This window comes from Mus caroli, unplaced genomic scaffold (genome assembly GCF_978045245.1).
Source record: "Mus caroli unplaced genomic scaffold, Mus_caroli_1 scaffold_5, whole genome shotgun sequence".
NCBI lineage: Eukaryota > Metazoa > Chordata > Mammalia > Rodentia > Muridae > Mus > Mus caroli.
The window spans coordinates 130364-266983 of NW_028227260.1; the positions used below are offsets into that span (position 1 = coordinate 130364).

The window sequence follows — 136620 nt, forward strand, 5'->3', positions numbered from 1 at the left end:
GCGTGGCCGCTCACCGCCGAGGTCGCAGATGACCCTGAAGGGCGAGAGGTCGAAGGCCGCGAGGACCCGCCCCCCGCACAGGCTCCAGGTCTCCTGCAGGCCCCGCATGAACAGCAGGCGCTCGGCCTCCGACCTGTCAGTCACGAGGGGGCGGGGCCAGAAGGAGGGTGGGGTCCCCGTCACTTCCTGTCACCCCAGGGACACTTCCTGTACTCTGAGTCAATCACCCCAGAGCCACTTCCTGTTCCACAAGGGTCACATTCTGCACCAGAGATGTCACTTCCTGTGACCCCAGAGTCACTTCCTGCACCAGTGACGTCACTTCCTGTCCACCCAGAGCCACTTCCTGTCCCCCACTGTCACTTCCTTTCACACCACTGTCCTTTCCTGTTCCCCCAGAGTCACTTCCTGCACCAGTGATGTCACTTCCTGTCCACCTAGAGCCACTTCCTGTCCCCCATGTCACTTCCTGTCACCCCAGACTCACTTCCTCTACCACAAGGGTCACTTCCTGCACCAGTGATGTCACTTCCTGTCCCTCCATTGTCACTTTTTGTCCCCCCACTGTCACTTCCTGTTTCCCCAGAGTCACTTCCTGTGTCCCCAGTGTCACTTCCTGCACCGGTGACGTCACTTCCTGTCCCCCTACCCCCCGGGGGCGGGGCCGCGCGTCACCTGTAGATGGCGGTGAAGGGGTCGTCCGCGTCGACGCCCACGGCTCTCGCGTACTGGCTCCGCCCTTCCCTGCGGGAGGGGGCGGGACTGGGTCGCGTGACCCCGCCCATGCCGCCCACGCCCACCCTGGCCCCGCCCACCACGCCCGCACCCAGAGGAAGTCAAAGGTCGCAGGGGTCACTGGAGCGTCCCGGGGGCGGGGCTTGGGCAGGGCCTGGGTGCTGATGGGCGTGGCCCCATGCCTCCTGTGACCCCGCCCCCCAAGGCCCCGCCCACCTCACGCCGTCCGCCAGGTGCCCCCAGCAGAGGTAGGTGGTGCCCGCGAGGTAGAGCAGGAGGCTGCGCTGAGACAGGGGGCTGCCCGCGACCAGGAAGGCGGACGCCAGGGGGGAGTTGGTGTAGGAGGGGCCTGCGGGGGCGGGGCCGGGCGGAGACAGGAAGTCAGGGGGCGGGGCAGGCGAGACGTCACCGGGGACAGGAAGTCAGGGGGCGGGGCTGTGGTGACGTCACCGGGAACAGGAAGTGAGGGTTCACACCCCGCCCATTAGGCCCCGCCCAGTCCCTAGGGTCCTCTCCTCACGCGTCAATCATCCACCACCATGACCTGTGACCCCGGCCCCTGATGGGCTGTGACTGAGGCAGGAGGATGACTGTGAGTGCCCCCCAGGCCCCGCCCCCACCCAGGCCCCGCCCCGCTCACCACGCGGCCCCGCCCCCCTGCGCCTCCGCAGCAGCCCCAGCCCCGCGCAGGCGTCGAGCAGCAGCCGCGTCCCCCGGGGGCTCAGGCCCGACGACCTCGCCAGCGCCGCGGCGTCCACGGGGCCCAGGGCCGCGGCGTCGAACACGCGGAGGGCGCAGGCCGCGAACAGCACCTGGGGTCACGGGGTCAGTCAGTGGCGGGCATCCCCCTGGCTCACACAGTCACTCACAGTCATCCCCCTGCCTCACACAGTCACTCAGCGTCATCCCCCTGCCTCAGAAACTCACTCACAGTCATCCCCCTGCCTCACACAGTCACTCACAGTCATCCCCCTGCCTTACACAGTCACTCAGCGTCATCCCCCTGCCTCACACAGTCACTCAGCGTCATCCCCCTGCCTCACACAATCATTCACAGCCGCCCCCGCCTCACACAGTCACTCACCGTCATCCCCCTGCCTCACACAGTCACTCACCGTCATCCCCCTGCCTCACACAGTCACTCACCGTCATCCCCCTGCCTCACACAGTCACTCAGCGTCATCCCCCTGCCTCACACAGTCACTCAGCGACATCCCCCTGCCTCACACAGTCACAGTCATCCCCCTGCCTCACACCCACGGTCACCGCGGCCGCCCCTCGTCCACCTGGGAGGCCATGAAGCCATGCGCCAGGTCCATGAGGGCCCGGAAGTCGCGGTCCTGGCGGGCGGAGACCCCGGCCCGCGTCGCGCGGCCCCTGGGCATCGTGGGACCTGAGCTCTGCTGAGCCTGAGCCCCTGGCAAATCCGGATCAGACGGGAACGGGCGGGGCGGGGAGGGCGGCTGATCCGGATCAGGGCGGCTGAGCCCGGGGCACCTCCCCTCCCGGTGACGTCACTTCCTGTCTCCCCTGGGTCTGAGAGCCCTCGATGACATCACTTCCTGTCCCTGAAGCTTCGGTGGGTGGGAGTCCCGCCCCCGGATGACATCACCCCCGCCCCGCCCGCGCGCCCGTGACGGACACGCCCTCGATGACATCACTTCCTGCTTGTCCAGGACCAGCTGCTAGGTCCTCCTGTGATGATGTCACTTCCTGTCCCTGGGTCTCGGTCCACCCCTTTGTGACTGACAGCTGAGGCCACGGGAAGCCCCGCCCACCCCGAGACACCACTTCCTGTCTCCAGGCCCCGCCCCCGGCTGAGCAGAGAGAAAGAGCAGACGCCGGGGGTCACGGGGTCAAAACGCGTTTATTTCTCGCAGCCTCGTCAATCACGCCAGGCCCCGCCCCGGGCCCCGCCCCCAACAAAACTCACAGTGGAAAAAAAAAAAACCAAGATGGCTGCCCAGGCGTCTACGACATCATCCGGGCCGTGGGCGGGACTTCCTGCCCGTCACTTCCTGTCGCCCTACACGCGGGCGGGCGGCCATTACCGGCTCCAGGCGGGGCGGTGCCGTGGCGAGCGCGACCGCGAGCGTTCGTGGTCCCGGTCCTCGCGGTGGCGCCGCCCTCGCTTCCTGTCCCGCCCCCCGCGGTCCTTGTCCTTCTCGCGGCCTCGGCGGCGCTCGCGATCCCCGCCCTCCTCCTCCTCCTCGGCCCCGCCCCCCTCTCGCAGCTTCCGGGGCGGAGGTGGGCGTGGCTCCTTCCCACCGATGTCACGGTCACCTCCGCCGGTGGTGGTGGTGGCGGAGGCGGCGGCCGGGGGCGTGGCCTTGGCTGTGGCGTCATCGGGGACCCGGCCCAGGTCTTTTCCTGCTGCTCTGACTTCACTTCCTGTCTCCTCAGCGTCGCCTTTGCCGTCTTTGACGTCACTTCCTGCGCCCGCGCCACTTCCTGTCCCCACGACGTCACTTCCTGTCTGTTTCCCGCCACCTACGGGTGCCGTGGCGTCGCTTCCGGTCACCGCGAGGTCACTTCCCGCGCCGGGGGGGCCGCTTCCCGTCTCCGCGGCTGCCGCCCGGCCGCGGGCCACGCCCCTCAGCATGTCGAGCACGGGGCGGAGCAGGTCGTCGGCGCGGGCGGCGCGGTCCCCGGGGTCGGAGCCGGGGTCGGGGTCGCGGGGGTCGGCGCCGGGGTCGCCGGGGCGGCGGGCGAGCAGCAGGGCCACGAGGCGTTGGCGGAGCTCGCGCTCCCGACGCTGCAGCCCCAGCGCCCGCCGCTTCTCCTCCTCCACGCGGCGAAGCTCCGCCTCCTGCAGGCGCCGGCGCTCGGCCTCCCGCTCGCGGCGGCGCCGCTCCTCGGACTGGGCGCGCTCGCGGAGGCGCGCGGCCTGCGGGGTGGGCGGGGAGGGAGGGGGCGGGGTCAGTCAATCGGGCGTAAGCTCCGCCCACAGGGTCGCCTGAGTGAGACCGGGCCCCACCTGTCAATCACACACCTGAGCCCCGCCCCCTCGCTGAGCTGCTTCCAGGTCCCAGGCGTCAGCTGTCAATCAAGCCTAAGCCCCGCCCACAATGCCCAACCACGCCTACAGTGGACCTGTGCCTTAGCTGTCAGTCACTCGCCTAAGCCCCGCCCACAAGGCCCCCCCACCACCCTCCAGGTCCGCATCGAACCTGCCAATCAGGCCTCAGCCCCGCCCACGATACCCCAGGCGACCCACAGGGTCCCCTGCGTCAGTCTGGGTCTGAGCTGTCAATCACACACCTAAGCCCCACCCCCTCCCCATCTGCTTCCTGTCCCCCTGCGGAGCTGTCAATCAAGTCCAAGCCCCGCCCACAAGGCTCCAGCCCCTCCCTCAGGGGATCCTGCGTGACCTGGGCCCCACCTGTCAGTCACTCCCCTAAGCCCCGCCCACACCTCCCCTCCGCCCTCCGGTTCTAGGTCCCAGATGCCAATCAGGACTCGGCCCCGCCCACAGGGCCCACAGGGTCAGCCTGGGTCTGAGCTGTCACTCACACACCTAAGCCCCGCCCACCTCCCGGCTGCTTCCTGGGCCCAAGGTGTCACCTGTCAGTCACAGGACAGAGCCCCGCCCCTGCCCCACCTCTCACTCCCAAGCGCCGGCCCCGCCCACAGCGTCCATCTGCCACCCTGGGCCTGGCCTGTCAGTCACTCGCCTAAGCCCCGCCCACAAGGCCCCGAGGGTGACTTAGGTCTGAGGTGACAATCAGTCGCGTAAGCCCCGCCCACAAGGCCCCAGCCACGCCTACCGGGCCCACTGAGTCAGCTGGGGTCTGCGCTGCCAATCACACGCCAAAGCCCCGCCCCCTGGGTCCCCTCGGCGGCCTGGGCCCCACCTGTCACTCATGCGCTCACGTCCCGCCCCCTGCCCCACCCGCTTCCTGTCAGGGGGAGGTCCTGCCGGGGCCGGGTCATTCGCATATGCAAATCAGGCACAGGCCACGCCCCCAGACTCCCAGCCCGAGGCCCTCCCCTCGCTCATGAATATTCACAGCTCATTTGCATAGGGAGCCCAACCGGGCCCCGCCCTGCCCCTCGCACGGGCGCATTTGCATATATGCTAATTAACCAGCGGCTGAGGCCGGGCGATTTGCATAAAGGCCGGACCTCATTTGCATAACAGGAAACACGGAGGCGGGGCCCCTCACAGACAGGAAGTCCTGCCTACCACGTACAGGAAGTCACGCCCCCGGGCAGGAAATGGACACGCCGGGAGCCCCGCCCACACCGGAAACCCCACCCCACCCACCACCGGCAAACCCCGCCCGCCCGGGAGGCCCCGCCCACCTCGGCGCGGCCCAGCAGCTCGGCCACCAGGCGCAGCGACTGCAGGTTGCGCTGGGCGAGCAGGAGCCGCCGCTCCTCGGCGCGGACACGCCCCCTCAGCCGCCGCTGCTCCTCCGCCCGCAGCTTCTCCACGCGGCGCCGGCTCCGCCTCTGCTCCCGCGCCCGGGCCCGCTGCTCCCGGCGGCGCAGCTTCTCCTCCCGACGCCGCTCGCGCTCCTGCTCCTCGGCCTCGCGCTGCTTCCTGCGGGCGGGGCGGGGGCGGGGTCAGAGGTCGTGGGGTCACAGGTCGTGGGGTCACGGGGGTCACAGCTACGGACGAGGTCGCCCCGGAATGTCACAGAGGCCCCGCCCCTCCACGCCACTTCCTGTCTCCCTCCATCCCCGCCCCCTGCCGACGTCACCGCGACGTCATCGCCCGCGACCCCGCCCGACCCAAACGCCCGACGTCAGGGCCCGGGCCCCGCGTGACGTCGCCGACTACCCCGCCCCTCTCAGCCACTTCCTGTCCCCCGGGGAGGTCGCCTCCCGGCCCCGCCCCACACGACAGGAAGTGACGTCACCACCAGGAAGCGACCCGGAGGTCACCCGCCCGCCCTCGCGCGTGCCCCCACCCCGCCCCCCGCGTCGGCCCCGGGCCCCGCCCACCGCTCCTCCGCCCGCCGCCGCTCCTCGGCCTCGCGCTCCCTGCGCTTCTGCTCCTCGCGCTGCAGCTCGAGCTCCTGCAGCTTCTGCCGCTCCTGCGCCCGGCGCCGGATCGAGGCCTCGCTCAGGTGCTTGGTGGCGTCGAAGGTCACCTGGGGGTCACGCGGAGGGGGGGCGGGGTCAGCCGGGCGGGGCGGGGACGGCGGGAGGGGGCGGGGTCACGGGGGCGGGGACGACAGTTTTGGGAGCTGGGCTGGGGTCGCGGTGACGTCATCGCCACGGCCAGCGGGGCACACGGTCGGGGTGAGGGGTTCGTGGGCGGGGACGAGGGGCGGGGCCGGGGACGCGCGTGGGCGTGGCCGAGACCCCAATGACATCATCCCGCCCAGGGAAGTATTTCAGGGGTGGAGCAGGAAGTGAGGTGCGGGGGCGGGGCCTTGGGTGAGTGCCTAGGACAGGAAGTCAGCGGGCGGGGCCTGAGAACCGCAGGGGGCGGGGCTGGCTTGTGACGACGTCACCCCGCGTCCGTGGGAGGAGACACTGTGCCCGTGGGCGGGGCTTTGCCCACTGTGACGTCGTTCGTTGCCTCTCGAGCTCCGCCCCCTCTCCTAGGCCACACCCAAGTCGCTATTTTTAGCTCCTATGATGTCAGGCCCCACCCCTCCTGCCTGGACACGCCCACCTCAGTCTGCTCTTTCCTGATGCCCCGCCCCCACCACAAGCCCCACCCATCACCCGGACTCTAGGCCCCGCCCACATCCGTATTTCACAGCCCGATGACATCACAGGGTTTCTCCAGCCCCCATGTCATCCGCCAGGCCGCGCCCCCGAGACCCCGCCCCGGGTGCCCCGCCCACCTTGATGCCGCAGGCCACGGCCTTGCCGTCCTCGCCCTTGAGCATGAGCTTCATCCCGCGCAGGGCGGCCATGGCGCGCGCGAAGCCCGCGTACTCGCGGTACTGCACGTAGGCCTCGAAGTTAAGATGGCCGCCGAAGCTGAAGGTGTGGAAGCTGCGCCCGGCCATCTCCTCGCGGTAGGGGTCCAGCATGGGGATGTCGACGTGGCGGATCTCGCCGAACGCGCCGAACACCTGGCGCAGCACCGCCTCCGACGGACGCTCCGGCCCGGACCCCGACGCCGCCGACGCGGGACCCGGGGCCGACCCGGGCGCGAGGCGGGACGCGGTGGCGGCCGTGGGGGCGGCGGACCCGGCCGTGGCGGACGCGGTGGCGGGCGCGGCCGCGGCCTCGCGGGCGGCGAACCAGCGGCAGGGCAGCCCCTCGAGGTGGATGGTGTCGGGGCGCTCGCCGGGCAGCGCCTCGTTCATGTCGGCGGCGTCGCGGAAGAAGGAGTCCCAGTCGTGGCGGGAGGGGAAGTCGGCGCGGAACTCGGCGGCGCGGACGCGCAGGGCGTCGGCGAAGCCGCTGAGCTTGATGGTCTTGCCGTCCAGCGCGGCGAGCGCGGCGCGCACCAGGCCGCGGTTCTCCACCTCGCCCTCGAAGCGGATGAAGTCCAGCGTGCTCTTGGCGATGCGCAGCGCCGAGAAGGGCGCGTCCCGCGCGCCCGCCATCGCCTTCAGCCGCTCCATCACCTCCCAGTTCGAGATCGACTTCCCCGGCTGGCGCAGCGGCGGCAGCGACACCGAGATCGCCATCTTCGTGATCGGCTTCAGGTACAGGCCCAGCGCCGGGCACAGCGCCACCGCCTCCGACGGGTCGTGCACGATGGTGGCCGCCGACATGGCCGCGCCTGCGGGGGGGGCGGGGTGAGGAGGAGGCGGGCGGGTGACTTCCTGTTCCACTAGGGGTCACTTCCTGTCTCCTGGGGTCACTTTCTGCCTCCCATAGGGTCACTTCCTGTCTCCTGGGGTCACTTCCTGTCTCCTGGGGTCATTTACTTGCTCCCCTAGGGTCACTTCCTGTCTCCTCAGTCCACTCCCTGTCTCCTGGGGTCACTTCCTGCTTCCTGGGGTCACTTCCTGTCCCCTGGAGTCACTTCCTGTCCCCTGGGGTCACTCCCTGCATCTCCTGGGGTCACTTCCTGTCCCCTGGGGTAACTTCCTGTCCCCTGGGGTCACTCCCTGCATCTCCTGGGGTCACTTCCTGTCCCCTGGAGTCACTTCCTGTCCCCTGGGGTCACTCCCTGCATCTCCTGGGGTCACTTCCTGTCCGCTGGAGTCACTTCCTGTCCCCTGGGGTCACTCCCTGCATCTCCTGGGGTCACTTCCTGTCCCCTCGGGTGACTCCCAGCATCTGCCGGGGTCACTTCCTGTCCCCTGGAGTCACTTCCTGTCCCCTGGGGTCACTCCCTGCATCACCTGAGGTCACTTCCTGTGCCCTGAGGTCACTTCCTGTCCCCTGGGGTCACTCCCTGCATCTCCTTGGGTCACTTCCTGTCCCCTGGAGTTACTTCCTGTCCCCTGGGGTCACTCTCTGCATCACCTGGGGTCACTTCCTGTCCCCTGGGGTCACTTCATGTCCCTGGGGTCACTTCCTGCATCTTTTGGGGTCACTTCCTGTCCCTGGGGTCACTCCGTGCATCTTTTGGGGTCACTTCCTGTCCCTGGGGTCACTCCCTGCATCTCCTGGGGTCACTCCCTGCATCACCTGGGGTCACTTCCTGTCCCTGGGGTCACTCCCTGCATCTCCTGGGGTCACTTCCTGTCCGCTGGAGTCACTTCCTGTCCCCTGGGTCACTCCCTGCATCTCCTGGGGTCACTTCCTGTCCCCTGGGGTGACTCCCAGCATCTGCCGGGGTCACTTCCTGTCCCCTGGAGTCACTTCCTGTCCCCTGGGGTCACTTCCTGTCCTTTGGGGTCACTCCCTGCATGACCTGGGGTCACTTCCTGTGCCCTGAGGTCACTCCCTGCATCTCCTGGGGTCACTTCCTGTCCCCTGGGGTGACTCCCAGCATCTGCCGGGGTCACTTCCTGTCCCCTGGAGTTACTTCCTGTCCCCTGGAGTCACTCCCTGCATCTTTTGGGGTCACTTCCTGTCCCCTGGGGTGACTCCCAGCATCTGCCGGGGTCACTTCCTGTCCCCTGTAGTCACTTCCTGTCCCCTGGGGTCACTTCCTGTCCCCTGGGGTCACTCCCTGCATCACCTGGGGTCACTTCCTGTGCCCTGAGGTCACTCCCTGCATCTCCTGGGGTCACTTCCTGTACCCTGGAGTTACTTCCTGTCCCCTGGGGTCACTTCCTGTCCCTGGGGTCACTTCCTGCATCTTTTGGGGTCACTTCCTGTCCCTGGGGTCACTCTGTGCATCTTTTGGAGTCACTTCCTGTCCCTGGGGTCACTCCCTGCATCTCCTGGGGTCACTTCCTGTCCCCTGGGTCACTCCCTGCATCTCCTGGGGTCACTTCCTGTCCCCTGGGGTCACTTCCTGTCCCTGGGGTCACTCCCTGCATCTTTTGGGGTCACTTCCTGTCTCCTGGGGTCACTTTCTGCCTCCCATAGGGTCACTTCCTGTCTCCTGGGGTCACTTCCTGTCTCCTGGGGTCATTTACTTGCTCCCCTAGGGTCACTTCCTGTCTCCTCAGTCCACTCCCTGTCTCCTGGGGTCACTTCCTGCTTCCTGGGGTCACTTCCTGTCTCCTGGGTCCACTTCCTGTCTCCTGGGGTCACTTACTTGCTCCCCTAGGGTCACTTCTCATCTCCTCAGACCACTTCCTACCTCCCCTAGGGTCACTTCCTTCCTCTATTGGGGTCACTCCTGTCTCCTCAGTCCACTTCCTGTCTCCTGGGGTCACTTCCTGTCTCCTGGGGTCACTTACTTGCTACCCTAGGGTCACTTCCTTCCTCTCTTGGGGTCACTTCCTGTCTCCTGGGGTCACTTACTGCCTCCCTGGGTCACTTCCTGTCTACTCAGTCCACTTCCTGCCTCCCCAAGGGTGACTTCCTGTCTCCTGGAGTTACTTTCTGCCTCCTGTTAGGTCACTTTCTTCGTCTCTTGGGGTCACTTCCTGCATCCTCTGGGGTCACTTCCTGTCCCCTGGGGTCACTCCCTGCATCTCCTGGGGTCACTTCCTGTCTCCTGGGATCACTCCCTGCATCTCCTGGGGTCACTTCCTGTCCCATGGGGTCACTCCCTGCATCTCCTGAGGTCACTTCCTGTCCCTTGGGTCACTTCCTGTCCCCTGGGGTCACTCTCTGCATCACCTGGGGTCAGTTCCGGTCCCCTGGGGTCACTCTCTGCATCACCTGGGGTAACTTCCTGTCCCCTGGGGTCACTCCCTGCATCTCCTGGGGTCACTTCCTGTCCCCTGGAGTCACTTCCTGTCCCCTGGGGTCACTCCCTGCATCTCCTGGGGTCACTTGCTGTCCCCTGGGGTCACTCCCTGCATCTCCTGGGGTCACTTCCTGTCCGCTGGAGTCACTTCCTGTCCCCTGGGGTCACTCCCTGCATCTCCTGGGGTCACTTCCTGTCCCCTCGGGTGACTCCCAGCATCTGCCGGGGTCACTTCCTGTCCCCTGGAGTCACTTCCTGTCCCCTGGGGTCACTCCCTGCATCACCTGAGGTCACTTCCTGTGCCCTGAGGTCACTTCCTGTCCCCTGGGGTCACTCCCTGCATCTCCTTGGGTCACTTCCTGTCCCCTGGAGTTACTTCCTGTCCCCTGGGGTCACTCCCTGCATCACCTGAGGTCACTTCCTGTGCCCTGAGGTCACTTCCTGTCCCCTGGGGTCACTCCCTGCATCTCCTTGGGTCACTTCCTGTCCCCTGGAGTTACTTCCTGTCCCCTGGGGTCACTCTCTGCATCACCTGGGGTCACTTCCTGTCCCCTGGGGTCACTTCATGTCCCTGGGGTCACTTCCTGCATCTTTTGGGGTCACTTCCTGTCCCTGGGGTCACTCCCTGCATCTCCTGGGGTCACTCCCTGCATCACCTGGGGTCACTTCCTGTCCCTGGGGTCACTCCCTGCATCTCCTGGGGTCACTTCCTGTCCGCTGGAGTCACTTCCTGTCCCCTGGGTCACTCCCTGCATCTCCTGGGGTCACTTCCTGTCCCCTGGGGTGACTCCCAGCATCTGCCGGGGTCACTTCCTGTCCCCTGGAGTCACTTCCTGTCCCCTGGGGTCACTTCCTGTCCTTTGGGGTCACTCCCTGCATGACCTGGGGTCACTTCCTGTGCCCTGAGGTCACTCCCTGCATCTCCTGGGGTCACTTCCTGTCCCCTGGGGTGACTCCCAGCATCTGCCGGGGTCACTTCCTGTCCCCTGGAGTTACTTCCTGTCCCCTGGAGTCACTCCCTGCATCTTTTGGGGTCACTTCCTGTCCCCTGGGGTGACTCCCAGCATCTGCCGGGGTCACTTCCTGTCCCCTGTAGTCACTTCCTGTCCCCTGGGGTCACTTCCTGTCCCCTGGGGTCACTCCCTGCATCACCTGGGGTCACTTCCTGTGCCCTGAGGTCACTCCCTGCATCTCCTGGGGTCACTTCCTGTACCCTGGAGTTACTTCCTGTCCCCTGGGGTCACTTCCTGTCCCTGGGGTCACTTCCTGCATCTTTTGGGGTCACTTCCTGTCCCTGGGGTCACTCTGTGCATCTTTTGGAGTCACTTCCTGTCCCTGGGGTCACTCCCTGCATCTCCTGGGGTCACTTCCTGTCCCCTGGGTCACTCCCTGCATCTCCTGGGGTCACTTCCTGTCCCCTGGGGTCACTTCCTGTCCCTGGGGTCACTCCCTGCATCTTTTGGGGTCACTTCCTGTCCCTGGGGTCACTCCCTATATCTCCTGGGGTCACTTCCTGTCCCTGGGGTCACTCCCTGCATCTCCTGGGGTCACTTCCTGTCCCCTGGGGTCACTTCCTGTCCCTGGGGTCACTCCCTGCATCTTTTGGGGTCACTTCCTGTCCCCTGGGGTCACTTCCTGTCCCCTGGGGTCACTTCCTGTCCCTGGGGTCACTCCCTGCATCTCCTGGGGTCACTTCCTGTCCCCTGGGGTCACTTCCTGTCCCTGGGGTCACTCCCTGCATCTCCTGGGGTCACTTCCTGTCCCCTGGGGTCACTTCCTGTCCCTGGGGTCACTCCCTGCATCTCCTGGGGTCACTTCCTGTCCCCTGGGGTCACTTCCTGTCCCTGGGGTCACTCCCTGCATCTTTTGGGGTCACTTCCTGTCCCCTGGGGTCACTTCCTGTCCCCTGGGGTGACTCCCAGCATCTGCCGGGGTCACTTCCTGTCCCTGGGGTCACTCCCTATATCTCCTGGGGTCACTTCCTGTCCCTGGGGTCACTCCCTGCATCTCCTGGGGTCACTTCCTGTCCCCTGGGGTCACTTCCTGTCTCCTGGGGTCACTTCCTGTCCCCTGGGGTCACTTCCTGTCCCCTGGAGTTACTTCCTGTCCCCTGGGGTCACTTCCTGTCCCTGGGGTCACTTCCTGCATCTTTTGGGGTCACTTCCTGTCCCTGGGGTCACTTCCTGCATCTTTTGGGGTCACTTCCTGTCCCTGGGGTCACTCCCTGCATCTCCTGGGGTCACAGGGACGTCACACACTCAGGCCCCGCCCACAGAAACGTCACACTCAGGCCCCGCCCACAGAAACGTCACACTCAGGCCCCGCCCACAGAAACGTCACACTCAGGCCCCGCCCACAGAAACGTCACACTCAGGCCCCGCCCACAGGGACGTCACACACGCAGGCCCCGCCCACAGCGCTGTCGCTCACTCAGGCCCCGCCCACAGGGACGTCACACACTCAGGCCCCGCCCACAGGGACATCACACACTCAGGCCCCGCCCACAGCGATGTCGCTCACTCAGGCCCCGCCCCCAATCAGTCATAATTCACGTTCACTGGGAGCTCCGCCTCTTTCCGACCCTGCCCCGCCCCCTGGGCCGCCGCCCCGCCCCGCCCGGCCTCGTTTTCATCCCCGCGCCGCCGGGAGAAACCGGACAGATCAGGCCCGGCCGCCACTCACCGCCGCTAAGCCCCGCCTACGACTGCAGCCTGCGCTTCCGCCGCCGAAGCCGCCGCCGCCGCCGCCCGGGCCGAGGCCGCTGCGCTCCGTCCTCGCCGCCCGCGGGGCCCGCGTGACGCGCTTCCGCTTCCGGCGCCCCGACCCCGCCTCCGCCCGCCCGCGCGCCCGCCCGCCTCGCCGCTTCCGGTCCTCGCAACCCGCGCCGACGCGGCCGAAACGGCGGAGCGACGGGGCTTCCGGTGCCCTTGGCGCGGACCGGAAACGGCGGCGGGGAAGGCGCGGGTCGCGCAGGCGCAGGAGCTCCCGCCGCCGCCGCCTCGGACCGGACCCAAACCGCGGCTCCCGGGCCGCGGCGAAGCCTCGCGATGGCTCAGGCCGGAAGCGCCGCGCACTTCCGGTCTCCTCCGCCGCAGCCCCCGCGTGCCCGCCCCGGGGCGGTGCGACCGCGGCGCTCGCCGCTGACGTCACGGACGCGCCGGATCAGCCGCCGCTCGCGGTTTCCCGAGTCTCCGCCCCGCGGCCCCGGCGCTCACCGCTGACGTCACGGACGCGCCGGATCAGCCGCCGCTCGCGGTTTCCCGAGTCTCCGCCGCGCGGCCCCGGCGCTCACCGCTGACGTCACGGACGCGCCGGATCAGCCGCCGCTCGCGGTTTCCCTAATGTCCGCCGCGCGGCCCCGGCGCTCGCCGCTGACGTCACGGACGCGCCGGATCCGCCGCTCGCTCGCGGTTTCCCTAATGTCCGCCGCGCGGCCCCGCCCCCGCGGAGACGCCGCCGCCCCCGCCGCCGCTCGGCTTCCCGGCTCCAACTCTCGCGAGACGTCACGGTCGCGCGGTGGGGACTTCCGGGGCCGCGGCCTGGGACGGGAGCGGCGCCGCGCGCATGCGCAGTTCTCCGCCGCGCCGCTCCCGGTTCCGCCCGAGTCCCGGTCGGGTCCGCGTCGCCGCGGGGTGACGTCAGAGCTGCGCGACACGGCCTGGCCCGGGTTCCCGGCCGCGACCCCGGTCCGTGAGCGTCCGCGGCGGGGGGCGGGGCCGAGCGTGAGTGACAGGTGTGGTCCTGTGAGGACGATGCAGGCCGGGGGGCGGGGCCGAGCGTGAGTGACAGGCGGGGCCCTGTGAGGGCGACGCAGGCCCGGGGCGGGGCCGAGCGTGAGTGACAGGCGGGGTCCTGGGAGGGCGATGCAGGCCGGGGGCGGGGCCGAGCGTGAGTGACAGGCGGGGCCCTGGGAGGGCGACGCAGGCCGGGGGCGGGGCCGAGCGTGAGTGACAGGCGGGGCCCCGGGAGGGCGACGCAGGCCGGGGGCGGGGCCGAGCGTGAGTGACAGGCGGGGCCCCGGGAGGGCGACGCAGGCCGGGGGCGGGGCCGAGCGTGAGTGACAGGCGGGGCCCTGTGAGGACGACGCAGGCCCGGGGCGGGGCCGAGCGTGAGTGACAGGCGGGGCCCCGGGAGGACGATGCAGGCAGGGGGCGGGGCCGAGCGTGAGTGACAGGCGGGGCCCCGGGAGGGCGATGCAGGCCGGGGCGGGGCCGAGCGTGAGTGACAGGCGGGGTCCTGTGAGGGCGACGTAGGCCGGGGGCGGGGCCGAGCGTGAGTGACAGGCGGGGCTCCGGGAGGACGACGCAGGCCAGGGGCGGGGCCGAGCGTGAGTGACAGGCGGGGTCCTGTGAGGGCGATGCAGGCCGGGGGCGGGGCCGAGCGTGAGTGACAGGCGGGGCCCTGGGAGGGGGACGCAGGCAGGGGGCGGGGCCGAGCGTGAGTGACAGGCGGGGCCCCGGGAGGGCGACGCAGGCCGGGGGCGGGGCCGAGCGTGAGTGACAGGCGGGGCCCCGGGAGGGCGATGCAGGCCGGGGGCGGGGCCGAGCGTGAGTGACAGGCGGGGCCCTGGGAGGGCGATGCAGGCCGGGGGCGGGGCCGAGCGTGAGTGACAGGCGGGGTCCTGGGAGGGCGACGCAGGCCGGGGGCGGGGCCGAGCGTGAGTGACAGGCGGGGCCCCGGGAGGGCGACGCAGGCCGGGGGCGGGGCCGAGCGTGAGTGACAGGCGGGGCCCCGGGAGGGCGACGCAGGCCGGGGGCGGGGCCGAGCGTGAGTGACAGGCGGGGCCCCGGGAGGGCGACGCAGGCCGGGGGCGGGGCCGAGCGTGAGTGACAGGCGGGGCCCCGGGAGGGCGACGCAGGCCGGGGGCGGGGCCGAGCGTGAGTGACAGGCGGGGCCCCGGGAGGGCGATGCAGGCCAGGGGCGGGGCCGAGCGTGAGTGACAGGCGGGGCCCTGTGAGGGCGATGCAGGCCAGGGGCGGGGCCGAGCGTGAGTGACAGGCGGGGCCCTGTGAGGGCGATGCAGGCCAGGGGCGGGGCCGAGCGTGAGTGACAGGCGGGGCCCTGTGAGGACGATGCAGGCCGGGGGCGGGGCCGAGCGTGAGTGACAGGCGGGGCCCCGGGAGAGCGACGCAGGCCGGGGGCGGGGCCGAGCGTGAGTGACAGGCGGGGCCCTGGGATGGCGACGCAGGCCGGGGGCGGGGCCGAGCGTGAGTGACAGGCGGGGCCCCGGGAGGGCGACGCAGGCCGGGGGCGGGGCCGAGCGTGAGTGACAGGCGGGGCCCTGGGAGGACGACGCAGGCCGGGGGCGGGGCCGAGCGTGAGTGACAGGCGGGGCCCTGGGAGGGCGACGCAGGCCGGGGGCGGGGCCGAGCGTGAGTGACAGGCGGGGCCCTGGGAGGGCGACGCAGGCCGGGGGCGGGGCCGAGCGTGAGTGACAGGCGGGGACCTGGGAGGGCGATGCAGGCCGGGGGGCGGGGCCGAGCGTGAGTGACAGGCGGGGTCCTGTGAGGGCGATGCAGGCCGGGGGCGGGGCCGAGCGTGAGTGACAGGCGGGGCCCTGGGAGGCGACGCAGGCCGGGGGCGGGGCCGAGCGTGAGTGACAGGCGGGGCCCTGGAGGGCGATGCAGGCTTTGATTGTGTGAGGCAGGGGGATGACACTGAGTGACTGTGTGCTGCAGGGGGATGACTGTGAGTGACTGTGTGAGGCAGGGGAATGAATGCGAGTTATTGTGAGAGGCAGGGGGATGACTGTGAGTCAGTTTCTGAGGCCTGGGGATGACTGTGAGTCAGTTTCTGAGGCAGGGGGATGAATGCGAGTGACTGTATGAGGCAGGGTGATGAGTGTGAGTAAGTTTCTGAGGCAGGGGGATGACTGTGATTCAGTTTCTGAGGCAGGGGGATGAATGGGAGTGACTGTGTGAGGCAGGGTGATGACTGTGAGTGAGTTTCTGAGGCCGGGGGATGACGCTGAGTGACTGTGTGAGGCAGGGGGATGACTGGGAGTGAGTTTCTGAGGCAGGGGGATGACTGTGAGTGACTGTGAGGCAGTGGGATGACTGGGAGTGAGTTTCTGAGGCAGGGGGATGACTGTGAGTGACTGTGTGAGGCAGGGGGATGACTGGGAGTGAGTTTCTGAGGCAGGGGGATGACTGAGTGACTGTGAGGCAGGGGGATGACTGGGAGTGAGTTTCTGAGGCAGGGGGATGACTGTGAGTGACTGTGTTCTTCATATTTATATTTATATATATTTAAATATATTCATACATTGACATATTTATATTTACATAAATTTATATTTACACATGTGCATACAAATTATTTTATTTTACATATCTACGTTTATTTTTTTATATTTTATTTTATTTTATATGTATACATTTAGCGCGTATTTATTATCAAATTATATATATATAATAAATTATTTTAAATATTTTAAATATATATATGTTTTAAAGTAACGTATTATATTATATATATTATATTATATATGACTAATGTATAATATACGAATATATTATATATTAGATATTATTATGTATATTATATATTTAAATATAGTTATATTTATATGTTTATATATGTATATTATATACGTATTTAAATATAGTTATATTTACACATTTATATGTTTATATTTACGTATATTATATTTATATGGATGTGTGTATGTATAATTTTATTTTATTTTATTTTATATATACACATTTATATGTTTTAGGGTAAGGCATGATTCATATTCTGTTTGATAAAATATCTGAAAATGATTCATGACGTGCGCAACGCATCACAAAATGATTTTCTGATTAATTTATTTTCCCCGCGTCGCCGCGTGCGTGACGTCCATCGAATAAAACCAATTTTTTATTGTCACAAATTGAAAAAAAAATCAGAATTTTAACTTTAAAACGTGTTTGTGTTATTATTATCATGATTATTATTATTATTTCCCAATATAGAGAACCGTGGCCGCGTCTTCTGTTCTGGGGGAAAAAAACTAATTAATTAATTTAATTTAAAATATTACTGCTGTGATTCTTATTGCTGTTCTACATTTTGGCAGCGATTTTTCCCCCCGATTTCTTATATAATAATAATATTTATATAATAATATATAATTACATAATTATAATATTATAATTATATAATTATTAATAATAACAATTATAATAATTAATAATAATATAATTAATATAATTACTATTATTAATTATTATGTTATATTAATATAATTAATATAATCATTAATATAATTAATATAATATATATAATATAATAATGAATAATAATAATTATAATAATATATAATTATATAATACTAAAAAAAAAGTACGTAGCCTGGTGACGTGCCCTCAGGCCGCCGTGAAAATAATATCGTAATAAAATCAAATCTGGTTAAAAGTTTTTAATCGGTTCAAAAAAACCCAGGATTAAACATTAAAAAAAAATCAAAAATTAAGTTTTAATTAATTAATTAATTATTATTATTATTATTATTTTTTTTGGCACACGAATCCGACGACGCGCGACGCGCGCTCGCCCTGCCCCGGAGGAGGAGGAGTCGCGCAGCGATGAGTAATAAAAAAATTAAAAATTAATTAATAAAAAAAGATATGAGGAAGAAATAAAGTAAGGTAATAAATAATAAAACAGATTATTAAAAAGCATATATATGTGCATTTATGGATTGATCTGTGACGCGACATTAAGTTTCGCAGCGCAACGCGGCCCAGGAAATAATGATAATAATAATAATAATAATAATGTGGAATATAATAATTATAATATATAATGTATAATAATGATAATGTATAATAATAATATAAATTATATTTCATAAATAATGTATAATGTATTATAATAACAACATATAAGATGATATATAATATAATATATAATAATATACAAAATACAATAATATAATAACAACATATAATATAATATAATATATAATATATAATAATATATAATAATGTATATTATAATAACAACATATAATATATAATATATAATGATATATAAAATATAATATATAACATATAATAACATATAATAATGTATAATATATTATAATAACAACATATAAACGATATATAATAATTATAATATATAATGTATAATAATGATAATATATAATAATATAAATTATATTTTATAAATAATGTATAATGTATTAAAATAACAACATATAAGATGATATATAATATAATATATAATAATATATAAAATATAATAATGTATAATCATGTATAATATATTAAAATAACAACATATAATATGATACATAGTATAATATATAATAATATACAAAATACAATAATATAATAACAACATATAATATATAATATATAATAATATATAATAATGTAAAATATATTTTAATAACAACATATAATATGATATATAATAAAATATACAATAATATATAAAATACAATAATATAAAATAATGTAAAATATATTAAAATAACAACATATAATATAATATATAACATAATATATAATAATATATAAAATACAATAATATATAACAACATATAATATATAATAATATATAAAATATAATATTATATAATAATGTATAATGTATTATAATAACAACATATAATAGATAATAATGAAATATAATATATAATATTATAATAATAACATATAATATATAATATAATATATAATAATACATAATATATGATAATGATAATATATAATAATGAAATATAAAATATAATAATATATAATCATGTATAATATATTATAATAACAACATATATAATAATGTATGATATATAATAATAATGAAATACGTAATAATTTATAATATTTTATTTTTATGTTTTTTATTCATCTCTTTAATTATTTTACTTTATTTTTTATTTACAGATTTTTTTTTATTTCCCCGCCCTGCGCACCGCAGTCCATCGCGGTCACTCCCCTGCCTCCGTCGCTCCCTCCAGGCCTCACAGGCCTCACTCGCGGTCACTCCCCTGCCTCCGTCGCTCCCTCCAGGCCTCACAGTCCTCACTCGCGGTCACTCCCCTGCCTCCGTCGCGCCCTCCAGGCCTCACAGGCCTCACTCGCGGTCACTCCCCTGCCGTCGTCGCGCCCTCCAGGCCTCACAGGCCTCACTCGCGGTCACTCCCCTGCCTCCGTCGCGCCCTCCAGGCCTCACAGGCCTCACTCGCGGTCACTCCCCTGCCTCCGTCGCTCCCTCCAGGCCTCACAGGCCTCACGTCACGACCCACAAATAAAGAGTTTTAGAAATTAAAGTTTTTTTTATTTTTTTTGGTTTTTTCGGGAAGGGGCGGGGCCAGTGGTGGGGAGGGGGCGGGACTTAAATCTGAAACCATTTATTAAACCTTGAGCTGTCACTCAAGCCGAAGTCCAGCCACGCCCACAGGGTCCCACAGTCATCCCCCTGCCTCACACAGTCACTCACAGTCATCCCCCTGCCTCACACAGTCACTCAGCGTCATCCCCCTGCCTCACACAGTCACTCAGTGTCATCCCCCTGCCTCACACAGTCACTCACAGTCATCCCCCTGCCTCACACAGTCACTCAGCGTCATCCCCCGGCCTCACACAGTCACTCAGCGCCATCCCCCTGCCTCACACAGTCACTCAGCGTCATCCCCCTGCCTCACACAGTCACTCAGCGCCATCCCCCTGCCTCACACAGTCACTCACAGGCATCCCCCTGCCTCACACAGTCACTCAGCGCCATCCCCCTGCCTCACACAGTCACTCACAGTCATCCCCCTGCCTCACACAGTCACTCAGCGCCATCCCCCTGCCTCACACAGTCACTCACAGTCATCCCCCTGCCTCACACAGTTACTCACAGTCATCCCCCTGCCTCACACAGTCACTCAGCGTCATCCCCCTGCCTCACACAGTCACTCACAGTCATCCCCCTGCCTCACACAGTCACTCACAGTCATCCCCCTGCCTCACACAGTCACTCACAGTCATCCCCCTGCCTCACACAGTCACTCACAGTCATCCCCCTGCCTCACACAGTTACTCACAGTCATCCCCCTGCCTCACACAGTCACTCAGCGTCATCCCCCTGCCTCACACAGTCACTCACAGTCATCCCCCTGCCTCACACAGTCACTCACAGTCATCCCCCTGCCTCACACAGTCACTCACAGTCATCCCCCTGCCTCACACAGTCACTCACAGTCATCCCCCTGCCTCACACAGTCACTCAGCGTCATCCCCCTGCCTCTCACAGTCACTCAGTGTCATCCCCCTGCCTCACACAGTCACTCACAGTCATCCCCCTGCCTCACACAGTCACTCACAGTCATCCCCCGGCCTCACACAGTCACTCAGCGTCATCCCCCTGCCTCACACAATCACTCACAGTCATCCCCCTGCCTCTCACAGTCACTCAGCGTCATCCCCCTGCCTCACACAGTCACTCACAGTCATCCCCCTGCCTCACACACTCACTCACAGTCATCCCCCTGCCTCACACAGTCACTCACAGTCATCCCCCTGCCTCACACAGTCACTCACAGTCATCCCCCTGCCTCACACAGTCACTCAGCGCCATCCCCCTGCCTCTCACAGTCACTCAGCGTCATCCCCCTGCCTCACACTCACAGTCACAGTCATCCCCCTGCCTCACACAGTCACTCACAGTCATCCCCCTGCCTCACACAGTCACTCAGCGTCATCCCCCTGCCTCACACAGTCACTCACAGTCATCCCGCTGCCTCTCACAGTCACTCAGCGTCATCCCCCTGCCTCACACAGTCACTCAGCGTCATCCCCCTGCCTCACACAGTCACTCAGCGCCATCCCCCTGCCTCACACAGTCACTCAGCGTCATCCCCCTGCCTCACGCAGTCACTCAGCGTCATCCCCCTGCCTCTCACAGTCACTCACAGTCATCCCCCTGCCTCACACAGTCACTCAGCGTCATCCCCCTGCCTCTCACAGTCACTCAGCGTCATACCCCTGCCTCACACAGTCACTCAGCGTCATCCCCCTGCCTCACACAGTCACTCACAGTCATCCCCCTGCCTCACACAGTCACTCACAGTCATCCCCCTGCCTCACACAGTCACTCAGCGTCATCCCCCTGCCTCACACAGTCACTCACAGTCATCCCCCTGCCTCACACAGTCACTCACAGTCATCCCCCTGCCTCAGAAATTTACTCACAGTCATCCCCCTGCCTCACACAGTCACTCAGCGCCATCCCCCTGCCTCACACAGTCACTCACAGTCATCCCCCTGCCTCACACAGTCACTCAGCGTCATCCCCCTGCCTCACACACTCACTCACAGTCATCCCCCTGCCTCACACAGTCACTCAGTGTCATCCCCCTGCCTCTCACAGTCACTCAGCGCCATCCCCCTGCCTCACACAGTCACTCACCGTCATCCCCCTGCCTCACACAGTCACTCAGTGTCATCCCCCTGCCTCACACAGTCACTCAGCGTCATCCCCCTGCCTCTCACAGTCACTCACAGTCATCCCCCTGCCTCACACAGTCACTCAGCGTCATCCCCCTGCCTCACACAGTCACTCAGCGTCATCCCCCTGCCTCTCACACTCACAGTCACAGTCATCCCCCTGCCTCACACAGTCACTCACAGTCATCCCCCTGCCTCACACAGTTACTCACAGTCATCCCCCTGCCTCACACAGTCACTCAGCGTCATCCCCCTGCCTCACACAGTCACTCAGCGTCATCCCCCTGCCTCACACAGTCACTCACAGTCATCCCCCTGCCTCACACAGTCACTCACAGTCATCCCCCTGCCTCACACAGTCACTCAGTGTCATCCCCCTGCCTCACACAGTCACTCAGCGTCATCCCCCTGCCTCTCACAGTCACTCACAGTCATCCCCCTGCCTCACACAGTCACTCAGCGTCATCCCCCTGCCTCACACAGTCACTCACAGTCATCCCCCTGCCTCACACAGTCACTCAGCGTCATCCCCCTGCCTCTCACAGTCACTCACAGTCATCCCCCTGCCTCACACAGTCACTCAGCGTCATCCCCCTGCCTCACACACTCACTCACAGTCATCCCCCTGCCTCACACAGTCACTCAGTGTCATCCCCCTGCCTCTCACAGTCACTCAGCGCCATCCCCCTGCCTCACACAGTCACTCACCGTCATCCCCCTGCCTCACACAGTCACTCAGTGTCATCCCCCTGCCTCACACAGTCACTCAGCGTCATCCCCCTGCCTCACACAGTCACTCAGCGTCATCCCCCTGCCTCACACAGTCACTCACAGTCATCCCCCTGCCTCACACAGTCACTCACAGTCATCCCCCTGCCTCACACAGTCACTCACAGTCATCCCCCTGCCTCACACAGTCACTCACAGTCATCCCCCTGCCTCACACAGTCACTCACAGTCATCCCCCTGCCTCTCACTCGCGGCCACTCCCCTGCCGTCGCTCCCTCCCTCCCATCCTGAGTCCACCGCCGCCATCCCCCTGCCTCACACCCGCGCGGTCCCCCGCGGCCCCGCCCTTCGTCTCTGCGTCCGCTCGCGCGCCCGGCGCAGCCCCGCCCACCCCGCGGCTGACGTCATCGCCCCGCCCCCGCCGCCGCCGCCGCCGCCGCCGCCGCGTCCGCCATTTTCTGCGGCGCGCGGGGGATTCTGGGAAAAACCGCGGCTGCGTGCGGAGCCCGGGCCCGGGGCCTCCTCGGCCGCTGCGCCCGCCCCGCCCCCCGTGACCCCCGTGACCCCGGGGTCGGAGGCCGCAGCCAGGTACGCGGCGGGGGCGCGGGGCTGCGGCAGGGGGATGGCGGCGAGTGACGGCTGCGGCCGGGGGATGCCCGCGAGTGACGGCGGTGTGAGGCCGGGGGATGGCGGCGAGTGACCGCGGCGGTGTGAGGCCGGGGGATGCCCGCGAGTGACGGCGGTGTGAGGCCGGGGGATGCCCGCGAGTGACGGTGTCTGAGGCCGGGGGATGCCCGCGAGTGACCGCGGCGGTGTGAGGCCGGGGGATGCCCGCGAGTGACGGCCGTGTGAGGCCGGGGGATGGCGGCGAGTGACGGCCGTGTGAGGCCGGGGGATGCCCGCGAGTGACGGCGGTGTGAGGCCGGGGGATGGCGGCGAGTGACGGCGGTGTGAGGCCGGGGGATGCCCGCGAGTGACCGCCGTGTGAGGCCGGGGGATGCCCGCGAGTGACCGCCGTGTGAGGCCGGGGGATGCCCGCGAGTGACGGTGTCTGAGGCCGGGGGATGCCCGCGAGTGACGGTGTCTGAGGCCGGGGGATGCCCGCGAGTGACGGCCGTGTGAGGCCGGGGGATGCCCGCGAGTGACGGCCGTGTGAGGCCGGGGGATGCCCGCGAGTGACGGCGGCGGTGTGAGGCCGGGGGATGCCCGCGAGTGACGGCGGTGTGAGGCCGGGGGATGCCCGCGAGTGACGGCGGCGGTGTGAGGCCGGGGGATGCCCGCGAGTGACGGCCGTGTGAGGCCGGGGGATGAACACACTGGACCCAGGGAAGGAGGGAGCGAGCCACGGCAGGGGGATGCCCGCGAGTAAAAACAGTGACTGTGTCTGTGTTGGGAGTGAGAAGCTGAGGCAGGGGGATGACGGGAGTGATGGCGTCTGAGGCAGGGGGATGACGGGAGTGATGGCGTCTGAGGCAGGGGGATGACAGGAGTGATGGCGTCTGAGGCAGGGGGATGACAGGAGTGATGGCGTCTGAGGCAGGGGGATGACGGGAGTGAGGAGCTGAGGCAGGGGGATGACGGGAGTGAGGAGCTGAGGCAGGGGGATGACGGGAGTGAGAAGCTGAGGCAGGGGGATGACAGGAGTGATGGCGTCTGAGGCAGGGGGATGACAGGAGTGATGGCGTCTGAGGCAGGGGGATGACGGGAGTGAGGAGCTGAGGCAGGGGGATGACGGGAGTGAGGAGCTGAGGCAGGGGGATGACGGGAGTGAGAAGCTGAGGCAGGGGGATGACGGGAGTGATGGCGTCTGAGGCAGGGGGATGACAGGAGTGATGGCGTCTGAGGCAGGGGGATGACGGGAGTGATGGCGTCTGAGGCAGGGGGATGACGGGAGTGATGGCGTCTGAGGCAGGGGGATGACAGGAGTGATGGCGTCTGAGGCAGGGGGATGACAGGAGTGATGGCGTCTGAGGCAGGGGGATGACGGGAGTGAGGAGCTGAGGCAGGGGGATGACGGGAGTGAGAAGCTGAGGCAGGGGGATGACGGGAGTGAGAAGCTGAGGCAGGGGCATGGCCGTGAGTGAGGGTGTCTGAGGCAGGGGGATGACCACGGGCCTAAGCTCCGCCTCCCACGTCACCCGCGTCTCTGCCCCGCCCCCAGGTGCCCCGCCCCCACCCCGCTGACCCCTGACCCCGGCAACATGGCTGCCGCCGACCTCACAGGGCCCCGCCCAGCCTGAGAGGTGAGCGACGGCCCCGCCCCCTGCGCGCAGGCCACGCCCACAGCGACAGGAAGTGCCCGCCCCCACCCCGCCCCCGTGACACAGGCGCTGATTGACAGGCGACCGGGGTGGGCGGTGACGTCACCGGGAGTCAGGGCGGGCGGCGTCATCGGTGGTGACGTCATCGCCCTCTCCACCCCCGCCCCCCGCAGGCCCCGCCCCCGGACAGGAAGTGGGTGGAGCCGCCGACCGTGTCCAACGCCGTAATTGACGGGCGCCCCGCCCCGCCCCACCCACCCGCCCAGACTCTGCGGCGACGTCACCGGAAGTGGCCGCGCCTGAGCCGGACGTGGCCGGAACGGACAGGAAGTGACCTCGCCCCAGGCCCACGGTTTCCGTGGCGCCGCAGGAAGTGACCTCGGGCGGGGCCGGAAGCGACCGGGTCCCCGGCGGACAGGAAGTGACGTCGCTGTGACCGGAAGGCGACCCCCCGACCCCCCCCCACCCACCCCGCCCGCCGTCACCGGAAGTCCCCGCCCCGCCCCGCCGCCATGCCGGGCCCCGCCCCGGCCCGGGCCCTCGTGGGCCTGGCCTTCGCCCTGGCGTCCGCGCAGCCGTCCCCGCCCCCGCCCCCGCCGTTCCCCGTGGTGGCCACGAGCTACGGGCGCCTGCGCGGGGTGCGGGCGGCGCTGCCGGGCGACGTCCTGGGCCCCGTGACGCAGTTCCTGGGCGTGCCCTACGCGGCCCCGCCCACCGGCGAGCGCCGGTTCCAGCCGCCCGAGCCCCCGTCCTCCTGGGCCGGCGTCCGCGACGCCACGCGGTTCGCGCCCGTCTGCCCGCAGCACCTGGACGAGCGCGCGCTGCTGCGCGACCGCCTCCCCGCCTGGTTCGCCGCCAACCTCGACGCCGTCGCCGCCTACGTCCAGGACCAGAGCGAGGACTGCCTCTACCTCAACCTCTACGTGCCCGCGCCCCCGCCCGGCGGTGAGTCGCCGCCCGCCCACCCCGGGTCACTTCCTGTTTCCCTTGGGGCACTTCCTGTCCCCAAAGGGTCACTTCCTGTCCCCTAGACTCACTTCCTGTTTATCTAGGGTCACTTCCTGTCCCCAAAGGGTCACTTCCTATCCCCTAGACTCACTTCCTGTTTCCCTAGGGTCACCTCCTGTCCTCCCAGAATAACTTCCTGTTTCCTTAGGGTCACTTTCTGTCCCCCAGGGGTCACTTCCTGTTCACGCGGGGTCACCTACTGTCCCCAAAGGGTCACTTCCTGTCCCCTAGACTCACTTCCTGTTTCCCTAGGGTGACTTCCTGCCCACCCGGCGTCACTTCCTGTCCCGTAGACTCACTTCCTGCTTCCCTAGGGTCACTTCCTGTCCTGTGAGACTCAGTTCCTGTTTATCTAGGGTCACTTCTCGCCCACCCGGGGTCACTTCCTGTTTCCCTCGGGTCACTTCCTGTCCCGTAGACTCACTTCCTGTTTCCCTAGGGTCACTTCCTGTTCCCGTAGACTCACTTCCTGTTTCCCTAGGGTCACTTCCTGTTCCACCCACCCACCCCGCCCCGGGTCAGTTCCTGTGGCCGTGATGTCACTTCCTGTCCCCACTTCCTGTGAGGGCGAGTCCCCGCCCCCGGGGGTTCTGGGCCCACCCACTTCCTGTGCTGACGTCACTTCCTGTGCTGACGTCACTTCCTGTGCTGAAATCACTTCCTGTGCTGACGTCACTTCCTGTGCTGACCCCGGGGCTCATTTGCATGAATCAGCATCTCATGAATATCCGTCGCCTCCGGCCCCGCCCCCTCTGCCTGCTCCGCCTCATTTGCATGCAGCTCATTAATATTCGCGGCCGCCCCGCGTGGGGGGCGTGGCCCCGCCCCAGCTCCGCCCACCCGCGTCTCCCCCCGCAGCTCCCGCCGATTTGCATCCCCGTGGCTCATTTGCATAACCGCGTCCCGCCCGCCTCATCTGCTTATGCCCCGCCCGCCGAGCTCATTTGCATACATTAGCATGCGCGCCCAGGTACGTTTCCTCCTCCCCCTCATCTGCATATTCATCAGTCATTTGCATATCGCTGGGCCTCATTGGCATGCGGGCGCGGTCAGGGAGGCGGGGCTCGGTGGCCGGCGGGGCTCGTTTGCATAAGTGGGTGGGGCCCGCCGACTCCCAGCCCCGCCCGCATTTGCATAAATCGGGGAAACTCACGCAGCTCATTTGCATCCGGGCCCCGCCCACGCCCGCGCGCGACTCCTTGGCCGACGCCCGCTCCCCGGGACCCGCCCCCCTTGGCCTCATTTGCATAAATCTGCATGCCAGGCCCCTCCCTCCCGCCCTCGCCGTGGCTCATTTGCATGCGGCCGCTGCTCCGCCCCCCAGCGACTCCCATCATCCTCCGCTCCCCGCGTCCCCGCCCTCCCTCCACCCCCCGCGGCGACATCGCCCCCTGAGCGCGGTCACCCGCCGACACCGCGCCCTTCCACCCGGGTCCTCGTGTCGGGGGGCGGGGCCCGGGCCTCACACAGTAAAGAGCGGCGAGGAGCCAACAACACGGCGCCGCCGCGGGGACGGAGTTTTCGTTAAATTCTTATTTTTTTTTTGCGGTTTTTCTTCTTTTTCCGTCCCCTCGGGCGTCCACGGCGGCGGCGGCGGCGGCATCGTCCCGGACGCGAGGCCCCGCCCCCCTCGCCGCCGGTCCCTGTCCGTCCGTGCCCGCGTCGTAAACGCGGCGAGCGCGGAAAAATTAAATTCCCAGGATTTTTTTTTTCCCGTTCATTTTTTTTTTCCCCGTCATGGCGGCGGCGAGGGCGGCGGCGATGGCGGCGGCGGCGAGGACAGCGGCTTCCGGTCCCGTTTTCATTTTTTTTTTTTTTAATTCCTCCCTCCACCCCCCCCCCCAATCCCGGCGACCCTGACCCCAGGAGCCAACGGTAAGAAAATGGCCGACGATGTCACCGGCAGCGACCGCGGTGACGACCAAGGTAGACGGTTTTTTTTTTTTTTTTTTGTGAAAAATTTTTTTTTTCTTCGTGTTTTTTTTTTTTTTTTTTTTTTTTTTTTTTTGTGAATTTTTTTCCCCAAATTTTTTTTTTTTTGATTTTTATTTATTTTTTTTTTTTGGATAAATTTTGATTTTTTTTTTATTTTCCGTGGAATTTGCGATTTTTTTCCCCCCCTTCCTAAAATTTCGGGAAATTTTTTTTTCTCCCCGGCAATTTTCCGTTCTGTTCTTGCAGATCTTGCCCTTCTCTTCGCGGCGCGCCGCGTGGCGCCGCACCCGTGCTTCGCGCTCCCTCCTCCGTGTCTCCGCTCTCTTCCGTGGGGGGGGGGGGGGAAAGAGGTGAAAAGAATTTGAACCTCATTTTTTAAAAAATTAATCGCGAAACTGCGGAATCTCGCCGCCGCGACACGGAAAAAAAATAAAAAATAAAATAAACTTTTTTTTTTATTTTAATTTTTTTTAATTAAATTTAAATTTTTTTGAATTTAATTTGTCTGCCGCGTCGCTACGTTTCCTGCTCACGGGAAGGACGTGAATCCGTCTTCATGCATCTGTCGTTTATTACGTTTATTATTATTATTTATTCATTTTAATTTAAATATTGTTTTTTTTAATCTAATTTTTAAGAAACGGCGCCGTGGATTTTCGTTGGATTTTTTTTTTTCATGTGAAATTTTCCTTTTTAGGAAATTTTTGAAAAATTCAAAATACAAATTATTTTTCCCAAACCCGCGGGATTTGGGGACGATTTTTTTTTTTTGAAAATAATGATAATGACAATAATCGTGACATTCATAATAAAATCACCGCTGTGTTTTAAATTTAATTTTCTAAATAATTTTTATGGCCTGGACGCGGCTACGGCCATTTATATTTTATCGCAATATTAATAACAATGAATAATCATGTGTTATAATTTTAATTTTGGGAAGGAGGTTTTTTAATTAATGAGCGATGCATGAACTATTTTTAATTTAATTTTTAAAATTATTTTTCATTACCAGCGTGGAAGGACGCGGCTCGGGTCGTTTATATTTTATAATAAATAATAATGTTAACGATAATTAATTATAATTATTATAATGAAAACAAAATAATAATAATGTTAATAATAATTAATTATAATAATTATAATAAAAAAATAATAATGTTAATAATAATTAATTATAATTATTATAATGAAAAAAACAATACAATAAAAATAATAGTAGTAATAATAGTAATTAATAATATTATTAATAATAATTAATTATAATTATTATAATGAACAAATAACTATAAATAATTATATAATTAATATAATATAACACTGCGTAAACAATCAATAACTAAATAACAATGATAAATACTCAATAATAAATAATAATAACAAAATATTTTAAATTTTAATTTTGAGGTTTATTTTATTTTATTTTTTTTTCCCTTGCACGGACGCAGGGACTTTGACCTGACAGGAAGTGAGAGTTTGCCGACAGGAAGTGCGGCCTCCCGACAGGAGCGGACGGGGACCGCGGCGCGCGAGGGACGTCGTGACGCCAAATAATTATATAAATATCATCTAAAATATAAAATATAATGAATGAACAGAAAGCGTCGTGAAACGCTCTCTGTGGCGGTGTCCGCGCGCCCTGCACGGCGAGGAGCGAAGCCTCAGGGCGCGCCCGGCACCCGGCGTCCGCGGCGATGAATAAAATGACGCCGCGACAATAAAAAATAACACGTCAGGCATAATAATAAAAATAATAATAGAAAAAAATCAACTTTTAAAAAAAAAATTTCCCGAAACCGCGTGACCCCGCGACCGCGACACGGGAAAAGAAAATTAATAAACTGAATATTTTTTGTGACTGAGGCTGAAATGTGTTAGGGAAACTACGCGAACTTTGATGTATTTATTATTCATTAAAAATATTTTTTTATATAAAATATTGTTTTTTTTTCACGTTTTTGGGAGATTTCCGCGCCGATTTTATTTGAATTTATTTTATTTTTTTGGGATTTTTTTTTTGAGAAAATTTTGAGGTCAAAATATTATTTTTTTTTCCAAAAAATAAAATTTTTTTATTAAACCCTGAAATCTGATTTTTTTTTTCCCACCCTGTGATTTTTTTTTTTTTCAGTCCCCTTCCCGGGGCCGAGCGCCAACCTCGGCGTCTTCCCCGCGGGACCCCGGGGCCTCGTGGGCGGGATTTCCGTTTTTACACTTTTTAAATTTATTTTTTAATGATTCATAATTGATTAATTAATTATAAATTATAATTAATATTATAATTACAATCAATATGATTAATTAATGTAATTATTCAAGTATCAATAAAAATTTTTAAATTAATTTATTTCTCAATGGACGGGGAGCCAGGGTCTCTGCTGACCTCGGATCTGAGGCAGGGGCATGGCTGCCTTGGGTCAGTGCTGTTTTTTTTTTATTTTTTTGGTTTTTTTGGGGGGGGTCTGTGAGGGAACGGCGTTTTTTTTCGGGAGATTTAAATTTCGGGGTGAATGTGATGGGAGGTTGAACAATAAAAATAACGCGGGACGCCGCGTCCAGCGCGTGCCAGGAGTGAGAAGCTGAGGCAGGGGGATGACAGGAGTGATGGTGTCTGAGGCAGGGGGATGACGGGAGTGATGGTGTCTGAGGCAGGGGGATGACGGGAGTGATGGCGTCTGAGGCAGGGGGATGACAGGAATGAGAAGCTGAGGCAGGGGGATGACAGGAGTCAGAAGCTGAGGCAGGGGGATGACGGGAATGAGAAGCTGAGGCAGGGGGATGACGGGAGTGAAGGCGTCTGAGGCAGGGGGATGACGGGAGTGACGGAAATAACAACAATAATTTTAATATTTCAAATTTAAATTAATTTTTTCTTCTGCCCAGACAGACGCGGCCGTGGCGGTTTCCATTGAATCCATGGTAATTAATAATCATAAAAATAAAAGTAAATAGTAATAATAAATAAATAATAAATAAATAAATAGTAATAAAAAATCAATAATAAGTAAATAAATAATAATAATAAAAATAAAAGTAAATAATAATAATAAATAAATAATAAATAAATAGTAATAAAAATAAATAATAATAAATAATAATAATAAATAAAAGTAAACAGTAATAGTAAATAAATAATAAATAAATAAATATTAATAATTAATAATCATAATAAAAATAAAACTGTTTCTTCTCTCCCCCACGGAGGCGGCCATGCTCATTTATTTTTTTTCCTCAAAAAATGATTTCTTTCGTGTCATCCACAGTGTGATGTCATAAGAATGACATCGCTAAAAACAAAAAATAAAAACGTGTAAGAAACAGGTACTGCGCGATAAAGGAATCATAAATAAAGTCGCCACGGCGGAAACGACGCGCACGGTCATGGCGGCGATGTTTTATTCATTTATTTATTTTTTATTTATTTTTTATCGTATTGATTATTTATTTCATTATATATTATTTCGAGTGACATACTTTTATTTTGAAAACCTATGATTTTATTATGCGACACACAGTCACTAACAGTCATCCCCCTGCCTCACACAGTCACTCACAGTCATCCCCCTGCCTCACACAGTCACTCACAGTCATCCCCCTGCCTCACACAGTCACTCAGCGTCATCCCCCTGCCTCACACAGTCACTCACAGTCATCCCCCTGCCTCACACAGTCACTCACAGTCATCCCCCTGCCTCACACAGTCACTCAGCGTCATCCCCCTGCCTCACACAGTCACTCACAGTCATCCCCCTGCCTCTCACAGTCACTCACAGTCATCCCCCTGCCTCACACAGTCACTCACCGTCATCCCCCTGCCTCACACAGTCACACACCGTCATCCCCCTGCCTCTCACAGTCACTCACAGTCATCCCCCTGCCTCTCACAGTCACTCCCGGATGCGCGCGGCCTTGGTCGAGGTGGGGACGGCGGCGCGAATTTGGACCTGGGGATTTTTTTTTTTTTAAATATTTCGGTGTTTTATTTTACCCGAATTGTTCTCCTGTTGTTCGACCCTGTGTACGCGGTGATTTATGTCACATATGAATTTTACCGTGGGGTCGGGCGCCGCCCAGGCCGGTTTTTCTGCCGTGGACGTTTTATCTCCGTGACGCAATTTGTACGGAAACACGGCGGAAAACATTGAAAAAAATTTTTTTAAACTTAATTGAAAGTTTTTTAATCTTTAAAAATTTTTTAAAAAATTAAATAAAAATTAAATAAAAAAATTAAAAATTAAATTAAATTAAAATTAAATTTAGATAACATTTTTTAATATTTAAAAATTTTTTAAAAAATTAAATTAAATAAAAATTAGATTAAAAAAATTAAAAATTAAATTAAAATTAAATAATGTTTTCAATTTAAACTCCTTTTTAATTTAAGTTTAAATTTTTAATTAAGTTTCCCTTTTCTCACGCTATCCTATTTTTGGCAAATTCGGGCTTCGTTAAACGAATTCTCGTAAAGAATTTTCGTACTGATTTATACGTAAAATAATACAACCACAACGTGATGTCACACGGCGACGATAAACAACAACGGACGCCATCGGACGCGGCGACGGGAGTTTACATTTAATGACAATAATAATAATAATGTTGATCGAAATTAAAAATAAATTAATAAAAAAAAATTAAGGTAAAATAAAAACCCGAAACACGTAAAAAACGAAAACTCGGCGTTTTCCCGTCTAAGGGAAATCACGTGAATTTCTCTCTTTTTTTTTTTTAAATTAATTTTTTATTTTCTTTTCTTTTTTCTTTTTAATTTTTTTTCTTATCGAAATTTAAATATTGGGTTTTTTTTCTTTTTCAAATTTTTAAGAATCGACCACGCGGGATTTTTTTTTTTCCGAATTTCTTTTATTTCTTAAATAAATTTAATTTTTAACTTTTTTGAGAATAAAAATCTCCCAACGCCAAAAATTAAGGATTTTATTTTTCAAAAAAAAAAAAAATTTTTTTTTAAACACCGCGCGAAATCGCGATTTTTTTTTCCCCCGCTTTTCCGTCCCCGCGACGCCCGCGAACCTTGGCGTCCTCCCCGCGCGGCCCCGGGACGCAGGGTCCCCTGCGGACCTCGGATCTGAGGCAGGGGCATGGCTGCCTTGGGCCAGGGCTGTTTTTTTTTTTTTCAGGGCTGCGGACGACAAACGTGGACAGGAAGTGGGACCGGAAGTGGGGGTGGGGATAGGAAGTGCCGGGCTCTCATGGGATCGGGGAGTGGGCGGGGCCTGGGGGGGCGGGGGCGGGACTGCACCCGGCAGGAAGTGGGGGCAGGAAGCGAGATCAGGGGAGAACAGGACAGGAAGTTGGGTCTGGAGTGGGCGGGGCCTCGACTGGACCTGGCGGGAAGTGGGACCGGGAGTGGCATGGGAGACAGGAAGTAAGACAGGAAGTGGCCCGGCCCACGGTGGGCGGGGCCGTCATGGCCTGGGGAGTGGGCGGGGCCTGGCCTGGGTCCGACAGGAAGTGGGTGTGGCCGACTGAGAGTCGAACAGGAAGTGGGTTTCAGACCGGAAGTGGGACTGGAAGTGTGTGGGCGTGGCTGGTTGCTGACCCCGCCCTCCCCCCCTCTCTCACGCAGACCCCCGTGACCCCGGCGCGGGCGGGGCGGCGGCCGCGGCGAGGAGGCCGGTCATGGTTTACATCCACGGCGGCTCCTACATGGAGGGCACCGCGAACATCGTGGACGGCAGCGTCCTCGCCAGCTACGGCGACGTCATCGTCGTCACCGTCAACTACCGGCTCGGCGTGCTCGGTGGGCGGGGCCGGGCGACGGGGGGGGGGCGCGGGGTGGGCCAGGGGGCGGGGCCGGGCGCTGGTGGGGGGGCCGGGCGCCGGGGGGGCGGGGCATGTGAGGGCGTGGGGTGGGGCGGGGTGCAAGGCTGGGCGGGGGCGGGTGAGGGGGGCGGGGCCCGGCACCGCGGGGGGCGGGGCCGGGCACGCGAGGGCGTGGGGTGGGGCGGGGCCTCGAACCGGGGCCTCGCTTGCTCACAACCTCCCGACCCCACCCGGCCCGGCCACGCCCACCGCGTCCCACCTTCCTGTGACCCCCGTGCCCTCCCGTGACCCCCGTGCGACACTTGACCTCGTGTGACCCCCACGTGACCCCACGACCTTTACATGACCCTGAGCCCCCGAGCGACCCCTGATTGACCCCGTGACCCCCGTGACCCCACGACCTCAGCGTGACCACGAGCGCCCCCCCAGAGGACCCCCGAGCGGCCCCGTGACCCCCCCGTGACCCCCGCGACCCCGCAGGCTTCCTGAGCACGGGCGACCAGGCCGCCAAGGGCAACTACGGGCTGCTGGACCAGATCCAGGCGCTGCGCTGGGTGGGGGAGAACGCGGGCGCCTTCGGCGGGGACCCCGACCGCGTCACCGTCTTCGGCTCGGGCGCCGGCGCCTCCTGCGTCAGCCTCCTCACGCTCTCGCACTACTCGGAGGGTGAGCGCGGGGCCCCGGGGTGGGGGTCGGGGGTCGCGGGGCGGGGTTTTCGGGGTCGTGGGGGGGGGGCGTGGCTCACGCCGCTGCCGCTGCAGAGGATCCCGGGGGGTGAGTGTGGTGGGCGGGGCCTTTGGAGCCCCGCCCCTGCCCCAAGGCCCCGCCCTTCCTCTCCCTGCGGCCCCGCCCCGTGTGATGTCGTCCGCTTCAATGTCCTGTCTCCCGTGTCCCCGCCCACCGACCCCGTGACCTGTGACCCCGTGAGGACACGGCCCCGCCTCCCCTGCCCGACCACACCCGTCTGGCTCCGCCCATCCGCTCATGACATCATCCCTGGCCCTTTGTCTCTCCCTCCCCTGTGACCCCGCCCTCTGTCCCTGTCACCCCATGACCTCTGACCCTTGTGACCCCACCCCCTTCCCACTCACCCCGTGACCCCGTGACCCCACCCTCCTATGATGCCTGACCCTGACCCCTGCGACCCCACTCCCATCCCCGTCCCTGACCCCTCGCCCCGTGACCCCTGACCCCGCAACCCCGCCCACACAGGCCTGTTCCAGAAGGCCATCATCCAGAGCGGGACGGCGCTGTCGAGCTGGGCGGTGAACTACCAGCCGGCCCGGTACGCGCGGGCGCTGGGCGAGCGCGTGGGCTGCGCGACCCCCGACCCGGGGTCGCCGGGGCCGCCGGGGTCGTCGTCGCCGCCGCCGGGGTGGGACTCGGCGTCGCTGGTGTCCTGCCTGCGGGGCGTGGCGGCGGGCGAGCTGGCGCGGGCCCGGGTGACGCCCGCGACCTACCACGTGGCGTTCGGGCCGACGGTGGACGGCGACGTCATCCCCGACGACCCCCAGATCCTGATGGAGCAGGGCGAGTTCCTCAACTACGACATCATGCTCGGGGTCAACCAGGGCGAGGGCGCGCGCTTCGTCGACGGCCTCGGGGGCGGCGGCGGCCACGGCGGCCATGACGGCGGCTACGGCGGCTACGGCGGCGGCTACGGCGGCGACGGCATCGAGGACGACGAGGTCCAAGATGGCGGCGTCCCGGACGGCGGCGGCGTGTCGGCGGGCGAGTTCGACCTGGCGGTGTCCGGCTTCATCGACGACCTCTACGGCCGCCCCGAGGGCCGCGGCGACGCCCTGCGCGAGACGGTCAAGTTCATGTACACCGACTGGGCCGACCGCGACAGCCCCGAGGCGCGGCGCAAGACGCTCGTGGCGCTGTTCACCGACCACCAGTGGGTGGCGCCCGCCGTGGCCACCGCCGACCTCCACGCCCGCTACGGCTCCCCCACCTACTTCTACGCCTTCTACCACCGGTGCCACGGCGGCGGGGGGGGGCGGTGGCGGGGGCGGCGTGGACGGGGTCCCCGGCGGGGTCGCGGGCGAGGAGGCCCGGCCGGCCTGGGCGGACGCGGCCCACGGCGACGAGGTGCCCTACGTGTTCGGCGTCCCCATGGCCGGGCCCGGCGACGTCTTCGGCTGCAACTTCTCGCGCAACGACGTCATGCTCAGCGCCGTCGTCATGACCTACTGGACCAACTTCGCCAAGACGGGGTGAGCGGGCGCGGCCGACGCGGGTGGGGCCGGGGGTCGCGGGGCTCACGGGTTCGGGTCCCAGGGTCGTGGGTGGGGTCCCGGGGTTCTCGGTGGGTGTCAGGGTCACGGGGTCAGGTATGGGGTCACGGGGTCAGATTTCGGGTTTGGGGGTCACGGGGTCAGATCCTGGGGTCGGGGGTCACGGGGTCACGGGACTCCTGGGTTCAGGTCCCAGGGTCGTGGGTTCACGTCCTGGGGTCAGGGTCGGGGGTCACGGTTTCAGGCTCCCCGCGTTGGGGTCACCGGGTCAGGTCTGGGGGTCAGGAGTTTGGGTCCCGGGTGTGGGTTGGGGTCACGGGGTCACGGGGTCAGGGCCGCAGGGGTTGTCAGTCGGGTCAGAGGTCGAAGCTGCAGGAGAGTGGGCGGAGCCCGCGGGGTGAATTTGAGGCCGGGAGGGGCGGCTCATGAATATTCACGGGGCCTCATTTGCATGCGCGGCCGGGCCGAGGGCGGAGCCTGAGGGGGCGGGGCTCACGAATATTCATCGTTGCTCATTAGTATGCGTGACATCACTCAGGCCCCGGGGCGGGGGTGGGTGGGTGGGCGGGGCCCCGTGTCTGTTCGTGGCGGGCGACAGCGGGCGGGGCCGGGGGGTCGCGGGCCCGGCTCTGACGTCGGCTTCCTGTCCGCCTCCCTCCCGACCCCCGTGTGACCCTGCGACCCCCGACCCCGCCCCGACCCCCTCTTTCCCCCCCACCGGCCCCACCCGTGACCCCCAACCCCCTACTCCCTGACCCCCAATGACCCCTGTGACCCCTCCACGACCTCCGCGACCCCGCCCCGCCCCCCGCCCCCGCCCCACAGGGACCCGAACCAGCCGGTGGCGCAGGACACGCGGTTCGTCCACACCCGCCCCAACCGGTTCGAGGAGGTGGCCTGGGCCAAGTACGACCCCCGGGGGCAGCTGTACCTGCACATCGGGCTCCGCCCCCGCGTGCGCGACCACTACCGCGCCGCCAAGGTGGCGTTCTGGCTCGAGCTGGTGCCGCACCTGCACGGCCTGGCGGCCGACCCGGGCGCCTACCTCAGCGCCGCCGCCACGCGGGCCGCGCCCGCCCCGGGCGACCCCGACCGCGACCCCGGAGGCGGCGGCGTCGGAGGAGGAGGAGGCCGTCGACGCCCGCGCCCCGCCACGCGGCGCCCCGCGGTGATGACGTCGTCGTCGTCGTCGTCGATGACGTCATCGTCGGGGATGATGTCATCGTCAGGGTCGTCGGGGTCGTCGGGGTCGCCGGGGTCGGCGGCGTCCGCGGTGCTGATCGAGACGCGGCGCGACTACTCGACGGAGCTGAGCGTGACGATCGCGGTGGGGGCCTCGCTGCTCTTCCTCAACGTCCTCGCCTTCGCCGCGCTCTACTACAAGAAGGACAAGCGCCGCCACGAGACGCACCGGCGCCCGCCCCCGCCGCGACCCCCGCGGGCCACGCCCGCCGCCGCCGCCGCCGCAACCGACCGCGACCCGCGACCCGACCCCGGGCGCGGCGGGGATGGCGGCGCGGCGATGGTCACGGCGATGGCCGCCGCCGCCGCCGCGGAGGCGTCGGTGGGGGGGCTGGGCCGCGACGGCGTCGGCGGGGTCGCGGGCCTGCGCCTGGCCTGCCCGCCCGACTACGCGCTGACCATGCGGCGCTCGCCCGACGACGTCCCCCGGGCCGGGGCGGGGCCCGGCGCCATGACGCTCATCCCCGGGGCGCTGGGCGGGGCCGGCGGTGGCGGCACCGTGCATGGGTTCAACGCCTTTGGGAGCGGGGTGGGCGTGGCCGGGGTCGCCGGGGTCGCCGGGGTCGCGACCTCGCAGGCCGGGGCTGGGCTGCCCCATGGACACTCGACCACCCGGGTATAGCGTGGCGGGGGCGGAGCCCGGACTCCTGGTTAGCCCCGCCCACCCGGCCCCCGAGGCCCCACCCCCCACCGCTCGAGTCCTGGGGCTCCGCCTTGCCTATGTCATGGGATGACATCACCGCCCTGACCACGCCCCTTTCCGCGCCCCGGACCTGAGTTTGACCGCGGGGGGCGGGGCCAGGGCAGGCGGAAGGTGACGAGGAACCGGACAGAACCGGATGGGACCCCATTGAGGCCGAGGAAACCGGATGGAACCGGATTCAGCCGGGCGGAGCCGGGCCCGACCTGAGCTGCCCGGTGTGGGTGGAACCGGATGAAACCGGCCCGGACCCGAGAGGCCCGGACTGAGCAGGACCGAGCCGGTCGGTGTGGACTGAACCGGACCGGACCCGACCGGGCCGGGCGACACCGGATGGATCCGGATCCGACTGGGCTGAGCCCGGACCTGACGTCACCAGATCCGCCCGGGCTCAGCTGGATCCGACCGGACGGAGCGGGGTTTGGCGTGGACCCAGGACGCAGCCGGGTGGGGACCGGGACGGACCGGGCAGAACCGGATCGGGCCGCGTCCACCTGGGCAGAACCGGATTTTACCGCCCGGGACAGGAAGGGGCCGACGGGAACCGGGTGTGGCCGGGTGGAGCCGGATGAGGCCGACGACGGGAGCCGCGTGAGCGGACGGAACCGGAACGGACCGGATGCATCCGGACGCGACCGGAGTCGCCGCCCACGGCCCCCGGGGACGCGGGCGGCGGCCATTTTGCATTTCATCGTCCGCGAGACTCACGGCCGAGGCGGGGGTGGGGTGGGGGCGGGGGAAGGGGCGGAGTCTTATTTTTTATCAGGATTCGGATCTCGCCGTTTCCTCCCTCGCCGCCCGGGACCGCGGCGACGCCGGGCAGAGCCGGGGACGCGGATTCGCGCACGGTTTTACCTTCCTGGTTTTTATTTTATTTTATTTATTTTTTAATTAATTAATTTATTTTTATTTATTTATTTTTTTTTTCATTTTTTAAAATTGATTTATTCTTATTTTTTTTTAATTTTTATTTTTTCATTTTTAAATCATTTTTAGCGCCGCCGCGGCGCACGGGCGCGTCCGGGTATTTCTTTCTTTTTTTTTTTTTTTTTTTTAAATCGCCCAAATTTGAAATTTTGATTTTTAAATTCTTTAATTTCTTTTTCGTGGTGAAAAAATATTTTTTTTTTCTGGTGGGAAAAGGGAAATCGTGGAATTCCAGGGATTTGAGTTCCCGGCGTCCTCGGAAAAAAAAAAACCTTCACCCGTGGACGCAAAACCCGGGTTTCCGGTTTTCCCTCGGAGACGTCCACGCGAGGCCAACGTCTCTGTGCATCTTATTTAAAATTTATGTACATTTTTCTATTTTTTGTTAATTTTACTTTTTTCTTCTTTCGTTTTGCAATTTTAATTAATTTATATTTTATTTTTTTTCCATTTTAATTAATTTATATTTTGCTCTTTTTTGCAATTTTAATTAATTTATATTTCCTTTTTTTGCCATTTTAATTAATTTATATTACCTTTTTTTGGCATTTTAATTAATTCGTATTTTCCTTTTTTTCAATTTTAATTAATTTATATTTTCCTTTTTTTTCAATTTTAATTAATTTATATTTTCCTTTTTTTGCAAGTTTAATTAATTTATATTTCCTTTTTTTGCAATTTTAATTAATTTATATTTCTTTTTTTAGCATTTTAATTAATTTATATTTCCTTTTTTTTCAATTTTAATTAATTTATATTTCCTTTTTTTTCAATTTTAATTAATTTATATTTTCTTTTTTTTCCAATTTTAATTAATTTATATTTCCTTTTTTTTCAATTTTAATTAATTTATATTTTCCTTTTTTTCAATTTTAATTAATTTATATTTCCTTTTTTTGGCAATTTTAATTAATTTATATTTCCTTTTTTTCAATTTTAATTAATTTATATTTCCTTTTTTTTCAATTTTAATTAATTTATATTTCCTTTTTTTCAATTTTAATTAATTTATATTTCATTTTTTTTCCATTTTAATTAATTTATATTTTGCTCTTTTTTGCAATTTTAATTAATTTATATTTCCTTTTTTTGGCAATTTTAATTAATTTATATTTCCTTTTTTTCAATTTTAATTAATTTATATTTCCTTTTTTTTCAATTTTAATTAATTTATATTTCCTTTTTTTCAATTTTAATTAATTTATATTTCCTTTTTTTTCAATTTTAATTAATTTATATTTTCCTTTTTTTCAATTTTAATTAATTTATCTTTCCTTTTTTTTCCAATTTTAATTAATTTATATTTCCTTTTTTTTCAATTTTAATTAATTTATATTTCCTTTTTTTTCAATTTTAATTAATTTATATTTTCTTTTTTTTCCAATTTTAATTAATTTATATTTCCTTTTTTTTCAATTTTAATTAATTTATATTTTCCTTTTTTTCAATTTTAATTAATTTATATTTCCTTTTTTTTCCAATTTTAATTAATTTATATTTCCTTTTTTTCAATTTTAATTAATTTATATTTCCTTTTTTTTCAATTTTAATTAATTTATATTTCCTTTTTTTCAATTTTAATTAATTTATATTTCCTTTTTTTCAATTTTAATTAATTTATATTTTCCTTTTTTTCAATTTTAATTAATTTATCTTTCCTTTTTTTTCCAATTTTAATTAATTTATATTTCCTTTTTTTTCAATTTTAATTAATTTATATTTCCTTTTTTTTCAATTTTAATTAATTTATATTTCCTTTTTTTTCCAATTTTAATTAATTTATATTTCCTTTTTTTTCAATTTTAATTAATTTATATTTTCCTTTTTTTCAATTTTAATTAATTTATATTTCCTTTTTTTGGCAATTTTAATTAATTTATATTTCCTTTTTTTGGCAATTTTAATTAATTTATATTTCCTTTTTTTCAATTTTAATTAATTTATATTTCCTTTTTTTTCAATTTTAATTAATTTATATTTCCTTTTTTTGAATTTTAATTAATATATATTTCCTTTTTTTGCCATTTTAATTAATTTATATTTTCCTTTTTTTGCCATTTTAATTAATTCATATTTTCCTTTTTTCAATTTTAATTAATTTATATTTCCCTTTTTTTGGCATTGTAATTAATTTATATTTTCCTTTTTTTCAATTTTAATTAATTTATATTTTCCTTTTTTTCAATTTTAATTAATTTATATTTCCTTTTTTTGCCATTTTAATTAATTTATATTTTCCTTTTTTTGCCATTTTAATTAATTTATATTTTCCTTTTTTCAATTTTAATTAATTTATATTTCCCTTTTTTTGCCATTTTAATTAATTTATATTTCCTTTTTTTGCCATTTTAATTAAATTATATTTTCCTTTTTCCTTTTTTTGCAATTTTTATTAATTTATATTTCCTTTTTTTTGGCATTTTAATTAATTTATATTTTCCTTTTTTTTCAATTTTAATTAATTTATATTTCCTTTTTTTCGATTTTAATTAATTTATATTTTCCTTTCTTTGCCACTTTAATTAATTTATATTTTCCTTTTTTTCAATTTTAATTAATTTATATTTTCCTTTTTTTGCCATTTTTATTAATTTATATTTTCCTTTTTGTCAATTTTAATTAATTTATATTTTCCTTTTTTTGCAATTTTTATTAATTTATATTTCCTTTTTTTTGGCATTTTAATTAATTTATATTTCCTTTTTTTTGCCATTTTAATTAATTTATATTTCCTTTTTTTCAATTTTAATTAATTTATATTTTCCTTTTTTTGGCAATTTTAATTAAATTATATTTTTCCCTTTTTTCCCATTTTAATTAATTTATATTTTCTTTTTTCGCAATTTTAATTAATTTATATTTTCCTCTTTTTTTCAATTTTAATTAATTTATATTTCCTTTTTTTCGATTTTAATTAATTTATTTTCCTTTCTTTGCCATTTTAATTCATTTATTTTTTTTCCTCGGCTTTCGTGCGGCTTCCGGGAACGATGGGGAAAAAGGGCGGGAAAAAAAAATCAGAAATTTAAAAAAAAAATTAATAAATAAATGAATAAACAGACCACGCCCCCCGCTCGGGTCCCGCCCCCGGGCTGACGTCACCACGGGCTGACGTCACGCACCAATAAAACAATAAAAAAAAAAATAAACACAGAAAAAAGCCGCACCCGTCCCGGGTGACGTCAGCGGCGGGGGGCGGGGTCCGGGGTGGGCGTGGCCGGGGTGGTGGGCGGGGCCGGGGAGCTGTCATTTAAGGAAGAGAGGGAAAAATCCGAGTTTAATTAAAGATTAATTACAAATGGCGTCCGTGTCCGCTGGCGGGGGCGGGGCCTGGGGAGGGCGGGGCCTCGGGGGGGCGGAGCCCGCCCGCCACTTCCTGTCCCACCCCTGAGGCCCCACCTGCCACTCCCGCACTGACCGGGCTTCCCCCCGAAGTGCGGGCCACGCCCCGGGCCACGCCCACATGCTAATGAGGCTCCGCGTATTCGAGCGCTGGGGGCGGGGCTATGCTAATGAGGCGCCCGGGTGACGTCGCGGCATGCTAATGCGCCGTCCCTGTGCGCCACGCCCACCCCTGCGGAGCCCTGGTGATTGACAGGCGGCCGTGGGCGGAGCTTGGGTGACCTGCGGCCCAGGGAAGCCGCCACGCGGCCGTTATGCTAATGAGGGGGCGGGGACGACCCTCCTGGCGCCGCCCCCCAGCCCGTCACTCACTCACCCCGGGCCGGCAGGGAGGCGGGACTCAGCTGTGAGGGAGCCAGACCGGAAGTAGATGCCGCCGCCCCAGGCTCCGCGGTCCTGCGGAGCGGCGTCACTTCCGCCGCCGTGACCCCGCGCTGACCCCGGGCCCGCAGCTGTCACTCACCGGGCGCGGCCACGCCCACCCCGCCGTGGCCACGCCCCCCGCGCCCCGCGTCGGTCGCCCGTGAACCTCGCGGGACCCCGGGGGTGACGCGGCTGTCAGTCAGCGCGCCCGCCCCGCCCCCTGACGTCACCCCGAGCCCCAAAGCAGCCCCATGTCCGTCCATCACCGCCGCGTTGCCCGGCGACCTGCGGCCCCGCCCCTGACGTCACTCGGAGGCCGCGAGTCCGTCCGTCACCGCCCGGCCCGGCCCGCTGACGTCACCGCGACCCCCTGACCCCGCCCCGCCGCTGTCAATCACGGCCCCCCCACCCCCAGTGTCTCCCTCGCGGCCGCGTTGCTCGGCGACCGTCGGCCCCGCCCGCTGACGTCACCGCGAGCCCCGCCTCCGCCCCGGACGCTGTCAATCACGGCCGCGCGGGGCCTCGGTTTCCGCCGCGAGACTTCCCCCCGCCCCCTGACGTCACCGCGAGCCCCGGGCGGGGATTCCCCGGCCTGACCCCGCCCCCTGACGTCACCGCGAGCCCCTGGGCTCGGATTCCACGGCCTGACCCCGCCCCCTGACGTCACCGCGAGCCCCGGGCGCGGATTCCCCGGCCTGACCCCGCCCCCTGACGTCACCCGCAGCCCCGGGCGCGGAGTCCCCGGCCTGACCCCGCCCCCTGACGTCACCGCGAGCCCCGGGGCGCGGATTCCGCGGCCTGACCCCGCCCCCTGACGTCACCCGCAGCCCCGGGCGCGGATTCCGCGGCCTGACCCCGCCCCCTGACGTCACCGCATCCCCGGGCGCGGATTCCCCGGCCTGACCCCGCCCCCTGACGTCACCGAGAGCCCCGGGCGCAGATTCCGCGGCCTGACCCCGCCCCCTGACGTCACCCGCAGCCCCGGGCGCGGATTCCGCGGCCTGACCCCGCCCCCTGACGTCACCGCGAGTCCCGGTCGCGGATTCCCCGGCCTGACCCCGCCCCCTGACGTCACCGCGAGCCCCGGGCGCGGATTCCCCGGCCTGACCCCGCCCCCTGACGTCACCCGCAGCCCCGGGCGCGGATTCCCCGGCCTGACCCCGCCCCCGCGCGATGATTGACACGCGCGATGTAAACAAGGCCGGGCCCCGCCCCCGCGCGCGTGACCCGTGACCCCGCGACCCGTGACCCCGCGACCCCGTGACCCGCGCGTATAAACAGCCGCGGGCCAGGCCGGCGGCGCCCAGAACCCTCGGACCGCAGTGAGGACCGCGCCGACCCCGCGCTGACCCCGCGCTGACCCCGCCGGGACCCCGCGCTGACCCCACGCCGACCCCGCCGGGACCCCTGACCTCCCGCCGCGACCCCGACCCCGCCGCCGCCGCCGCCGCGCAGCCGCGGTGAGAGAGGGAGCCGCGGGGCATCACGGGAGGGAAGCCGGAGGCAGGGGGATGGCCGCGATGGGCCGGCGGCCAGCGCGAGGGAGGGAGCGACGGCAGGGGGATGGCCGCGATGGGCCGGCGGCCAGCGCGAGGGAGGGAGCGACGGCAGGGGGATGACCGCGATGGGCCGCCACCGCGAGGGAGGGAGCGACGGCAGGGGGATGGCCGCGATGGGCCGCCAGAGCGAGGGAGGGAGCGACGGCAGGGGGATGGCCGCGATGAGCCGCCAGAGCGAGGGAGGGAGCGACGGCAGGGGGATGGCCGCGATGGGCCGCCGGCGCGAGGGAGGGAGCGACGGCAGGGGAGAGCCGGGCAGTGAAGGGAGTGCGGCAGGGGGATGGCCCGGAGTGAGCTGAGTCGCAGGCGGAGGCAGGAGGATGCCTGTGAGTCCACAGCGTGAGGCAGGGGAGTGACGGGGAGTGAGGCGGGAAGGGAGGGAGGGAGCGACGGCCGGGGGATGACCGCGAGTGTGAGACCCACGAGTGTGGGGCAGGGGGATGGCTGTGAGTGTGAGGCAGGGGGATGACTGTGAGTGTGAGGCAGGGGGATGGCTGTGAGTGTGAGGCCGGGGGATGACCGCGAGTGTGAGGCAGGGGGATGGCTGTGATGGGCAGGTGACGCTGAGGCAGGGGGATGACTGTGATGGGCGGGTGAGGCTGAGGCAGGGGGATGACTGTGATGGGCAGGTGAGGCTGAGGCAGGGGGATGGCTGTGAGTGTGAGGCAGGGGGATGGCTGTGAGTGTGAGGCAGGGGGATGGCTGTGATGGGCAGGTGAGGCTGAGGCAGGGGGATGGCTGTGATGGGCAGGTGAGGCTGAGGCAGGGGGATGGCTGTGAGTGTGAGGCAGGGGGATGACTGTGATGGGCAGGTGAGGCTGAGGCAGGGGGATGACTGTGATGGGCAGGTGAGGCTGAGGCAGGGGGATGACTGTGATGGGCAGGTGAGGCTGAGGCAGGGGGATGGCTGTGAGTGTGAGGCAGGGGGATGGCTGTGAGTGTGAGGCAGGGGGATGGCTGTGATGGGCAGGTGAGGCTGAGGCAGGGGGATGGCTGTGATGGGCAGGTGAGGCTGAGGCAGGGGGATGGCTGTGAGTGTGAGGCAGGGGGATGGCTGTGATGGGCAGGTGAGGCTGAGGCAGGGGGATGGCTGTGATGGGCAGGTGAGGCTGAGGCAGGGGGATGGCTGTGATGGGCAGGTGAGGCTGAGGCAGGGGGATGGCTGTGATGGGCAGGTGAGGCTGAGGCAGGGGGATGGCTGTGAGTGTGAGGCAGGGGGATGGCTGTGATGGGCAGGTGAGGCTGAGGCAGGGGGATGGCTGTGATGGGCAGGTGAGGCTGAGGCAGGGGGATGGCTGTGATGGGCAGGTGACGCTGAGGCAGGGGGATGGCTGTGATGGGCAGGTGAGGCTGAGGCAGGGGGATGGCTGTGATGGGCAGGTGAAGCTGAGGCAGGGGGATGGCTGTGATGGGCAGGTGAGGCTGAGGCAGGGGGATGGCTGTGATGGGCAGGTGAGGCTGAGGCAGGGGGATGGCTGTGAGTGTGAGGCAGGGGGATGGCTGTGATGGGCAGGTGACGCTGAGGCAGGGGGATGGCTGTGATGGGCAGGTGAGGCTGAGGCAGGGGGATGGCTGTGATGGGCAGGTGAGGCTGAGGCAGGGGGATGGCTGTGATGGGCAGGTGAGGCTGAGGCAGGGGGATGGCTGTGATGGGCAGGTGAAGCTGAGGCAGGGGGATGGCTGTGAGTGTGAGGCAGGGGGATGGCTGTGATGGGCAGGTGAGGCTGAGGCAGGGGGATGGCTGTGATGGGCAGGTGAAGCTGAGGCAGGGGGATGGCTGTGATGGGCAGGTGAGGCTGAGGCAGGGGGATGGCTGTGAGTGTGAGGCAGGGGGATGACTGTGAGTGTGAGGCAGGGGGATGGCTGTGAGTGTGAGGCAGGGGGATGACTGTGAGTGTGAGGCAGGGGGATGGCTGTGAGTGTGAGGCAGGGGGATGGCTGTGATGGGCAGGTGACGCTGAGGCAGGGGGATGACTGTGATGGGCAGGTGAGGCTGAGGCAGGGGGATGACTGTGATGGGCAGGTGAGGCTGAGGCAGGGGGATGGCTGTGATGGGCAGGTGAGGCTGAGGCAGGGGGATGACTGTGAGTGTGAGGCAGGGGGATGGCTGTGATGGGCAGGTGACGCTGAGGCAGGGGGATGGCTGTGATGGGCAGGTGACGCTGAGGCAGGGGGATGGCTGTGATGGGCAGGTGAGTGTGAGGCAGGGGGATGACTGTGAGTGTGAGGCAGGGGGATGGCTGTGATGGGCAGGTGACGCTGAGGCAGGGGGATGACTGTGATGGGCAGGTGAGGCTGAGGCAGGGGGATGGCTGTGAGTGTGAGGCAGGGGGATGGCTGTGAGTGTGAGGCAGGGGGATGGCTGTGATGGGCAGGTGAGGCTGAGGCAGGGGGATGGCTGTGATGGGCAGGTGAGGCTGAGGCAGGGGGATGGCTGTGAGTGTGAGGCAGGGGGATGGCTGTGATGGGCAGGTGACGCTGAGGCAGGGGGATGGCTGTGATGGGCAGGTGAGGCTGAGGCAGGGGGATGGCTGTGATGGGCAGGTGAGGCTGAGGCAGGGGGATGGCTGTGAGTGTGAGGCAGGGGGATGGCTGTGAGTGTGAGGCAGGGGGATGACTGTGAGTGTGAGGCAGGGGGATGACTGTGAGTGTGAGGCAGGGGGATGGCTGTGAGTGTGAGGCAGGGGGATGGCTGTGAGTGTGAGGCAGGGGGATGGCTGTGATGGGCAGGTGAGGCTGAGGCAGGGGGATGGCTGTGATGGGCAGGTGACGCTGAGGCAGGGGGATGGCTGTGATGGGCAGGTGACGCTGAGGCAGGGGGATGACTGTGATGGGCAGGTGAGGCTGAGGCAGGGGGATGACTGTGATGGGCAGGTGAGGCTGAGGCAGGGGGATGACTGTGAGTGTGAGGCAGGGGGATGGCTGTGATGGGCAGGTGAAGCTGAGGCAGGGGGATGACTGTGAGTGTGAGGCAGGGGGATGGCTGTGAGTGTGAGGCAGGGGGATGGCTGTGATGGGCAGGTGAGGCTGAGGCAGGGGGATGGCTGTGATGGGCAGGTGAGGCTGAGGCAGGGGGATGGCTGTGATGGGCAGGTGACGCTGAGGCAGGGGGATGCCGGTGAGTCCACACTGCGTGACCCCCGGGTGAGGCCCTGTGACGTCAGAGGCCGCCGTGGGCGTGGCCCGGCGATGACCGACAGCGCCGACCCCGCCCCGCCCCCAGGCCATGCCCAGGCCCCGCCCCCTGCTGCTCGCCGTCCTGGCCGCGGCGCTCGCTGACGTCACCGCCGCCGCCGCCGCGGGCCCCGCCCCTCGCCCCGCCCCCCGGCCGCCCAACTTCCTGCTCATCATGGCCGACGACCTCGGCATCGGCGACCTCGGCTGCTACGGCAACGACACGCTCAGGTGTGACGTCAGGGGGCGGGGCCCGCGGGGGTGACGTCACCCCGCACACGGACAGGGAGTGAGGTCATCAAGCGACGTCATCGCCGAGCGGGGGGGGGGCGGGGGGGGGGAAGGGACGTCAGCTCTCAGACAGGAAGTGGCACGCAGACCGGAAGTGAGGCCTCGCGGGGACAGGAAGTGAGGTCATCGCCGAGCAGGGGGTGACATCAGACCACGGACAGGAAGTGGGGCCTGGCACAGGGACAGGAAGTGAGGTCACGCGGACAGGAAGTTGGGGCCTCACGGGGACAGGAAGTGACGTCACACTGATAGCAAGTGAAGTCACACGGACAGGAAGTGAGCCCTCATGGGGACAGGAAGTGAGGTCAGCCAGACAGGAAGTGAGGTCATCGCCGAGCTGGGGGTGACGTCAGACCACAGACAGGAAGTGGGGCCTCATGCGGGACAGGAAGTGAGGTCACGCGGACAGGAAGTGGGGCTTCACAGGGACAGGAAGTGACGTCACGCGGACAGGAAGTGGGGCCTCAGCGGGCAGGAAGTGACCCCGCGACCCCCGCAGGACGCCGCACCTCGACCGCCTGGCCCGCGAGGGGGTGAAGCTGACCCAGCACCTGGCGGCCTCCCCGCTCTGCACCCCCAGCCGCGCCGCCTTCCTCACGGGGCGCTACCCGCTGCGCTCAGGTGACCCCGCCCCGCGACCCCCGCCTGACCCCGCGACCCCGGTGACCCAGCCCCACCCCACCCCGACCTCGTGACCCCACCCCGACCCCGTGACCCCTGCCTGACCCCCATGACCCAGTCCTGATCCCGGTGACCCCGCCCTGACCCCTGTGACCCCTGCCTGACCCCATGACCCCGGTGACCCAGCCCCACCCCACCCCGACCTCGTGACCCCGCCCTGACCCCGTGACCCCTGCCTGACCCCATGACCCCGGTGACCCCTGCCTGACCCCCATGACACTGCCCTGACCCGCGTGACCCTGCCCTGACCCCTGTGACCCCACCCCGACCCCGTGACCCCTGCCTGACCCCCATGACCCCACCCCGACCCCATGACCCCGCCCTGACCCCCGCGACCCCCGTGACCCCCCGCAGGCATGGCGGCGCACGGCCACGTGGGCGTGTACCTGTTCACGGCGTCATCGGGGGGCCTCCCGCCCAGCGAGGTCACCATGGCGCGGCTGCTGAAGGGGCGGGGCTACGCCACGGCGCTCATCGGTGAAGGGCGGGACCTAGGGAGTGGGGGGGGGGAGGTTGTGGGGGGTGGGGCTGGGGGTGGTGGACAGGAAGTGATGTCAGCCAGCACCGTGGGAAGTGACTGCGAGGGACAGGAAGTGACGTCACTCCCACAGGAAGTAACTCTAGGGAGCAGGAAGTGAGCCCGGAGGTGACGGGAAGTGGCTATCGTTGGACAGGAAATGACGCTGAGGGACAGGAAGTGACGTCACAGCCCCCTGAAAGAGTGACTGTCGGTGACAGGAAGTTTCCACCTGTGGACAGGAAGTGACTTTAGGGTGACAGGAAGTGGCTATCATTGGACAGGAAGTGACATCACAGCCCTGATAAAGTGACCCTAGGGGACAGGAAGTAGCTTTAGGGGAACAGGAAGTGACCCCGGGGGGACAGGAAGTGACTTTAGGGGAACAGGAAGTGACCCCGGGGGGACAGGAAGTGACTTTAGGGGAAAAGGAAGTGACCCCGGGGGGACAGGAAGTGGCTTTAGGGGAAAAGGAAGTGACCCCGGGGGGACAGGAAGTGACTTTAGGGGAACAGGAAGTGACCCCGGGGGGACAGGAAGTGGCTTTAGGGGAACAGGAAGTGACCCCGGGGGGACAGGAAGTGACTTTGGGGGAACAGGAAGTGACTTTGGGGGAACAGGAAGTGACCCCGGGGGAACAGGAAGTGACATTGGGGGAACAGGAAGTGGCTTTGGGGGAACAGGAAGTGACCCCGGGGGGACAGGAAGTGGCTTTAGGGGAACAGGAAGAGACTTTGGGGAACAGGAAGTGACATTGGGGGAACAGGAAGTGGCTTTGTGGGAACAGGAAGTGACCCTGGGGGGACAGGAAGTGACATCAACCCCCACACACCGCGACTCTAGCGGCCGGGCGGTGACGTCACGCACACAGGAAGTGACCCCCGGCCCCGACCCGCCCCGCCCCGCCCCGCCCGCAGGGAAGTGGCACCTGGGCCTGAGCTGCCGCGCGGCCACCGACTTCTGCCACCACCCCCTGCGCCACGGCTTCGACCGCTTCCTGGGGGTCCCGACCACCAACCTGCGCGACTGCCGGCCGGGGGCGGGCACCGTGTTCGGCCCCGCCCTGCGCTGGTTCGTGGCCCCGCCCCTGGCGGCGCTGGGGGCGGCGCTGGCGGCCATGGCGGCGGCGCGGTGGGCGGGGCTGGCGCGGGTGCCCGGCTGGGCCCTGGCGGGCGCGGCGGCGGCCATGTTGGCGGTGGGCGGGGCCGCGGCGGGCTTCCTGCTCGGCTTCCGCCCGGCCAACTGCTTCCTCATGGACGACCTCGCGGTGGCGCAGCGGCCCACGGACTACGGCGGCCTCACGCGGCGCCTGGCGGACGAGGCCGCGCGCTTCATGCGGAGGTGGGGCGGGGCGGGGGCGGGGTGGGCGGGGTCGGGGTTGGGGTGGGCGGGGTCGGGGTGGGCGGGGCGGGGTGGGCGGGGTTGGGGCGGGGTCGGGGTGGGCGGGTCCCCAGTCCCACTTCCGGTTTTTCGCTGTCCCCGCCCACCGCGCCTGGAGTGGGAGGCGGGACTTCCCGTCGGCGGACGATGACGTCATCGGGTGACGTCAACGCCCGGTTTTGACGCTGACCCCTGACCTCGTGGAGGCCTGGACCCCGCCCCCTGACCCACTTCCTTCCCTTCCCCGCCCACCGTCGGGGGGGGGTGGGGTGAGACTTCCTGTTCCCCCCCCCACCCGTGGCGATGATGTCATCTGGTGACCCCCGGCCCCGCCCACAGGAACCGGGCCCGCCCCTTCCTGCTCTTCCTCTCCTTCCTCCACGTCCACACCGCCCACTTCGCCGACCCCGGGTTCGCGGGGCGGAGCCTGCACGGGGCCTACGGCGACAGCGTGGAGGAGATGGACTGGGGCGTGGGTGAGGCGGGGTCGCCGTGGGGGGGCGGGGGGGTGGGGCGTGGGGCGGGGCCGTGCGGGGTCGGCTCGGGGTCGTGGGGTCGGTGTGGGGGGCCCTCGGGGTCACGGGGTCAACCTGGGGTCGCGGGGTCGCCGGAGGTCACGGAGCCGAGCGCGGGGGTCGTGAGGTCAACCTGGGGTCGCACGGGTGGGGTCCCCAACCCCGCGTCCGACTCCGCCCCCGCCCCCAACCTTGACCCCTTGACCTTGGGACCCCACTCAACATCCCATGACCCTGACTCTGACCCCGCCCCCAACCTTGACCCCAGACCTCACGCCCGACCCTGCGACCCCCGACCGTGACCCCGTGACCCCGACCCCTGACCTCACGCCCCACACACCCCCGCCCCACCCCGTCACCCGGTGACCCCGCCGCTGACCCCCGACCCCGCAGGCCGCGTGCTGGCGGCGCTGGACGAGCTGGGCCTGGCCCGCGAGACGCTCGTCTACTTCACCTCCGACCACGGGGCCCACGTGGAGGAGCTGGGGCCGCGCGGGGAGCGCATGGGCGGCAGCAACGGCGTCTTCCGGGGTGAGCGGGGCGGGGCCCGGGGCTCGCGGGGTCACGAGGGGGTCACGGGGGTGGGGTCGGGGTCAAGGATGGCGGCGCGGGGGGGCGTGGCCCGGGGTGTGGGCGTGGCGGGACGTGGCCTCGCACCCCGTGACCCCCCTGGTGACCCCGTGACCCCCGGTGACCTACCGCGACCCCGCAGGCGGGAAGGGCAACAACTGGGAGGGCGGCGTCCGCGTCCCCGGCCTCGTGCGCTGGCCCCGCGAGCTCCGCCCCGGCCGCGTCGTCGAGGAGCCCACGAGCCTCATGGACGTCTTCCCCACCGTGGCGCGGCTGGCGGGGGCGGAGCTGCCCGGAGACAGGTGAGGGGGGGCAGGGGCGGGGTCAGGGGTCAGGAGTTACTGGTCAGGGTCTGGAGTTGGGGTCAGGGTCAGGGGTCAGGGTCTGGGGTCAGGGTGTGGGGTTGGGGTCGGGGTCAGAGGTCGGGGTCTGGAGTTGGGCCAGGGGTCAGGGTCTGGGGTCAGGGGTCAGGGGTCAGGGTCTGGAGTTGGGGTCGGGGTCAGGGTCTGGGGTCAGGGTCTGGGGTCAGGGGTCAGGGGTCAGGGCGTGGGGTCGGGGTCGGGGTCTGGAGTTGGGGTCAGGGGTCAGGGCGTGGGGTCGGGGTCAGGGGTCAGGGTCACCGGGGGTGGGCGTGGTCTCCGCGGAGCCCGACGATGTCATCAGCGCGGAGGCCTGAGGTGGGCGGGGCCCACATGGAGCCAGGGGCGGAGGTGGAGCTTGCGGGCCCCGCCCGCCTGTAACGTCAGTGGGAAGCCCCGCCCACCCAGCCCCGCCCCGCCCCGCCCCCCGCAGGGTGATTGACGGCCGGGACCTGATGCCGCTGCTGCGCGGCGACGCCCAGCGCTCGGAGCACGAGTTCCTGTTCCACTACTGCAACGCCCACCTGCAGGCCGTGCGCTGGCGCAACGGTGGGCGCGGGGTCCCGGGGGCGGGCGGGCGGGGCCGGGGCGCGGCGCTTCCTGTTCTGCCCCCCGGGGTCGGAGGTCACGTTTTTATTTTAATTTTTGTTGTCATTGATTTCCTGCTGCTTTTTACATATGGGTGAACCCAGGGCCCAACTTCACGTATCTGGTTTATTTTTTTTTAACACAGCCGTGGGGTGGGGTTAGGGGCTGGGGTCAGGGTCAGGGGGCGGGGATCGGTTTTCTGATCCGGGTCAGAGGTCAGAGGTCGGCAACCTGGGCAGGGGGGATGGGAAACAACGGCACGGAACTTTTTTTTTTTTTTTTTTAGTATTTTTAGTTTTTTATTTGTCATTGATTGCTCACTGCTCTTTGCATATGGGTGAACCCTGGGCCATTCATCACATGTTGCACAGATTTTTTTTTTCTTACGCCACCCCGGGGTTGGGTCTGTGTTCGGGGTCTGGGTTTATCTTTCCCCTATATTTTTATTTTCTCATTGTCATTCTTTGCTTGCTGCTGTTTGCGTATGGGTGAATCCTGGGCCAAACATCCCATACATCAGCCGTAATTTTTGTTTTTGTCAGATCCTCGGTGAGGGGGTCGGGGTCGGGGTCGGGGTCAGGAGGGAGGGGGTTGGGTTCCTCATCCAGGTCAGAGGTCGGCGACATGGGCAGGGGGCCTGGAGAGGAGACACAACGACACAGCCATTTTTGTTTTTTTTTAAATATTTTTCCTCTATTGTCATTGATCGCTCACTGCTCTTTGCGTATGAGTGAACCCTGCGCCCTTTGACACGTCTTGCACAGATTTTTTTTTTCTTTTTCTGTGCGATCCCCGCGTTGGGTCCGGGGTCCGGGGGTCGCCCGCCGAGGTCAGGGGTCAGCACGAGGAGGGAGGAGCAGGCACGCGTGGGCTTCTCTTCCCCGATATTTTTTGGTTTTTATTTTTTCTTGTCATTGATTTCTCGCTGCTGTTTGCTTGTGGGAGGACCTCGGGTCAGAGTTTTGTTTTTTTTTCCGGTCCTCGCGCGGCGGCCGCGTCCCCGGGCCCCGCCCTCTGACGTCCCCGCCCCGCCCTCCCCCCCCCCCGCCCCGCAGGCAGCGCGGTGTGGAAGGCCTTCTACTTCACGCCCAGGTTCTCGCCCGCGGGCTCGGGCGGCTGCTTCCCCACCCACGTCTGCTTCTGCGCCGGCCCCGCCCACGTCGCCGCCCACGACCCCCCCCTGCTCTTCGACCTCGCGCGCGACCCCGGCGAGCGCCGCCCCCTGACCCCCGAGGCCGAGCCCCGGCACCGCGAGGTCCTGGCCGCCATCGACGCCGCCGCCCGCGCCCACCGCGCCCGGCTCCGCCCCGCGCCCGACCAGCTCGCCCCGCGACACCTGGTGTGGAAGCCGTGGCTGCAGCTCTGGGGCGGGGCCGGGGGCGGGGCCGGGGGCGGGGCCGGGGGCGGGGACCACGCCCACCACGGGGGGAGCCACGCCCACGGAGACCCGGGCCACGCCCACCACGACGCAGGCCACGCCCAGGAGAGAGGCGATGACGTCATTGATGGCCCAGGCCACGCCCATGACAGACCTGATGACGTCACCGAAGGCGGAGGCCACGCCCAAGTCAATGCAGGCCACGCCCACGACGACCGAGTCGGTGACGTCATTCATGTCACCGGCCACGCCCACCACGACGCAGGCCACGCCCAGGACGGAGGCGACGACGTCACCGACGGCGCAGGCCACGCCCACAGGACAGGCAGAGGCCGCGAAGACGCAGGCCACGCCCACGGCGGGGGCCACGCCCACCAGGCTGAACTCTGACCCCGACCCCGACCCCGCCCCCTCCCCCGAGACCCGCCCTCCCCCCCCCACCCCCAACCGGACCATGAAGGTGCGATGACGTCATCATCGACCTCAGCCACGCCCACCGATCAGTGTTAACAATAAAGGCGCCGAGCCCGGGCCCACGAGCGGGGTGTGGTTCCTTCCCGGAGGCAGGGGGATGGCGCTGAGTGACTGTGTGAGGCAGGGGGATGACGCTGAGTGACTGTGTGAGGCAGGGGGATGACTGTGAGTGACTGTGTGAGGCAGGGGGATGACTGTGAGTGACTGTGTGAGGCAGGGGGATGACTGTGAGTGACTGTGTGAGGCAGGGGGATGACGCTGAGTGTCTGTGTGAGGCAGGGGGATGACTGTGAGTGACTGTGTGAGGCAGGGGGATGACTGTGAGTGACTGTGTGAGGCAGGGGGATGACTGTGAGTGACTGTGTGAGGCAGGGGGATGACTGTGAGTGACTGTGTGAGGCAGGGGGATGACTGTGAGTGACTGTGTGAGGCAGGGGGATGACTGTGAGTGACTGCGTGAGGCAGGGGGATGACGCTGAGTGACTGTGTGAGGCAGGGGGATGACGCTGAGTGACTGTGTGAGGCAGGGGGATGACGCTGAGTGACTGTGTGAGGCAGGGGGATGACGCTGAGTGACTGTGTGAGGCAGGGGATGACTGTGAGTGACTGTGTGAGGCAGGGGGATGACTGTGAGTGACTGTGTGAGGCAGGGGGATGACTGTGAGTGACTGTGTGAGGCAGGGGGATGACGCTGAGTGACTGTGTGAGGCAGGGGGATGACTGTGAGTGACTGTGTGAGGCAGGGGATGACTGTGAGTGACTGTGTGAGGCAGGGGGATGACTGTGAGTGACTGTGTGAGGCAGGGGGATGACTGTGAGTGACTGTGTGAGGCAGGGGGATGACGCTGAGTGACTGTGTGAGGCAGGGGGATGACTGTGAGTGACTGTGTGAGGCAGGGGGATGACTGTGAGTGACTGTATGAGGCAGGGGGATGACTGTGAGTGACTGTGTGAGGCAGGTGGATGACGCTGAGTGACTGTGTGAGGCAGGGGGATGACGCTGAGTGACTGTGTGAGGCCGGGGGATGACGCTGAGTGACTGTGTGAGGCAGGGGGATGACGCTGAGTGACTGTGTGAGGCAGGGGGATGACGCTGAGTGACTGTGTGAGGCAGGGGGATGACGCTGAGTGACTGTGAGAGGCAGGGGGATGACTGTGTGTGACTGTGTGAGGCAGGGGGATGACGCTGAGTGACTGTCTGAGGCAGGGGGATGACTGTGAGTGACTGTGTGAGGCAGGGGGATGACTGTGAGTGACTGTGAGAGGCAGGGGGATGACTGTGAGTGACTGTGTGAGGCAGGGGGATGACACTGAGTGACTGTGAGAGGCAGGGGGATGACTGTGAGTGACTGTGTGAGGCAGGGGGATGGCGCTGAGTGACTGTGTGAGGCAGGGGGATGACGCTGAGTGACTGTGTGAGGCAGGGGCATGACTGTGAGTGACTGTGTGAGGCAGGGGGATGACTGTGAGTGACTGTGTGAGGCAGGGGGATGACGCTGAGTGACTGTGTGAGGCAGGGGGATGACTGTGAGTGACTGTGTGAGGCAGGGGGATGACGCTGAGTGACTGTGTGAGGCAGGGGGATGACGCTTAGTGACTGTGTGAGGCAGGGGGATGACTGTGAGTGACTGTGTGAGGCAGGGGGATGACGCTGAGTGACTGTGTGAGGCAGGGGGATGACTGTGAGTGACTGTGTGAGGCAGGGGAATGACTGTGAGTGACTGTGTGAGGCAGGGGGATGACGCTGAGTGACTGTGTGAGGCAGGGGGATGACTGTGAGTGACTGTGTGAGGCAGGGGGATGACGCTGAGTGACTGTGTGAGGCAGGGGGATGACGCTTAGTGACTGTGTGAGGCAGGGGGATGACTGTGAGTGACTGTGTGAGGCAGGGGGATGACGCTGAGTGACTGTGTGAGGCAGGGGGATGACGCTGAGTGACTGTGTGAGGCAGGGGGATGACTGTGAGTGACTGTGAGGCAGGGGGATGACGCTGAGTGACTGTGTGAGGCAGGGGGATGACTGTGAGTGACTGTGTGAGGCAGGGGGACGCCGTTTCCGGCCGAGACTCCATCTCCCGTCGGCCCCCGCGGCGCCGCCACGCACACTTCCGGTCTGGACCGGAACCGCCTCGTTTCGGGACCCGCGCGCGGACCACATCTCCCGTCAGCCCCCGCGCCCGCAGCAGGCCGCGCGCACTTCCTGTCGGCCAGGGACCCACTTCCGGTTCGGGCCGGAAGTCGCGCCGCGGCGGCCGCGGGGGACGCCGGGAGCCGTCGTTCGGGCCGCGGCGGGGCCCCGTGAGTGGGCGGAGCGAGTGACGTAAGCGCGGCGGGGGCGGGGCCGCGGGCGGGGGCGGGGCCTGCGTGGGCGCCGTGGCGGGAAAACCGGTCCGAGCCGGATCCGAAGCCCGCGTGCAGGGAGAACCGGCCCCGACCGGTCCGACCCGCCCGGCCCCGCCCCCTCGCGGCAGGCCCCGCCCCGGCCACGCCCCCCGGCCCAGCTCAGACCCGCGCGGCGCCCAGGACGGAACCGGCTGCAGCCGGCGGCGGACAGCGCGGGACGCACGGGGTCAGGGGTCAGGGGCGGGGCCGCGGGGTCGCGGAGGGGCCCGCGAGTGTGGGGCAGGGGGATGGCTGTGAGTGTGAGGCAGGGGGATGGCTGTGATGGGCAGGTGACGCTGAGGCAGGGGGATGGCTGTGAGTGTGAGGCAGGGGGATGGCTGTGATGGCCAGGTGACGCTGAGGCAGGGGGATGGCTGTGAGTGTGAGGCAGGGGGATGGCTGTGATGGGCAGGTGAGGCTGAGGCAGGGGGATGGCTGTGATGGCCAGGTGACGCTGAGGCAGGGGGATGGCTGTGATGGGCAGGTGAGGCTGAGGCAGGGGGATGACTGTGATGGGCAGGTGACGCTGAGGCAGGGGGATGGCTGTGATGGGCAGGTGAGGCTGAGGCAGGGGGATGGCTGTGATGGGCAGGTGACGCTGAGGCAGGGGGATGGCTGTGATGGGCAGGTGACGCTGAGGCAGGGGGATGGCTGTGATGGGCAGGTGAGGCTGAGGCAGGGGGATGGCTGTGATGGGCAGGTGAGGCTGAGGCGGGGGGATGACTGTGATGGGCAGGTGACGCTGAGGCAGGGGGATGGCTGTGAGTGTGAGGCAGGGGGATGGCTGTGAGTGTGAGGCAGGGGGATGGCTGTGAGTGTGAGGCAGGGGGATGGCTGTGAGGCTGAGGCAGGGGGATGACTGTGAGTGTGAGGCAGGGGGATGGCTGTGATGGGCAGGTGAGGCTGAGGCAGGGGGATGGCTGTGATGGGCAGGTGAGGCTGAGGCAGGGGGATGGCTGTGATGGGCAGGTGAGGCTGAGGCAGGGGGATGACTGTGAGTGTGAGGCAGGGGGATGGCTGTGACGCTGAGGCAGGGGGATGACTGTGAGTGTGAGGCAGGGGGATGGCTGTGATGGGCAGGTGACGCTGAGGCAGGGGGATGACTGTGAGTGTGAGGCAGGGGGATGGCTGTGAGTGTGAGGCAGGGGGATGACTGTGAGTGTGAGGCAGGGGGATGGCTGTGATGGGCAGGTGAGGCTGAGGCAGGGGGATGGCTGTGATGGCCAGGTGACGCTGAGGCAGGGGGATGGCTGTGAGTGTGAGGCAGGGGGATGGCTGTGATGGGCAGGTGAGGCTGAGGCAGGGGGATGGCTGTGATGGACAGGTGAAGCTGAGGCAGGGGGATGGCTGTGATGGGCAGGTGAGGCTGAGGCAGGGGGATGGCTGTGAGGCTGAGGCAGGGGGATGGCTGTGAGTGTGAGGCAGGGGGATGGCTGTGATGGGCAGGTGAGGCTGAGGCAGGGGGATGACTGTGAGTGTGAGGCAGGGGGATGGCTGTGAGTGTGAGGCAGGGGGATGACTGTGAGTGTGAGGCAGGGGGATGGCTGTGATGGGCAGGTGACGCTGAGGCAGGGGGATGGCTGTGATGGGCAGGTGAGGCTGAGGCAGGGGGATGGCTGTGAGTGTGAGGCAGGGGGATGGCTGTGATGGGCAGGTGAGGCTGAGGCAGGGGGATGGCTGTGATGGGCAGGTGACGCTGAGGCAGGGGGATGACTGTGAGTGTGAGGCAGGGGGATGGCTGTGATGGGCAGGTGAGGCTGAGGCAGGGGGATGGCTGTGATGGGCAGGTGACGCTGAGGCAGGGGGATGACTGTGATGGGCAGGTGAGGCTGAGGCAGGGGGATGACTGTGATGGGCAGGTGACGCTGAGGCAGGGGGATGGCTGTGATGGGCAGGTGACGCTGAGGCAGGGGGATGGCTGTGAGTGTGAGGCAGGGGGATGACTGTGAGTGTGAGGCAGGGGGATGGCTGTGAGTGTGAGGCAGGGGGATGGCTGTGATGGGCAGGTGAGGCTGAGGCGGGGGGATGGCTGTGAGTGTGAGGCAGGGGGATGGCTGTGATGGGCAGGTGAGGCTGAGGCAGGGGGATGGCTGTGATGGGCAGGTGAGGCTGAGGCAGGGGGATGGCTGTGATGGGCAGGTGACGCTGAGGCAGGGGGATGGCTGTGATGGGCAGGTGAGGCTGAGGCAGGGGGATGGCTGTGATGGGCAGGTGAGGCTGAGGCAGGGGGATGGCTGTGATGGGCAGGTGAGGCTGAGGCAGGGGGATGGCTGTGAGTGTGAGGCAGGGGGATGGCTGTGATGGGCAGGTGACGCTGAGGCAGGGGGATGGCTGTGATGGGCAGGTGAGGCTGAGGCAGGGGGATGGCTGTGAGTGTGAGGCAGGGGGATGGCTGTGATGGGCAGGTGAGGCTGAGGCAGGGGGATGGCTGTGATGGGCAGGTGAGGCTGAGGCAGGGGGATGGCTGTGATGGGCAGGTGACGCTGAGGCAGGGGGATGGCTGTGAGTGTGAGGCAGGGGGATGGCTGTGATGGGCAGGTGAGGCTGAGGCAGGGGGATGGCTGTGATGGGCAGGTGACGCTGAGGCAGGGGGATGGCTGTGATGGGCAGGTGAGGCTGAGGCAGGGGGATGGCTGTGATGGGCAGGTGAGGCTGAGGCAGGGGGATGGCTGTGATGGGCAGGTGACGCTGAGGCAGGGGGATGGCTGTGATGGGCAGGTGAGGCTGAGGCAGGGGGATGGCTGTGATGGGCAGGTGACGCTGAGGCAGGGGGATGACTGTGAGTGTGAGGCAGGGGGATGGCTGTGATGGGCAGGTGACGCTGAGGCAGGGGGATGACTGTGATGGGCAGGTGAGGCTGAGGCAGGGGGATGGCTGTGATGGGCAGGTGACGCTGAGGCAGGGGGATGGCTGTGATGGGCAGGTGAGGCTGAGGCAGGGGGATGGCTGTGATGGGCAGGTGAGTGTGAGGCAGGGGGATGGCTGTGATGGGCAGGTGAGGCTGAGGCAGGGGGATGGCTGTGAGTGTGAGGCAGGGGGATGACTGTGATGGGCAGGTGACGCTGAGGCAGGGGGATGGCTGTGATGGGCAGGTGAGGCTGAGGCAGGGGGATGGCTGTGAGTGTGAGGCAGGGGGATGGCTGTGATGGGCAGGTGACGCTGAGGCAGGGGGATGGCTGTGATGGGCAGGTGAGGCTGAGGCAGGGGGATGGCTGTGATGGGCAGGTGAGGCTGAGGCAGGGGGATGGCTGTGATGGGCAGGTGAGGCTGAGGCAGGGGGATGGCTGTGATGGGCAGGTGACGCTGAGGCAGGGGGATGGCTGTGAGTGTGAGGCAGGGGGATGACTGTGATGGGCAGGTGACGCTGAGGCAGGGGGATGGCTGTGATGGGCAGGTGAGGCTGAGGCAGGGGGATGGCTGTGAGTGTGAGGCAGGGGGATGGCTGTGATGGGCAGGTGACGCTGAGGCAGGGGGATGGCTGTGATGGGCAGGTGAGTGTGAGGCAGGGGGATGGCTGTGAGTGTGAGGCAGGGGGATGGCTGTGATGGGCAGGTGAGGCTGAGGCAGGGGGATGGCTGTGATGGCCAGGTGACGCTGAGGCAGGGGGATGGCTGTGAGTGTGAGGCAGGGGGATGGCTGTGATGGGCAGGTGAGGCTGAGGCAGGGGGATGACTGTGATGGGCAGGTGACGCTGAGGCAGGGGGATGGCTGTGATGGGCAGGTGACGCTGAGGCAGGGGGATGGCTGTGATGGGCAGGTGAGTGTGAGGCAGGGGGATGGCTGTGATGGGCAGGTGACGCTGAGGCAGGGGGATGGCTGTGATGGGCAGGTGAGGCTGAGGCAGGGGGATGGCTGTGAGTGTGAGGCAGGGGGATGGCTGTGATGGGCAGGTGAGGCTGAGGCAGGGGGATGGCTGTGATGGCCAGGTGAGGCTGAGGCAGGGGGATGGCTGTGAGTGTGAGGCAGGGGGATGGCTGTGATGGGCAGGTGAGGCTGAGGCAGGGGGATGACTGTGATGGGCAGGTGACGCTGAGGCAGGGGGATGGCTGTGATGGGCAGGTGACGCTGAGGCAGGGGGATGGCTGTGATGGGCAGGTGACGCTGAGGCAGGGGGATGGCTGTGATGGGCAGGTGACGCTGAGGCAGGGGGATGGCTGTGATGGGCAGGTGAGTGTGAGGCAGGGGGATGGCTGTGAGGCTGAGGCAGGGGGATGGCTGTGATGGGCAGGTGACGCTGAGGCAGGGGGATGGCTGTGATGGGCAGGTGACGCTGAGGCAGGGGGATGGCTGTGATGGGCAGGTGAGTGTGAGGCAGGGGGATGGCTGTGAGGCTGAGGCAGGGGGATGGCTGTGATGGGCAGGTGACGCTGAGGCAGGGGGATGGCTGTGATGGGCAGGTGACGCTGAGGCAGGGGGATGACTGTGAGTGTGAGGCAGGGGGATGGCTGTGACGCTGAGGCAGGGGGATGACTGTGAGTGTGAGGCAGGGGGATGGCTGTGATGGGCAGGTGACGCTGAGGCAGGGGGATGACTGTGAGTGTGAGGCAGGGGGATGGCTGTGATGGGCAGGTGACGCTGAGGCAGGGGGATGACTGTGATGGGCAGGTGAGGCTGAGGCAGGGGGATGGCTGTGAGTGTGAGGCAGGGGGATGGCTGTGATGGGCAGGTGAGGCTGAGGCAGGGGGATGGCTGTGATGGCCAGGTGACGCTGAGGCAGGGGGATGGCTGTGAGTGTGAGGCAGGGGGATGGCTGTGATGGGCAGGTGAGGCTGAGGCAGGGGGATGACTGTGATGGGCAGGTGACGCTGAGGCAGGGGGATGGCTGTGATGGGCAGGTGAGGCTGAGGCAGGGGGATGGCTGTGAGTGTGAGGCAGGGGGATGGCTGTGATGGGCAGGTGACGCTGAGGCAGGGGGTTGGCTGTGGCGTGGCGAATGACGTCATCACCCCAGCTCCCCCCTCCCTCCCCCCCCTCTCTGTCCCCCACAGGAAGTCCCGCCCACAGGAAGCCGACGTCATGGCCGCGCCCGGGAGTGACGGGTGAGCCACGCCCACCGCCGGCCCGCGATTTGCATCACGGCGCGGGGGGCGTGTCCGGGGCGGCGGCCATGCTAACGAGCCTCATTTGCATACGGCCCCTCCCCCGCCTATGCTAATGAGCTCGGCGATTTGCATGTCTCCCGCTGGGGGCGTGGCCATGCTGATGACGTCACCCGCGTCGCCCAAGCCTCCGCCCTCCTCATTTGCATATCAATGACATCACGGGAGTCCAGCATCTCATTTGCATAACGCCCTCCTCATTTGCATGCCGGTCCGCCCCGCCCGAGGCTCATTTGCATATCCCCGAGCCCCGCCCCCACGCACCCGAGCCCCTCATTTGCATGTCCCCGCCCCCGCAGGCCCCGCCCCCCGGCCCGGCCGGGCTTCCTCTTCGCGCTGCTGCTGTCGCTGTCCCTGCCCCGCGGCTCCGCCCCCCAGCGCCCGGGGGCCCCGCCCCCCGACCCGGAGGCCACGCCCCTCGACCCGCCCCCGCCGCGGCCCAACTTCCTGCTCATCATGGCCGACGACCTCGGCCTCGGGGACCTCGGCTGCTACGGCAACGGCACGCTCAGGTGTGACGTCACTTCCTGCCCCGCCCCCGACCCCCGCCGGGGCCCCGCCCACGGCCGTCGGCCCCTCCCCGCGGGCCGTGGATATCCAACAGCTCGTTTGCATATCCCCGCCCCTGGGCCGACGTCATCAGCGTACGCGCGCTCATTTGCATAAATTTGCATGCGGCTGGCGAGGGGGCGGAGCCTCGTGATTGGCATGGCCCTTGATTTGCATACGGAGGGCCCCGCCCCCTTCCCCGTGCCTCGCGAACGTTCACGGCCCTGACCTGCATAGCCCCGCCCCCGCCTCGTGACCCCACCCCCCAGCCCCAACCCCCGACCCCGACACCGACCCCTGAGCCCCACCCACTCCCCACGCCCCGCCCCCAGGACGCCCAACATCGACCGCCTCGCCCGGGACGGCGTCCGCCTCGCGCACCACCTGGCGGCCGAGGCCGTGTGCACGCCCAGCCGCGCCGCCTTCCTCACGGGGCGCTACCCGGTCCGCACGGGTGAGCGGGGCCACGCCCCCACTTCCTGTCCACGCCCGGCCGCTGCCACTTCCTGTTCCGCTAAATCCACTTCCTGTTCCCCCAGACCCACTTCCTGTTGCCCCAAACCAACTTCCTGTTCCCCCAGACCCACTTCCTGTTGCCCCAAACCCACTTCCTGTTGCCCCAAAACCACTTCCTGTTCCCCCTGACCCACTTCCTGTTCCCCCAGACCCACTTCCTGTTCCCCCTGACCCACTTCCTGTTCCTCCAAACCCACTTCCTGTTGCCCCAAAACCACTTCCTGTTGCCCCAGACCCACTTCCTGTTGCCCCAGACCCACTTCCTGTTCATAAAACCCACTTCCTGGCCCCCACACCCACTTCCCTGCCCCACCCCTGGCTCCGCCCCACCCCGCTGACCCCGCCTCCGCCCCGCCCCCCCCGCAGGGATGACGTCGGGCAACGGGCACCGCGTGCTGCAGTGGGCGTCGGGCGCGGGCGGCCTCCCCCCCGAGGAGCTGACGTTCGCGCGGGTCCTGCAGGGGCGGGGCTACGTCACGGGGCTCGTGGGTGAGCGGGGCCGGGCGGGGCCGCGGGGGCGGGGCCGAGGGTGGGGTCGCCGATGACGTCATGGCCGCCGGTGGGCGTGGGCCAGCGACGTCACTTCCTGTGGGCGGGCAGGACAGGAAGTCAGGCTGCGGGGCCCACCCAGGGTCACAGGAAGTGGCTCCCGCCCGACAGGAAGTGGGGTTGCCAGACAGGAAGTGAGGTCACCAGGCCGTAAGTGATGAAATCCATGGCGGGGGGGGGGGGGTGAGACAGGAAGTGACCTCACTGCCCCCGCCCGTGACAGGAAGTGGGTCCCGCGCGACAGGGACTGGGGCCCCCACACAGGAAGTGACGTCGTAAGTCGCAGGAAGTGAGTTTTCTCGACAGGAAGTGAGGTCACCAGGCCATGGGCGATGAAATCCAGGGCAGGAAGCGGGCGCCCCAGACAGGAAGTGACCTCACCGCCCCCGTCCCACCCCCCCCCCGCAGGGAAGTGGCACCTGGGCCTGAACTGCGAGACGTCGTCCGACCTCTGCCACCACCCCCAGCGCCACGGCTTCCACCACTTCCTGGGGCTGCCGCTCGGCCTCATGGGAGACTGCGCGGTGGAGGGGGCGGAGCCGGGGGCGTGGCCGGGGCCGTCGCCCTCCGAGAAGCGGGCGGGGCTGGAGCGGCGCCTGCGCGGGGCGGGGCGGGGTCTGGCGGCCGTGGCGGCCGTGGCGGCGGCGGCGGCGGCGTGGGCGGCCCGGGGGCGTGGCCGGGAGCGGGGGCGAGGCCCGGGCAGGCGGGTGTGGCCGTGGGCGTGGGCGGCCCTGGCGTTGGGCGTGGCCGCGGCGGCGCTGTGGGCGGGGTCGGGGGCGGTGGGCGTGGCCGTGGCGCGGCTCGACTGCTTCCTGATGCGCAACGGCAGCGTCGTCCAGCAGCCCGTGCGGCTCGCGGGCGTCACCGCGCTGCTGCTGCGCGAGGCCGAGGACTTCCTGCACCGGTGAGCGGGGCGGGGCGGGGCGGGGTGGGGATCACGGGGCGGGGTGGGTATTGGAGCTAAGGCAGGGGGATGACGGTGAGTGAAGAGTGTGACGCGGGGGGATGACAGCAAGTGTGAATCTGAGGCAGGGGGATGACTGTGAGTGAAGAGTGTGATGCAGGGGGATGACAGCAAGTGTGAATCTGAGGCAGGGGGATGACTGTGAGTGAAGAGTGTGATGCAGGGGGATGACAGCAAGTGTGAATCTGAGGCAGGGGGATGACTGTGAGTGAAGAGTGTGATGCAGGGGGATGACAGTGAGTGTGAATCTGAGGCAGGGGGATGACCACAAGTGTATGGCTGAGGCAGGGGGATGACTGTGAGTGAAGAGTGTGATGCAGGGGGATGACAGCAAGTAGATTCCTGAGGCAGGGGGATGACTGTGAGTAAAGAGTGTGATGCAGGGGGATGACTGCGAGTGTGAATCTGAGGCAGGGGGATGACCACAAGTGTGGGGCTGAGGCAGGGGGATGACTGTGAGTAGAGTGTTTATCCGGGGGTCTGACAGTGAGCGTGAATCTGAGGCAGGGGGATGACCTTGGATGGATTTCTGAGGCGGGGGGATGACCACAAGTGAGGAGCTGAGGCAGGGGGATGACCGGGAGTGTGAATCTAAGGCAGGGGGATGTCCGTGACTGACCAAACCCGCCCCCCCCCCCCCGGCAGGCACAGCCACGCCCCCTTCCTGCTGCTGGTGTCGCTGCTCCACGTCCACACCCCGCTGGTGACGTCGCCCGCCTTCCGTGGCCGCAGCGCGCACGGGCGCTACGGGGACAACGTGGAGGAGATGGACTGGGTTGTGGGTGCGTCGCGGGGTCGGGGGTCGCGGGGTCGGGGGTCGCGGGGTCGGGGGTCGCGGGGTCGGGGCCGGTGGGTGGGGCCGTGGAGGGCGGGGCTCCACGGAGCGACATCGCCCCCCGCGACCTCTGACCTGGCCGGTGACCCCGCCCCGTGACCCCTGACCCCGCGACCCCGCAGGCCGCATCATGGCCGCCCTGGACCGTGAGGGCCTCGCCGGCCGCACCCTCGTCCACTTCACGTCCGACAACGGCGCCTGGCTCGAGGCCCGGGCGGGCGGGCAGCGGCTGGGCGGCTCCAACGGCGTCTTCCGGGGTGAGCGGGCACTTCCTGTCCCGCCCCAGGCACTTCCTGTCCCGCCCCAGGCACTTCCTGTCCCGCCCCTGCACTTCCTGTCCCGCCCCAGGCACTTCCTGTCCCGCCCCAGGCACTTCTGTCCCGCCCCTGCACTTCCTGTCCCGCCCCTGCACTTCCTGTCCCGCCCCAAGCACTTCCTGTCCCGCCCCCGCACTTCCTGTCCCACCCCAGGCACTTCTGTCCCGCCCCTGCACTTCCTGTCCCGCCCCAGGCACTTCTGTCCCGCCCCTGCACTTCCTGTCCCGCCCCTGCACTTCCTGTCCCGCCCCAGGCACTTCCTGTCCCGCCCCAGGCACTTCCTGTCCCGCCCCAGGCACTTCTGTCCCGCTCCAAGCATTTCCTGTCCCGCCCCTGCACTTCCTGTCCCGCCCCAAGCACTTCCTGTCCCGCCCCCGCACTTCCTGTCCCACCCCAGGCACTTCCTGTCCCGCCCCTGCACTTCCTGTTCTGCCCCTGCACTTCCTGTCCCGCCCCAGGCACTTCCTGTCCTACCCCCACACTTCCTGTCCCGCCCCAGGCACTTCCTGTTCTGCCCCTGCACTTCCTGTCCCGCCCAAGGCACTTCCTGTTCCGCCCCTGGACTTCCTGTCCCGCCCCAGGCACTTCCTGTCCCAGCCCCGCACTTCCTGTCCCACCCCCGCACTTCCTGTCCCGCCCCACCACTTCCTGTCCCCGGGAACCCACTTCCTGTGCAGCCATCGTCCCTTCCTGCCACCCCAGCTCCACGTCCTGACCCCGCCCCTGACCCTGAGGTGACCCCCTGACCCCGCCCCCGACCCTGAGGTGACCCCCTGACCCCGCCCCTGACCCTGAGGTGACCCCCTGACCCCGCCCCCGACCCTGAGGTGACCCCCTGACCCCGCCCCGTGACCCCGCAGGCGGCAAGGGCATGGGCGGCCTGGAGGGCGGCATCCGCGTCCCCGCCCTCTTCCGGTGGCCGCGCGTCCTGCCCCGGGGCCGCGTCGTCGAGGAGCCCACGAGCCTCATGGACGTCTTCCCCACGGTGCTGGGGCTGGCGGGCGCGGCCCTGCCCGGGGACCGGTGAGGGCGGGGCCGGGAGTGAGAGCGGGAAGTGAGGGCGGGGCAGGAAGTGAGGGTGGGGCAGGGAGTGAGGGCGGGGCAGGAAGTGAGGGCGGGGCAGGGGGTGAGAGCGGGGCAGGAAGTGAGGGTGGGGCAGGGAGTGAGGGCGGGAAGTGAGGGCGGGGCAGGAAGTGAGGGTGGGGCAGGGAGTGAGGGCGGGGCAGGAAGTGAGGGCGGGGCGGGGGGTGAGGGCGGGGCAGGGGGTGAGGGGCAGGGGCGGGGCCTGGCGGGGGATGACGTCATCCCGCAGACGGACAGGAAGTGAGGCGTCGTGAAGTTCACACAGGAAGTGACCTCAGAACCCAGACAGGAAGTGGGGAGTGCGGGCCAGGTCGGAGCCGGTGACGTCACCCAGGAAGTGATGTCACCCTCGCCACCACCCAGGAAGGCGTGGGCGGAGTCAGGGAGGCAGTGGGCGGGGCCAGGCGGGACGTCAGACAGGAAGTGGGGTCGGGGTCACGCACGGGAAGTGACCTCCACCCCTGCCCGCGGCCGGCCCCGCCCCGCAGGGTGATTGACGGGCGCGACCTGATGCCGCTGCTGCGGGGCGGGGCCGGGCGCTCGGCCCACGAGGTCCTGCTCCACTACTGCGAGGTTTTCCTGCACGCGGCCCGGCTGGTGCAGCGCGAGCGTGAGTGACGCGGGGCGGGGCGGGCGGGGCCCGGGGGGCGGCCCGGGCGGGGGCTGGGCCGGTGTCCCGACCGCGGGGGTCACTTCCTGTCTCCCTCCGCCCACTTCCTGGTCACTTCCTGTCTCCCCGTGTCACTTCCTGTGCCCGCGTGGCCACTTCCGGTCCGACCGTCGTCACTTCCTGTCCATTCCCCGCCCCCTGAGGTCACTTCCTGTCCATTCCCCGCCCCCCTGAAGTCACTTCCTGTCTACTTCTTCCCTCTGTGAGGTCACTTCCTGTCCCGCCCCTCCCACTTCCTGGTCACTTCCTGTCACTGACACCACTTCCTGTCAGTCCCCGGCCGTCCTGGTCCGCTCCCCGCCCCCCCACGTGACCTCACTTCCTGTCCCGCCCCCGACCCCGCCCGCAGGCGGGAAGGTGTGGAAAGTGCACTTCGCGACGCCGACCTTCGACCCCCCGGGCTCGGGCTCCTGCGCGGGGCCGGACGGTGGCCATGATGGCGGCGACGGCGAGGAGGAGGCGGGCGCGGCCCCCCAGGCCCGGCTGTGCCCCTGCGTGGGCGCCGCGGTGACCCCGCACGACCCCCCGCTGCTGTACGAGCTGACCTCCGACCCGGGGGAGGCGCGGCCGCTGTCGCCGGGGGCGGAGCCGGGGCTGGCGGCCGTGGTGTCGCGCGTGAGGCAGGAGCATGACCGCGTGTGGCGCTCGCTGAGCCAGGCCAAGCAGCAGCTGGGGTCGCTCTACGTCCTGCCCCGCCCGTGGCTGCAGCCCTGCTGCTGGGGGCGGGGCGCGGGGGGCGGGGCCTGCGCCTGCGACCTCGGCCCGGGGGGCGGGGCCGGGGCCGGCGACGCGGGGCGGGACTTCCTGTGAGGGCCGGGGACCGGAATCGGAGGTGGAGGGGGAAGTGGGGCGGGACTTCCTGTGGGACCGGAAGTGGTGTCCATTGGCCCCCCCCAGGGGGTTGTGGGCGTCACAGGAAGTGGAACCGGAAGTGGGGGCGGGACTTCAGGTGCAACAGGAAGTGGAGGGTTTTGGAGGCGGGGACAGGAAGTGGGGTCGGGGTCGGGGCCTGGCTGGGGTTTCTGGGGGCTGCGGTGTCGAATGGGGAGTGGGGGGCGGGACTTCCTGTTTCATTTAACCGAATAAAAGTAAAATGAAAATGGCGGCCTGGTCCCGCCCCCCCCTACTTCCTGCTTCTATGATTGACATGCGACGCCCGGACCCACCCACCCCTCATGGACGCACACAGACAGGAAGTGACGTCATCACCGCTTTATTCCTCCTCCCCTCCCCCTCCCCGAGGGCGATGACATCACAGGGGTCGCGGCGAGGTCACCGTGGGGTCATCACAGGGCGGCCATGATGTCGTCCTCACACCGGCTGCGACTCTGAGGGGCGGGGAGGGGGCGGGGTCAGGGTGGAGGTGGGAGCCACGCCCACCCCGGAGCCCCCAGGGTCACTTCCTGTCCCCCAGGGTCACTTCCTGTCCCCCCACAGTCACTTCCTGTCCCCCCACAGTCACTTCCTGTCCCCCCGGGTCACTTCCTGTCCCCCCACGGTCACTTCCTGTCCCCCCACGGTCACTTCCTGTCCCCCCACAGTCACTTCCTGTCCCCCAGGGTCACTTCCTGTCCCCCCACGGTCACTTCCTGTCCCCACACAGTCACTTCCTGTCCCCCCACAGTCACTTCCTGTCCCCCCACAGTCACTTCCTGTCCCCCACGGTCACTTCCTGTCCCCCCACGGTCACTTCCTGTCCCCCCACGGTCACTTCCTGTCCCCCACAGTCACTTCCTGTCCCCCCACGGTCACTTCCTGTCCCCCCACGGTCACTTCCTGTCCCCCCACAGTCACTTCCTGTCCCCCCACAGTCACTTCCTGTCCCCCCACGGTCACTTCCTGTCCCCCCACGGTCACTTCCTGTCCCCCCACAGTCACTTCCTGTCCCCCCACAGTCACTTCCTGTCCCCCACGGTCACTTCCTGTCCCCCCACGGTCACTTCCTGTCCCCCCACGGTCACTTCCTGTCCCCCACAGTCACTTCCTGTCCCCCCACAGTCACTTCCTGTCCCCCCACAGTCACTTCCTGTCCCCCCACAGTCACTTCCTGTCCCCCAGGGTCACTTCCTGTCCCCCTGTCCCCCAGGGTCACTTCCTGTCCCCCTGCGTCACTTCCTGTCTCACCACGGTCACTTCCTGTCCCCCCACGGTCACTTCCTGTCCCCCCACGGTCACTTCCTGTCCCCCAGGGTCACTTCCTGTCCCCCACAGTCACTTCCTGTCCCCCCGGGTCACTTCCTGTCCCCCCACGGTCACTTCCTGTCCCCCCACGGTCACTTCCTGTCCCCCCACGGTCACTTCCTGTCCCCCCACGGTCACTTCCTGTCCCCCAGGGTCACTTCCTGTCCCCCCACAGTCACTTCCTGTCCCCCCACAGTCACTTCCTGTCCCCCCACAGACACTTCCTGTCCCCCCACGGTCACTTCCTGTCCCCGTGTGTCACGTCCACTCCCACATCCCTGGTGGGCGTGACTCACCGCGGCCCCGCCCCAGGCAGGCCCCGCCCCTGTGCGACCGGATGTACCCGGCCCCGGCGCCGAGCAGGGCGAGGACGACGACGGAGACGACGGGGGCCACGATGGACGCCACGGGGCCTGCGGGCGCGGCTGGGAGGCGGGGGGCGGGGCCGGCGAGTGACGGGCGGGCGGCCACGCCCACTCCCTGTCACCGCTGACCCCACTTCCCATCCGGGCCCCGCACTTCCTGTTCCCCAGACCCACTTCCTGTCCCACACCAGGCACTTCCTGTCCCCCCAGATCCACTTCCTGTTACCCCGATGACATCACCCACGACGCCCGCCAACCCCCCGCCCATCCCCGTGGCCACTTCCTGCCCCGCCCTTCCGTCACGGAGGCCCCGCCCCTCCCGGGCCCCGCCCACCCACTACCTGTCCCGCCGCCGTGGCCGTGACTTCCGCCTGTGGGGGGTGGGAGGAGAGACAGGAAGTGACGTCGCAGGGAGGGGCGGAGCCAGCGGGAGACTGACAGGCAGCCCCGCCCCCTCCCCGCCGTCCTCACCGTGGGCGTCGCCGCCGTAGCTCCCCGGGTGGGCGTCGCCGTCACTTCCTGTCCGCGAGGAGAGGGCGGGGCGGGGGGCGGGGCTAGGCGTTACATCACCGAGGCCGATTTGCATATTCATGAGGACGGCCCCGCCCCGCCCGTCTCCTCTCATGAATATTCCGTGGCTCATTTGCATAAATCACGAAGGCCCCGCCCACTCCCAGGCCTTTTTGTGGATTTGCATAAAATTTGCATAAATTAAGCGTGAATTTCAAACCAGGCCCCTGACCCGGCAAACCGGTCGCAGCCGGCTCGGCGACGGAAACAGGAAGCTCCGCCCCCGACAGGAAGTGCCCGCCCCCAGGCCTCGCCACGCCCCCCACTCACCTCCCCATCCGTCCAGATCGCCGTGGGGCTGCGGCTGTGGGCGGGGCTGCGGCTGTGGGCGGGGCTGCGGCTGTGGGCGGGGCCTCGGGGGCTGCGGGCGGGGCCTCGGGGGCGGGTAGACGTCTACGCGGGATGCGACAGGAAGTGACCTCACTCAGCACCAGGAAGTGCCGGCTCCCGGATGCCGACGTCACCCCCCCCCGCCCGCGGCCCCGCCTCTTCCGGTTCCCAGGCCCCGCCCCCCTGTCGGCGCTGACTCACGTCCGGGGTCGTGGGGGTCGCGGGGCGGGTCCTGGGGCAGCCGCGGGTAGAGGCCTGCGGGGGCGGAGGGGACACGGGGTCGGGGTGGGGTCACGTGGGCGAAGCCGGGGGCGGGGCAGGGGCGGGGCCGGGGTGACGTCACTCACCGCCGCCCCCGGGCCTCGGCGTGGATTCTGGGTAAGAGAGGAAAATAAAAAAAATTTAACCGGAGCCAAGATGGCGTCCGCAGGCCCCGCCCCGCCCCGTTCCCATGATGCCCCAGGCGCTCACCACCGGCGTCGTCCAGGGCGTCCGCGAGGTCGAAGTCGCCATTGTCGCCTGCAGGGGGGTGGGGTGGGGTCGGGGGTCAGGGGTCACCGCACGGGGCAGAGGCAGGGGGATGACTGTGAGTGTGAGTGTGGGGCAGGGGGATGACTGTGAGTGAGTGTGAGGCAGGGGGATGACTGTGAGTGTGAGGCAGGGGGATGACTGTGACTGTGAGGCAGGGGGATGACTGTGACTGTGAGTGTGAGGCAGGGGGATGACTGTGAGTGTGAGTGTGAGGCAGGGGGATGACTCTGAGTGTGACTGTGAGGCAGGGGGATGACTGTGAGTGTGAGTGTGAGGCAGGGGGATGACTGTGACTGTGAGTGTGAGGCAGGGGGATGGCTGTGACTGTGACTGTGAGGCAGGGGGATGACTGTGAGTGTGAGGCAGGGGGATGACTGTGAGTGTGAGGCAGGGGGATGGCTGTGATGGGCAGGTGACGCTGAGGCAGGGGGATGGCTGTGATGGGCAGGTGACGCTGAGGCAGGGGGATGGCTGTGATGGGCAGGTGACGCTGAGGCAGGGGGATGGCTGTGATGGGCAGGTGAGGCTGAGGCAGGGGGATGGCTGTGATGGGCAGGTGACGCTGAGGCAGGGGGATGGCTGTGATGGGCAGGTGACGCTGAGGCAGGGGGATGGCTGTGATGGGCAGGTGACGCTGAGGCCGGGGGATGGCTGTGATGGGCAGGTGAGGCTGAGGCAGGGGGATGGCTGTGATGGGCAGGTGACGCTGAGGCAGGGGGATGGCTGTGAGTGTGAGGCAGGGGGATGGCTGTGAGTGTGAGGCAGGGGGATGACTGTGAGTGTGAGGCAGGGGGATGACGCTGAGTGACTGTGTGAGGCAGGGGGATGACTGTGAGTAACTGTGTGAGGCAGGGGGATGACGCTGAGTGACTGTGTGAGGCAGGGGGATGACGCTGAGTGACTGTGAGAGGCAGGGGGATGACTGTGAGTGACTGTGAGAGGCAGGGGGATGACTGTGAGTGACTGTGTGAGGCAGGGGGATGACTGTGAGTGACTGTGTGAGGCAGGGGGATGACTGTGAGTGTGAGGCAGGGGGATGACTGTGACCGTGAGAATGTGGGGCAGGGGGATGACTGTGAGTGTGACTCACCCACCCGCCCCACCCCAACCCGGCCAGACCTGCTCTGCCTGACTCTGGGCTCCCACCTGATGCCGACCAAACCGGTTTGACCCAGCTCCGCCCACCCACGCAGCTCAGCCCGTGCCGGCCCAGACCTGTCGGCTGCGGCTGCTGCCGCTTCAGTTTCTCATGGGGTTTGGGGGGGGCAACCCCGGGGCCTGAGGTCAGGGGTCAGGGCCTGGGGCCTGGGGTCAGGGGTCACCCGGGGTCGCCCGGGGGTCAGGGCCCCAGGGTCTGGGGAGAAAACCTTGTTGTTTGTTGCCCGCTGCTCTTTACTTGTGAAGGACCCTGGCGTTTTCTCTCCTCTCCCCGGGGTTCTCGGGCCGCAGGGCGGAGGGCGGGGTTGGGGGGGCGTGGCCAGACGGCCTGTCAGTCACCCCGGGGGCCCGCGTGGGAACCGGATTGGGGCGGCTCAGGCCGGACTCACCCAGGACCCGGGAGAGGAGGACGCAGCCTAGAAGCAGCAGCCGCGGGGTCGGGGCCGCCATCGCCGTGGGTGACATCACGGGGTGTGCGAGAGTGACAGCTGGGGGAGGCCACGCCCACCACGGGCAGACAAACCGGATCTGGCTGGACGGGGGCGGCCTGGGTGGGGCGGGGTGGGAGGATCCTGCCGGCCCCGGGGCATCTTGGGAGTGGGGACGGGTTAGGCCACGCCCCCTGTGAGGTAACAGGAGAACCAGGAAGGAGGAGGAGCTGAGGCAGGGGAGTGACCCTGAGTGCGGCTGGGGTGGAGGAGGAGCTGAGGCAGGGGAGTGACCCTGAGTGCGGCTGGGGTGGAGGAGCTGAGGCAGGGGAGTGACCCTGAGTGCGGCTGGGGTGGAGGAGGAGCTGAGGCAGGGGAGTGACCCTGAGTGCGGCTGGGGTGGAGGAGAGGAGGAGCTGAGGCAGGGGAGTGACCCTGAGTGCAGCTGGGGTGGAGGAGGAGCTGAGGCAGGGGAGTGACCCTGAGTGCAGCTGGGGTGGAGGAGGAGCTGAGGCAGGGGAGTGACCCTGAGTGCGGCTGGGGTGGAGGAGAGGAGGAGCTGAGGCAGGGGAGTGACCCTGAGTGCGGCTGGGGTGGAGGAGTAGCTGAGGCAGGGGAGTGACCCTGAGTGCGGCTGGGGTGGAGGAGAGGAGGAGCTGAGGCAGGGGAGTGACCCTGAGTGCGGCTGGGGTGGAGGAGAGGAGGAGCTGAGGCAGGGGAGTGACCCTGAGTGCAGCTGGGGTGGAGGAGAGGAGCTGAGGCAGGGGAGTGACCCTGAGTGCAGCTGGGGTGGAGGAGGAGCTGAGGCAGGGGAGTGACCCTGAGTGCGGCTGGGGTGGAGGAGGAGCTGAGGCAGGGGAGTGACCCTGAGTGCGGCTGGGGTGGAGGAGGAGCTGAGGCAGGGGAGTGACCCTGAGTGCGGCTGGGGTGGAGGAGAGGAGGAGCTGAGGCAGGGGAGTGACCCTGAGTGTGGCTGGGGAGGAGGAGGAGCTGAGGCAGGGGAGTGACCCTGAGTGCGGCTGGGGTGGAGGAGGAGCTGAGGCAGGGGAGTGACCCTGAGTGCGGCTGGGGTGGAGGAGAGGAGGAGCTGAGGCAGGGGAGTGACCCTGAGTGCGGCTGGGGTGGAGGAGAGGAGGAGCTGAGGCAGGGGAGTGACCCTGAGTGCGGCTGGGGTGGAGGAGAGGAGGAGCTGAGGCAGGGGAGTGACCCTGAGTGCGGCTGGGGTGGAGGAGAGGAGGAGCTGAGGCAGGGGAGTGACCCTGAGTGCAGCTGGGGTGGAGGAGGAGCTGAGGCAGGGGAGTGACCCTGAGTGCGGCTGGGGTGGAGGAGGAGCTGAGGCAGGGGAGTGACCCTGAGTGCAGCTGGGGTGGAGGAGGAGCTGAGGCAGGGGAGTGACCCTGAGTGCAGCTGGGGTGGAGGAGGAGCTGAGGCAGGGGAGTGACCCTGAGTGCGGCTGGGGTGGAGGAGAGGAGGAGCTGAGGCAGGGGAGTGACCCTGAGTGCGGCTGGGGTGGAGGAGGAGCTGAGGCAGGGGAGTGACCCTGAGTGCAGCTGGGGTGGAGGAGAGGAGGAGCTGAGGCAGGGGAGTGACCCTGAGTGCGGCTGGGGTGGAGGAGGAGCTGAGGCAGGGGAGTGACCCTGAGTGCGGCTGGGGTGGAGGAGAGGAGGAGCTGAGGCAGGGGAGTGACCCTGAGTGCGGCTGGGGTGGAGGAGGAGCTGAGGCAGGGGAGTGACCCTGAGTGCAGCTGGGGTGGAGGAGAGGAGGAGCTGAGGCAGGGGAGTGACCCTGAGTGCAGCTGGGGTGGAGGAGAGGAGGAGCTGAGGCAGGGGAGTGACCCCGAGTGCGGCTGGGGCGGGGGCGGGACTTCCTGTGACGTCACCGCCCCGCCTACCCTGAGTGACGGACGCACAGACTCCGGGATACAAAACCCCGCCTTTATTTCCGGCCCCGCCCCCGGCCTCCAGGCCCCGCTCCTTCCTGTCCGAGCTGAGGCAGGGGGATGCCCGCGATGGCTCCGTCTCTGGGGAGGCCACGACGTCAGCGGGGTCAGGGGGGCGGGGCCTGCGGCAGCTCCGACGTCACCGATGCGGAGGCGAGGGGGCGGGGCTGGCGGGCGGTGACGTCGCGGCGGGGGGCGGGGCCGAAGCGTTTGCGTCTCCAGGGGGCGCCGGGGGGCGGGGCCGGTGACGTCGCGGCGGGAGGCGGGGAGCGCGTATGCAAATGAGCAGCGTCAGCGATGCCTGAGTGGGCGTGGCCATGACGTCATCTACACGGGGGCGGAGCCTGCGGGGAGGGAGGGGGCGGGGGAGCAGGAAGTGAGGGGGCAAAGCCCGCGAAGCCCCGCCCTCCCCACCCGGCGACGTCGCCGCCCCGAGGCTCGCAGGCCCCGCCCACGGCAGGCCCCGCCCCTGTCCCGCTATGATGATGATGATGACGTCACTGTTGCCCAGGGGATGCATGACATCACCGGTTTTTCCTGGGAAGCCCCGCCCCTCGCTCCGGTCCAGGCCCCGCCCCCAGGATCCATGACGTCATGGCAGAGACGCCGAGGCTCCGCCCACCGCAGCGACGTCGCCGGGGTGGACAGGAAACCCCGCCCCCTGCGGCCCGCGACCCCGCCCCCGTGACCCCCGCGGTGACCACGCCCCCTGCGGCCCGCGACCCCGCCCCCGTGACCCCCGCGGTGACCCCGCGGCGACCTCACCGCCCTCCCGGAAGCACAGGCGCCGCCTCTGATAGGCCACGAAGCTCGAGACCGCGCCCGCCACGGCGGCCACCACGGCCGCGACCACGCCCGGGACCAGGCCCTGCGGCGACCCTGGGGGCGGGGACAGGAAGTGACGTCACGGGGAGGCGGGGCCGCCCGCGGGGATGAGTGTCGGGGCGTCCGGGGCGGGACTTCCTGTCCCCTACCTTCCGGCTCCGCCCCGCCGCCGCCATCATGGCCGCTCCCGCGTCGCCCGGCTCCGCCTCCTCCTGGGTGGGCGGGGATTTCCCACAATGCCCTGAGCCCCGACCCCGGCCCCTCCCACCCACCCCCCCCCCGTCAGGCTGGGCGGTGACGTCACCGGGGAGGGGCCGGACCGTGACGTCATCGCGGGTGGGGCCCCGGACAGGAAGTGGGCGTGGCCGCCCTCACTCACTCACCCTGTCCCGCGGCGTCCGCCAGGTCGGTGTCCGAGATCCCGCCTGCGGGGTGGGGTGGGCGGGGCCGGATGACGTCACCGCGAGCGAGGGCGGGGCAGAAATCAGCATAAATTAGCACAGGGTGGGGGGCGAGCGGCGAGGGGGAGGGACAGGAAGTGACGTCACGGGCTGCGAGGTCCCGCGCGGGGAATTAGCATAAACGGGGCCTCATTTGCATGAACCCCGGAGCCGATTTGCATAAAGGCGGCGCCTCATTTGCATACTGCCGGGCTCATTAGCATAAGGCAGGGGGCGCGCTAGGCTCCGCCTCCCAGGCCTCATTAGCATAAACCATGGCTCCCCTCATTAGCATGCAGGCCCCGCCCCTCGTCAGCGCGCGGGCCCCGCCCACCTGAGTCTCCGTGCGTCCCGGGCGGCTTCGGGTCCGGCTGGGGCCGGTTCCCCGGCTTCTCGCCCGCGGCGCCTGCGGGGGGCGGGGACGGCACCGGAAGTGAGGCCTCCCATGATGCCCCGGGGCCCCGCCCCCCGACCCCGACCCCGCCGCGCTCACCTCGGCCGCCGCCATCGCCGCCATCGCCGGGCAGGGCGTCCTCCAGGTCGAAGCCTCCTGGGGGGGGGCGGGGCGGGGGGCGGGGTCAGCGCGGGAGCAGGAAGCGGGGGGGCGGGACAGGAAGTGAGCGGGCGGGAAACAGGAAGTGTGGGGTGGAACCGGAAGTGCCGACGGGAAGCGAGGGGACGTGAGCGGCGCACGCACAGGAAGTGCCCGGGAGGCCAACAGGAAGCGGGGACCCCGGGCCCCGCCCACCGTGACCCCGGGCCCCGCCCACCGTGACCCCGACGTCACCTGATGGCTTCTTGGGCGTTGGGGCCTTGGGCGTCGGCTTCGTGTCGGGGTCTGGGGGGGGGGACAGGAAGTGAGTGGGGCGGGGACAGGAAGTGTGGGCGGGGACAGGAAGTTGCCACTCATCTCATTTTTCTAGGTTAACTCGGGCTGATTTGAATATTCAGTTATGCAAATGAGACGTTTGCATAGCCCGGTGACGTCACTGCTCCTGTGATCATCAACCCCCCGATTTGCATATTGATTTGCATATGCAGTATCCTCCAGTGACGTCACTTCCGGGTTACTAATTCACTCGTCCCCAGATTTGCATAAGCCCCGCCCCTCCCCAGCGAGGACCCCGCCCCCCGGCCGCGCCCCACGTCTGCGTATTCGTCTATGCGCGGTGACGTCACTCTGCCCCCACGACGTCACTTCCTGTCACGCGGGGAGGGGCTGTGGGAGGGGCCTCACCGCCCAGGGCGTCGCCCAGGTCGAAGTCGCCGCCATCTCCGGCTGCGGGGGGCGGGGACAAAATCATGAATATGCAAATTAGCACCTCGTTTACATACCCAGGCTCCCGCATCTGCCCCGCCCCCAGACGTCAGGCTCAACCCCGCCCCCACAGGAAGCGAGGGGGAGGCGTGGGGTGGAGTCGCCCGTGGCCCCGCCCCCAGCCCCGCCCACCCCGGGCCGGGCTCTCCCGGCTGATTTGAATATGCAGATGAGCGCATTGACGTAGCCCTGGGCCCCACCCCCAGGCCGTAGCCTCGACTCCGCCCCTCTGGGCGGCGCCTGAGGAGGCCACGCCCCCAAACCACGCCCTCCACGCGCGAAGCCAAGTCCAGGCGCCCAAAGCCCCGCCCCGCCCCATTTGCATATGGAAATCGCAGAGGTGAAACGTCGGTTTTTTATCGTTGGCCCCGCCCCCTCCGGCCCCGCCCACCGCGATGACCTCACCGAGAACGTCCAGGCCTCAAGCCTGAATATTCCAGATCCGAGGTTGGGATTCCCCGGCCCCGCCCCTTCACTTCCGGTCGGACCGCGCTCGGCGGAAGCCCCGCCCACGACCCCTGCCCCCGCCGCTCCGCCTGAGGCTGGAAAGGAGCCGCGCCGGCCACGCCCATCCGCGCTAAACCCCGCCCCGCTGAGCGGGGAAACCCGGAAGTGACGCGGGCGCCGCCGCGCCGGGGAACCGGAAGTGGCGCCCGCAAGATTGAAATCCCGGCGCGGGCGTCCCCGGGGGCGGCGCGGGGGTTGCTGGGAGGCGAGGGCGGGGTCCGCCGGGGTCCCCCGGTCACTCACGGTCATCCCCCTGCAGCCGCGGCTCCCGGAACGGGGGCACTCGCGGCCACTCCCCGGCCGCAGCTCCGCCGCCAACCGCTCGCCCGAGTGCGCAGGCGCCGACCCAGCCCCGCCCCTCCGCCGCCAGGCCACGCCCACCCGGGGATTCCCCGGCCCCACCCACCACGCCCTGCGCCGCGGCCCGCGATAAACAGCGGGGGGGGGGGCGGGGGCCCGGAGGGGCGAGACGACGGCAGGGGATTGACCGGGACCGGGCAGACATGGAGGCGGGGGGTGGGGGGCAGGCAGGGGAGTGGCCGCGAGTTCCCGCGCGCCCGCAGAGCTACGGCCGGGGAGTGGCCGCGAGTTCCCGCGCGCCCGCAGAGCTACGGCCGGGGAGTGGCCGCGAGTTCCCGCGCGCCCGCAGAGCTACGGCCGGGGAGTGGCCGCGAGTTCCCGCGCGCCCGCAGAGCTACGGCCGGGGAGTGGCCGCGAGTTCCCGCGCGCCCGCAGAGCTACGGCCGGGGAGTGGCCGCGAGTTCCCGCGCGCCCGCAGAGCTACGGCCGGGGAGTGACCCGCGAGTTCCCGCGCGCCCGCAGAGCTACGGCCGGGGAGTGGCCGCGAGTTCCCGCGCGCCCGCAGAGCTACGGCCGGGGAGTGCTCGCCAGTGCGGAGCTACGGCCGGGGAGTGACTCTGCTCTCCCGCCTGACTCGGGGAGAAGCTACGGCCGGGGAGTGCCCGCCAGTGCGGAGCTGCGGCCGGGGAGTGGCCCAGACCTCGGAGCTGCGGCAGGGGAGTGCCCGCCAGTGCGGAGCTGCGGCCGGGGAGTGGCCGCGAGTCCCGGTTTTCCTCCCCGCGCGCCCGCGCCCGCCCATGGCGGCCACTCCCCGGCCTCACCCGCGTGACCCCGCGTGACCCCGCGTGACCCCTGACCCCCGACCCCCGACCCCGGGCCTCACCCGCGCCCCGCGCCGCGGCCCCGAGCAGCGCCAGGGCCAGAACCGCGGCCGCCGCCGCCGCGCGCGCCATGGCCAGGCCGTGATTGACGGGCGCGGCTGCGGGGCGGGGCCGGGAAGCCACGCCCACGAGGGAGTCCCCGCCAAAGTGAAGGGAATGCGGAAGTGACGTCAGGGTCAGGGCCACGCCCACGGGGGAAACCCCGCCAAAAAAATAGGAAAAGATTCTGCGGGGCGGGGCCGCGGGAGGGAGCCACGCCCACGGGGACGGCGGGAGCCACGCCCACGCGGACGGCGGGAGCCACGCCCACCCCGGAATTCGAGGCCAAAAAGGAAAAAAAAATCAATAAAAAATAATAACGGAAAAATAACGGGCGAGGGGCGGGGCCCGAGGGAGGCCGGGAGGCCACGCCCACAGAGCGGAAGCCACGCCCGTCGTCTGTCAGCCACGCCAGGATGGGAAGCCACGCCCGCGCGAGGCAAGCCACGCCCCCAGGGCTGACGCTGCTCTGCCAGAAGGGAAGCCACGCCCCCAGGATAGGAAGCCACGCCCTCGCGAGTCAAGCCACGCCCCCCAGGGCTGACGCTGCTCCGCCGGGAGGGAAGCCACGCCCCCAGGAGAGGAAGCCACGCCCGCGCGAGGCAAGCCACGCCCCCCAGGGCTGACGCGGCTCCGCCGGGAGAGGGGCCCTGTGAGTGACAGCGCAGCCGGGCGGTTCCAGCGGGATAACCACGCCCACCACGGGATAACCACGCCCTCGGAAGTCAGAGCCACGCCCTCTGGGCCCAAGCCCCGCCCCATTCGGGAAATCAAGGCTGGGAATGGAGGAAGGAGGGCGTGGCCTGGAGGGGTGGGGCTTGCGGGGAGGCCACGCCCACCGCCTCGGGGTCACCCAGGCTTCTCCCCCTCATGGTTGGTGGGCGTGGCTACACGCAGCTGTCACTCAAGCCAGGGACTGACCTCATGACCTCTCAGAAGGTCGAGGTCAATCCCCTGCCTCCGTTTACCTTTACCTCCGGCCGCTGCTATGTTCAAGCCACGCCCCCTGTGCGTCTCCGCCGTCGCCCCTCGACCAGGCCCCGCCCCCGGGGACCCGCAGGCTCCACCCCCTACGTCCCGACCCCGCCCCAGAGCCTCGCTCTGAGCCTCGCGCGGCCACCGCCGCGTCCTGCCGACCCCGCCCCCGGCGTCCCCGTGACTCCGCCCCCCTCGACGTCGCTTTCGCAGGCCACGCCCACCCCGGGCTCCGACCCCGCCTCCCCAGCCTCGCTGCCGCGCAGCCGCAGTCGCCACCCGCGTCTCTCTAACCCCGCCCCTCGCGTCCCACACGCCCCGCCCCTCCCGCGCTTCCTGCAGGCCCCGCCCCGCACCCCGCCGACCCCGCCCCCGCGTGCGCGCGCATCCCCGCCGCAGTCGCCGCCCCGCGCCGCGCAGGCCCCGCCCCGCGCCCCGCAGGCCCCGCCCCCGCGTGCGCGCGCATCCCCGCCGCAGTCGCCGCCCCGCGCCCCGCAGGCCCCGCCCCGCAGGCCCCGCCCCCGCGTGCGCGCGCATCCCCGCCGCAGTCGCCGCCCCGCGCCCCGCAGGCCCCGCCCCGCAGGCCCCGCCCCCGCGTGCGCGCGCATCCCCGCCGACCCCGCCCCGCGCCCCGCAGGCCCCGCCCCCGCGTGCGCGCGCATCCCCGCCGCAGTCGCCGCCGCGCCGCACAGCCTCGCCCTGGGCCCGCGCTTTTCTCGCCTTTCCGCGTCCTGGCGCGGGGTCGGGGGTCGGGGGTCGGGGGTCGCGGCGGCGGGGCGGGGCCTGCGGGGTGGGCGTGGCGACCCCGCGTGACCCCGTGACCCCGGGATGCAGTCGCTGGTGTCGCCCGTGACGAAGGCGCTGCTGGTCGCGCTCTTCATCTTCGCCATCCTCCTCATCCTCTACGTCATCCTCTGGTACATCTGCCGCGACGTGGACTGCGACCACGGCCTGTGACGTCACGCGCGCGACGGCCGGGGCATGGCCGCCAACAACGCCGCCCGCGGTGAGGAGCCCGGAGAAAAACCGGGAATCTGCGGCCGGGGGATGACCGCGAGTGAGAAGCGGGGCGGGAAATGGGGAGGAAAACCGGGTAATCTGCGGCCGGGGGATGACCGCGAGTGAGAAACGGGGAGAAAAAAAGGGAAATCTGCGGCCGGGGGATGACCGCGAGTGAGAAGCGGGGGGAAATGGGGAGGAACAACGGGTAATCTGCGGCTGGGGGATGACCGCCAGTGAGTGAGAATCGGGGGGAAATGGGGAGGAACAACGGGGAATCTGCGGGCGGGGGATGACCGCCAGTGAGTGAGAAGCGGGGGGAGATGGGGAGGAACAACGGGTAATCTGCGGCCGGGGGATGACCGCGAGTGAGAAGCAGGGAGAAAAAAAGGGAAATCTGCGGCTGGGGGATGACCGCGAGTGAGAAGCGGGGGGGGGGGGGGAGATGGGGAGGAACAACGGGGAATCTGCGGCAGGGGATGACCGCCAGTGGGGAACGGAGAGAAAAGCGGGAAATCTGCGGCAGGGGGATGACCGCGAGTGACCGCCGCGACCCGGAGCGAGGGCGGTGCAGCGTGGAGCGAGGCAGGGGCATCACGGGAGGGACCGGGGTGGTGTTTCTAACGCAGGGGCATGACCTGGAGTGACCTTGAGCTGCTGGGGATGTCTCTGAGGCAGGGGGATGACAGGAGTGCCCGGGCTGTGCTTCTGAGGCAGGGGGATGACGGGAGTGACCGGGCTGTGCTTCTGAGGCAGGGGGATGACGGGAGTGCCCGGGCTGTGCTTCTGAGGCAGGGGGATGACGGGAGTGACCGGGCTGTGCTTCTGAGGCAGGGGGATGACGGGAGTGCCCGGGCTGTGCTTCTGAGGCAGGGGGATGACGGGAGTGCCCGGGCTGTGCTTCTGAGGCAGGGGGATGACGGGAGTGCCCGGGCTGTGCTTCTGAGGCAGGGGGATGACGGGAGTGCCCGGGCTGTGCTTCTGAGGCAGGGGGATGACGGGAGTGACCGGGCTGTGCTTCTGAGGCAGGGGGATGACAGGAGTGCCCGGGCTGTGCTTCTGAGGCAGGGGGATGACGGGAGTGCCCGGGCTGTGCTTCTGAGGCAGGGGGATGACAGCGAGTGCCCGGGCTGTGCTTCTGAGGCAGGGGGATGACGGGAGTGACCGGGCTGAGCTTCTGAGGCAGGGGGATGACGGGAGTGCCCGGGCTGTGCTTCTGAGGCAGGGGGATGACGGGAGTGACCGGGCTGTGCTTCTGAGGCAGGGGGATGACAGGAGTGACCGGGCTGTGCTTCTGAGGCAGGGGGATGACGGGAGTGCCCGGGCTGTGCTTCTGAGGCAGGGGGATGACGGGAGTGACCGGGCTGTGCTTCTGAGGCAGGAGGATGACAACGAGTGCCCGGGCTGTGCTTCTGAGGCAGGGGGATGACGGGAGTGACCGGGCTGTGCTTCTGAGGCAGGGGGATGACGGGAGTGCCCGGGCTGTGCTTCTGAGACAGGGGGATGACGGGAGTGCCCGGGCTGTGCTTCTGAGGCAGGGGGATGACAGGAGTGCCCGGGCTGTGCTTCTGAGGCAGGGGGATGACCTTGACCACGAGGTTTACTGATTTTGCTTTTTTTTTCCCCCATGAGGCAGGGGGATGACCACGACCACGGCCCATGACGTCACCCGGACCCCCGACCCATGACGTCACCGCCCACAGCCTCGGACCGCGGGGAGGACTGCGGTGGTGAGTGGGGTGGGCGGGGCCCAGAGGGGGGTGGGGGAAGCCCCGCCCCCGAGCGCTGACGTCACGCTCCGACCGAGTCCCCGCCCACCCACTACGCGGCGGTGGGCAGATGACGTCACAGCGGCCCTCAGAGGGCGGGGCCGGCGACCGTGAGTGACGGCTGACGCCCCCCCCCCTTAGGTCCGGCGCTGGGGATGATGTCACGCAGGCCCCGCCCACGCCGGGGGAGGCCCCGCCCCCTCGCACGCGATGATGACGACATCAAGGAAGCAACGTCCGCCATCGCGGTCCGCCATCTTGCCAAGCCATGAGCGCCCCGTGGGCGGGGCCTGACCGTCCCGTGACGTCACCGCCGGGGCCCCGCCCACCCCCGCACCGCAGCCGCCGATCCTCCGCGCGCCTGCTCGTCCCGGCCGGTGGTGACGTCACGGGAGCGGGCGGGGCCTCCGGCGCGGCGCCCCGCCCACCCGGAGCTGTCAGTCACTCGTCTCCGTGTCCCTGTCGTCATCGCTGCGTCATCGTCGCGTCCTTGTCGTCAGAGCTCCCGCGATGCCCCCCGCGGCCCGCCCGGCTGTGACGTCATCGCCCGCGTCATCGCCCGCGGCCACGCCCCCTCACCGCACCACACCCCCCCCCAGCGGAAATAAATGAGTATTTTTGAAACCTAGGTCCCGCCCCCTGCCCCCACTTCCTGTTCTGCGACTTCCGGGGTGGGCGAGAGGTCAGGGGTCAGGCAGACGCGGCCCGGGGGTCAGGGGTCACGGATTTTTTTTTTTGGGGGGGTTTCGTGACGTCATGGCCCTAGGGGGTCACGCAGAGGTCGACCCTGTGGGGGTCAGGGGTCATGTGGGTGACGTCACGGAGCGGTGCGTGAAGGTCAAGGATGGGGGGGGTCACAGAGGTCATCGCTGGGGATTCTGGGAGGGGCGGGGCGTGGATCGCGATGACTGACAGCCGCGGGAGGCGGGGACTTCCGGTTGCGGGTTCGTGCCCGCCGCGTCGTCAGGCGCGGTCAGCGCTGAGGATCCTGGGAGCCCCCGGGGAGGCGGGGCCCGCGGTGACGGACAGACGCCGGCGCGGGAACGGGGCCCGGGGCGGGCGCGTCACTTCCGGCGGCGGCTCCACTTCCGGCGGCGCGGCCTTGTCCGCCCTTCCAGAGCTGCGGGCCGCGGCTCCGCGGTGACTTCCGGCCGCCGGGTGAGTGCGTGGGGTCGCGGGGGTCGCGGAGCAGCGTGAGAAACGGCACACCGGATACGCGGGCTCTAGTCCCGCCTTCCACCGGAAGTCCGATGTGACGGACGTCCCGCGCGTCCTACGGTACCCGGCGGTGGGCGGGGCCGGCGCGCGCGGGGGACGCAGGGAAACGCGGCCAACGCGGGCCAGGAAAACCGGAACCGCGAACGCCTGATCCCGCCCCCCCCCGACCGGAAGTCGTGCTCGGAACCGGTCCGGGCGCCGCGCCGCGTTCCCGGCAGCCTCTGCGGACGCGGCGGGGGTCACCCCGGGTCACGGCGGGGTCCCGGGGACGCGGGGGAACCGGAACCGCGAGCGGCGGGTCCCGCCCGTGACCGGAAGTCGGGCCTGACGGACGTCCCGCGCGTCCTCGGGCGCCGCCGCGGGGGGTTGTGGGAGTCCGCGGACCGCGACCGCGGGGGTTCCCGGTGCTGCCGGAAGCGGCGCCCTGGCGGGTAAGTCCCGCCCCGCGGTCGGTGACGGACAGGGCGGCCGCGGGAAGGGAAAACCGGCTTCGGGCGGTTCGGGGTTGAGGTTTTAAAATCTTGGCGAGGGCTCATGAATATGCAAATGAGCGCTCATGAATATTAACGAGGGCCGCGGACTCCGCTCCCGGGCTTCTCTGCGGACGGTTATGCAAATGAGCGCTCATGAATATTAATGACCCCGCCCCCACCGCCGTCGGCCTGGGGCGTTAGCGCGCTCATGAATATTAATGAGGCGCGATGAATATTCATCATCGCCCGCACTCAGGCTTTTCTCCGTGTTCCTCATGCATATTAATGAGCCCTCATGAATATTCATGACTTACCTAAGCCCTCTGCCGGAGCCCGGGCGTCCTGACGTCACCGTGGGCGGGGCCTGTGTGGCTGGGGGCGGGGCCCGAGTGCGCGCTGACTGTCAGCCTTCCGCCCCCGCGTGAATATTAATGAAGCCTCATGAATATTAATGAGGCCCCAGGGAATATCCATGAGCCGCTTCCTTCAGGTTCCCACTGAAGCCCCGCCCCCCCCGCCATGAACACGCATGCGTGATATTTCTGCGTGACGACGTAATGACGGAAAGGTCACCGGTGACGTCATTAACATACGCGGTGCACCATGGGAAAATCATATAATGAAAATAATAAAATTTAAATATAATTAAAATAATAATCGTAATAAATTAAATATAATTAAAATAATAAATAATAATTATAAAAAATTATATATATATATAAATATATATATAAATATATATATATAAATAAAAATAAATAATATAAAAATAATATAAATAATATAAAAAAATAAATGAATATAAAAAAATTATAAAAATAAAAATAATAATTAATAATAATGAAAAATTAAATATGATTTAAAATATACCATACGTACATATGACGTTTAAATTTATTTTCGGCATTTTTTTTTTCTATATGCTATTATGAGATTTATAACATATTATATCATAGTGTGTGTATTCGTGTAGGGTTCATAATCATATATATATAAAAATATGTAGAAGGAGGATTTTTTAAAAATATTTAATATTCATCACAACAACAACAATACCAGCATCTCATTTTTTAATATTTAATATCAATAAAAACATTTCAAATTTTAATTTTTTTCAGTATATGATTAGCGCTATTATTATTATTATTATTATTATTTTTTATTACGGTAAAAATATCTACGGTAAATAATTAATGGTGTGATGTACGTAACCTGTGTATGTATATATATATACATTATACTGTTTATGCGTCATTTTTTGGCAATTTTTTTGTACCAAAAAATCGATATGCCGTGCCGTACCGCGACGTCGGGACCATCCAGTGACGTAGGGATAATAAAGTGGCGAGCACGGGGGGGGGGTGTGTCAAATAATCGATGGGGAAAGTCGGCTTCTTAAAATAATACGTAATCAATATAATTAATAATAATCATAGAAAATTAAATTAAAGATAATTTAAAATATGCCGTAAATACATGTGGTATTTTAAATTTAATTTAAATTTTAATTTAATTTAATTTTTTTAAAATTTTTTTAATTTTGGCATTTTTTTTTTCTATACGCTATGATATACTACCTAATAGTGTATGTATTCATGTAGAGTTAATCATCATAAATATATATATAAATAGATATAAGGACAGTTTTTTAATATTTAATATTTATCCCGACGACGACGACAACGATATTTCATTTTTAATATTTAACATCAACAACAACGTTTCAAAATTTAATTTTTAAATTTTCTTTTTTTCCTGCACCGACGCACGCGGTCGTGGCTCTTTACACTAAAAATAAAAAAATAATAATAATAACAGTAATAATAATAATAATAATAATAATAATAATAATGCAAAATATTGATAATCACCTTTCCCCGCGGTCTGCGTCTCAAAAAAAAATTTAAATTTCCCGTCACCCCACCGTGACATGCGTGACCAGGACGCCGACCCCATGGCGTTGCGACGCAGAGCAGGGAAAACACGGGAAGGGGCGGGGCCCACGGGAAGGGCGGAGGGTTTTGGCGTGAGCACCGAATGCACATTAATTTAAATTAATTAATTTTTATTTACCTATCCACCTATTTATTTACTTAATTATTTATCTATTTATTTATTATTTATTTAATTATTTCTATTATTTATCTATTCATTTATTCACCCGTTTAATTATTTTCATTATTTGTCCGCTGATTGATTTATTTACTCAGTTGCATTTTCTTTAAAAAAAATTCATTTGTTTTATTTTAATTTTTATTTACCTGTCCACCTATTTATTTATTTAATTATTTACCTATTTATTTATTATTTATTTAATTATTTCTATTATTTTTATTATTTATCCGCTGATTGATTGATTTACTCAGTTTCATTTTCCTTAAAAAAAAAAATTTATTTGTTTTACTTTAATCTTTATTTATTGTTGGACCTAAGTTCACGGCCGCTGCCTCCGCTGGGATTCGAACTCGGCGGCGGCGACCGCGGTCCCGGCCCTGACCCCGCGCTGACCCCGCGCTGACCCCCGGATGTCGCTGACGTCACCCGCCCTGCGCCTGCGCGGCCGCCGCGTCGTCCTGGCGAGCGCCTCCCCGCGGAGGAAGGAGATCCTGGGGCGCGCGGTGCGTGGGGGCGGGGCCGGGGGCGGGGCCGCGCGTGACGGACAGGCCGTGCCCTGTGGGACGCGGGTGGGCGGGGCTCCAGGTGACTGACAGGTCCCCCCCCCCCACCGCGAGGAGGCCGCAACACGGTCGGGCGGGCGGGGCAGGGGCGGGGCCGAGCACTGGTGACGTCACCCGGGGCGTGGCCGACTCCCCGCCGGACCCTCCCACCCGCAGGGCGTGGCCTTCGAGGTGATCCCGCCCCGCTTCCCCGAGACGTTGAGCAAGGCCGCGTGGCCCCGCCCCCAGGACTACGCGCGCGAGACGGCGACGGGGAAGGCGCGGGAGGTGGCGGCGCGTGTGGCGCAGGTCGGGGGGCGGGGCCGAGGTCGGGGGGCGTGGCCGAGGTCGGGGGGCGGGGCCGAGGTCGGGGGGCGTGGTCGAGGTCGGGGGGGCGGGGCCCAGGTCGGGGGGGCGGGGCCTCGGGGAGGACGGGCGGGGTCCGAGTGAGGGGCGGGCCTCGGGGCTGACCAGGCGTGCAGGAAGTGACATCACAGCCCCGCTCCCTGGCTTGTGGGCGTGGTCTCCGGAGAGGGAGGCGTGGCCTGCCCTGCCCACAGGAAGTGACGTCACCCCTGCCCCTCCCCCAGGAGGACCCGGAGACCGCGACCGTCGTCATCGGGGCGGACACCGTGGTGGTGAGTGTGGCCCCGCCCCTGGCCCCGCCCCTGACGCTGCCACGCCCCCCGGTCCTGACCACGCCCCCTGCCCCACCCCCGCAGGCCGTGGATGGGCGGATCCTGGAGAAGCCGAGGGACCGCGAGGACGCCCTGGGGATGCTGCGCAGGTGGGCGGGGTAAGGGGCGGGGTAAGGGGCGGGGTCACGGAGGGAAGTGACGTCATGGGGGACGGGAAGTGACATCATCCAGGAAGTGGTGGCCAGACAGGAAGTGCGGGGCTCCATGGGTCAGTGGGCGGGTCCTGCCTGACCCGGACTGACCCCGCCCACCCGGCGTGGCCCCGCCCACCGCAGCCTGAGCGGGAAGCAGCACAGCGTCATCACCGGCGTCGCCATCGTCACCTGGGGCGGCCTCGGAGGTGAGCGGGGGCGGCGGGGTCGGCGGGCGGGGTCACGGGAGGTCGGGGGTCACGGCAGGGGTGGGGTCACGACCCGGGGGCGGGGCTGCCGTGGTTGGGCGACATCGCGCGTGCGCTGGGGCGGGACTTCCTGTAAGGGGCGGGACTTCCTGTCTGGTGTCATGACCGGAAGTCCCGCCCCCGACTCCTGGCCCTAGGCCGATTGGCAGCCATGCCAGGCCCCGCCCCCGAGGCCCCGCCCTCCTCCCTCCCCACCTGACCGGCCACGCCCCCTCCCGCCCCGCAGGCCCCGCCCAGGAAGTGCGCGCCTTCCACGAGGAGACGCGCGTGACGTTCTCGCCGCTGTCGGAGGAGCTGATCCGCGAGTACGCGGACGGCGGCGAGGGCTGGTGAGGCCCCGCCCCCTCCCCTGCACCCCCATCGCGCCCGGCCCCGCCCGCGGACGTGACGTCACCGCAAACCCCGTGATCCCGCCCCTTCCCGCGCCCGGTCCCGCCCACGGCAGTGACGTCACCGCGACCCCGTGACCCCGGCTCCGCCCCCCCACGCCCGGCCCCGCCCACGGCAGTGACGTCACCGCGACCCCCTTGACCCCGGCCCCGCCCCCCCGCGCCCGGCCCCGCCCGCGACCATGACGTCACCGCGACCCCTGTGACCCCGGCCCCCCCCCCGCGCCCGGCCACGCCCACGGCCGTGACGTCATCGCCACCGCGACCCCCGTGACCCCGGCCTCTCCTACGCCCCCACGCGCCTGGTCCCGCCCGCGGCTGTGATGTCACCGTGACCCCGCCCACCCCCCCCCCCCCCCCGCGCGCGGTCCCGCCCACGGCCGAGACGTCACCGCGACACCCGTGACCCCGGCCCCGCCCCCCTACGCTGGGTCCCGTCGCGCCCGTGACGTCATTGCGACCCCCGTGACCCCGCCCACCCCCGATGCCCCGCAGGGACAAGGCCGGGGCCTACGCCATCCAGGGGCGCGGCGCGATGCTGGTGCAGGGCGTGGCCGGCGACGCCCTCAACGCCGCGGGCTTCCCGCTCAACCGCTTCTGCCGCGAGCTCGCGCGGGCGCTGCCGGTCCCCGCAGGAAGTGAGGTCAGCGCGGGGGCGGGGCGGCCGGGAGGGAGGGGGCGGGGGCGGGACAGGAAGTGGCGTCTGGGGCACAGGGAGTTGGGTCTGGGGGGACAGGAAGTGGCGTCAGGGGAGCAGGAAGTGACATCATCCGTCCCTGATCCGGTCCCTGCCGTCCCTGCCACACAGGAAGTGACGTCATCCACCACGGGAGTCGACAGCGCTGACAGGAAGTGACGTCATGGACGACGGGAAGCGCCGCCGGGAACAGGAAGTGACGTCATCGACCCCCCCCAGTCTCTCTGTTGAACTCTGACCTCCCGGCCTCCGTGACCCCTGTGTGACCCCCGACCCCGCGGGAGCGGGCGGGGCAAATAAAGGCCTCTGACCTCTGACCCCACTGTCTCCTCACACGGCAAAGCCGCCACGCCCCGCGCCCAGCGGCCCCGACCCCGTCACTGGCGCAGACCTCGCGCGAAACACGGAGAGAGCTGAGGCAGGGGGATGACCCCGGCTACATCACTGTGTCGTTTGTTTAAGATGCCAAGTCACTTGTGGTCATCCCCCTGCCTCACACATGCACTCGCGGTCATCCCCCTGCCTCATGCCGACATTGGGCGGCCATGTTGGCCTGGGGGGGCCCGGGTCCTCCTCGGTGGCGGCTTTCGTCTCTGGCTCTGGCATCGGCACAGACGCCACCACTGTCACCACCACTGTCACCACCACTGTCACCACCACCACTGTCACCACCACCACTGTCACCACCACTGTCACCACCACTGTCACCACCACCACTGTCACCACCACTGTCACCACCACCACTGTCACCACCACTGTCACCACCACTGTCACCACCACTGTCACCACCACTGTCACCACCACCACTGTCACCACCACCACTGTCACCACCACCACTGTCACCACCACCACTGTCACCACCACTGTCACCACCACCACTGTCACCACCACTGTCACCACCACTGTCACCACCACTGTCACCACCACCACTGTCACCACCACTGTCACCACCACCACTGTCACCACCACTGTCACCACCACTGTCACCACCACTGTCACCACCACTGTCACCACCACCACTGTCACCACCACCACTGTCACCACCACCACTGTCACCACCACTGTCACCACCACTGTCACCACCACTGTCACCACCACTGTCACCACCACCACTGTCACCACCACCACTGTCACCACCACCACTGTCACCACCACTGTCACCACCACTGTCACCACCACTGTCACCACCACCACTGTCACCACCACTGTCACCACCACTGTCACCACCACTGTCACCACCACCACTGTCACCACCACTGTCACCACCACTGTCACCACCACTGTCACCACCACCACTGTCACCACCACTGTCACCACCACCACTGTCACCACCACTGTCACCACCACTGTCACCACCACTGTCACCACCACTGTCACCACCACTGTCACCACCACCACTGTCACCACCACCACTGTCACCACCACTGTCACCACCACTGTCACCACCACTGTCACCACCACCACTGTCACCACCACTGTCACCACCACTGTCACCACCACTGTCACCACCACTGTCACCACCACTGTCACCACCACCACTGTCACCACCACCACTGTCACCACCACTGTCACCACCACTGTCACCACCACCACTGTCACCACCACTGTCACCACCACCACTGTCACCACCACTGTCACCACCACTGTCACCACCACTGTCACCACCACTGTCACCACCACCACTGTCACCACCACCACTGTCACCACCACTGTCACCACCACTGTCACCACCACCACTGTCACCACCACTGTCACCACCACCACTGTCACCACCACTGTCACCACCACTGTCACCACCACCACTGTCACCACCACCACTGTCACCACCACCACTGTTACCACCACTGTCACCACCACTGTCACCACCACTGTCACCACCACCACTGTCACCACCACCACTGTCACCACCACCACTGTCACCACCACTGTCACCACCACCACTGTCACCACCACTGTCACCACCACTGTCACCACCACTGTCACCACCACTGTCACCACCACCACTGTCACCGCCACTGTCACCACCACTGTCACCACCACCACTGTCACCACCACTGTCACCACCACCACTGTCACCACCACTGTCACCACCACTGTCACCACCACCACTGTCACCACCACTGTCACCACCACTGTCACCACCACTGTCACCACCACTGTCACCACCACCACTGTCACCACCACCACTGTCACCACCACTGTCACCACCACCACTGTCACCACCACTGTCACCACCACCACTGTCACCACCACTGTCACCACCACTGTCACCACCACTGTCACCACCACTGTCACCACCACCACTGTCACCACCACCACTGTCACCACCACTGTCACCACCACCACTGTCACCACCACTGTCACCACCACTGTCACCACCACTGTCACCACCACCACTGTCACCACCACCACTGTCACCACCACTGTCACCACCACCACTGTCACCACCACTGTCACCACCACCACTGTCACCACCACTGTCACCACCACTGTCACCACCACTGTCACCACCACTGTCACCACCACTGTCACCACCACCACTGTCACCACCACTGTCACCACCACCACTGTCACCACCACTGTCACCACCACTGTCACCACCACTGTCACCACCACTGTCACCACCACTGTCACCACCACTGTCACCACCACCACTGTCACCACCACTGTCACCACCACCACTGTCACCACCACTGTCACCACCACTGTCACCACCACTGTCACCACCACCACTGTCACCACCACCACTGTCACCACCACTGTCACCACCACTGTCACCACCACTGTCACCACCACTGTCACCACCACTGTCACCACCACCACTGTCACCACCACTGTCACCACCACTGTCACCACCACTGTCACCACCACTGTCACCACCACCACTGTCACCACCACCACTGTCACCACCACCACTGTCACCACCACTGTCACCACCACTGTCACCACCACCACTGTCACCACCACCACTGTCACCACCACCACTGTCACCACCACTGTCACCACCACTGTCACCACCACTGTCACCACCACTGTCACCACCACTGTCACCACCACTGTCACCACCACTGTCACCACCACCACTGTCACCACCACCACTGTCACCACCACAGTCACCACCACTGTCACCACCACTGTCACCACCACTGTCACCACCACCACTGTCACCACCACTGTCACCACCACCACTGTCACCACCACTGTCACCACCACTGTCACCACCACTGTCACCACCACCACTGTCACCACCACCACTGTCACCACCACTGTCACCACCACTGTCACCACCACTGTCACCACCACTGTCACCACCACTGTCACCACCACCACTGTCACCACCACTGTCACCACCACCACTGTCACCACCACTGTCACCACCACTGTCACCACCACTGTCACCACCACTGTCACCACCACTGTCACCACCACTGTCACCACCACTGTCACCACCACCACTGTCACCACCACTGTCACCACCACTGTCACCACCACCACTGTCACCACCACTGTCACCACCACCACTGTCACCACCACTGTCACCACCACTGTCACCACCACTGTCACCACCACCACTGTCACCACCACCACTGTCACCACCACTGTCACCACCACTGTCACCACCACCACTGTCACCACCACTGTCACCACCACTGTCACCACCACCACTGTCACCACCACTGTCACCACCACCACTGTCACCACCACTGTCACCACCACTGTCACCACCACCACTGTCACCACCACCACTGTCACCACCACTGTCACCACCACTGTCACCACCACCACTGTCACCACCACCACTGTCACCACCACCACTGTCACCACCACTGTCACCACCACTGTCACCACCACTGTCACCACCACCACTGTCACCACCACTGTCACCACCACTGTCACCACCACCACTGTCACCACCACCACTGTCACCACCACCACTGTCACCACCACTGTCACCACCACTGTCACCACCACCACTGTCACCACCACCACTGTCACCACCACCACTGTCACCACCACTGTCACCACCACTGTCACCACCACTGTCACCACCACTGTCACCACCACTGTCACCACCACTGTCACCACCACCACTGTCACCACCGCTGTCACCACCACCACTGTCACCACCACTGTCACCACCACTGTCACCACCACTGTCACCACCACCACTGTCACCACCACTGTCACCACCACTGTCACCACCACTGTCACCACCACTGTCACCACCACCACTGTCACCACCGCTGTCACCACCACCACTGTCACCACCACTGTCACCACCACTGTCACCACCACTGTCACCACCACTGTCACCACCACTGTCACCACCACTGTCACCACCACTGTCACCACCACTGTCACCACCACCACTGTCACCACCGCTGTCACCACCACCACTGTCACCACCACTGTCACCACCACTGTCACCACCACTGTCACCACCACTGTCACCACCACTGTCACCACCACCACTGTCACCACCACCACTGTCACCACCACCACTGTCACCACCACTGTCACCACCACTGTCACCACCACTGTCACCACCACTGTCACCACCACTGTCACCACCACTGTCACCACCACTGTCACCACCACCACTGTCACCACCGCTGTCACCACCACCACTGTCACCACCACTGTCACCACCACTGTCACCACCACTGTCACCACCACCACTGTCACCACCACTGTCACCACCACTGTCACCACCACTGTCACCACCACTGTCACCACCACCACTGTCACCACCGCTGTCACCACCACCACTGTCACCACCACTGTCACCACCACTGTCACCACCACTGTCACCACCACTGTCACCACCACTGTCACCACCACTGTCACCACCACTGTCACCACCACCACTGTCACCACCGCTGTCACCACCACCACTGTCACCACCACTGTCACCACCACTGTCACCACCACTGTCACCACCACTGTCACCACCACTGTCACCACCACCACTGTCACCACCGCTGTCACCACCACCACTGTCACCACCACTGTCACCACCACTGTCACCACCACTGTCACCACCACCACTGTCACCACCACTGTCACCACCACTGTCACCACCACTGTCACCACCACTGTCACCACCACTGTCACCACCACTGTCACCACCACCACTGTCACCACCACTGTCACCACCACTGTCACCACCACCACTGTCACCACCACTGTCACCACCACCACTGTCACCACCACTGTCACCACCACTGTCACCACCACTGTCACCACCACTGTCACCACCACTGTCACCACCACTGTCACCACCACTGTCACCACCACTGTCACCACCACTGTCACCACCACTGTCACCACCACTGTCACCACCACTGTCACCACCACTGTCACCACCACCACTGTCACCACCACTGTCACCACCACTGTCACCACCACTGTCACCACCACTGTCACCACCACCACTGTCACCACCACTGTCACCACCACCACTGTCACCACCACTGTCACCACCACTGTCACCACCACTGTCACCACCACTGTCACCACCACCACTGTCACCACCACTGTCACCACCACTGTCACCACCACTGTCACCACCACCACTGTCACCACCACTGTCACCACCACCACTGTCACCACCACTGTCACCACCACTGTCACCACCACCACTGTCACCACCACTGTCACCACCACCACTGTCACCACCACTGTCACCACCACTGTCACCACCACTGTCACCACCACTGTCACCACCACTGTCACCACCACTGTCACCACCACTGTCACCACCACTGTCACCACCACCACTGTCACCACCACCACTGTCACCACCACTGTCACCACCACTGTCACCACCACTGTCACCACCACCACTGTCACCACCACTGTCACCACCACCACTGTCACCACCACTGTCACCACCACTGTCACCACCACTGTCACCACCACTGTCACCACCACTGTCACCACCACCACTGTCACCACCACCACTGTCACCACCACTGTCACCACCACTGTCACCACCACTGTCACCACCACTGTCACCACCACTGTCACCACCACTGTCACCACCACTGTCACCACCACTGTCACCACCACCACTGTCACCACCACTGTCACCACCACTGTCACCACCACCACTGTCACCACCACCACTGTCACCACCACTGTCACCACCACTGTCACCACCACTGTCACCACTACCACTGTCACCACCACTGTCACCACCACTGTCACCACCACTGTCACCACCACCACTGTCACCACCACTGTCACCACCACTGTCACCACCACCACTGTCACCACCACCACTGTCACCACCACTGTCACCACCACTGTCACCACCACTGTCACCACCACCACTGTCACCACCACTGTCACCACCACTGTCACCACCACTGTCACCACCACCACTGTCACCACCACTGTCACCACCACCACTGTCACCACCACTGTCACCACCACTGTCACCACCACCACTGTCACCACCACTGTCACCACCACCACTGTCACCACCACTGTCACCACCACTGTCACCACCACTGTCACCACCACTGTCACCACCACTGTCACCACCACTGTCACCACCACCACTGTCACCACCACCACTGTCACCACCACCACTGTCACCACCACTGTCACCACCACTGTCACCACCACTGTCACCACCACCACTGTCACCACCACTGTCACCACCACCACTGTCACCACCACTGTCACCACCACTGTCACCACCACTGTCACCACCACTGTCACCACCACTGTCACCACCACTGTCACCACCACTGTCACCACCACTGTCACCACCACCACTGTCACCACCACTGTCACCACCACTGTCACCACCACCACTGTCACCACCACCACTGTCACCACCACTGTCACCACCACTGTCACCACCACTGTCACCACCACTGTCACCACCACTGTCACCACCACTGTCACCACCACTGTCACCACCACTGTCACCACCACCACTGTCACCACCACTGTCACCACCACTGTCACCACCACCACTGTCACCACCACCACTGTCACCACCACTGTCACCACCACTGTCACCACCACTGTCACCACCACTGTCACCACCACTGTCACCACCACTGTCACCACCACTGTCACCACCACTGTCACCACCACCACTGTCACCACCACCACTGTCACCACCACCACTGTCACCACCACTGTCACCACCACTGTCACCACCACTGTCACCACCACCACTGTCACCACCACTGTCACCACCACTGTCACCACCACCACTGTCACCACCACTGTCACCACCACTGTCACCACCACTGTCACCACCACTGTCACCACCACTGTCACCACCACCACTGTCACCACCACTGTCACCACCACCACTGTCACCACCACTGTCACCACCACTGTCACCACCACCACTGTCACCACCACTGTCACCACCACCACTGTCACCACCACTGTCACCACCACCACTGTCACCACCACTGTCACCACCACTGTCACCACCACTGTCACCACCACTGTCACCACCACTGTCACCACCACTGTCACCACCACTGTCACCACCACTGTCACCACCACTGTCACCACCACTGTCACCACCACCACTGTCACCACCACTGTCACCACCACCACTGTCACCACCACCACTGTCACCACCACTGTCACCACCACTGTCACCACCACTGTCACCACCACTGTCACCACCACCACTGTCACCACCACTGTCACCACCACCACTGTCACCACCACTGTCACCACCACTGTCACCACCACTGTCACCACCACCACTGTCACCACCACTGTCACCACCACTGTCACCACCACTGTCACCACCACCACTGTCACCACCACCACTGTCACCACCACTGTCACCACCACTGTCACCACCACCACTGTCACCACCACCACTGTCACCACCACCACTGTCACCACCACTGTCACCACCACTGTCACCACCACTGTCACCACCACCACTGTCACCACCACTGTCACCACCACCACTGTCACCACCACCACTGTCACCACCACCACTGTCACCACCACTGTCACCACCACTGTCACCACCACCACTGTCACCACCACTGTCACCACCACTGTCACCACCACTGTCACCACCACCACTGTCACCCCCACTGTCACCACCACTGTCACCACCACTGTCACCACCACTGTCACCACCACCACTGTCACCACCACTGTCACCACCACTGTCACCACCACCACTGTCACCACCACCACTGTCACCACCACTGTCACCACCACTGTCACCACCACTGTCACCACCACTGTCACCACCACTGTCACCACCACTGTCACCACCACTGTCACCACCACCACTGTCACCACCACTGTCACCACCACCACTGTCACCACCACCACTGTCACCACCACCACTGTCACCACCACCACTGTCACCACCACTGTCACCACCACTGTCACCACCACTGTCACCACCACTGTCACCACCACTGTCACCACCACTGTCACCACCACCACTGTCACCACCACTGTCACCACCACTGTCACCACCACTGTCACCACCACTGTCACCACCACGCTTCCTGGTGAATACGGTGATCCTCTGTGACAGGAAGTGACGTCATGGACGACCGGAAGCGCCCCCAGGAACAGGAAGTGACATCATCGACCCCCCCCCAGCCTTTCTGTGTTTTCTGAACAATTTTACGTCATTTTCTGGTTTTTTTTTTTTGGTTTTTTTTTTTTGGTGTTTATGGGTTTTTGCCGCTTTACGGTTCTTCCGTGTTCTCGAAGGGTTTTTTTTTATTTTTTTATTTTTCTTTTTTGAAGGTTTCAGGGTTTTTAGGATATTTTTAGGGTTCTTGAATTTTTCTGTCGGGGTCCTTACCGTGTTTTTGGGGTTTTAGAGATTTTTTTTTTTATTTTGGTTTTTTTATATAGTTTTTGGCTTTTTAAAAAAAATGAGATTTTTTTGAGCGTTGGGTTTGGTTTTGTTTAGAATTTTAGTTTTTTTTATTTTTACAGTTTTTAAATGGTTTTATGAGAGTTTTAAGATTTTTCTCAAAGGGTTCCCTCATTGAAAAACGATTTCAGGGTTTTGTGCCCATTTTCAGAGATTTATTTATTTATTTATTTATTTTTTATTTTTCTTCTTCTTTTTCTTTCTTTTTCTTTTTTTTGAAGGTTTCGGGGTTTTTAGGATATTTTTAGGGTTCTTGAATTTTTGTAGAGTTTTATAGCATTTTTTTTTAGGGTTTTAAGATTTCTTAGGATGCGTGGGTTCTCTTCTTTTTTTTTTTTGGGGAATTTTAGGTTTTTAAAAAAAGCGCTTGTAAAGTAATTTAGGGTTTTTAAAAAGTTCTTTAAGGATCTTTAAGGGGTTGTTTGCAGATTCTTTTTTTTTTTTAATATTTTAGGTTTCTTTTAGGACGTTTTAAGTATTTTAGAGTTTTTAGGGCTCCTGTGGGGAGATTTGAAGGCCTTAGGGTTTTTATTTAGGGATTTAGGGTTTTTTTTATGTTTTTAAAACGTTTTTTGCGTTTTTGTGTTTTAGGGTCTCAGGGTTTTTTGTGTCTTATTTTTAGTTTTTTTTTGATGGATCTTGATTTCTTTTATAATTTTAAGGTATTTTAGGGTTTTAGTGTCTTTTATGGTTCTAGAGTTGTTGTTTTTTTAAATTATTTTAGTTTTTTTTTTTTTTTATACTTTTAGGGCTTTTAAAAAATTAGAATTCTTGAGTGTTTTTTTTTTTTTTTTTTTTTGCAATTTTAGGTTTTTTTTTTTTTAGGTTTTGAATGTTTTTATTAAAGGTTTAAGATTTTTTTGAAAATGATTAAAGGTTTTGTCCCTGTTTTCAAAGATTTATTAAGGCCATAGGGTTTTTTTGTTTTGTTTTGTTTTGTATTGTTTTTTTTAAGGTTTTATGGTTTTTAGGGTATTTTTAGGGTTCTTGAAATTTTGTAAGGTTTTAGAGCAATTTTTTAGGGTTTTAGGATTTTTTTGGGGAATTTTTTTTAGAATTCTTTGGATTTCTTTTCTTTGGATTTTTTTTTTTTTTTTTTAGAAAGTGTATATAAAGTATTTTAGGGTATTTCATTTATTTATTTATTTAGTTAGCTATTTATTTTGTTAGTTATTTAGTTACTTAGTTACTTAGTTTTAGTTTTAGTTTTTTAAGTATCTTTTAGTGTATTTTTAAAGATTCTATGTTTTTTTTTTTTTAGGATTTTCTTTCTTTAATATTTTAGGTTTCTTTTAGGACATTTTGAGTATTTTAGAGTTTTTAGGGTTCCTGTGGGGATTTTTGAAAGCCTTATTGTTTTTATTTAGGGTTTTATTTTATTTTTTTATGTTTTTAAAACGTGTCTGGGTTTGTGTGTGCGCGCGTGTGTGTGTGTTTTAGGGTTTTAGGGGTTTTTGAGGCTTATTTTTAGATTTTTTTTGACGGATCTTGATTTCCTCTAGAATTTTAAGCTCTTTTAGGGTTTTAGTGTCTTTTATGGTTTTCAAACTATTTTAGGACTTTTGATTTTTACCTTTAAGGTTTTTTATTTTATTTTATTTTATTTTTTTAGCTTTTAGCTTTCATTAAGTTTTTAGGGATTCCTGCTTCCTTTTAGGGTTCTACAATTTTTTGTTTGTTTTTTATTTTTCACTTATTTTTTTTTTTTTTAACTATTGTAGGACTTTTTAACCTTTAACGTGTTGAGGTTTTTTTTTTTTTTCGGGTTTTTTTTTGTTTGTTTGTTTTTTGTTTTTTTACCTTTCCGGTTTCATTTACTATTTTAGGGATTTCTGGGTCTTTTTAGGATTCTAGATTTTTTTTTTTTGGAATATCAATTTTTTATAGGGTTTTAGGTTCTTTCAGTGCTTGTGTATTTTTTTTTTTTTAGAGTTCTTTATGGTTTTTCTTGATTTTTTTTAAAGCCTCATGGTTTATCATTGTGACTTTTTAAGGTTCTTAGGGTTTTATTTTGTTTGTTTGTTTGCGTGTTTTTCGGCTTTCTGAGGCAGGGTTTCTCTGTGTCGCCGTGGCTGCCCTGGGACTTACTTTTTAGACCAGGCTGGCCTCGAACTCAGAAATCTGCCTGCCTCTGCCTCCCAAGTGCTGGGATGAAAGGCGTGGGCCACAAACCCTGAAATAATTAAACACGCCCTAAAAGAGCCTTAAAAAGCTAGAAAAAAAATAAAAAACTCAATAAACAATTTTTTAAGAACCTAAAATTCTAAAGAAACAAAAAAAAAAAAACAAGGAACTCTAAAAAGACCTAAAAAATAATAAAACTCTAAAAAATACACCAAAAACTCTACAACTCGAGAACCCTAAAAAGACCCGAAAAACCATTAAAAAAAAATAAAACCAAAAACCCTAAGTTCTTATAAAATGGCTAAAAACACTTAAAATGATATTAAAAACCCTAAAAAAAAAACTATTTTTTTTTAAAAATCCTAAAATCCTTAAAAAAAAAAAAACTAAAAAATACCTAAAACGCTAAAAAACCTAAAGCCTTAAAAAAAAACAAAAAACTAAAAAATCATAAAAACATATAAAAAACTGTAAAAGACCCTAAAACCCCAAAATATCTTGAAATTCTAGAAGAAATCAAGGTTTTTTATTTTAACAAATTTAGGTTATTTTTTTTTAGGGTTTTTGAGGTTTTTTTTAGGGGTTTCGGATTCTTTTTCAGGGTTTCAGGTTTTTATTGAGGGTTTTAAGGTTTTCTGGGTGCTTTTTGTAGGTTTTAGGATTATTCGTGGTTTCAGGGTTTTGATGAATTTTTAGATTTTTTTTTTAAAGGATTTTAATTTCTTTATGATTTTTGGGGATTTTTTTTTCCTGTCTTTTTAGTGTTCTTGTATTTTTCAGAACTTCGGGGATTTTTAGTGTTTGGGTTTTTTTTTTTTTTTTTTACTTTTTTTTTTTTTTTCAATTTTAGGGTATTTTGGTTTCTTAGGGTTTGTTTATTTTTTTTAAGAATTTTATATTTTATTATTCTTTTTGAGATTTTTTTTGGCCTTTAGGCTTTTTTTTTTTTTTTTTTTTAAGTAGTTTTATGGTGTTTTAGGGTTCTAGAAGGTTTTTTGTTTTTGTTTTTGTTTTAACATTATAGGTTTTTTTTTTTTTAGGGTTTTAGGTTTTTTTTTTTTAATTAGAGTTCTTGAAGTTTTTTTTTTTTAATTAGGGTATTTTTTATTTTTTTTAAAAGTTTTTATTAATAATTCTAGGGTTTTTTAAAGGGTTCTTTAATTTAAAAAATGATTTTAGGGATTTCTCCGAGTTTAAGATGATCTTTTAACGCCATAGGGTTTTTTGTTTGTTTGTTTGTTTGGTTTGCATTTTATGGTTTTATGGTTTTTAGAGTCTTTTTCGGGTTCTTGGAGTTTTCCTGAATTTTAGGGCTTTTTCTTTTAATTTTTTTTTTTTTAGTATTTTAGAATTTTTTGGTGTCTTTTTAGTGTTCTTCCTTTTTTTGAATTTTAGCGTTTTTAAAAAAGTGTTTATTGAGCAAAAAAAAAATAAAATAAAATAAATAAAATAAAATAAAATAAAAATAAAATAAAATAAAAATAAAATAAAATAAAATAAAATAAAATAAAATAAAATACACAAGGAGCCAAAACGTCCCTAAAACTTTTCTTCCTTCCTTTCTCTCGCCGCTGCTGCTGCCGCTGCTTCTTCTTTTTTTTCAGTTTTTCGGGACTCGGTTTCTCTGTGTTTCCCTCTCTGACTTTAGGTTTCAGAGCTGTGGTGAATATTTAGGTTTTTCATTTTTTTTTAAAGGAATTTAAAAATTCCTTTTTATTTTTTTTTTATTGCTTTAGGGATTTTTTAGTGGACTTTTTCATGTCCTTGGGTTTTTCAGAATTATGGGGTTTTTTTTTAGAGTTTTAAGTTTTTTGGTTATAGAATTTTAGGGTATTTTAGTATTTTAAGGTTCGTTTATGTTTTTTTAATTTCACTTTTCTAGGTTTTTTAGCTTTTTTTGGCTTTAGGGATTTTTATAGTTTTATAGTTTTATTTTTTTAGGATTCTAGGAGGTTGGTTTTTTTTTTTTTCATTTTTAGAGGTTTTTTTTTTTTTTTTGTAGGGATTTTTAGCGTCTTTTTAGGGTTCTGAAAGTTTTTTCTTATCATTTATGTTGTTTTTGGGTTTTAGATTTTAAAAAATATCCAGAGTTCTGGAGGTTTTTCTTTTGGAATTTTACAGTTTTTTTATTTTATTTTATTTTATTTTATTTTATTTTATTTTATTTTATTTTATTTTATTTATTTATTTTTTTTAAGGTTTCTTTCTTGTAAAAAATGACTTTAGGGTTTCTCAGAGTTTTTAAGATGCTTTTTTAAAAATGCCATAGGGTTTTATTTATTTATTTTTTTAATGGTTTTCAGTATTTTAGGGTCTTATTAGGGCTCTTGAGGTTTTGTAGAATTTTAGGAATTTTAGGGTTTTAGAATTTTTTGGGTTTTTTTATAGTTTTTTTTTTTTTTTTAGAATTGTAGGTGTTTTTTTTTTTTTGCAGTGTATCTGAAGCATTTCCGGTTTCTTTATTTTGGCTTTTTGGGGCTCTTTCCGTGTCTGTTTAAAGATTCTCCTTCTTTAAGGGTTTTCTGCTTTTTAAGGTTTTAGGTTTTTTTAAGGATTTTTTAAGGTTTCCCTTTAGTGATTTTAAAGTGTTTTAGAGATTTTAGGATTTTAAGAGGATTTTTGACGGCGTCGTCAGTGTCATGATTTAGGGTTTCAGGGCCTTTTGGGGTTTTTAAACGATTTTAGGATATTTTTAAGGCTTTACCTTTTTTGGGATTTTACAGATTTTTAGAGTCTTTTAAGGATTTTTGTGGGTTTTTTTTTTTTAGAATTTTGTGGGTTTTTTAGGGGTTTAGGATTCATTTTAGGGTTTTAGGGTTTTATAGGTATTTTTTTATTTTATTTTATTTTTTTTTACTTTTTTGGGTTTCAGGGTTTTGATGTGTTTTTAGTTTTTTTAAAGGATTTTACGGATTTTTTTAGTGTTTTAGGGGTTTCTCGGTCTTTTTACTGATGTTTACGGGTTTTTTTGTTTTGTTTTTTTTTTGGTTTATTTTTGTTTTCTTTTGTTTTTGTTTTTTTGTTTTTTTTTTTACAATTTTAGGGTTTATCTTTAGGGTTTTAGGTTTTTTAAATTTTTATTAAAGATTTTAGAATTTTTAAAAAAGGTCTTTTGGGTGCTTTTAGGGTTTTTAAATAATTTAATTAATTTTAGTGTTTTTTTAGTGTTTCTTGGTATTTTTTTAAGGTCATAGTTTTATTTTTCTTTGTTTGTTCTTAATGATTTTTAGGGTCTTTTTAGGGTTCTAGAGTGGTAGAATTTTAAGATATATTTTAGGATTTCTGAATTTCTTAAGGTCTTTTCAGTGTTCTTGGATTTTCTTTTTTTGTTTTTTAGAATTTTAGTTTTTTTAAAAAAAATGTTTATTAAGTATTTAAAAAAAAAATTTTTTTTAAGCTTTTATGTTTCCTTCAGGGTTTGTTTAGGGTTTTATGGTTTTTAAGGTTTTAGAGTTCTTTTAGGGTTTTAAAATGATTTTAGGGTTTTTTTTTCAGTGTATTTGGCGATTTCTTTCAAGGCCTTTGGGTTCTTTTTTTTTTTTTTATGGTTTTAGGGTTTTCTCGGTCTTTTTAGCCTTCTAGACGGTTCTTTACGTTTTGATTGTTTCTTTGTTTTTTTTCGTTTTTTACAATTTTTGAGATTTTTTTAGGGTTTCAGGTTCTTTTAATTTTTTAAAGAATTTTAGGGTTTTCTTTTTTTTTAAGCGTTCTGTTGATTTTTTCAAGCTTTGGGTTTCTTTTTTGAAGTTTTTAGGGTCTTTTCAGGTTTCTTTTTGAAAAGATTTAAAAAAATATTTTTTTTTAGTGTTTAGGGTATTTTTTTAAGCGGTTTCAGGTTCTTTTTTTTTTTTAGGGTTTTAGGGTTTTTAGGGTCTTTTTGGAGTTTTTGAGTTTTCTTTAGAATTTTAGGGTTTTCAGGGGTTTAGGATGCGTTTTAGGGTTTCAGATTTTTATCGTAGGGACTTAAGGTTTTTTGGTATTTTTTTAGTGTTTTAGGGTTTGGGGGGTTTCAGGGTTTTGATGTATTTTTAGGGATTTTTTTTTCAGGATTTTAGGTATTTTTTAGGGCGCGGGGGCATTTTTGGAGGTCTTAGTGTTTTTATTTAGAGCTTTAGGAATTTTTTATAGTTTAAAAAAATTGTTTTTTTTGTGTCTTAGGGATTTTTGTGGTTTATTTTTAGGGTTTTTTGAAGGTTCTCGATTTCTTCTAGAATTTTAAGGTGTTTTAGGGTTTGAGGGTATTTTAGGGTTTTTAAAGGATTTTAGGATTTTTTTAGGTTTTACATGGTTTTGCTTTTTTTATATATAGTTCAGGTTTTTTTTTGAGGGTCTTAGAGATTTTTAGGGTTTTTTCGTTTTTCTTAGAATTTCAGAGTTTTTTATGGGTTTGGGATTGTTATTAGCGTTTCAGGTTTTTATTTAGGGTTTTAGTGTTTTGTAGGTATTTATTTTTTAGAGGGCTGTAGGTTTGTTTTTTTTTTTTTAATTTCAGGGTTTTGAAGTATTTTTAGGTTTTTTAAAGGTTTTCAGGCTTTTTTTTTTAGGGTTTTAGGGTTTTTTTTTTTTTTTTCCGGACCTTTTTTCTGTTCTTAAGGTCGTTTTGTTTGTTTGTTTGTTTTTGTTTTGTTTTGTTTTTTTAGAATTTTGGGGTTAATCTTATTTATGGTTTTAGGGTTTTTTTTTTTCCAGTTTTTATTAAGGATTTTAGGATTTTGTTTAAAGCTTTTTAGCGTTCTTTTAGGGTTTTTAAATTATTTTCGTGTTTTTGTTTTTTGTTTTGTTTTTTATGTTTTTGGTGATTTTTTTAAGGCCATAGGGTTTTTGTTTTTGTTTTTGTTTCTGTTTTTGTTTTTTAAAGTTTTTCTGTGGTCTTTTTAGGGTTCTACGGTTGTTGTAAAGTTTTTGGGTAATTTTTAGGGTTTTTTAACATCTTTCAGGGCCTCTTTACAGTTCTTGTGTTTTCTTTTTTTAGAATTTTATTTTATTTTTTAAAGGTTAATTAATTGAGTATTTTACAGTTTTTCGAGATTTTGTGGCCTATTTTATGGTCTGTTTAAGGATTTTAAGATTTTTAAAAGTTTAACTTTTTTCTTTTTAAGTCTTAGGTTTCTTTTATGTTTTTGAATGACTTTAGGGTTTTTTCACTGTTTTTGGTGATTTTTGTCAAGTCCTTGGCGTTCTCTTTTTTTAAGGTTTTAGGGCCATCTGGGCCTTTTTATACATCTAGAAGATTTTATTTTATTTAATTTTTTAAAGGATTTTAGGGTTTTTTTTAAAGGGTTTTTGGTTCTTTATTTTTTTTTTTAGAATTTTATAGACTTTTGCGGTGGTTGTTAATTTTTTTTAAACATGAGGGTTTTTTTTTTTTTTTTAAGTTTTTAGGGTTTTTAGGGTCTTTTCCGGTGCTTTTAAAAAGATTGTTTTAACTTTTTTGTTGTTGCTGCTGTTAAGTCTTTAGGGATTTTAAAAGGTTTCAGGTTCTTTTTTTTATGGTTTTAGGGTTTTTAGGGTCTTTTTAGGGTTTCTGAGTTTTCTTGAGAATTCTAGGGTTTTTTTTTTAGGGTTTTAGGATTCCTTTTAGGGTTTCAGATTTATTTCGGGTCTTAAGGTTTTGTCGGTGTGTTTTAGAATTTTAAGGTATTTTAGGGTTTTCAGTATCTTTTATGGTTTTTAAACTATTTTAGGACTTTTGTTTTTTTTTACCTTTAATGGTTTTTTATTTTTTTTACATTTTAGGTTTCATTTAGGTTTTTAGGGATTTCTGCTTCCTTTTAGGGTTCTATGATTTTTTTTTTGTTTTTTTTTTTTCACTTATTTATTTATTTTTTTAACTATTGTAGTATTTTTTATTTAGCTTTAGGGATTCATTTAGTATTTTAGGGATTTCTGGGTCTTTTTAGGATTCAATATATATATATTTTTGAATATCAATTTTTTATAGGGTTTTAGGTTCTTTCAGGGCTTGTGTGTGTGTGTGTTTTTTTTTTTATTTTTAGAGTTCTTTATGGTTTTTCTTGATTTTTTTTTTTAAAGCTTCATGGTTTATCATTGTGACTTTTTAAGGTTCTCAGGGTTTTTTTTTGTTTTTGTTTGTTTGCGTGTTTTTTTGACTTTTCCAGACAGAGTTCCTCTGTGCAGACCTGGCCGTCCCGGGAGTGGCTGTGCAGACCTGGACCTGAGCGATCTGTCGGAATCCAGAACACTTTTCAAGGTTTTAGAAATTTTTAGTGTCTCTTTAAAGTTCTCGGGTTTTCCTTTTTATTTATTTATTTATTTTATTTTTTTGGAATTTTATTTATTTATTTATTTATTTATTTATTTTTGGAATTTTAGTTTTTTTAAAACAATTGTTTTTAAATTATTTTATTTTATTATTTTTTTATGTTTCTTTAAGGACCTTTTAGTGTTCGAGACAGGGTTTCTCTGCGTAGCTCTAGATTTTTTAAAAGGATTTTTTGGCTTTTTAAAGTCTTTGGTGGTTTTTTGTTTGTGTGTTTTTGTTGTTTTCTTTTGTTTTTAGCCGTTCCAGGTTTTTGTTTTTGTTTTTGTTTTTGTTTGTTTTTTTTTAGGTGTTTAGGGTTTTGGGGTCTTTTTAGGGGTTTTGAGGATTTTAGGGTTTTGCCCATGTCTGCAGAGATTTATTAAGGCGATACGGAATTTTTTTTTATTTTTTGGTTTTGTTTTGCTTTTTCTTTTCTTTTCTTTTTTTGTTCGCTTGTTTGGTTTTTTTCTTCTGTTTTTTTTTTTGTGGTTTTATGGATTTCATGGTGTTTTTAGGGTTCTTGTAACTTTGTACAATTTTAGAGCATTTTGTAGCATGGGGAATTTTTCAGGGTCTTTTTAGAGTTCTTGGGTTTTCTTTCTTTTTGGAATTTTAGATTTTTTTAAAAAATTTCTTTATAAAGGATTTTAGGGCTTTTGTGTTCTTTGTTTTTTGTCTTTTTAGTTTTTTTTTTTTTTTTTTTGGTTTTTTTTTTTTTTGGTTTTTTTTTTTTTGTTTTTTTTTTGGTTTTTCGAGACAGGGTTCCTCTGTGTAGCCCTGGCTGTCCTGGAACTCACTCTGTAGACCAGGCTGGCCTCGAACTCAGAAATCCGCCTGCCTCTGCCTCCCGAGTGCTGGGATCAAAGGCGCGCGCCACCACGCCCGGCTCAGTCTTTTTCGTTTTTTAAAACATTAGAAAGGAAAACCAAAAAAGCCATAGGATCTTTAAACAAACATTAAAACCCCAAAACCCTAAAAAGACCCCAAACCCTGAAAATCTTAAAAAAAAAGAAAACCATAAAGACCGAAAACCCCCACAACGTAAAAGGATTTGTAAGTTTTTTATGTTTTTTTTTTTTTTTGTCAGTTCTTTTTTTGAGGGTTTTACGGTTCTCGGGGCGGGTTCCAGGGTTTTGCTGTATTTTTATTTAATTCTTAAAAGATTTTACTTTTTATTTATTATTTTCGTGTCTCTTTAGTGTTTTTGAGTTTTTCAGAAATGTACTTTTTTAGTGTTTTAGGGTTTGGTATTTTTAGGGTGGTTTTTTTAAAGGATTCTGGGACGTTTTGGTAATATAGAGATCGCTTATGTATTTTTAAGAATTTTATGGATTTTTTTTTTTTTTTACGATTTTTGGCTTATTCGAACTTTCTGGGATTTTTTCTTAACATCATAGGGTCTTTTGGGTTTTAGGGGTTTCTAGTGTCTTTTTAGGGTTCCAGTGATTTTTTTTTTATTATTTTAGGGTTTTTTTTTAAATAGTTTTAGTTTTTTTAATTTAAAAAAATTACAGTTCTTGAGGGTTTTTTTTTTTAGAAATTTAGGGTTTTTCTTTATGTTTTAAAAAAGTGTTTATTAAAGTTTTAAGATTTTCTTAAAGGGTTCTTTCATTTAAAAATTATTTAAGGGTTTTGTGCCCATTTTCAGAGATTTATTAAGGCCATAGGTTTTGTGTTTTCTTTTGGTTTTGGTTTTGGTTTTTTTGTTTGTTTGTTTGTTTTATATATATATATATATATTTATATAATTTTAAGGATTTGCAGGTACCTTTTTTAGAGGGTTTTAGCGTTTTGGGGGGGTTTCAGGATTTTGCAGTATTTTAGTTTCTTTTAAAGATTTTCAGAATTATTTTTGGGTCTTTTTAGTGTTTTTGAGTTTTTCTGAATTGTACTTTTGTTTTTTTAGTGTTTTAGTGTTTGTTTTTTAAGGTTGTTTTTTTTTTTTAAAGGATTTTAGGGTGTTTTGGTAATATAGAGATCATTTATGTTTTTTTAAGAATTTTATGTATTTTGGCTTTTTCAATTTTAATGATTTTTTTTTTTAAGTTTTACAGCTCTTTATGCTTCATAAAGGATTTTTTTCTTAACATTATAGGTTTTTTTGGTTTTTAGGGGTTTTTAGTGTCTTTTTAGGGTTCAAGAAAATTTTTTTTAATTTATATTTTAGTTTTTTTAAATAGTTTTAGGACTTTTAAAAAATTAGAGTACTTGAGTGTTTTGGTTTTTTGTTTTTGTTTTTGTTTTTTTTTGTTTTAGATTTTTATGTTTTTTTTTAGGTTTTCAAAAAGTTTTTATTAAAGATTTAAGATTTTCCTAAAGGGATCTTTCATTTAAAAAGGATTTAAGTGTTTTGTGCCTGTTTTCAGAGATTTATTAAGGCCATAGTTTTTGTTTTGTTTTGTTTTGTTTTTGTTTGTTTGTTTTTTTTTGGTTTTTTTGTTTTTTTTTTTTGTTTGTTTTTTTTTTTTTTAAGGTTGTACGGTTCTCAGGGTATTTTTAGGGTTCTTGAAATTTTGTAGAGTTTTAGAGCATTTTTAAGGTTTTAGGATTTTTTTCAGGGTCATTTTAGAGTTCTCGGGTTTTCTTTTTTTGGAATTTTAGTTTAATTTTTTAAAAAATTGTTTATAAAGCATTTTAGAGTCTTTATGGTTTTTTTTTTACAGTTTTATAGCTCTTTAGGTTTCTTGAAGGATTTTTTTCTTAACATTATAGGGTTTTGGGCGGCTTTAGAGGTTTTCTTTTTTTTTTTTAGGGTTCTAAAGATTTTTTTTATTATTTTATTTTATTTTTTTTTTACAGTTTTAGGGTTTTTTTTTTTAAAAATTAGAGTTCTTGAGTGTTTTTATATATATATATATATATATATTTTAGTTTTTAAAAAAGTTTTCATTAAAGTTTTAAGATTTTGTCTTTAAAGGGTTCTTTCATTTAAAAAGATTTAAGTGTTTTGCCCCTGTTTTCAGAGATTTATTAAGGCCGTAGGGTTTTTTTGTTTTGTTTTGTTTTGTATTGTTTTTTTAAGGTTTTATGGTTTTTAGGGTATTTTTAGGGTTCTTGAAATTTTGTAAGGTTTTAGAGCAATTTTTTTGGGTTTTAGGATTCCTCTTAGGGTTTCAGATTTATTTCGGGACTTAAGGTTTTGCCGGTATATTTTAGAATTTTAAGGTATTTTAGGGTTTTCAGTATCTTTTATGGTTTTTAAACTATTTTAGGACTTTTGTTTTTTTTTTTACCTTTAATGGTTTTTTTTTTTTTTTACATTTTAGGTTTCATTTAGGTTTTTAGGGATTTCTGCTTCCTTTTAGGGTTCTATGATTTTTTTTTGTTTTTTTTTTTTTCACTTATTTTTTTTTTTTTAACTATTGTAGTATTTTTTTATTTAGCTCTAGGGATTCATTTAGCATTTTAGGGATTTCTGGGTCTTTTTAGGATTCAATATATATATATATATATTTTTGAATATCAATTTTTTATAGGGTTTTAGGTTCTTTCAGTGCTTGTGTGTGTTTTTTTTATTTTTAGAGTTCTTTATGGTTTTCCTTGATTTTTTTTTTTTAAAGCTTCATGGTTTATCATTTTGACTTTTTGAGGTTCTCAGGGTTTTTTTGTTTGTTTGTTTTTTTTGCGTGTTTTTTTGACTTTTCCAGACAGAGTTCCTCTGTGCAGACCTGGCCGTCCCGGAAGTGGCCGTGCAGACCTGGACCTTAGCGATCTGTCGGAGTTCAGAACACTTTTCAAGGTTTTAGGAATTTTCAGTGTCTCTTTAAAGTTCTCGGGTTTTCCTTTTTATTTATTTATTTATTTATTTATTTTATTTTTTTGGAATTTTAGTTTTTTTAAAACAATTGTTTTTAAATTATTTTATTTTATATTTTTTATGTTTCTTTAAGGGCCTTTTAGTGTTCGAGACAGGGTTTCTCTGCGTAGCTCTAGGTTTTTTAAAAGGATTTTTTGGCTTTTTAAAGTCTTTAGTGGTTTTTTGTTTGTGTGTTTTTGTTGTGTTGATTTGTTTTGTTTTTAGCCGTTCCAGGTTTTTGTTTTTGTTTTTGTTTGTTTGTTTTTTTAGGTGTTTAGGGTTTTGGGGTCTTTTTAGGGGTTTTGAGGATTTTAGGGTTTTGCCCATGTCTGCAGAGATTTATTAAGGCGATACGGAATTTTTTTTTATTTTTTGGTTTTGTTTTGCTTTTTCTTTTCTTTTCTTTTTTTGTTCGTTTGTTTGGGTTTTTTTTTGTGGTTTTATGGATTTCATGGTGTTTTTAGGGTTCTTGTAATTTTGTACAATTTTAGAGCATTTTGTAGCATGGGGAATTTTTCAGGGTCTTTTTAGAGTTCTTGGGTTTTCTTTCTTTTTGGAATTTTAGATTTTTTTTAAAAAATTTCTTTATAAAGTATTTTAGGGCTTTTGTGTTCTTTGTTTTTTGTCTTTTTAGTTTTTTTTTTTTTTTTTGGTTTTTTTTTTTGGTTTTTCGAGACTGGGTTTCTCTGTGTAGCTCTGGCTGTCCTGTAACTCACTCTGTAGACCAGGCTGGCCTCGAACTCGGCAATCCCCCTGCCTCTGCCTCCCGAGTGCTGGGATGAAAGGCGTGGGCCACAAACCCTGAAATAATTAAACACGCCCTAAAAGAGCCTTAAAAAGCTAGAAAAAAAAAATAAAAAACTCAATAAACAAATTTTTAAGAACCTAAAATTCTAAAGAAACAGAAAAACCAAAGAACTCTAAAAAGACCTTAAAAATAATAAAACTCTAAAAAACAAAACACCAAAAACTCCACAACTCGAGAACCCTAAAAAGACCCGAAAAACCATTAAAACAAAACAAAACAAAAAACCCTAAGTTCTTATAAAATGGCTAAAAACACTTAAAATGATATTAAAAACCCTAAAAAAATTATTTTAAAAAAATCCTAAAATCCTTAAAAAAAACTAAAAAATACCTAAAACGCTAAAAAACCTAAAGCCTTTTAAAAAAAACCAAAAAAAAAAAATCATAAAAACATATTAAAAACTGTAAAGACCCTAAAACCCTAAAATATCTAAAATTCTAGAAGAAATCAAGGTTTTCTCTTTTAACAGTTTTAGGTTCTTTTTTTTTAGGGTTTTTGAGGTTTTTTTTTTAGGGGTTTCGGATTCTTTTTCAGGGTTTCAGGTTTTTATTTAGGGTTTTAAGGTTTTCTAGGTGCTTTTTGTGGGTTTCAGGATTGTTTGTGTTTTCAGGGTTTTGATGAGTTTTTAGATTTTTTTTTAAAAGGAATTTAATTTTTTTATGATTTTTGGGGATTTTTTTTCCCCTGTCTTTTTAGTGTTCTTGTATTTTTCAGAATTTGGGGGACTTTTAGCGTTTGGGGTTTTTTTTTAGTTTTTTTTTTTTTAATTTAGGGTATTTTGGTTTCTTAGGGTTTGTTTATTTTTTTAAGAATTTTATATTTTATTAGGCTTTTTGAGATTTTTTGGCCTTTAGGTTTTTTTTTTTAAGTACTTTTATGTTTTTTTAGGGTTCTAGAAGGTTTTTTGTTTTTGTTTTTGTTTTATCATTATAGGTTTTTTTTTTTTTAGGGTTTTAGGTTTTTTTTTTTTAAAATTAGAGTTCTTGAAGTTTTTTTTTTTTTTAATTAGGGTATTTTTTATTTTTTTAAAAGTGTTTATTAATAATTCTAGGGTTTTTTAAAAAGGGTTCTTTAATTTAAAAAATGATTTTAGGGATTTCTCCGTGTTTAAGATGATCTTTTAACGCCATAGGGTTTTTTGTTTGTTTTTGGTTTGGTTTGCATTTTATAGTTTTATGGTTTTTAGAATTTTAGGGCTTTTTCTTTTAATTTTTTTTTTTTAGTATTTTAGAATTTTTTGGTGTCTTTTTCGTGTTCTTCCTTTTTTTGAATTTTAGCGTTTTTAAAAAAGTGTTTATTGAGCATTTTAGGGGCTGCGCTTTTTATTTCTTAAGCTTTTCTCGGGGCTCTCTTGGTGTTTGTTGACAGACTCTAGGGATTTTTAGGGTTTTCCTTCTGAAAGGTTTCAGGTTTCTTTCACAGTTTTTAAACTTTCTGAGAGTTTTTAGGGTTTTTTTCTGTGTGTGGGGTCGCAGGCCTCGTGGTTGTTGTCACGGTTGTGGGGTTTTTTATGGTTTTAAAAAGTTTTGGGGATTTTTGCGTTTTAGGGTCTTAGGGTTTTTTGTGGTTTATTTTTAGGGTTTTTTGAAGGTTCTCGATTTCTTGTAGAATTTTAAGGTATTTTAATCCCCAAAAATATAAAACTCTAGACTTTAAAAAAAAAATTAACAACAACAACAAAAAACCTAAGAAATACAGTAAAATGATAAAATGAAATAAAGTCTAAATTAAATCTTAAAACCCTAACATACACTAAAAATCCTAAAAAAAAAGAGAGAAAAACAAACAAAGAAAAACAAGGAAAAACATTAAAAATCCACGAGAAGTCTGAAAACCAAAAACGTCTAAAACACGCTTCTAAAAACGCTACAAACCTGTTACAAAACCCACGGGAATCTAAAAAATAAAATAGAATAAAATAAAATAAAATAAAAATAAAATAAAATAAAAATAAAATAAAGTAAAATAAAATAAAATAAATAAAATAAAAATAAAATAAAATAAAAATAAAATAAAATAAAAATAAAATAAAATAAAAATAAAGTAAAGTAAAATAAAATAAAATAAAAATAAAAAAAAAATAAAATAAAATACACAAGAAGCCAAAACGTCCCTAAAACTTTTCTTCCTTCCTTTCTCTCGCTGCTGCTGCTGCTGCTTCTTCTTTTTCTTCAGTTTTTCAGGACTCGGTTTCTCTGTGTTTCCCTCTCTGACTTTAGGTTTCAGAGCTGTGGTGAATATTTAGGTTTTTCATTTTTTTTTAAAGGAATTTAGGTTTTTTTTTTATGGCTTTAGGGATTTTTTAGCGGACTTTTTCATGTCCTTGGGTTTTTCAGAATTATAGGTTTTTTTTTTTAGAGTTTTAAGTTTTTTGGTTACAGAATTTTAGGGTATTTTAGTATTTTAAGGTTCGTTTATTTTTTTTTAATTTCACTTTTCTAGGTTTTTTAGCTTTTTTTGGCTTTAGGGATTTTTATAGTTTTATTTTTTTAGGATTCTAGGAGGTTGGGTTTTTTTTTTTCATTATTAGAGGTTTTTTTTTTTTTTTAAGGTTGTGGGGATTTTTAGCGTCTTTTTAGGGTTCTGAAAGTTTTTTCTTATCATTTATGTTGTTTTTGGGTTTTAGATTTTAAAAAATATCCAGAGTTCTGGAGGTTTTTCTTTGAGAATTTTACGATTTTTTTTTGTTTTTTGATTTTTTGTTTTTCCTTTTTTTTTTTTTGTTTTTGTTTTTTTTTTTTTTTTAAGGTTTCTTTCTTGTAAAAAATGACTTTAGGGTTTCTCAGAGTTTTTAAGATGCTTTTTTAAAAATGCCATAGGGTTTTATTTATTTATTTTTTTAATGGTTTTCAGTATTTTAGGGTCTTATTGGGGCTCTTGAGGTTTTGTAGAATTTTAGGACTTTTAGAATTTTTTTGGTTTTTTTTTATAGTTCTTTTTTTTTTTTAGAATTGTAGGTGGTTTTTTTGCAGTGTATACGAAGCATTTCCGGTTTCTTTATTTTGGCTTTTTGGGGCTCTTTCCGTGTCTGTTTAAAGATTCTCCTTCTTTAAGGGTTTTCTGCTTTTTAAGGCTTTAGGTTTTTTTAAGGACTTTTTAAAGTGTTTTAGAGATTTTAGGATTTTAAGAGGATTTTTGACGGCGTCGTCAGTGTCATGATTTAGGGTTTCAGGGCCTTTTGGGGTTTTTTAGAATTTTTTTTAAAAAAACCTAAAATCATTTTAAAAGAACTCTAAAACCTTAAAAACTTAAAAACCATAAAATCCTAAACAAACCCTGAAGGGATTTTTTTGTTTGGCCTTTAGGTTTTGATTGTTTCTTTGTTTTTTTTTTGTTTTTTACAATTTTTGAGATTTTTTTAGGGTTTCAGGTTCTTTTAATTTTTTAAAGAATTTTAGGGTTTTCTTTTTTTTTAAGTGTTCTGTTGATTTTTTCAAGCTTCCGGTTTCTTTTTTGAAGTTTTTAGGGTCTTTTCAGGTTTCTTTTTGAAAAGATTTTAAAAAATATTTTTTTTTTAGTGTTTAGGGCATTTTTTAAAGCGGTTTCAGGTTCATTTTTTTTTTTTAGGGTTTTAGGGTTTTTAGGGTCTTTTTGGAGTTTTTGAGTTTTCTTTAGAATTTTAGGGTTTTCAGGGGTTTAGGATGCGTCGTAGGGTTTCAGATTTTTATCGTAGGGACTTAAGGTTTTTTTGGTATTTTTTTAGTGTTTTAGGGGTTTGGGGGGTTTCAGGGTTTTGATGTATTTTTAGGGTTTTTTTTTTCAGGATTTTAGGTATTTTTTAGGGCGTGGGGGCATTTTTGGAGGTCTGAGTGTTTTTATTTAGAGCTTTAGGAATTTTTTATAGTTTAAAAAAATTGGTTTTTCTGTGTCTTAGGGATTTTTGTGGTTTATTTTTAGGGTTTTTTGAAGGTTCTCGATTTCTTCTAGAATTTTAAGGTGTTTTAGGGTTTGAGGGTATTTTAGGGTTTTTAAAGGATTTTAGGATTTTTTAGGGTTTTACATGTTTTTGCTTTTTTATATATAGTTCAGGTGTTTTTTTTGAGGGTCTTAGAGATTTTTAGGGTTTTTTTGTTTTTCTTAGAATTTCAGAGTTTTTTATGGGTTTGGGATTGTTATTAGCGTTTCAGGTTTTTATTTAGGGTTTTAGTGTTTTGTAGGTATTTATTTTTTAGAGGGCTTTAGGTTTGTTTTTTTTTTTTAATTTCAGGGTTTTGAAGTATTTTTAGGGTTTTTAAAGGTTTTCAGGCTTTTTTTTTTTAGGGTTTTAGGTTGTTTTTTTTTTTTTTTTTTTTTTTTTTTTTTTTTTTTTTTTTTTCCCGGACCTTTTTTCTGTTCTTAAGGTCGTTTTGTTTGTTTGTTTGTTTTTGTTTTGTTTTGTTTTGTTTAGAATTTTAGGGTTAATCTTATTTATGGTTTTAGGGTTTTTTTTTTCCAGTTTTTATTAAGGATTTTAGGATTTTGTTTAAAGCTTTTTTGCGTTCTTTTAGGGTTTTTAAATGATTGTAGTGTTTTTGTTTTTTGTTTTGTTTTTTATGTTTTTGGTGATTTTTTTAAGGCCATAGGGTTTTTGTTTTTGTTTTTGTTTTTGTTTTTGTTTTTGTTTTAAAGTTTTTCTGTGGTCCTTTTAGGGTTCTACGGTTGTTGTAGAGTTTTTGAGTAATTTTTAGGGTTTTTAACATCTTTCAGGGCCTTTTTACAGTTCTTGTGTTTTCTTTTTTTTAGAATTTTATTTTATTTTTTAAAGGTTAATTAATTGAGTATTTTACAGTTTTTCTAGATTTTGTGGCCTATTTTATGGTCTGTTTAAGGATTTTAGGATTTTTAAAAGTTTACCTTTTTCTTTTTAAGTCTTAGGTTTCGTTCATGTTTTTGAATGACTTTAGGGTTTTTTCACTGTTTTTGGTGATTTTTGTCAAGTCCTTGGCGTTCTCTTTTTTTAAGGTTTTAGGGTCATCTGGGCCTTTTTATACATCTAGGAGTTTTTATTTTATTTAATTTTTTTAAAGGATTTTAGGGATTTTTTTTTAAGGGTTTTTGGTTCTTTATGTTTTTTTTTAGAATTTTACAGACTTTTGCGGTGGTTGTTAATTTTTTTTTAAACTTGAGGGTTTTTTTTTTTAAGTTTTTAGGGTTTTTAGGGTCTTTTCCGGTGCTTTTAAAAAGATTGTTTTAACTTTTTTGTTGTTGCTGTTGTTGTTAAGTCTTTAGGGATTTTAAAAGGCTTCAGGTTCTTTTTTTTATGGTTTTAGGGTTTTTAGGGTCTTTTTAGGGTTTCTGAGTTTTCTTGAGAATTCTAGGGTTTTTTTTTTTAGGGTTTTAGGATTCATTTTAGGGTTTCAGATTTATTTCGGGTCTTAAGGTTTTGTCGGTATGTTTTAGAATTTTTAGGTATTTTAGGGTTTTCAGTATCTTTTATGGTTTTTAAACTATTTTAGGAATTTTGTTTTTTTTACCTTTAAGGTTTTTTTTTTTTTTTTTTTTTTTTTTTTTTTTTTTTTTTTTTTTTTTTTTTTTACATTTTAGGTTTCATTTAGTTTTTTAGGGATTTCTGCTTCCTTTTAGGGTTCTATAATTTTTTTTTGTTTTTTTTTCACTTATTTATTTTTTTTTTAACTATTGTAGTATTTTTTATTTAGCTCTAGGGATTCATTTAGCATTTTAGGGATTTCTGGGTCTTTTTAGGATTCAATATATATATATTTTTGAATATCAATTTTTTATAGGGTTTTAGTTTCTTTCAGGGCTTGTGTGTTTTTTTTTTATTTTTAGAGTTTTTTATTGTTTTTCTTGATTTTTTTTTTAAAGCTTCATGGTTTATTATTTTGACTTTTTAAGGTTCTTAGGGGTTTTGTTTGTTTCTTTGTTTTTTTTGGTTTTTCGAGATAGGTTTCTCTGTGTAGCCCTGGCTGTCCTGGAACTCACGCTGTAGACCAGGCTGGCCTCGAACTCGGCAATCCCCCTGCCTCGGCCTCCTGAGGGCCACCATGCCTGGCTTCTAGATTTTTTTTTTTTGACTCTTTATTTTTTTTTGTTTGTTTGTTTGGTTGGTTTTGTTTTAATCATTTCAGGATCTATTTTTAGGGTTTTGGGGTCTTTTATTGTTTTTTAAATAATTTTAGAGGTTTTTTGGTTTTTTTTTTTTTTTAGTAGTTTAGGATTCTTTTTGGGTTTTCAAGTAGTTATTTAGAATCTTCAGGATTTGTAGATACATTTTTCGAGTTTCTTAGGGTTTTTCGGGGGTTTCAGGGTTTTGCTGCATTTTTAGGTGTTTTTAAAGGTTTTGGTTTCATCTGGTTTTAGGAATAATTTTTGTGTATTTTTAGTGTTTTTAAATTTTTCGGAAGTATACATTTATTTAGCGTTCCAGGGTTGTTTTCTAAAGGATTTTAGTATTTTTTTTTTGTTAATGGAGTGATGGTTTATGTTTTTTAAGAATTTTATGTATTTTTATGTTTTTGGGGGGGTTTTGGGTTTTTTTTTTTTACAGTTTTATGGCTCTTTAGGATTCTTGAAGAATTATTTTTGTTAACATGATAGGGTCTCTTGGGTTATAGTGGTTTTTATTGTCTCTTGGGGTCGTAGAGATTTTTTTTTTTTATCTTTTTTATAGTCTTAGAGGTTTTTTTTGTTTTTTAATTTTTTGTTTTTTTGTTTTTTGTTTTTTGTTTTTTAATGAAAGATTCTGAGGGTTCTTTTTAGAATATTAGGGCTTTAAAAAATTAAAAATTTTAAAAAATTTTATTAAAGTTTTAAGGTTTTTATTTAATAGGATTCCTTCATTTAAAAATGATACAAGGGTTTTGTCAGAGATTTTTTTATTCAGAGATTTATTAAGGCCACAGGTATTTTATTTATTTTATTTATTTTATTTTATTTGTTTTGTTTTGTTTTGTTTTTGCATTTTTTTTTCCTTTTTTAAGGTTTTATGGTTTTCAGGATATTTTTAGGGATATTGGAATTTTGTAGAATTTTAGAGCATTTTTCAGGGTTTAAAATTTCCTTTAGGGTCTTTTTAGAGTTCTTGGGTTTTCTTTTTTGTGGAAATTTAGTTTTTTATACAAAGTGTTTATTAAGTATTTTAGGCTTTTTTTTTTTTTTTTTTTTGGTTTTTTATGGATCTTTTAGTGTTTGTTTAAAGATTGTATGGTTTTTTTTAGGTATTTCTTTTTTAATGTTTTAGGTTTCTTTAGGGTGCTTTAAGTATTTTACAGTTTTTCAGGTTTTTTGTTTGTTTGTTTTTTGAGACAGGGTTTCTCTGTGTATCCCTGGCTGTCCTGGAACTCACTCTGTAGATCAGGCTGGCCTCGAACTCAGAAATCCCCCTGCCTCTGCCTCCCGAGGGCTGGGATGAAAGGCGTGCGCCACAAACCCTGAAATAATTAAACACGCCCTAAAAGAGCCTTAAAAAGCTAGAAAAAAAATTAAAATACTCAATAAACAAATTTTTAAGACCCTAAAATTCTAAAGAAACAGAAAAACCAAAGAACTCTAAAAAGACCTAAAAAATAATAAAACTCTAAAAAACAAAACACCAAAAACTCCACAACTCGAGAACCCTAAAAAGACCCGAAAAACTATTAAAAAAAAACAAAACAAAACAAAAAACCCTATGTTCTTATAAAATAGCTAAAAACACTGAAATGACATTAAAAAAACCCTAAAAAAAAACAATTTTTTTTAAAAATCCTAAAATCCTTTAAAAAAAAAAATACCCAAAATGCTAAAAAACCTAAAGCCTTAAAAAACGAAATAAATAAAAAAATCATAAAAACAAATTAAAAACTGTTAAAAGACCCTAAAACCCTAAAATATCTTAAAATTCTAGAAGAAATCATGGTTTTTTCTTTTAACAATTTTAGGTTCATTTTTTAAGGTTTTTGAGTTTTTTTTTTTTTTTAGGGGTTTAGGATTCTTTTTTAGGGTTTCCGGTGTTTATTGAGGGTTTTAAGGTTTTCTGGGTGCTTTTTGTAGGTTTTAGGATTATTCGTGGTTTCAGGGTTTTGATGAATTTTTAGATTTTTTTTTTAAAGGATTTTAATTTCTTTATGATTTTTGGGGATTTTTTTTTTTCCCTGTCTTTTTAGTGTTCTTGTATTTTTCAGAACTTCGGGGACTTTTAGCGTTTGGGGTTTTTTTTTTTAGTTTTTTTTTTTCAATTTTAGGGTATTTTGGTTTCTTAGGGTTTGTTTATTTTTTTTAAGAATTTTATATTTTATTATTCTTTTTGAGATTTTTTTTGGCCTTTAGGCTTTTTTTTTTTTTTAAGTAGTTTTATGTTTTTTTAGGGTTCTAGAAGGTTTTTTGTTTTTGTTTTTGTTTTAACATTATAGGTTTTGTTTTTTTTTTTAGGGTTTTAGGTTTTTTTTTTAAATTAGAGTTCTTGAAGTTTTTTTTTTTTAATTAGGGCATTTTTTATTTTTTTAAAAGTTTTTATTAATAATTCTAGGGTTTTTTAAAAGGGTTCTTTAATTTAAAAAATGATTTTAGGGATTTCTCCGAGTTTAAGATGAACTTTTAACGCCATAGGGTTTTTTGTTTGTTTGTTTGGTTTGCATTTTATGGTTTTATGGTTTTTAGAGTCTTTTTCGGGTTCTTGGAGTTTTCCTGAATTTTAGGGCTTTTTCTTTTAATTTTTTTTTTTTAGTATTTTAGAATTTTTTGGTGTCTTTTTCGTGTTCTTCCTTTTTTTGAACTTTAGCGTTTTTAAAAAAGTGTTTATTGAGCATTTTAGGGGCTGCGCTTTTTATTTCTTAAGCTTTTCTCGGGGCTCTCTTGGTGTTTGTTGACAGACTCTAGGGATTTTTAGGGTTTTCCTTCTTAAAGGTTTCAGGTTTCTTTCACAGTTTTTAAACTTTCTGAGAGTTTTTAGGGTTTTTTCTGTGTGTGGGGTCGAAGGCCTCGTGGTTGTTGTCACGGTTGTGGGGTTTTTTATGGTTTTAAGAAGTTTTGGGGATTTTTGCGTTTTAGGGTCTTAGGGTTTTTTGTGGTTTATTTTTAGGTTTTTTTTTTTGAAGGTTCTCGATTTCTTGTAGAATTTTAAGGTATTTTAATCCCCCAAAATATAAAACTCTAGACTTTAAAAAAAAATTAACAACAACAACAAAAAACCTAAGAAACACAGTAAAATGATAAAATGAAATAAAGTCTAAATTAAATCCTAAAACCCTAACATACACTAAAAATCCTAAAAAAAAAAAGAAAAACAAACAAACAAAAACAAGGAAAAACATTAAAAATCCACGAGAAGTCTGAAAACCAAAAACCTCTAAAACACTCTTCTAAAAACGCTACAAACCTGTTACAAAACCCACAGGAATCTAAAAAATAAAATAGAATAAAATAAAATAAAATAAAAATAAAATAAAGTAAAATAAAATAAAATAAAAAAATAAAATAAAATAAAAATAAAATAAAATAAAAATAAAATAAAGTAAAATAAAATAAAATAAAATAAAATAAATAAAATAAAAATAAAATAAAATAAAATAAAAATAAAATAAAATAAAATAAAAATAAAGTAAAGTAAAGTAAAATAAAATAAAATAAAAATAAAATAAAGCCGGGCGTGGTGGCGCACGCCTTTAATCCCAGCACTCGGGAGGCAGAGGCAGGGGGATTTCTGAGTTCGAGGCCAGCCTGGTCTACAAAGTGAGTGCCAGGACAGCCAGGGCTACACAGAGAAACCCTGTCTCGAAAAACCAAAAAAAAAAAAATAAAAAAAAAAATAAATAAAATAAAATGAAATAAAATAAAATAAAATAAAATAAAATAAAATAAAAATAAAGTAAAGTAAAATAAAATAATGAAATAAAATAAAATAAAATACACAAGAAGCCAAGACGTCCCTAAAACTTTTCTTCCTTCCTTTCTCTCGCTGCCGCTGCTTCTTCTTTTTCTTCAGTTTTTCGGGACTCGGTTTCTCTGTGTTTCCCTCTCTGACTTTAGGTTTCAGAGCTGTGGTGAATATTTAGGTTTTTCATTTTTTTTAAAAGGAATTTAGGTTTTTTTTTTATGGCTTTAGGGATTTTTTAGCGGACTTTTTAATGTCCTTGGGTTTTTCAGAATTATGGGGTTTTTTTTTTTTTTTTAGAGTTTTAAGTTTTTTGGTTATAGAATTTTAGGGTATTTTAGTATTTTAAGGTTCCTTTATTATTTTTTTTAATTTCACTTTTCTAGGTTTTTTAGCTTTTTTTGGCTTTAGGGATTTTTATAGTTTTATTTTTTTAGGATTCTAGGAGGTTGGTTTTTTTTTTTTCATTATTAGAGGTTTTTTTTTTTTTTTTAAGGTTGTAGGGATTTTTAGCGTCTTTTTAGGGTTCTGAAAGTTTTTTCTTATCATTTATGTTGTTTTTGGGTTTTAGATTTTAAAAAATATCCAGAGTTCTGGAGGTTTTTCTTTGAGAATTTTACGATTTTTTTTTGTTTTTTGATTTTTTGTTTTTCCTTTTTTTTTTTTTTGTTTTTTTTTTGTTTTTTTTTTTAAGGTTTCTTTCTTGTAAAAAATGACTTTAGGGTTTCTCAGAGTTTTTAAGATGCTTTTTTAAAAATGCCATAGGGTTTTATTTATTTATTTTTTTAATGGTTTTCAGTATTTTAGGGTCTTATTGGGGCTCTTGAGGTTTTGTAGAATTTTAGGAATTTTAGAATTTTTGGGGTTTTTTTTTATAGTTCTTTTTTTTTTAGAATTCCAGGTTTTTTTTTTTGCAGTGTATACGAAGCATTTCCGGTTTCTTTATTTTGGCTTTTTGGGGCTCTTTCCGTGTCTGTTTAAAGATTCTCCTTCTTTAAGGGTTTTCTGCTTTTTAAGGTTTTAGGTTTTTTTAAGGATTTTTTTAAGGTTTCCCTTTAGTGATTTTAAAGTGTTTTAGAGATTTTAGGATTTTAAGAGGATTTTTGACGGCGTCGTCAGTGTCATGATTTAGGGTTTCAGGGCCTTTTGGGGTTTTTAAAGGATTTTAGGATATTTTTAAGGCTTTACTTTTTTAGGATTTTACAGATTTTTAGAGTCTTTTAAGGATTTTTGTGGGTTTTTTTTTTTTTTTAGAATTTTGTGGGTTTTTTTAGGGGTTTAGGATTCATTTTAGGGTTTTAGGGTTTTATAGGTGTTTTTTTTATTTTATTTTATTTTTTTTTACTTTTTTGGGTTTCAGGGTTTTGATGTGTTTTTAGTTTTTTAAAAGGATTTTACGGATTTTTTTTAGTGTTTTAGGGGTTTCTCGGTCTTTTTACTGATCTTTAGGGTTTTTTTGTTTTGTTTTTTTTTTTGTTTTTATTTTTGTTTTCTTTTGTATTTTTTGTTTTTTTTTTTTTACAATTTTAGGGTTTATCTTTAGGGTTTTAGGTTCTTTAAATTTTTATTAAGGATTTTAGAATTTTTAAAAAAGGTCTTTTGGGTGCTTTTAGGGTTTTTAATTAATTTAATTAATTTTAGTGTTTTTTTTAGTGTTTCTTGGTATTTTTTAAGGTCATAGTTTCATTTTTCTTTGTTTGTTCTTAATGATTTTTAGGGTCTTTTTAGGGTTCTCGAGTGGCAGAATTTTAAGATATATTTTAGGGTTTCTGAATTTCTTAAGGTCTTTTCAGTGTTCTTGGATTTTCTTTTTTTGTTTTTTTAGAATTTTAGTTTTTTTTTAAAAAAAATGTTTATTAAGTATTTAAAAAAAATTTTTTTTTTAAGCTTTTATGTTTCCTTCAGGGTTTGTTTAGGATTTTATGGTTTTTAAGGTTTTAGAGTTCTTTTAGGGTTTTAAAATGATTTTAGGGTTTTTTTTTTCAGTGTATTTGGCGATTTCTTTCAAGGCCTTTGGGTTCTTTTTTTTTTTTTTATGGTTTTAGGGTTTTCTCGGTCTTTTTAGCCTTCTAGACGGTTCTTTACGTTTTGATTGTTTCTTTGTTTTTTTCGGTTTTTTACAATTTTTGAGATTTTTTTAGGGTTTTAGGTTCTTTTAATTTTTTAAAGAATTTTAGGGTTTTCTTTTTTTTTAAGTGTTTTGTTGATTTTTTCAAGCTTCCGGTTTCTTTTTTGAAGTTCTTAGGGTCTTTTCAGGTTTCTTTTTGAAAAGATTTAAAAAAATTTTTTTTTTTTTTAGTGTTTAGGGTATTTTTTTAAGGTTCATTTTTTTTTAGGGTTTTAGGGTTTTTAGGGTCTTTTTGGAGTTTTTGAGTTTTCTTTAGAATTTTAGGGTTTTCAGGGGTTTAGGATGCGTCTTAGGGTTTCAGATTTTTATCGTAGGGACTTAAGGTTTTTTGGTATTTTTTTAGTGTTTTAGGGTTTGTGGGGTTTCAGGGTTTTGATGTATTTTTAGGGTTTTTTTTCGGGATTTTAGGTATTTTTTAGGGCGTGGGGGCATTTTTGGAGGTCTTAGTGTTTTTATTTAGAGCTTTAGGAATTTTTTATAGTTTAAAAAAATTGTTTTTTTTCTGTGTCTTAGGGATTTTTGTGGTTTATTTTTAGGGTTTTTTGAAGGTTCTCGATTTCTTCTAGAATTTTAAGGTGTTTTAGGGTTTGAGGGCATTTTAGGGTTTTTAAAGGATTTTAGGATTTTTTAGGGTTTTACATGTTTTTGCTTTTTTTATATATAGTTCAGGTTTTTTTTTTTAGGGTCTTTTTAGGGTTTTTTTGTTTTTCTTAGAATTTCAGAGTTTTTTATGGGTTTGGGATTGTTATTAGCGTTTCAGGTTTTTATTTAGGGTTTTAGTGTTTTGTAGGTATTTATTTTTTAGAGGGCTGTAGGTTTGTTTTTTTTTTTAATTTCAGGGTTTTTAAGTATTTTTAGGTTTTTTAAAGGTTTTCAGGCTTTTTTTTTTAGGGTTTTAGGGTTTTTTTTTTTTCCGGACCTTTTTACTGTTTTTCTGTTCTTAAGGTCGTTTTGTTTGTTTGTTTGTTTTTGTTTTGTTTTTGTTTTGTTTAGAATTTTGGGGTTAATCTTATTTATGGTTTTAGGGGTTTTTTTTCCAGTTTTTATTAAGGATTTTAGGATTTTGTTTAAAGCTTTTTAGCGTTCTTTTAGGGTTTTTAAATGATTTTAGTGTTTTTGTTTTGTTTTGTTTTTTATGCTTTTGGTGATTTTTTTAAGGCCATAGGGTTTTTGTTTTTGTTTTTGTTTTTGTTTTTGTTTTTTAAAGTTTTTGTGTGGTCTTTTTAGGGTTCTACGGTTGTTGTAGAGTTTTTGGGTAATTTTTAGGGTTTTTAACATCTTTCAGGGCCTTTTTACAGTCCTTGTGTTTTCTTTTTTTAGAATTTCATTTTATTTTTTAAAGGTTAATTAATTGAGTATTTTACAGTTTTTCGAGATTTTGTGGCCTATTTTATGGTCTGTTTAAGGATTTTAGGATTTTTTAAAAGTTTACCTTTTTTCTTTTTAAGTCTTAGTTTTCTTTCATGTTTTTGAATGACTTTAGGGTTTTTTCACTGTTTTTGGTGATTTTTGTCAAGTCCTTGGCGTTCTCTTTTTTTAAGGTTTTAGGGTCATCTGGGCCTTTTTATACATCTAGGAGTTTTTATTTTATTTAATTTTTTAAAGGATTTTAGGGATTTTTTTTTAAGGGTTTTTGGTTCTTTATTTTTTTTTTTAGAATTTTATAGACTTTTGCGGTGGTTGTTAATTTTTTTAAAACTTCAGGGTTTTTTCTTTTTAAGTTTTTAGGGTTTTTAGGGTCTTTTCCGGTGCTTTTAAAAAGATTGTTTTAACTCTTTTTGTTGTTGCTGTTGTTGAGTCTTTAGGGATTTTAAAAGGTTCCAGGTTCTTTTTTTTTATGGTTTTAGGGTTTTTAGGGTCTTTTTAGGGTTTCTGATTTTTCTTTAGAATTCTAGGGGTTTTTTTTTAGGGTTTTAGGATTACTTTTAGGGTTTCAGATTTATTTCGGGACTTAAGGTTTTGTCGGTATGTTTTAGAGTGTTTTAGGGTCTTTTTAGAGTTCTTTTAAAATTTTAAGTTTTTTTTTTTAAGTGTTTATTAAGTATTTTAGTTTTTTTTCTCTCTCAATTTTTAGGGCTCTTTTAGTGTTTGTTTATGGATTCTAGGGTATTTTAGTTAGTTTCTTTTTTTTTTTTTAAGGTTTTAGGGTTCGTTTATTTTTCATTTTATTTTTTATACTTTTGTGTGACAGGATTTCTCTGTGTAGCCTGTCTTTTAAGCATTGTATAATTTTTTAGGATTTTGTGGGGGATATTTGAAGGACTTAGGGTTTTTTGTTTTTTTTTTTTTTAAATTTTATAGATTTTTTTGTTGTTGTTGTTGATTACTTTTTAAAGCTTTAGGTTTTTTTTTTTAAATTTTTAGGGTTTTTAGGGTATTTTCAACTGTTTTTTAAATGATTTTTTTTAATCTTTAGTGGTCTTTTAGGGTTTAAGGGTTATTTTTTTGGAATTTTAAAGTATTGTAACAATTTTTTCAGGGGGAGTTTAGGGTGTTATTTTTTTTATACTTATTTTTAGTTTTTTTTTTTTTTAGGCTCCCACATTTTTCACTGTTTAATTTTTAGTTTTTTTATGAATATAAGGATTTTTAAGGGATTTTAAAAAAGGCTTTATGGTTTTGTTTTTAGCATTTTAGGGATTTAGTATTTTTTTGGTATTTTATAAAGTTTAAGGGTTATTTTTAGTTTTTTGGTGGAGTCTTATGGATTTCAGGTTCTTTTAAGTTTTCTAGGTTTTTTTTTCTTTCTTTTTTTAATTAGAATTTTAGAGGTTTTTAAAATAGTGTTTTGGTAATTTTTTTTTTTTTAGAGTTTAAGTGCTTTTTTTTTTACAGTCTTAGGGTGTAAGGTTTTTATTGGCATTTGTGATTTTTTTAGTGTTCTAGAGGGTTTTTTTTTTTTTTTTAGAATTTTATGGTTTAGGTATTTTTGCATTGAATATATTTTTTTTTAATATTCAGGGTTTTAGGTTTTTTAAGATTGTAGGTATTTAGGGTCAAGGCATTTCTAAATGTTTTTTTAGGGAATTTTTTATTTAAGGTTCTAGAAGGATTTGTAGGTACTTTTGTAGAGCGTTTTAGCGTTTTGGAGGCTTTCAGAGTTTTGCTGTATTTTTATTTTTATTTTAAAGATTTTAGTTTTTATATGGCTTAAGGAATTATTTCTTGTTCTTTTTTAGAGTTTTTGAGTTTTTCAGAATTAATTTTTTTTTAGTGTTTTAGGGCTTGGTTTTTTTTTTAAGGTTGTTTTGTAAAGGATTTTAGGATTATTGTGTAATATAGTGATTTCTTATGGTTTTTTTAATGTTAATTTTTTAAAGATTTTTGTCTTTTTTCGGTCTTTATGGGATTTGTTTTTTACAGTTTTATGGCACTTTAGGATTCTTGAAGGATTTTTTTCTTAACATTTAGGGATTTTTGGGTTTTAGGGGGGTTTAGTGTCTTTTTAGGATTGTAGAGATTTTTTTTATTATTTTAGTGTTTTGTTTTGGGTTTTTTTTTGTTTTTTTTGGCTTTTTGGGCTTTTAAAAAAAATTGAGTTCTTGAATTTTTTTTTTTTTTTTAGAAATTTAGGGTTTTTTTTTTTTTAGGTTTTTAAAAAGTGTTTATTAAAGTTTTAGGATTTTTTTTAAACGGTTCTTTCATTTAAAAATGATTTATGGTTTTGTGCCTGTCTTCAGAGATTTATTAAGTTCACAGGTTTTTTTATTTTTCTTCCTCTTCTTCTTCTTTTCTTTCTTTCTTTTTTTTTTGAAGGCTTCGTGGTTTTTAGGATATTTTTAGGGTTCTTGAATTTTTGTAGAATTTTATAGCATTTTTTTAGCTTTTTACGATTTCTTAGGATGCTTGGATTCTCTTTTTTGGGGAATTTTAGGTTTTTTAAAAAAGTGTTTATAAAGTAATTTAGGGTTTTTAAAAGTTTTTTAGGGATCTTTAAGGGGTTGTTTGCAGATTCTATGTTTTTTTTTTTAATATTTTAGGTTTCTTTTTGGACGTTTTAAGTATTTTAGAGTTTTTAGGGCTCCTGTGGGGAGATTTGAAGGCCTTAGGGTTTTTATTTAGGGATTTAGGGTTTTTTTTATGTTTTTAAAACGTTTTTTGCGTTTTTGTGTTTTAGGGTCTTAGGGTTTTTTGTGTCTTATTTTTAGTTTTTTTTTTGATGGATCTTGATTTCTTTTATAATTTTAAGGTATTTTAGGGTTTTAGTGTCTTTTATGGTTCTAGAGTTGTTTTTTTAAATTATTTTAGTTTTTTTTTATACTTTTAGGGCTTTTAAAAAATTAGAATTCTTGAGTGATTTTTTTTTTTTTTTGCAATTTTAGGTTTTTTTTTTTTAGGTTTTGAATGTTTTTATTAAAGGTTTAAGATTTTCTTAAAGCTTCTTTCATTTGAAAATGATTAAAGGTTTTGTCCCTGTTTTCAGAGATTTATTAAGGCCATAGGGTTTTTTTTTGTTTTGTTTTGTTTTGTATTGTTTTTTTAAGGTTTTATGGTTTTTACGGTATTTTTAGGGTTCTTGAAATTTTGTAAGGTTTTAGAGCAATTTTTTAGGGTTTTAGGATTTTTTTGGGGAATTTTTTTTAGAATTCTTTGGATTTCTTTTCTTTGGATTTTTTTTTTTTTTTTTTAGAAAGTGTATATAAAGTATTTTAGGGTATTTCATTTATTTATTTATTTAGTTAGCTATTTATTTTGTTAGTTATTTAGTTACTTAGTGACTTAGTTTTAGTTTTAGTTTTTTAAGTATCTTTTAGTGTATTTTTAAAGATTCTATGTTTTTTTTTTTTTAGGATTTTCTTTCTTTAATATTTTAGGTTTCTTTTAGGACATTTTGAGTATTTTAGAGTTTTTAGGGTTCCTGTGGGGATTTTTGAAGGCCTTATTGTTTTTATTTAGGGTTTTATTTTATTTTTTTATGTTTTTAAAACGTGTCTGGGTTTGTGTGCGCGTGTGTGTGTGTGTTTTAGGGTCTTAGGGGTTTTGAGGCTTATTTTTAGATTTTTTTGACGGATCTTGATTTCCTCTAGAATTTTAAGCTATTTTAGGGTTTTAGTGTCTTTTATGGTTTTCAAACTATTTTAGGACTTTTGTTTTTTACCTTTAAGGTTTTTTATTTTATTTTATTTTATTTTTTTAGCTTTTAGTTTTCATTAAGTTTTTAGGGATTCCTGCTTCCTTTTAGGGTTCTACAATTTTTTGTTTGTTTTTTATTTTTCACTTTTTTTTTTTTTTAACTATTGTAGGACTTTTTAACCTTTAACGTGTTGAGGTTTTTTTTTTTTTTTTTCGGGTTTTTTTTTGTTTGTTTGTTTTTTGTTTTTTTACCTTTCCGGTTTCATTTACTATTTTAGGGATTTCTGGGTCTTTTTAGGATTCTAGATTTTTTTTTTTTTGGAATATCAATTTTTTATAGGGTTTTAGGTTCTTTCAGTGCTTGTGTATTTTTTTTTTTAATTTTAGAGTTCTTTATGGTTTTTCTTGATTTTTTTTAAAGCCTCATGGTTTATCATTGTGACTTTTTAAGGTTCTTAGGGTTTTATTTTGTTTGTTTGTTTGCTTGTTTTTCGTCTCTCTGAGGCAGGGTTTCTCTGTGTCGCCGTGGCTGCCCTGGGACTTATTTTTTAGATCAGGCTGGCCTCGAACTCAGAAATCCCCCTGCCTCTGCCTCCTGACGACTGCATTAAAGGTGCGTGTGCCACGCCCGCCTCCTAGGGTTTTTGGTTTGTTTGTTTGTTTGCTTTTTAATTTAAATTCCTGTGTTTTTCTCTGTTTTGTTTGGTTTTGTTTTGTTTTGTTTTAACCACGTCAGGATCTTGTTTAGGTTTTTAGGGTTTTGGGGTCTTTTCAGGTTTCTTGAGGGTTTTTTTTTTTATAGTTTTATAGTTAATTAGGAGTTTAGGGTTATTTTTGGAGTTTCAAGAATTTCTGTAGAATTTTAAGGATTTGTAGGTACTTTATTAGAGGGTTTTAGGGATTTCGGGGGGTTTCAGGGTTTTGCTGTATTTTTAGTTTTTTTTTAAACATTTTAATTTTTAAATTTTTTTTAATTTTAATTTTAAATTAAAAATTTTAAATTTTTATATGGTTTTGGGAATTACTTTGGGGTCTTTTTAGATTTTCAGAATTATACTTTTTTTAGGATTTTTGGTTTTAAGGTTGTTTTTTAAAGGATTTTAGGATGTTTTGGTAATATAGTGATCGTTTATGTGTTTTTTTAAAGAATTTTATGTATTTTTATGATTTTTGTCTTTTTCGGTCTTTATGACTTATTCTGCAGTTTCACGCCTCTTTAGAGTTCCTGAAGGATTTTTTTTTCTTAATATGATAGGATTTTGGAGGTTTTGGGGATTTTTAGTGTCTTTTTACTGTTCTAGAGATTTTTTATTACTGCTGTAGGGTTTTTTTTTTTTTTTTTTTCCTTTTCGGGCTTTTAAAAAATATACAGTTCTTGAGTGTTATTTATTTATTTTTTTAGAATGTTAGAGGGTTTTCTTTTTTTAGGTTTTAACGTTTTTATGAAAGATTTAAGATTTTCTTAAAGGGTTCTTTCATTTAAAAATGATTTAAGGGTTTAGTGCCCGTTCTCAGACATTTATTAAGGCCGTAGGTCTTATTATTTTTATTTATTTATTTATTTTTATATTTATTTATTTATTTATTATTTATTTTTAGGGTTTCATGGTTTTCAGGGTATTTTTAGGGTTCTTGAAATTTTAGTTTTTTTTTTTTAGTTTGTTTTATGGATTTTCATTTCTTCTAGAATTTTAAGGTAGTTGAAGTTTGAGTGTCTTTTATGATTATTAAAGTATTTTAGGATGTTTTTTTAACTTTAATAAGCTGTTTTTTAAGCTTTCAGGTTTCGTTTAAACTTTTACGGATTTCTGGGCCTTTTTAGGGTTCTAGGATTTTTTTGGTTTGTTTGTTTTTTGTTCGGTTGGGTTTTTTTTTTTTTTTTTAGAATATTAGGAATTTTTTTAGGGTTTTAGGTTCTTTCGTGGTTTGTGGTTTTTTTTATTTTTGAATTTTTTATTGTTTTTCTTGATTTTTTTAAAGCTTCATGGTTTATTATTTTGACTTTTTAAGGTTCTTAGGGGTTTTGTTTGTTTCTTTGTTTTTTTTTGTTTTTTTCGAGACAGGGTTTCTCTGTGTATCCCTGGCTGTCCTGGAACTCACTCTGTAGACCAGGCTGGCCTCGAACTCGGCAATCCACCTGCCTCTGCCTCCCGAGGGCTGGGATGAAAGGCGTGGGCCACAAACCCTGAAATAATTAAACACGCCCTAAAAGAGCCTTAAAAAGCTAGAAAAAAAAATAAAAAACTCAGTAAACAATTTTTTAAGACCCTAAAATTCTAAAGAAACAGAAAAACCAAAGAACTCTAAAAAGACCTAAAAAATAATAAAACTCTAAAAATCAAAACACCAAAAACTCCACAACTCGAGAACCCTAAAAAGACCCGAAAAACTATTAAAAAAAACAAAACAAAACAAAAAACCCTATGTTCTTATAAAATAGCTAAAAACACTGAAATGACATTAAAAAAACCCTAAAAAAAAAAAAACTATTTTTTTAAAAAAATCCTAAAATCCTTTAAAAAAAAATACCCAAAATGCTAAAAAAACCTAAAGCCTTAAAAAACGAAATAAATAAAAAAATCATAAAAACAAAAACTGTTAAAAGACCCTAAAACCCTAAAATATCTTAAAATTCAAGAAGAAATCATGGTTTTTTCTTTTAACAATTTTAGGTTCATTTGTTAAGGTTTTTGAGTTTTGTTTTTTTTTAGGGGTTTAGGATTCTTTTTGAGGGTTTCCGGTTTTTGTTGAGGGTTTTAAGGTTTTCTGGGTGCTTTTTGTAGGTTTCAGGATTGTTTGTGGTTTCAGGGTTTTGATGAATTTTTAGATTTTTTTTTTAAAGGATTTTAATTTCTTTATGATTTTTGGGGATTTTTTTTTCCCTGTCTTTTTAGTGTTCTTGTATTTTTCAGAATTTGGGGGATTTTTAGTGTTTGGGTTTTTTTTTTTTACTTTTTTTTTTCAATTTTAGGGTGTTTTTTTGGTTTCTTAGGGTTTGTTTATTTTTTTTTAAGAATTTTATATTTTATTATTCTTTTTGAGATTTTTTTTTTGGCCTTTAGTTTTTTTTTTTTTTTTAAGTAGTTTTATGGTTTTTTAGGGTTCTAGAAGGTTTTTTGTTTTTGTTTTTGTTTTAACATTATAGTTTTTTTTTTTTTTTTTAGGGTTTTAGGTTTTTTTTTTTTTTAATTAGAGTTCTTGAAGTTTTTTTTTTTTAATTAGGGTATTTTTTATTTTTTTAAAAGTTTTTATTAATAATTCTAGGGTTTTTTAAATGGTTCCTTTAATTTAAAAAATGATTTTAGGGATTTCTCCGTGTTTAAGATGAACTTTTAACGCCATAGGGTTTTTTGTTTGTTTGTTTGTTTGTTTGGTTTGGTTTTTATGGTTTTATGGTTTTTAGAGTCTTTTTCGGGTTCTTGGAGTTTTCCTGAATTTTAGGGCTTTTTCTTTCAATTTTTTTTTTTTTTTAGTATTTTAGAATTTTTTGGTGTCTTTTTCGTGTTCTTCCTTTTTTTGAATTTTAGCGTTTTTAAAAAAGTGTTTATTGAGCATTTTAGGGGCTGCGCTTTTTATTTCTTAAGCTTTTCTCGGGGCTCTCTTGGTGTTTGTTGACCGACTCTAGGGATTTTTAGGGTTTTCCTTCTGAAAGGTTTCAGGTTTCTTTCACAGTTTTTAAACTTTCTGAGAGTTTTTAGGGTTTTTTCTGTGTGTGCGGTCGAAGGCCTCGTGGTTGTTGTCGCGGTTGTGGGGTTTTTTATGGTTTTAAAAAGTTTTGGGGATTTTTGCGTTTTAGGTTCTTAGGGTTTTTTGTGGTTTATTTTTAGGGTTTTTTTGAAGGTTCTCGATTTCTTGTAGAATTTTAAGGTATTTTAAACCCCAAAAATATAAAACTCTAGACTTTAAAAAAAAATTAAGAACAACAACAAAAAACCTAAGAAATAAAATGAAATAAAGTCTAAATTAAATCCTAAAACCCTAACATACACTAAAAATCCTAAAAAAAAAAGAGAGAAAAACAAACAAACAAAAACAAGGAAAAACATTAAAAATCCACGAGAAGTCTGAAAACCAAAAACGTCTAAAACACGCTTCTAAAAACGCTACAAACCTGTTACAAAACCCACAGGAATCTAAAAAATAAAATAGAATAAAATAAAATAAAATAAAATAAAAATAAAATAAAAAAAAATAAAATAAAAATAAAATAAAAATAAAATAAAATAAAAATAAAATAAAGTAAAATAAAATAAAATAAAATAAATAAAATAAAAAAAATAAAATAAAATAAAAATAAAATAAAATAAAAATAAAATAAAATAAAAATAAAGTAAAGTAAAGTAAAATAAAATAAAATAAAAATAAAATAAAATAAAATAAAATAAAATAATATAAAATAAAATGAAATAAAATAAAATAAAATACACAAGAAACCAAAACGTCCCTAAAACTTTTCTTCCTTCCTTTCTCTCGCTGCTGCTTCTTCTTTTTCTTCAGTTTTTCGGGACTCGGTTTCTCTGTGTTTCCCTCTCTGACTTTAGCTTTCAGAGCTGTGGTGAATATTTAGGTTTTTCATTTTTTTTAAAGGAATTTAGGTTTTTTTTTTATGGCTTTAGGGATTTTTGAGCGGACTTTTTAATGTCCTTGGGTTTTTCAGAATTATAGGTTTTTTTTTTTTAGAGTTTTAAGTTTTTTGGTTATAGAATTTAAATTTCAGGGTATTTTAGTATTTTAAGGTTCGTTTATGTTTTTTTAATTTCACTTTTCTAGGTTTTTTAGCTTTTTTTGGCTTTAGGGATTTTTATAGTTTTATTTTTTTAGGATTCTAGGAGGTTGGGTTTTTTTTTCATTTTTAGAGTTTTTTTTTTTTTAAGGTTGTGGGGAGTTTTAGCGTCTTTTTAGGGTTCTGAAAGTTTTTTCTTATCATTTATGTTGTTTTTGGGTTTTAGATTTTAAAAAATATCCAGAGTTCTGGAGGTTTTTCTTTGAGAATTTTACGATTTTTTTTTTTGTTTGTTTTTTGGGTTTTTTTTTTTTTGTTTTGTTTTGTTTTTAAGGTTTCCTTCTTGTAAAAAATGACTTTAGGGTTTCTCAGAGTTTTTAAGATGCTTTTTTTAAAATGCCATAGGGTTTTATTTATTTATTTTTTTAATGGTTTTCAGTATTTTAGGGTCTTATTGGGGCTCTTGAGGTTTTGTAGAATTTTAGGAATTTTAGAATTTTTTGGGGTTTTTTTTTTTATAGTTCTTTTTTTTTTTAGAATTGTCGGTGTTTTTTTTGCAGTGTATCTGAAGCATTTCCGGTTTCTTTATTTTGGCTTTTTGGGGCTCTTTCCGTGTCTGTTTAAAGATTCTCCTTCTTTAAGGGTTTTCTGCTTTTTAAGGTTTTAGTTTTTTTTTAAGGATTTTTTAAGGTTTCCCTTTAGTGATTTTACAGTGTTTTAGAGATTTTAGGATTTTAAGAGGATTTTTGACGGCGTCGTCAGTGTCATGATTTAGGGTTTCAGGGCCTTTTGGGGTTTTTAAAGGATTTTAGGATATTTTTAAGGCTTTACTTTTTTAGGATTTTGCAGATTTTTAGAGTCTTTTAAGGATTTTTGGGGGTTTTTTTTTTAGAATTTTTTGGGTGTTTTTAGGGGTTTAGGATTCATTTTAGGGTTTTAGGGTTTTATAGGTATTTTTTTATTTTATTTTATTTTACTTTTTTGGGTTTCAGGGTTTTGATGTATTTTTAGTTTTTTTAAAGGATTTTACGGATTTTTTTAGTGTTTTAGGGGTTTCTCGGTCTTTTTACTGATCTTTAGGGTTTTTTTGTTTTTTTTTGTTTTTTATTTTTGTTTTCTTTTGTTTTTTTTTTTTTACAATTTTAGGGTTTATCTTTAGGGTTTTAGGTTTTTTTTAATTTTTTAAGGATTTTAGAATTTTTAAAAAAGGTCTTTTGGGTGCTTTTAGGGTTTTTAATTAATTTAATTAATTTTAGTGTTTTTTTTAGTGTTTCTTGGTATTTTTTAAGGTCATAGTTTCATTTTTCTTTGTTTGTTCTTAATGATTTTTAGGGTCTTTTTAGGGTTCTTGAGTGGTAGAATTTTAAGATATATTTTAGGGTTTCTGAATTTCTTAAGGTCTTTTCAGTGTTCTTGGATTTTCTTTTTTTGTTTTTTAGAATTTTAGTTTTTTAAAAAAAATGTTTATTAAGTATTTAAAAAAAAATTTTTTTTAAGCTTTTATGTTTCCTTCAGGGTTTGTTTAGGATTTTATGGTTTTTAACGTTTTAGAGTTCTTTTAGGGTTTTAAAATGATTTTAGGGGTTTTTTTCAGTGTATTTGGCGATTTCTTTCAAGGCCTTTGGGTTCTTTTTTTCTTTTTTTATGGTTTTAGGGTTTTCTCGGTCTTTTTAGCCTTCTAGACGGTTCTTTACGTTTTGATTGTTTCTTTGTTTTTTTTGTTTTTTACAATTTTTGAGATTTTTTTACGGTTTCAGGTTCTTTTAATTTTTTAAAGAATTTTAGGGTTTTCTTTTTTTTTAAGCGTTTTGTTGATTTTTTCAAGCTTCGGGTTTCTTTTTTGAAGTTTTTAGGGTCTTTTCAGGTTTCTTTTTGAAAAGATTTAAAAAAATATTTTTTTTTAGTGTTTAGGGTATTTTTTTAATCGGTTTCAGGTTCATTTTTTTTTTTTTAGGGTTTTAGGGTTTTTAGGGTCTTTTTGGAGTTTTTGAGTTTTCTTTAGAATTTTAGGGTTTTCAGGGGTTTAGGATGCGTTTTAGGGTTTCAGATTTTTATCGTAGGGACTTAAGGTTTTTTGGTATTTTTTTAGTGTTTTAGGGTTTGGGGGGTTTCAGGGTTTTGATGTATTTTTAGGGTTTTTTTTTCAGGATTTTAGGTATATTTTAGGGCGTGGGGGCATTTTTGGAGGTCTTAGTGTTTTTATTTAGAGCTTTAGGAATTTTTTATAGTTTAAAAAAATTGGTTTTTCTGAGTCTTAGGGATTTTTGTGGTTTATTTTTAGGGTTTTTTGAAGGTTCTCGATTTCTTCTAGAATTTTAAGGTGTTTTAGGGTTTGAGGGTATTTTAGGGTTTTTAAAGGATTTTAGGATTTTTTAGGGTTTTACATGTTTTTGCTTTTTTTATATATAGTTCAGGTTTTTTGAGGGTTTTAGAGATTTTTAGGGTCTTTTTAGAGTTCTTTTGTTTTTCTTAGAATTTCAGAGTTTTTTATGGGTTTGGGATTGTTATTAGCGTTTCAGGTTTTTATTTAGGGTTTTAGTGTTTTGTAGGTATTTATTTTTTAGAGGGCTTTAGGTTTTTTGTTTTTTTTTTTTAATTTCAGGGTTTTGAAGTATTTTTAGGTTTTTTAAAGGTTTTCAGGCTTTTTTTTTAGGGTTTTAGGGTTTTTGTTTTTTTTTTTTCCGGACCTTTTTTCTGTTCTTAAGGTCGTTTTGTTTGTTTGTTTGTTTTTGTTTTGTTTTGTTTTTTTAGAATTTTAGGGTTAATCTTATTTATGGTTTTAGGGGTTTTTTTTTCCAGTTTTTATTAAGGATTTTAGGATTTTGTTTAAAGCTTTTTAGCGTTCTTTTAGGGTTTTTAAATGATTTTAGTGTTTTTGTTTTGTTTTGTTTTTTATGTTTTTGGTGATTTTTTTAAGGCCATAGGGTTTTTGTTTTTGTTTTTGTTTTTGTTTTTTTTTTAAAGTTTTTCTGTGGTCTTTTTAGGGTTCTACGGTTGTTGTAGAGTTTTTGAGTAATTTTTAGGGTTTTTAACATCTTTCAGGGCCTTTTTACAGTTCTTGTGTTTTCTTTTTTTAGAATTTTATTTTATTTTTTAAAGGTTAATTAATTGAGTATTTTACAGTTTTTCGAGATTTTGTGGCCTATTTTATGGTCTGTTTAAGGATTTTAGGATTTTTTAAAAGTTTACCTTTTTTCTTTTTAAGTCTTAGGTTTCTTTCAGGTTTTTGAATGACTTTAGGGTTTTTTCACTGTTTTTGGTGATTTTTGTCAAGTCCTTGGCGTTCTCTTTTTTTAAGGTTTTAGGGTCATCTGGGCCTTTTTATACATCTAGGAGTTTTTATTTTATTTAATTTTTTTAAAGGATTTTAGGGTTTTTTTTTAAGGGTTTTTGGTTCTTTATTTTTTTTTTAGAATTTTACAGACTTTTGCGGTGGTTGTTAATTTTTTTAAAACTTCAGGGTTTTTTTTTTTAAGTTTTTAGGGTTTTTAGGGTCTTTTCCGGTGCTTTTAAAAAGATTGTTTTAACTCTTTTTGTTGTTGCTGCTGTTAAGCCTTTAGGGATTTTAAAAGGTTTCAGGTTCTTTTTTTTATGGTTTTAGGGTTTTTAGGGTCTTTTTAGGGTTTCTGAGTTTTCTTAAGAATTCTAGGGTTTTTTTTTTTTAGGGTTTTAGGATTCCTTTTAGGGTTTCACATTTATTTCGGGTCTTAAGGTTTTGTCGGTATGTTTTAGAATTTTAAGGTATTTTAGGGTTTTCAGAATCTTTTATGGTTTTTAAACTATTTTAGGACTTTTGTTTTTTTTACCTTTAATGTTTTTTTTTTTTTTTACATTTTAGGTTTCATTTAGGTTTTTAGGGATTTCTGCTTCCTTTTAGGGTTCTATGATTTTTTTTTGTTTTTTTTTTTTTCACTTATTTATTTTTTTTTATTTTTTTTTCACTTATTTATTTTTTTTAACTATTGTAGTATTTTTTATTTAGCTCTAGGGATTCATTTAGCATTTTAGGGATTTCTGGGTCTCTTTACGATTCAATATATATATATATATATATTTGAATATCAATTTTTTATAGGGTTTTAGGTTCTTTCAGTGCTTGTGGTTTTTTTTTTATTTTTAGAGTTCTTTATGGTTTTTCTTGATTTTTTTTTTTTAAAGCTTCATGGTTTATCATTTTGACTTTTTAAGGTTTTTAGGGTTTTTCTGTTTGTTTGTTTGCGTGTTTTTTTGACTTTTCCAGACAGAGTTCCTCTGTGCAGACCTGGCCGTCCCGGACGTGGCTGTGCAGACCTGGACCTTAGCGATCCGTCGGAATTCAGAACACTTTTCAAGGTTTTAGAAATTTTCAGTGTCTCTTTAAAGTTCTCGGGTTTTCCTTTTTATTTATTTATTTATTTATTTATTTATTTTATTTTTTTTGAATTTTAGTTTTTTTAAAACAATTGATTTTAAATTATTTTATTTTATTTTATTTTTTTTTATGTTTCTTTAAGGACCTTTTAGTGTTCGAGACAGGGTTTCTCTGCGTAGCTCTAGGTTTTTTAAAAGGATTTT

The 136620-nt window shown here is 52.2% G+C and overlaps 8 protein-coding genes and 2 long non-coding RNA genes across 15 annotated transcripts in view; 6 read left to right on the forward strand and 4 right to left on the reverse strand.

Annotated features, from left to right (window-relative positions):
* Window positions 1-2120, reverse strand: part of Asmt (acetylserotonin O-methyltransferase) — a 10353-nt gene extending 8233 nt beyond the window's left edge. Inside the window, exons 1-5 of the mRNA XM_085838331.1 lie at window positions 2022-2120; window positions 1376-1547; window positions 952-1084; window positions 676-744; window positions 15-133 (exon numbers count right to left, since the gene is read on the reverse strand). Of these exons, the coding sequence (XP_085694457.1) occupies window positions 15-133; window positions 676-744; window positions 952-1084; window positions 1376-1547; window positions 2022-2120 (592 nt within the window). The remainder of the gene's footprint in view (window positions 1-14; window positions 134-675; window positions 745-951; window positions 1085-1375; window positions 1548-2021) is intronic.
* A 463-nt stretch (window positions 2121-2583) lies between these two features.
* On the reverse strand, window positions 2584-13606 carry Akap17a (A-kinase anchoring protein 17A). Its single transcript, XM_085837852.1, has 5 exons — window positions 12593-13606; window positions 6540-7432; window positions 5686-5834; window positions 5041-5281; window positions 2584-3622 (listed from the first exon to the last, which is right to left on the reverse strand). The coding sequence occupies exons 2-5, from the start codon at window positions 7422-7424 to the stop codon at window positions 2783-2785; spliced, it is 2115 nt and encodes a 704-aa protein (XP_085693978.1). The 5' UTR covers window positions 7425-7432; window positions 12593-13606; the 3' UTR covers window positions 2584-2782.
* Window positions 13607-22521: 8915 nt separating this feature from the next.
* On the forward strand, window positions 22522-24583 carry LOC147004444 (uncharacterized). Its single transcript, XR_015047124.1, has 3 exons — window positions 22522-22650; window positions 24224-24305; window positions 24497-24583. It is a non-coding gene; the product is annotated as an uncharacterized LOC147004444 (long non-coding RNA).
* A 219-nt stretch (window positions 24584-24802) lies between these two features.
* LOC110288171 (neuroligin 4-like) lies at window positions 24803-37210 on the forward strand. Its single transcript, XM_085837855.1, is given in 7 exon segments — window positions 24803-25268; window positions 27198-27257; window positions 32854-33027; window positions 33531-33716; window positions 34263-35038; window positions 35040-35269; window positions 36116-37210. Coding segments are annotated over 7 exon segments (2898 nt in total). The 5' UTR covers window positions 24803-24835; the 3' UTR covers window positions 37155-37210.
* A 5984-nt stretch (window positions 37211-43194) lies between these two features.
* On the forward strand, window positions 43195-53358 carry LOC110288170 (steryl-sulfatase-like). The gene is made up of 10 exons (XM_085837856.1): window positions 43195-43384; window positions 46707-46888; window positions 47448-47569; window positions 47984-48106; window positions 49064-49487; window positions 49866-50002; window positions 50435-50572; window positions 50754-50913; window positions 51404-51519; window positions 52614-53358. Exons 2-10 carry the CDS (start codon window positions 46710-46712, stop codon window positions 53324-53326), a joined length of 2112 nt encoding a protein of 703 aa, XP_085693982.1. The 5' UTR covers window positions 43195-43384; window positions 46707-46709; the 3' UTR covers window positions 53327-53358.
* A 2419-nt stretch (window positions 53359-55777) lies between these two features.
* Window positions 55778-67183, forward strand: LOC110287979 (arylsulfatase L-like). Its single transcript, XM_085838332.1, has 11 exons — window positions 55778-55978; window positions 60780-60830; window positions 61190-61402; window positions 61772-61893; window positions 62322-62444; window positions 62913-63408; window positions 64114-64250; window positions 64426-64560; window positions 65481-65643; window positions 66192-66313; window positions 66723-67183. Exons 2-11 carry the CDS (start codon window positions 60808-60810, stop codon window positions 67181-67183), a joined length of 1995 nt encoding a protein of 664 aa, XP_085694458.1. The 5' UTR covers window positions 55778-55978; window positions 60780-60807.
* Window positions 67184-67570: 387 nt separating this feature from the next.
* On the reverse strand, window positions 67571-71963 carry LOC110287980 (uncharacterized). 2 transcript variants are annotated; one of them, XM_085837857.1, is made up of 9 exons: window positions 71898-71963; window positions 70291-70338; window positions 70167-70193; window positions 70021-70074; window positions 69760-69882; window positions 69391-69438; window positions 69261-69290; window positions 68851-68979; window positions 67571-67701 (listed from the first exon to the last, which is right to left on the reverse strand). In XM_085837857.1, the coding sequence occupies exons 2-9, from the start codon at window positions 70330-70332 to the stop codon at window positions 67660-67662; spliced, it is 495 nt and encodes a 164-aa protein (XP_085693983.1). In that variant the 5' UTR covers window positions 70333-70338; window positions 71898-71963; the 3' UTR covers window positions 67571-67659. The 2 variants fall into 2 exon arrangements, with proteins under 2 accessions (XP_085693983.1, XP_085693984.1); XM_085837858.1 differs by lacking the exon at window positions 68851-68979.
* A 1893-nt stretch (window positions 71964-73856) lies between these two features.
* On the reverse strand, window positions 73857-78313 carry Cd99 (CD99 molecule (Xg blood group)). 2 transcript variants are annotated; one of them, XM_021154275.2, is made up of 9 exons: window positions 78149-78313; window positions 76378-76419; window positions 75928-75978; window positions 75634-75690; window positions 75475-75546; window positions 75084-75125; window positions 74850-74909; window positions 74641-74754; window positions 73857-74219 (listed from the first exon to the last, which is right to left on the reverse strand). In XM_021154275.2, exons 1-9 carry the CDS (start codon window positions 78216-78218, stop codon window positions 74203-74205), a joined length of 525 nt encoding a protein of 174 aa, XP_021009934.1. In that variant the 5' UTR covers window positions 78219-78313; the 3' UTR covers window positions 73857-74202. The 2 variants fall into 2 exon arrangements, with proteins under 2 accessions (XP_021009934.1, XP_021009933.1); XM_021154274.2 differs by having other exon boundaries at window positions 74850-74912.
* Window positions 78314-79921: 1608 nt separating this feature from the next.
* On the forward strand, window positions 79922-82556 carry LOC110287729 (uncharacterized). Of its 2 annotated transcripts, none has more exons than XR_002377245.3 (3): window positions 79922-80166; window positions 81792-81889; window positions 82070-82556. It is a non-coding gene; the product is annotated as an uncharacterized LOC110287729 (long non-coding RNA). The 2 variants fall into 2 exon arrangements; XR_002377244.3 differs by having other exon boundaries at window positions 81796-81889.
* A 437-nt stretch (window positions 82557-82993) lies between these two features.
* On the forward strand, window positions 82994-88777 carry LOC110287730 (putative bifunctional dTTP/UTP pyrophosphatase/methyltransferase protein). 3 transcript variants are annotated; one of them, XM_021154278.3, is made up of 9 exons: window positions 82994-83086; window positions 86053-86237; window positions 86454-86585; window positions 86867-86914; window positions 86999-87063; window positions 87250-87314; window positions 87601-87703; window positions 88259-88406; window positions 88572-88777. In XM_021154278.3, exons 2-9 carry the CDS (start codon window positions 86145-86147, stop codon window positions 88617-88619), a joined length of 702 nt encoding a protein of 233 aa, XP_021009937.1. In that variant the 5' UTR covers window positions 82994-83086; window positions 86053-86144; the 3' UTR covers window positions 88620-88777. The 3 variants fall into 3 exon arrangements, with proteins under 3 accessions (XP_021009937.1, XP_029329605.1, XP_021009936.1); XM_021154277.3 differs by lacking the exon at window positions 82994-83086 and adding an exon at window positions 83103-83577; XM_029473745.2 differs by lacking the exons at window positions 82994-83086; window positions 86454-86585 and adding an exon at window positions 83101-83577.
* Window positions 88778-136620: the final 47843 nt, after the last annotated feature.

Coding starts and splice junctions, on each gene's coding strand:
- Akap17a (XM_085837852.1), bottom strand. CDS start 7,424: ATGTCGGCGGCCACCATCGTGCACGACCCGTCGGAGGCGGTGGCGCTG. Junction 5,282..5,685: donor CGGCGGCGGGCGGAGGAGCG/GTGGGCGGGGCC, acceptor CCCCGCCCGCAG/GAAGCAGCGCGAGGCCGAGG. Junction 3,623..5,040: donor AGCTGCTGGGCCGCGCCGAG/GTGGGCGGGGCC, acceptor CCCACCCCGCAG/GCCGCGCGCCTCCGCGAGCG.
- LOC110288170 (XM_085837856.1), top strand. CDS start 46,710: ATGCCCAGGCCCCGCCCCCTGCTGCTCGCCGTCCTGGCCGCGGCGCTC. Junction 48,107..49,063: donor CTACGCCACGGCGCTCATCG/GTGAAGGGCGGG, acceptor CCCCGCCCGCAG/GGAAGTGGCACCTGGGCCTG. Junction 51,520..52,613: donor GGCCGTGCGCTGGCGCAACG/GTGGGCGCGGGG, acceptor CCCGCCCCGCAG/GCAGCGCGGTGTGGAAGGCC.
- LOC110287979 (XM_085838332.1), top strand. CDS start 60,808: ATGGCCGCGCCCGGGAGTGACGG. Junction 62,445..62,912: donor CTACGTCACGGGGCTCGTGG/GTGAGCGGGGCC, acceptor CCCCCCCCGCAG/GGAAGTGGCACCTGGGCCTG. Junction 65,644..66,191: donor GCGGCCCTGCCCGGGGACCG/GTGAGGGCGGGG, acceptor CCCGCCCCGCAG/GGTGATTGACGGGCGCGACC.
- LOC110287980 (XM_085837857.1), bottom strand. CDS start 70,332: ATGGCGACTTCGACCTCGCGGACGCCCTGGACGACGCCGGTG. Junction 70,075..70,166: donor GCCGAGGCCCGGGGGCGGCG/GTGAGTGACGTC, acceptor CCGCCCCCGCAG/GCCTCTACCCGCGGCTGCCC. Junction 69,291..69,390: donor CTACGGCGGCGACGCCCACG/GTGAGGACGGCG, acceptor CACCCCCCACAG/GCGGAAGTCACGGCCACGGC.
- Cd99 (XM_021154274.2), bottom strand. CDS start 78,218: ATGGCGCGCGCGGCGGCGGCGGCCGCGGTTCTGGCCCTGGCGCTGCTC. Junction 75,979..76,377: donor CCTGGGCGACGCCCTGGGCG/GTGAGGCCCCTC, acceptor CCCCCCCCCCAG/ACCCCGACACGAAGCCGACG. Junction 75,691..75,927: donor AACGCCCAAGAAGCCATCAG/GTGACGTCGGGG, acceptor GCCCCCCCCCAG/GAGGCTTCGACCTGGAGGAC.
- LOC110287730 (XM_021154278.3), top strand. CDS start 86,145: ATGTCGCTGACGTCACCCGCCCTGCGCCTGCGCGGCCGCCGCGTCGTC. Junction 86,915..86,998: donor TCGGGGCGGACACCGTGGTG/GTGAGTGTGGCC, acceptor CCACCCCCGCAG/GCCGTGGATGGGCGGATCCT. Junction 87,315..87,600: donor CACCTGGGGCGGCCTCGGAG/GTGAGCGGGGGC, acceptor CCCGCCCCGCAG/GCCCCGCCCAGGAAGTGCGC.